This window comes from Haemorhous mexicanus, chromosome Z (genome assembly GCF_027477595.1).
Source record: "Haemorhous mexicanus isolate bHaeMex1 chromosome Z, bHaeMex1.pri, whole genome shotgun sequence".
Lineage (NCBI taxonomy): Eukaryota > Metazoa > Chordata > Aves > Passeriformes > Fringillidae > Haemorhous > Haemorhous mexicanus.
Genome location: NC_082381.1, coordinates 75,959,013 through 76,103,191, shown reverse-complemented (window position 1 = coordinate 76,103,191; position 144,179 = coordinate 75,959,013). Strand labels below are relative to the sequence as shown.

General features: G+C 40.0%; 3 protein-coding genes across 3 annotated transcripts; 2 read left to right on the top strand and 1 right to left on the bottom strand.

The window, feature by feature from the left end:
- Window positions 1-32,007: 32,007 nt before the first annotated feature.
- Window positions 32,008-115,568, bottom strand: OXCT1 (3-oxoacid CoA-transferase 1). The gene is made up of 17 exons (XM_059836917.1): window positions 115,351-115,568; window positions 111,794-111,902; window positions 110,325-110,415; window positions 98,898-99,033; window positions 94,731-94,880; window positions 92,897-93,003; window positions 86,361-86,421; window positions 70,825-70,932; window positions 68,164-68,275; window positions 67,708-67,802; window positions 66,996-67,044; window positions 63,761-63,833; window positions 62,916-62,991; window positions 48,970-49,059; window positions 44,138-44,218; window positions 42,034-42,135; window positions 32,008-35,790 (listed from the first exon to the last, which is right to left on the bottom strand). The coding sequence occupies exons 1-17, from the start codon at window positions 115,420-115,422 to the stop codon at window positions 35,755-35,757; spliced, it is 1,548 nt and encodes a 515-aa protein (XP_059692900.1). The 5' UTR covers window positions 115,423-115,568; the 3' UTR covers window positions 32,008-35,754.
- A 14,272-nt stretch (window positions 115,569-129,840) lies between these two features.
- RIMOC1 (RAB7A interacting MON1-CCZ1 complex subunit 1) lies at window positions 129,841-133,371 on the top strand. The gene is made up of 6 exons (XM_059873509.1): window positions 129,841-129,925; window positions 130,231-130,331; window positions 130,722-130,865; window positions 131,247-131,378; window positions 131,573-131,687; window positions 132,949-133,371. Exons 1-6 carry the CDS (start codon window positions 129,856-129,858, stop codon window positions 133,236-133,238), a joined length of 852 nt encoding a protein of 283 aa, XP_059729492.1. The 5' UTR covers window positions 129,841-129,855; the 3' UTR covers window positions 133,239-133,371.
- A 108-nt stretch (window positions 133,372-133,479) lies between these two features.
- FBXO4 (F-box protein 4) lies at window positions 133,480-141,365 on the top strand. The gene is made up of 7 exons (XM_059873508.1): window positions 133,480-133,667; window positions 133,792-134,027; window positions 135,656-135,876; window positions 136,878-136,950; window positions 137,456-137,634; window positions 138,460-138,635; window positions 139,666-141,365. Exons 1-7 carry the CDS (start codon window positions 133,491-133,493, stop codon window positions 139,753-139,755), a joined length of 1,152 nt encoding a protein of 383 aa, XP_059729491.1. The 5' UTR covers window positions 133,480-133,490; the 3' UTR covers window positions 139,756-141,365.
- Window positions 141,366-144,179: the final 2,814 nt, after the last annotated feature.

The window sequence follows — 144,179 nt, the reverse complement described above, 5'->3', positions numbered from 1 at the left end:
TCCTGGAGAGCTGTGGAATGGCAAGCCCTTACAGTCAACAGCCTCCTTCCTGAGGGAAACAAGCATCAGCAAAGGGCACAGCCTCTTTCCTGCTGAATATGTTTTTCCTGCAACATGATTTTCCATGACACAAATTATAATAGAACTGCTTTGTTAAATCTCAGCTAGACTAAATAATTTCTTGCAACATGGTTTTCCAAGACAAAATAAAAGGAGCTGAACATATTCCCAGACTTGAAATACATTGCTAGTGCTGTTACATCTAGAACTAGAGCTAATGACTTGTTTTGTGACAAGTAGCTTTAGCATGTGGTTTCTTCAGCTCTGCATTTTTCAGCAGCAGTTATTACTGGAGGTTTAACCAAGACATGGACTGCTACTGGCAGAAACGGCTTGGTCACATTTGTCAGCACAGTGGGACACACACCATTGTGGTAACTTTTCAGACAAACAGAAGTGGAACATATGGACATGTGCCATTTTTAGAAACAATAATCTTATAATTTATGAAAGAAACAAAGCATTGAACACGCCTTCTTGAGGAAGACAGGCAGAATGAGAAAAATGGGAAAGCTGCTACTCCCTAATCTAGCATAGAAATATGAGAATGAACAATTCTATGGTGACGTACAGCCAAGGTGCACCAAGGGATTTAATTAAACATATCTTGAATTTTTCACTTGTCCAACATTTGTAATTTTAGAAAACAGTCTTTTATATTCACACATTAAGTTTGATTTTATCTGAGTAGACTGTGGATTCAAAAGCTAGTAGTATTTTTCCCATCATTATGTTATCCCTGTCCCTAACAATCATTCAATGACATAATTTAATTTCCTGTGAATAAAAGACAAAAGCAATATTTCAAGCCATAATTTTATAAATGAGATAGCAAGGTCCAGAAATAATTAAAAAATGGACAAGAAGAGCCTGGGGACAGCAACTTGATCACAAGATCTGCTTCCTGCTTGCCTGGCCTGTTTCCTTGCCTACTGCAGGGCGTGAACATACATAGAAAGAGGTTTGCTGTCTTGGTTTTGGTTTGGATTGGTTTTTTGTTTTTTAGTGGGGTTTTTTTGTATGTGTTATAACTACAGAATGGTTTGGGTTGGAAGCAGCCTTGGAGATGATGTAGTTCCAACCCCTCTGCCATGGTATTGGTTTTAATATCAATCCCCGGTCTTAAAAATGTGCTATACACTTGACAGTAAGGCTCATGTTCAGCCCACTCCTCCCTCTTCTACAGGGACCCTCAACTGAAGATTCCCTGCATGTCTCAAGAACCTGTCCCAGAAGCATTATCTTGCCTGGAGCATGGAATTTTCTGGATGATAGAGAAGTCTCTCAAGTGGAAAGCCCATGATTACTCTGGCAGTGAGTTTGTCAATGAAGATGAGGATTTTTGAATTCTGATATGAAATTGAATTGCTCAACTTGGATGTCATTTTGAAACACGTTAGCTGCATGCCATACAATCATGGGCTTCCCCCAGCATTCATAGTAAGATGGAGGAAAAAGGAGTTGTGAGAACCTATAATAGACATGACAGAAAAAAAGATCAATATAGATGTTTCTTTGCTGGTAAAACAAAATAAAAATAAACTTTCTGTACTACCTGAAAACTTCCTGACCAAAACATGAACACAATGCTATACTTACTTTGCTAGCCTGTTTTGAGCTTCTCAAAATACTGGTGAGACAAAAAGAATAATTTGGATCCCTAAGTGTTTCCTTACACTAGTACAAAACTAATGCTTATGTGGGTCTTGTCTAGGTAAAAGCTCCACCAGCTGGTCTCTGCCCATAGGTTTTGAATTTCCAAGATCTTTGGTTTCTGCCAAAAGGAAAGGATGGAAAAAACTATTAGTGATCTCTACAGAAGCATGGAATAAATGTCTTGCTTCACAGCCCTCAGGATGCACAGTGGGAAGGAGGGAACAAAGTGGGGAAAAAAGAGACTGAGTGACTCACTAATATACAGACCTACATAAACAGAAGTGTCTGTCTAACCAGGATCAAGAAAGTTTTCTCTCTGTGCACGGAGATTTTCAAGTCTGTCCTTACGGTCTGTTATGCACCTTGATATTAGAGGCTGGCAGATGGCGGGTCAGGCATGGCACTCCAGAGATGTAGGTACTCTATCTCCCATGCTACGGACAGAGATTCAGCTGACCAAGAACAGCCCTCTGCATTTTTGTTGGGAGAGGGCAGATCTAAGCTTCAGTAAGGCCATTTCTTGAGTTTGTTAGGTCTAGACAAAAATCACTATCATTTTGCCTTAGAAACAAGACAACCCTTACAGCATAACTGTCAGGCAGGACTAATCACTCTGCGTGTGCCACACAGAGCTGTTAGAGTAGTTGGGATTTGCCTGATACAGTTGTGCCTGACAGAGAGATTATTTATATGCCTGTTGCAATGGCAACACAGAAAGACATAAAGAGTTATCAGCTGTGCTTATTTTGAGTCAGAATTACTTTTCTTCAGGGATGCTGATTTCCCATGTTTTTTGCACCCTACTTTTAATATACTTATAACAAAACAATGAAGAATTGTGGGGCCATTGAAGTGTAGTGGATTAACTTGGGCAGATGCCAGGCCCCCACCAAAGTTGCTCACTCACCCTCCTCTGCAGCTAGACAGGGGAGAGAAAATTTAATGAAGGGTGCATGGGTTGAGATAAGGACTGGGAGAGATCACTCACCAAATGCCATCAGAGGCAAAACAGGCTCAACTTAAGAGTATGAAGTCAAAATCAGAGCAGGATAATGAGAAGTAAAATAAACCCTTAAAAACAGCTTCCCCACCCTATTCCCTCCTTGCCAGCTCTACCTCCTACCCCAGCAGTGCAAGGAGACAGGGAGTGGGGGTTGTGGTCAGTTCATCACCTGGGGCTTCTCTTGCTGCTGAGGGAGAGGAGTCATTCCCCTGCTACACTGTAGGGTTCTCCATGAACTTCTCCGATGTGAGTCCATCCCACGGGCAACAGCACCCCTCAAACTGCTGCACTCTTCCATAAGTGCAGTCCTTCTAAAACAGGCTGGTCCAAAATGGGAGGTGGGCTTGTCTCTCCACCGGTCTCCCACAGGCTCACAGCCTCCTCCAGGTATCCACCTGGTTGGTGTGGGTCTCCTCTAAGGCCTGCAGGTAGATCTCTGCATCCCCAGGACCCTGAACATCTCATCACCCAGACCAAGGCAGCTTGATCAGTGCTGGAACCAGGATCAACACCCAATTGGCTGGATCAGTGCTGGAACCAGGACTGGCAAAGGCTTCCTCGTGGATGGAGGAATGTGGAAGGGGATGACAGCTAGTCTGTAAGTCAGAAAGAGTTAGCTGTAGAAGAGAGGCTGATAAGAGTCACATTTCCCCTGAAAGGGGTTCTACCAAGGCTATCGACATGGAAACCGAGAGGAAGAAAAGATAAATGGGGGGCTTGCAGTTGGATGTTGGTGGAAAACAGTGATGGAGACTGCCCTGCACCAACGAACATTATGTTGATTTATTGCAGCCAATGAATAGGTATAAATTTTGTGAGAAGGTATAAAAAGACAGTATGCTGTTAAAGTAAACAGAAAGAAGCCTTTGGAAATGCATGGTGTACTTCTGTGTGTTGTGACTCTCAACAGCACAGAGAAGCTGGAAGAGTTCATCCAGGATCTGCTTCAAGAGCTGAGATCTGGTGAGGCTGAGGACCTGCTGGGCTGCAGCCTGGAGCACCTGAAGGAGATCAAAATGCGGCAGCTGGAGGTACAGGAAAAGGCCCAGGGCATCATCAAGGGCCTGGATGAGGTCAAAGCCAAGGTGAATGGAGCTGTCAGGAACTGCAGGAAAGGTGGGAATGGAATGAGGAGCATAAGGATGGCATCCATCTGCCAGCGTTTCACTACAGCCCCATCATTTCACTACAGCCCCAAAATCACAGTGCCCTTGGACATCGATGAGGCTCAGAACTTGCAGGTCTTTATCAGCAACTTCCTCTGGAGTCCTTGTGCCCACAGCATGGGGACCCCAGGATCCCTGGAGACCACCATGGACCCTCCATCAGCATCAAACCCCTCCAGTGCCCACAGAATGGTGACCCTGCTGACCCCCTGTAGCCCCTGCACACTACCAAAACCAGGCCATGCAAAGCCAATACATTCCACCCCTCGCCTCTATGAGTCATTAAAATCCACATTCATCATGTAAGCTTCACTTAAAACAACGAAAGCAATCAAACTAAACAAAAGGAAAACCTAAGCAAAACCAAAATAACATCACAGAACAAAAAATGAACCATTTACACAAAATCCATCCCTTAACCCTTCACCATAATAACAACAAAAATTCCCCACCATTATTTTACTCTATAATTCTATTCAGCACTTGTTCTGTCTGTTACTTCTCCAAGTTAATATCCTTATCTTAAAATCCTTATGCTTGCCTGCAGGGCCAGTCCCTGGTGGCTCTGAAGATGGATATGCCACTGGCCAAGGCCAAGCCAATTAGAGATGGTGGTTATACCTCTGTGAGAACATATTTAAGAAGAAATCAAAACAAAGTTTGTGGCACAGTTTTAATTCTGGAAGTCAGAGAAGAGGAGGAGGTGAGAACATGTGAGGAGAACAACATGGAGACACCAAAGTCAGTGGAGAAGTAGGAGTAGGAGGTGCTCCAGGCACCAGAGCCCAGATTCCTCTGCAGGCCTGGGTGATGACTCTGGTGAAGCAGGGGAGTCCCTAGAGCTCTTTGAGGCTCTTGGGAATGCAAAGAGCTGCAGCCCATGGAGGAGGTGCCCACGCTGGAGTGGGTGGATGCCTGGAGGAGGTTGCGAGTGGAAGAAAAGCTTGGGTGACAAACTGACCAAAATCGCCACCCCTGTCTCCCCGAGCTGTTGGTGAGATGGAGAAAGTGTGTGGGGAGAAAAAGGTGTTTTTAAGGACTTATTTTACTTCTCATTATTCTGCTCCGATTTTGTTAGTAATAAATTCACTTCATATCTCTGAAGTCATGCCTGTTTTGCCCTTGGAGTTTTCTCCCTTATCTCAACTCACGAACCCCTCATTAAACTTTCTTTGCTCTGCACAGCTGTAACAGGAGAGGGTGAGTAAGACACTTTGATGGGTGCCTCGCGTTTGGCCAGTGTCAAACCATGGCACCTGGGCAGATGCCAGGCCTCCACCAAAGCCACTCTCACTCCCCACTGCAGATGGATAGGGGAGAGAAAATTTAGCAAAGGGTTCATGAGTTGAGATAAGGACTGAGAGAGATCATTCATCAAATACCATCACAAAACAGGCTCAACTTAAAGATATGAAGTGAATTTTCCGCTAACAAAATCAGAGCAGGATAATGAGAAATAAAACCAACCCTTAAAAACACATTCCCTTACCCCTCCCTCCCTCCCTCCCAGCTCCACGTGCTACCCCAGCAGTGCAAGGAGACAGGAGTGGGGGTTGTGGTCAGTTCATCACCTGGGGCTTCTCTCACTCTTGAGGGAGAGGAGTCATTCCCCTGCTGCACCGTGGGGTCCCTCCCATGAACTTCTCCAGCATGAGTCCCTCCCATGAGCAACAGCACCCCTCAGACTGCTGCAGCACTGGATCACTCTTCCATGGGGTGCAGTCCTTCAAGGACAGGCTGCTTCTCCTGGGAGCAGGGCCCCTCTCTCCATGCATTTCTCACAGGCTCCTCTCAGGCACCCACCTGCTCTGGTGGGGCTCCTCCAGGGGCTGCAGGTGATCTCTGCATTCCTGTGCACCTCCCTGTGCTGCAGGGGCACAGCTGCCTCACCAAGGGCTGCACCAGGGGCTGCAGGGGAATCTCGGCTCTGGTGCCTGGAGCAGCTCCTGCCCCTCCTCCTTCACTGACCCTGCATCTGCAGAGCTGCTCCTCCTCACATCTTCTCACCCCGCTCAGCTCTCGCTGAAATTAAAACTGTGCAACATTTTGGTTTGATTTCTTCTTAAATACATCCTCCCAGAGGTGTTACCACTATACCACTATTTCTGATTGGTCCAGCCTTGGTCAATGGCACATCCATCTTTGGACCCACCATGAACTGGCTCTGCAGGCAACTTCTAACAGAAGGCACCTCTCTGCCTCCCCCTTCCTTCCCACTCCCCACCCCCCATCAAAACAAGGCTGTGCAAAACCAATACATGAAGAAATGCAGCTGGGTTTGATCTGACATGGTCAGGTTCTGTGGTATTTCCTCAGTGTATCAACATGGTAATCTCTCTGGTAGTGAATTTTCTTCTGTGTTATTTGAAAATTCTCAGGTTATGTTTTTCCTGCAAAGTCCTGTCTCAAGACTTTCAAGTAAAAGTCCACCTATCTGATTTGTCCTTTACTAGGTGATAGATCTGCTACTGAGGTTTAATTTTCAGCCAAAAATAAGGGGCAAATGTCCAATCACAGCTAGATTGTCTTAGCATAATATATTAATTATATAATTTTAAAATTGTTATGTATTTTTGGGCTAGATCAAACAATGTAAGTTTTAATAGAACTATAGAGCTCAGAAGGTGCATAAGGGCTCCCTTTGCCATCTGCTGAAGTACAACCATCCGTGAAGACAAGCCATCTCTGTCACAGACAAGGATAAAACAAGAATGGTTGGCAGACATCTCACCTTAGAGAGATGAGGATACCAAGTCTGGCAAGTGAGGATGCTGACAGCTGGAACAAAGCAAGAAGAGACACTGATGATCAGCCACCACTTGGCCTCTCTAAATCAAGACTGGGTATTTTCTGGAAGGTAAATCATACATAGATCAATGAGTCAGGGTGAAGCTTTATAGCATGTGGCATATGGGTCAGACTAAGTAACTAAAGGTGTCTTCCAGCATTTATTTTGATTAATCAGCTGACCAGAGGAGTGAATGACAGATCATGCATTCAGTGAGAGCCAGAGGCAGGAACCAAGGCAGGCAGGGCATATGAACTCCTCACCTTCTACTGTGCAAATCACTGCCCCTTAAATAAAATAAAGCCATAACTTATTGTACAGGAAGGTACACAGGATCCTGATTTCGCCCCTGTGTGGAAGGGTTTTTTCCTTAGGAAACTCTCTCTGTTTCTCTCCATGCTTTTTGTTTGTTCATCTGTTTTATTATGAGACAAAGAATAGGAGCAGTACGCTACTTCCTTTTGTAGCTCATGATTTTATATCCTACATCTGAAAATGAAATGTAGCATGAAATTTACTTTTTGAAGTAATGTGAAATTGGATCAAGTAAAAGCAATTTCTGTACTCTTAGCAGGGTAAGCCCCTTTAAAAAGGCTGAAAAGGCCTCCATTTCGTTTAAAAAAAAATAACCATCAGATTTGGTCTGTGTCTCACAGTGATTTTATTACCATCTGATATATGACTGATATTGAATTACAGATGGATCACCATAACAAGCCACAAAACTATGATATTTTCCTTTTGCTCTAATGTATTGTTGAAATTCTTTCTCTCTCTGACTCAATAAAAAGCATCAGACTCTACACAGCTGCAGCCAAAAGAACTTCCACCATAAAACATTGGCTCTGTTTGCAGCAACTAGGACAATAGCTTTTATTTTAATAACAGTGTTCAGTGATTCATGTTAATAAAAAATCCTCAAGAACTATAGGCCTTCAATGCTGGGATTTTTTTTTAAATTAATTATTCTCCCATTTGATTATGATAGTACAGTTCAGAAATCTCTGGAAAAAGTGTCATATTATGGCAATTACTGTTATTCACCCTCAGGCTAACAGAGCAGATCAGCTGCCTGGGAAGTTGCAGCAAAGTAAGGAGGAAATATCATAGCCTCTTACCCGCTGGCTTCCCCTTGCACTTGGTCCTGCTCTGCGAGCTGGGTGACAAAACAGGAGCTGTCACAGCACTGCCCAGCTCCCCCCACACATCTGCCTGGCATCATCATGCAGCAGCATAGGCTCTGCCACAGCCCACAAGGTACAAAACAGCCCCAGGGTACAAGAAGAGAAGCTCTCGAAAGAGCTTCTGATAAGATGCTATTTACCAACCCCATCAAAAGAAACACAACAAACCAGACCTCATCAAATAAAACAGCTCTGAGACTAAACTGATCCCTAGAAGTCCTCCAAAATACCCTCCTCACAGTGAATATTAAATAGCACTAATACACACAAGTTGGCAGAATAAGTGAAGTGTGAGTTCCGCCATGCATCCATAATGCTGGCAGCCTGTGCATAGGGAAAACAAGCCCACTCAGAGAGCAACTCTCTTCTTTGCCTTTCACATCGCCATGCAGAGTACCTAGCAATGCTGCTGAGCCCCTGTGGTTTGAGTAAATAAACAGTTCCAGTTTGTAATTAGTATGAAGCAGAATGATAAAATATAATGAAAAATGAGACCTTCACCAGGGCATAAATAATTGTTTCTGACACAGCACTGAAGAGTGATTTGTCCATGTACAAGAACAATGCAGGACAAACAGCAAACTATGAGAGCTTTTATGCATGAATAAATTAAATTGGTTGGAAATTACACATACACTCATAGTATACACAGAGATTTCACTGACAAAATTGCTGTTCCTCTGAAGCCATAGTGGTGGAATCATTGAACTCAGACAAGTACTCAGATGCTTGGCTTCGCCTGCTCAGGCAGCCTTACCACAGGAAAGGGATTAGCAACCAGTAGCAGCTTAAGCAGGTGCAGAATGAGCTCCCAGACAGCAAAACTACTCTTAATTTTGAGAATGTCTGTTTCCATGGTTTCTACAAAAATATTCCAGGTAACATCAAACCACTTGCTTATCCTGTTTCAGTGACATTTCCTCTCCTGATGGTGACGGTGCAACAAAAATCCTTGCCCTGGCATCCATGCCTTTCAACTGGAGATTGTCCATTCCATGTCAGGGAGCCATAGGCTGAGCTCCTTGCACTCTGCCATTTTGCAGAAGAGGTGGATGATCGTGCCCAGGTCACTATGGCTTGCTTGGTGTCCACAAGCCACAGGAACCCACAAGCTCAAGGCATCACCACATCACTGGAGCCCTAAAACTTCCCAGTCATCACTCCAGGATGCAGATTCCCTCCTCACCTGCCATATTTGGTCAACAGCACTTTGTGTCCCTGCTGTCAGCTGTAAGGACCCTGTGGACCACAAGGGCCTGCCCAGATCCCCACTACACTGGGAAACCTCACCCAGAAGGGTGTGAGCACACAGCACCTCCCTGAGTGCCCAAGCCACCAGCTGTGGGCTCCCCTGGAACATCAGTTTGTAAAGGATAATGAAATACTCCTGAGGGTGGGGAGAAGGTGAGCATAGCCATGCTTAGAAGTGTGGTTGGAGCTTACATCTGTTGGGGTATGGTCTTACCTCATCCAGGAGCTAACATTAAACAACATTATTACAAAATAGAAAAACAAATTACAAATAATATTGCAAATAGAAAAATAACCCAAATTTAACTTTTCTCTTTTTTTCTTTTTGCTTTGTTTTGTTTTGTTTTGATTACAATGAAAACAGTTTGTCCACAGTACAAATTAGTGTGGAATTAATGTGGATTTCTGTAAGCACGTATCAAAATGGGTGGCCGTTCTCTGTGAGGGCATTTAGCCTGGAGCATTTAGCCATTGGAAACTATTGGCAAACAGCAGTGGAATTTTTCTCTTGAAATCGGGTATGGATAAACTAAACAACAGAAAGAAGAATTTTTAAGGCTAGGAGGTGTGTGTTTGGCACTACTGCAGAAGGTGCAAACTGTCAATAATAGTGTCAGGCTAGAAGTGGGACGAGAGTGGTAAGCCACAAGAGTCTCTGGAGAAGTCCCTCGGCCTGGACAACAGGCAAGATGACATGCAGAAGTGGGCTTGGTAGGCATGTGAATAGGAAAAGATGAAGTGTCAGACAGGGATAGTGGGAGACTGTATTTGATAGGTCGGGAGGGTTTGATTTCTATTTGCGCATCTGCAGGCAGACAGAGCTCCGTCTGAAGTTTGCTTTGTTTTTCATAGTGCTGATGCTGGGTGGCATGAAAGAATGGTGCTTTTATTCTTGTTGTCTCTGCAAGAGGTTCATTCCCATCATCACATGTGACTCAGCCTCAGCTTCACAGATTTTTATTACGTCCACCAGAACTGTAGCCATTATTAGAGCCCAAAACTCAAAATGGTTCAAGTCTAAATGAAGTAAAATGCTTTTCTGCACCTACATTTTTGTCTCTAATGACATACTAGAGAATGATCCATACCTGGCTGAAGCACCATGGAAACCCTTCAGATACTACACTGATGGGGGTTCTGTAAAAGCCTGCATAAATTCTGTATCATTCTGATTAGAAATGCATACATGGAAGTGAGATATTAATACTATGCATTAGAGCTTCTGCAGGGGCACACTGTGAATTCCTTTATGTAGTGCTTTCTGAAGTTCATTCTTTGGTGTAACTCTAAATTTGGTGAAAGAAAAAACAATCTCTGTTCAGATCATATGGGAAAATATTGCTTAATGTCATTAATATTATAAAAGAATAACTTACAAGCCCCCTGTTTCTTGTACAAAGCAGTCCAACTCGGTAGACTCAAGGGCTTCTTGAAATATCCTTGCAGCAGATCACTGGAAGAGCCTGCTGGTGTCTCATAGCACTGTCCCCACAGCCTGCTTTGGCCCAGCACTGAGCACTACATGGATTTTGCTGCATTGGTGTCCACAAAAAGTTGGGGTGTTCAATGGGAGCAGCAAAACCCAGGTCTTTATAACAAGGCAGAAAGCTGTTTCTCAGCCATGGTCTCTAGGGCTTAAAAGCATCAGCAGCAGAGAGTACATGCATTCATGCATGACTAGTGTGTGAGAGACTAAACACGAACAATGCATTATTTTGAAGAATAAACAAGAAACTTTGGGTGCATTTATTGCCTGGATAGTCCAGAGAAGCCTTTGTCCTTCACTTTGAGTGGTGGCACTGATCATGCTCCTCACCACCAGCGTGACTTCTGCACGTTCTGAGGGAATTACACCTTAGGGGTTGGTGGCATACACACCACCTTAGCTCCTCTGTAATGAAAGGCTGCCCTCAAAGAACAAGGCAATTATTCCTCCTGTGAATGTACAGGATTTCTGCAGGCTGGGAAGAGTGACAAAAATGTTTCTAACGATTCAGACTGGTTTGATTTTGCTTATGGATGATGACAAAGTTGTCCAGAAAACCTTATTTAACACAGCAACTCTTCCTGTTTCAAGACACAAGACTCCCACACACACATGGAAGTGTGGTGCACCCCTGCAGAAGATTCTGATATTACAGATCCACATGCTTCTCATTTAGGGAGGCGGCAGGTTGTGAAATGGGCAGCTTTTGATAATCCTTGGTCACAATTTCTATGCAGACTCTTTGCAAAGGATCCCTAAACAATGTGCCATGCCTACCATTAGCAATGGTTCTATGGACATCTGTGATTATAGATAATTATTTGCCATAGTTATGAACAATTTATTGACCTTTTGGATTTCTTTATGAAGTTAGTTATGATTATTTTACTAGCTCACCCATGGTAAAGTGCTTTAAACCAAAAATGTAATGTAAAGTAAATAAATTTATTTCCAAACTGTGTTTTTCTAACAAAAACAAAAACAAAAATTCCCTACTGAAAGATAAAAATGTCAGTAGGAAGTACTGTTCTGAAAAAAAGGACAACTGCTGCCACTGACACATCACATCTACCTGCCTGCACATACACAGACATGTCTATTCAGTTCCAGGCTTTGGAATAGCCCAGAGACTTGTCTCCTTGCTGGGCCATTGCTCTCTCTTTCTGTCTGACCCTGATGGCATTTCCAAAAGAAATCCCCCTGACAGATGAACTAGTTTGGTCTTTCATCTTCTATTAACCAAAACTGATCACTAGAATACCGTGCTGTAGCAGAGGAAGAAAGAGCTAGGCAGTGAGGAGCTGGAGACCTACTGACTGACCTGAGATTCTGATACTGAATCAATGCTTTCACAGTATTTTTCCTCTCAGTTAAGTTTTTCTTTTCATCCTCCTACCATGCACTAAAAAAAAACAAAACAAACAAAAAAAAAGAAGAAAGAAAAAAAGCAGGGTTGCATGCTGTCGATGCCACATGGGAAGCTTCACAGTTTTCCTGTGTCTGCTTTCCATGCAGAGCAAGCAAAGCATACACAGCAGCAGCATGCATGAGTAGTAGGAAAATGCTGCCTCATTTATCTTCCTTCATAGTCCTAGAAGTTGTGGATGCTGCACTCCAGTTGAGATTTTACTCTCAGTCTGTAGTGGGTTATTTATGAAGTTTTCAGAAGACATTCAAACAGTTAGTGCAGAAGCAAAAAAAAAGAACATCCTTTTTGAGAACAGACCATACTCTTAGGCAATGCTGCATCACATTCTCCCAGAAACCCTTAATTCTCAAAGAATCCAGCATTTTTACCAATTTTTCTTTTTTTGGCAAAATTGTTTATTCAGTGTCATTTGCCTACCCTTGAAGAATATAACAGAAGATAGCTAAAACTAGTGTTTCTGTTCCCAAGGACTGAGCTTCCCCAGTTAATGCTACACACACTGCACCCAGCAGGTCCCATGACTTACTGTGGGAGAAGTCTAAAATCCATAATTCTGTTCCAGGCAAAGACAACACACTGCTGGACGTCAGAGAGACAGATAAACAAAAAGCTTTTTTGCAAAAAATTCCCACTTGGTGGATGTTATATTTTGAGCTATCATAGGCACAGCTGATGAAAGTTAGCATGTTTGAAGAGAAAGTTTTTTCTAAGCAAAAACCCACTTAAATAGAACTTTGGTTCTATGTGGTTTCATGAAGGAAGGCTGGAAAAATGTGCATAGCAGATGGATATAGGAGGGTAATTTCAGTGATGATAATTTGTGAAGATTCAGCCTGGAATAAAAACCTTACAAAGTAGCATCTCTTGCTTTTCAAGGGTATTGGCAGGGCAATAGACCTCAGTTCAGGCAGGAATGCCAAGTTGGGGCACTGTCATGATGACCAAGTGCTAGGCAGCAAGTCTCAAATTTAGAGGAATAACAGGACATCCACCTTCTGCCAAGTGATTCTCAGGCCAAAAATTCAGCAAACTCAGAGCCTATGATGATAAATCAAGATCCATCCATAGGGAGAGAGCAGGAGAGACTGGGGGCATCAGGGGCTCTCAGGTAATTGCAAATTGATGAGCTATTGCAGCTGTTACTGTTTCCTGCTGTTGTCTAAACCACCACAGAGGTTTAAGTGGAGCAAGACAACAAAACACGCACTAAGACTCCTCTGGATGCCCCAGCAGCAGCAGCAGTGCATGTTACCACTGCCTTGGTTCACCAGTCACTGTCTTGGGTAAAGCCAAAGAGAAAAGTCCTTCCCAGAGAGCTCAAACACAAGTAATGGCAATACAAAAACTGTGCCAGCACAAACCTCATCTCTTTTCTCTGAGAGTTCCTCCCTTCACTTGTTCTGCCTCTCACACGGGGCCATGATGCTCCACCTTAAACCCAAACCCTCCCCTTCTGTCACCAAACAAGCTTTTCACAACTTGCCTCATCAGATACCCACAAATTCTCATCCATATGAAAGTATAAATTTATCTATAACCAACACATTTGATCCTGAGCTAATAATATGTTTCAGCTCAAAAAGCTTTTTTCCTCTCCTCAGCATTTACCACCCAGCATATTTATTAGGAGATATTATTTCTCTCCTGACCTTTGTTTGACCTGGCTAAAGGAGCTAAGCTCATCAGAGGAAATGTTGTAATTATTTTAAAATACAATTACCAGTTCTGCTAACAAGAGAGAACAGAGAGACTACAAAGTCAGGGGACTTCAGTTGTAACAATTAAAATGGGAAGGCGCCTTAGAGGTTTTAGCTGGAGACAGTCATTAATTTCCCAAATACGTGTTTCCCCATGCAACACAGAAATGAACAAGTCTTCTACTAAGGATAAAGAAAATTCACTTTACACTCCACAGTATGAAACATGTCCAGTATCCAGCCAGCCTCCAGCTGGAGCAGCTCTTTGCACATCTTCTGTTCTTTGCCAGCATGGATCTCAGGAGGCGCCTCCAGCCACGACGCAGGCACTGCATGCATGAGCTGTAACAAGAGGCAGAATGCTGGCTGTGCCAAGGAGTACTTTTTCATAGGTTATTAGTGAATTTGTTTTCCACTGACATCGACTGTTAGACCCATTTGGCTTTATGTCCAATCAAGTCTCTTTTCAATCTTTTTTGAAATAAAAAAACATCCCCTGATTTCTTATCTTTATCCAAGCTGTGATTTTAAGACACTTATTTTTTTACTTGGACGTGTCAGAAGTTGTATGGCAGCTAAAAATTAACTGGGAAATCTGACTCCACCCTAGGGAAAGAGCCTGTCATTAAACCAGCAGCAGTCCATCAGCCAAACACTCAATTTCCAAGAAAGAACAACAGAAAAAAGTTCCTGATTTAAATGACAGTCTCCTCCAAGAAGTCAGTGGCTCAACCAACTGGACATGAAGCTATGCCTGGGACATGGCACTGGCCACCAACACCTGGGAGGAGGTGCCCTGGAAGGGCACCCTGGAGGCATTTGCCTCCTTCGTCAAAGTAGAGTCCTGCAGAGGTGATGGGCACATCACTAATACAAACTCACTCCAGCAAGAAGAATGAATCAGCAGCTGAACCCCCTGCCCTCTCTCTCTCACCGTGCTTAAATCAGGATGAGTCTTAGAACATCTCTATGTGTCCAAGAAATGTGTCATATGCAGATAGATAATTCATGTGTCTGTGTGAAATCCTGTGGTGGGTTAAGCCCACCTGGCAACTAAGTGCCCCACAGCCACTCGCTTACCCTCCACACCCCAGCCCCTCCCTGGTGGAATGGGAAGGAGAATCTAAGAAAAGTAAGACTTGTAAGTTGAGATAACTGTAAAGGAGCAAAATACAGAAAAAAAAAAAAAAAAAAAAAAAAAAAAAAAAAAAAAGAGATAAAACTCAAGAAGAAAGCAAAGGGTGTACAATAAATTGTTCATCACCAGCTGACCAATACCAAACCCTGTCTCCAATACCTGACTGACCACTTTTCAGGTGATTCCCAGTGTTTGTGTGCTGGCCATGTTGGTCTGTGTATGGAACATCCCTTTGGCAGGTGGGGTCAGCTCTGCTGGCCATGCTCCCCCAGCCTCTGGGGCACCTGATCACTGCAGAGCACGGGACACTGAAATGTCCTTGACACAGGGTAAGCATTAATTAGCAACAATCAAAACACCGCTGTGCTTCCAACACGGTTCTCATACTGAATCCAAAACACAGCACTGAACCAGCTATAAAGAAAAATTATCCCAGTCAAAGCCAGGACAAAGTTTTTTCTATAAATGCTAGAGAAACTGCTTCCATTTGCATAGAGGAAGAAAAATATCTTTGCCCTGCAGTCTGATAAAGCTTGTAAAAGCTGTTGGAGATTAGTTCTTCTCCTCACCTGTAGCTAGTTTTTCCCTAACTGTTATATTTTCATCCATGAGCAAAATCTAATGGAATGCTAATGGAATACTACAGCTATTTGATGGCAAACCAGAGTTTACATCCTGCACATGGCCTTATGGACCTTTGGCCCAGTCCTGGTACATCTCAGGGAGGTTACAAGAGAGGACACAGCTTAATGTTCCTGGCAGAAGCTGGAAGTGAGTAATGGCTCCAGATGACAATTAGGCTGTCTGCAGGAGGAGCTGAGCCACTTGAATCACACAAGAGCCCAGGCCCTCACCACAGAGCTGCCTCATTGATTACCTGCCCCACTGCCTGCCCAGGCTGCACTCCAGAAAAGAGAGATAGGGAAAAAGAAAAGGCTTGTGTACTCATGGATACTGCCTGCATTCATCTGTATGGTAAGTGCTTCTCCCATTCCTCAGGATGATTTAAGCCTGGTCTTTCCTAGCTTTCCAGAAAGCATGATTCTTTTGATTTATAGTAGCTGATCTATGAAGGAGATGCATATGTGCTCAGGAATAGTGCCTGTTCCAGTGCTGGAGCTTCTGGACACAGCCTTGATGCCAGCCAGAGCTGAGGACACAGGTTTGCTCTGGACACCTGAAGGAGCACTTTGCTGCATGCCAAGGCATTGTGCATGGCTTGAGGCAGGCTGTAGGGACGTGGTGCCCATCCCCATGGCATCAGCTGCCTCCTTCGTTGCAACTGCAATAGAATCAGAAATTCATGCAACTTCATTGCTTTTCTACCTGCTTCAGCCATGCAGTGACAGCTTAAATTAGGGTAGATAATGCCAAAAGAATAAAATCCTGACATAATGTAATGTCTCTTGGTGGTATATAAATGTCAAGACAATCATGGAAGAGAAGTGTTGCAGCAAAACAAACGCAGCATTTTCATTTACTGAGTGATAGAGGAAGATGCAAATGTTGCCACATGGCTGAAGGGTGCTGTGCAGGTAAGTGGAGGTGGCTCACTGTAGCATGCTGCCCAAGATGATGTGCAGCATCATCCCTGGGAATGGGACAAGCCAGGCAATTTGTACTAGAGCTGCCCAGGAGGACATGCCAGGACCAGGCTTTGGTCATTCATCATACACTCACGGAATAGTTTGGTTGGCAGGGGGCCTAAAAGACTATCTAGTTCCAACCCTCTTGCCATGGGCAGGGAACCTTCCACCTGACCAGGTTTCTCAGAGCCCCATCCAGCATGATTTGGACATTTAGAGGGATGGAGCACCCATAGCTCCTCTGGCAAGCTGTTCCAGTGACTCATCAACCTCACAGTGAAGGATTTCTTCCTAATATCTAATCTAAACTTAGCTCCTTTGAGTTTAAAGCCATTCCCTTGAGTCCTGTCACTACATGCCCTTGTAAAAAGCCCCTCTCCAGCTTCCTTGTAGATGACCCCCATAGACACTGGAAGTGCTCTACAGTCTCCCCAGAGCCTTTTCTTCTCCAGGCTGGAAGCCCCCAACTCTTTCAGCCTCTTTGGCCCATATGTTGTGGGATACATGCAGCTCTTTCCTCACTGGATTAATCCTGCCTCCAGCTGATGTGGTATCTGTCTTGCCCATAAATCCTGCATAGGCAAAAGGTCCTTGAGGAAGAGATAGGGAGAGAGAAGCACAGAGGATCCTTTTCCCAAAGTCCTTCACACAGTGAGGATTTGGGCTCCAAGGCACCTTGACAGGATAAGCAATGAGTAGCAACAGGATATAACCTGGACACAGGACTTCAGTTTGAAGATGATATGACTTTAAATTAAATTTAGCCTTTATGTTCTGTTCAAATCATAATCTAATTTCACTGACATTTTCAGAAGTCTCCAGCAATATACACAGCACAATTAATGCATTAAAAATTCAAATGGCAAGTCAGGGATAAGCTAATAAATGGAGAAAATAAATTGTTTTCTTAAAGGGAGCGAACTCTTTCTTCCTTTTGCCTCATTTTTACTGTTGGCATTAAATTATATTTTCCATTTCAGGATTTTTAAATGCAGACCCAGGTTTCATCAGCATGTGTAGCTCCAACCACTGAACACCACCAGGTCCCCAGGTCGTGATCTCAGCTCTGTGCAGCCTCCCAGCACCTCATCACAACAGAAGCAGCCCAAGTCTGCCAGACACAGCACAAGAACGTGTGCAAGAGTTTCACATGCACCATTTTCTGTGTGGCTGAGGATGATTCTCATCCCCTTCACTCCTGCTGAAAAAGAACCTAACAGCAGTAGGAAACACCAACCAAGATCTTGCAGTTGGAGGAGCTTGTAATTTGATGCAGCTCCTGAATCCCTGAGGAAATATCCCGGACTAGCAAAAAGATTATCTGCCTTTTTATTCAACCACAAAGGGACTTATCTAAGAGAGGTGCCACACCAAAGGAATTCCCTCATGTGATGATGCTAAGAAAAATTTTGATATATTATTTAGAGAAAACAGGCTAAAGCTCCATATTATTCAAAGTGAATTCCTGTTAAAAGCAGGGTTTTCACAAGCAGGCAGCTTAGGCAAAAAATCAATGATTAAAAATGTCAGTTGATGGTCGTCTAAGAAATGACAGCAACAACCAGAAAACACTGTAATTTAGACATGTTAAAACATGCTCTAGAAAAAAAATCAATTAAATTGCTTTCTCTGTACACATTCATGACATCCTTTCCTTAAGCAAAGAATTTTTCAGCAGTGCCCCATATTGTGGGGAAATTGCAACACATGAATTTATTTTCCAAGTAGGTGATTTAAAACAATATTAAAGCAGGACAGAGCCAAATTGCTACATTTCTTTCCTCTGAAGAACTGAAGTCCAATCTGCCCTACTGTCAATATTTTAGTCTTTAATGCATCTATTTTCTTAAGATTTTTGTTTTCTTTTCAAATCAGATAAGCCCCTAGATAGGATAGCCTGATTTTTGCAGCTAATGCTGCTCCGGAAGGCAGGTGTCTTTGCCCCTTTCCCCTGTTTTTGTAGGTTTCCTGTCTTGAGCATCCTCCTGCAGCAGCTGCCCATGAACTTGCCTGCAAGCTGTGGGTGAGAGACAGAAAAGTGATTAATGGAAACAGCTTCCCTGTAGTCCGTGCGCAAAGGCAGACACCCTGCCAGACAGGAATTCTTCCAGAGTTTTTCTCACTTCCAAAAAACTGAGTTTATCTGCAGACGGTCCTGTCCTCAGTAGAAAAGTTCTTGTCAAGCTGATCACATCCCATCGAAGGTGAGGGCAGGCCACATTTGGGATGTGGCCATCACTCAGGAGCACAAGAGGTTGTGGGAAACCAGTAAAGCCACTAGAGAGTGAGCAGAGCCTTGGGAGGAAGGACCGGACTGCAGGGTGCAGCAGGGACTAAAGAGATTTTAGTGAAAGTTTTATTTGTTTGTTTTTTCTTTTAAACCCTCATTTCTATTCTGTCTCACTTTGAGGTTTTTCATCAGTCCTTCATTTTGCTGCTCAGGCCCTGGGGTTCAAACCCTTTTGGTGTCCTTGGCAGCTGTGGCAAGGGAGTGGTGCTGCAGCTGCCCTCAGAGCTGGCACTGGCTGGAGACCTTTCAGTGGCCATAGCCCACTCCATTTTCATTCAAAGGCAATATGAATGACCTTAAGAAATAAAAATAATGGAAAAAGTTCTAAAAGCTTGTGATTTGTAATATTACAGGCTGTGTGACTTGGAAAGGCATCTCTGGAAGTCACCTTGTCTAAACCTCCTGCTCAAGCAGGTCACCCAGGGCAAGTTGCTCAGAGCAGCACCCACTCAAGTTTTGAACCTCCTCAGGATGGAGACTGCAGACCCTCTCTGGGCTTCCCAAGGCATGAGGAAGGAGCTGATAGGCATGCTGTCACCATCATAAGTATTTCAATTTCAGCTTTTCTAACATGTGGCAATGTAGAAAGTAGTTTTTCTCTCTCTCAGCTCATGCTTAGCACAACTATAAAAGTCAGCTTCCACCAACTTCAGACGTGTACACTCAAATACATTTCCCACTAAACTAGTGAATCAGAGAAATATCTAGCTTGGAAAAGATCTTTAAGATCATTAAGTCCAACTGTAAGAGGCATGGATGAAAGACTACAAAGATCAAGAAAGTGCCTGTTGCTGTGAGCAATCCATAATTCCTCTGGTGTGAAGGATACTTTCAGCAGCAGTTGACACCTGTGCCAGGCCCCAGGGCAAGAAGGGAAGGCTGCCCTTGTCTGTGCAGGCTCAGCAGTGCCTGGGCACGTCATCCTGACCAGCTGAGATTCTGGTTGTAGATTTATTAGCAGACTATAAACACACCACCTTGTCTTTTGCTCAAGCTTGCTCTTTCCAGACATTAATGCCCCTGTGAATTATCTTACAATGAGACTTCAATGCCACCAACACTTGTCATGATACCAAGCACGGAGAACCAGCTAACCAGCTGACCTCCACTGTAAGGTGTCTTTCCACACCAGGGGCCAGCAGGAGCACAAGCACTGTTCCATTCCATTGCCATTGCTGGCAGTGTGCTTGATGGCTGCAGCCTCATTGTCCTCCCCAATAAACCTGTGCCAGCAGTGGAACAAAGCCTGTGAGCCTCCCCACAGCACCCCACTGTCCCTGGTGCCACACAGAGCAGCCCCATGGGGAGCCACTGGCAGAGATTTCGGAGTTTGCTGCAGCAGCATTCTCCCAAACACTGGGAAAGGCATCTCACACTGTTCCCAGCAGGTACCTGTCCTTGTGCCCCATTCCTACCAGTCAGCTCAGCCCTTGGGAGCAGCTGCTTGGATGGTGTAGTCTGGGAAGTTTGTAGCCTGGGTGTCAGTGCACAGTCTGGGCATGGCCCTGGCAATGTGTGCTGTGCAGTAAAGGCAAGTTCCCCAGATGGCGAGTTTAGGTTAGTCTTTGCTTCCCTTTCCTTGGCTTTTTCCCCTGCAGAGGAAGGAATGTGTGCAGGAAGTACAGCAGGGCTTGACCCATTCAACTTTCACCTCCCCCGGGGCCATGCCAAATCAGCCCCACTGCACCCACTCAGTGTCATCACTGCCCTCATGTTTTACAGCTGGTCTGCCTGAAATCCCCTTCGGGGTTCACTTATTTCACTAATAACACTGTCTAACTGCCTGGGTGCACCTGTGAGCCCCTTTAGGAATACACCAGGGAACAGCACCATCTCCTTGCTGTTTCACCACTCCCGGATGTGCAGGAGTATGCAACTCCTGATTTGAATAATAAAGCTGCTGAGGTTTAGGTCTAGGTTTAAAAAAGGATTTTTTTCTGCCTGACAAGAGGACAGCAGATGTCTTCTGCAAGGGACTCCTACAAGACCTGGAAATACCAGCTTCCCTGGGGCAGCTCCTGCTGTTTTGGCTTGCCAAGCACTCCTTTCCAGGGGCTGGCGGGTAGAGGATGGTGGGGAGCAGTGAAATCTGGGGCAGTTTGCCTCTCTCTTCACAGGCCACTGAGGCTGAGGCAAGGCAGCACCTCCAGTAGATCCCAGTTCAGCCTCCAGCTGATGCCTTAAACTTTGCTGTGGTTTTACTTGCTCCCCTGATGTTCCAGGGATGTTTTAATTCCTTATCAGGTGGGATAAAGAGTAAAAGTGGCAGGGGGCAACACAAAAAGAGACAAGGGACAGAAAGAATTTATGCCTCTTAATCTGAATATACCAGGACAATGCCTGGCACCTGACCCTCAAGTTATTCATGTACCTGTCCTGTTTCCTCAGGGATGTTCAACAGCATCCCTTTGAAGAAGGCTATTTGGATGTATTAAAATAAAGAGAGCATTTGCCCAGTCCTTCCTGCTCTTACACATCCAGCAATTATAGGCTGACATCCAGAGTTGGGCTTGAGTTCCTCTAGGATCTAAAACTTATGGTTTCAGTTTCCACATTTGCAAACCTGTTTCCACAAGTCTATTACTGTGCAGTAACTCACCCTGTGGATCTTTATGAGCCCATATTTCTGTGAAGAAAAATAAGAAAAATTTCTTTTTCTTATTGCTGCAGATATGTAACACAACAACATTAGCTTGCTTCTCTTAGAAACATTTCTGAGCAAGTGAAGGGAGTGAAATCACAGATAACCCTTCCAACTGCTGGCTTTTATGAACTGAAAACCAAGTAGTAAAAATCACCCATCACCCCAGAGATAAATGAAGATTGGGAATTTAAAGAAGAGAGGGTGAGTCTCCCTTAGCAAGTATTCAGAGGAAAGCAGCCAGTTACCTTCACCAGGTGCCTGGGATGTTGCACCAGGATCACTGCCCAGCTGTGGAGTCAGAGAGAAAAGAGCAGGTGAAATCCAGCCGTGAGAACTGGAAAGGAGTGAAACTGCAAAATTAGCCCTGTGTGTCAGGAGACCCCTTCAAGGTAGAACAAGAGCAGCTAAGAAAGCCATGAATATTCCATAAAATTTTGATTTGCTTCCATCAGTCATTGCTACAGTGGATGCCATCCTACATGTCACAAGATGACGTTTTTGTGCTCTGTCTGTAACATGCATTACTGCAGGACAGTGCCTACAACTGTGAGGTGCTGATAAGCTGTGCTGAACCCCATATACCTTCTCATGAGTAATCAGGGGAACAGTGTTTTGCAGTTTTACATCCCATGGTGCCCATCAGTACCTACATCCCTCCCAAACTCCATGCTTCCCCAAGTCTTAAGCTGTGCTACTTTGATCTTGTGGAAGGGCACTAAGATTCATCAGTCAATCATGGCCCTGCTCATATTACTTCACTGACCCTGTGATAAAAAGGTTTCCTTTTGCTCCAAACACCTCTCACAAATGAGGCATTCACAGCATCACTGCCTGCCCAGCTGCGGACAGGTCTGCTCTCTATCCTGGTAATAGTTTCCAACAAAACAAGTCACTCTGTTTCTGTAAGCAGGGAGGCTGGCTCGTGGGGCTGGTTAATATGTTAAGAAGTGGAAAAATGAGTTTGGTGAAGAAACCAACACCTGTGCACTGCAATGGTCTCCTCAGACATTTGGGTTGGCAGTGAATTCCTGAGCTCTATTCCATTAGTGCCAGGTGCTGACAGTGCTCCCACGAGGGAAAAACTCAAGATTACATATCAAGTGTGTAAGAAAAAGGCAAAAACCTGCCTGTGGGTTGTTTCTTGGTGTCCAGGCAATGATGTGATGTTGACCCTTTTGGGTGTCTAAACATTATCCAAGGTGTTTCAGAGTGTTCAGCTGTTGTATTGCACTAATCTTACATTCAGCCAAAAGCTCAAACTTCTGAGCATGTCACTTTTGGAAATGTTGTACTGAGTAGGATGCACCCTTGAAGGAGAGTCCAGGCAAAGCAGGCAGGAGGGCAAGGGGCCAGCAGGGACCCAAGCAGTTTGTCTGTCCTACCATGTCCTCCACTCTCCAGCACAGGCTGTCCATCTGGAAAGCTCCTCTGTCCAAAACTAAGCTGCTCTTTAAGCTTCAAAACCTCAGCTACTGAATCATTACTTTCAAAAACCCAAAAGGCTGTCTCTTTGTTAATGTGGAAAGAAACTTTTGAAAAGCATTTGTTCCCCTACCTTGTAGGAGTTGCTCAAAACCTTGCCAGCACTGGGGATGGACAACTTCAGCATTTTTTCTCAGTTAACTACATCTTGAAAGCTGTTGTCTGCTCAGCCTTTAAAACAACTTCCCAGAGAACATGTAGAAGCTGCTTATTTTATTTTACAAATACATTGAAAACAAATGCTTCTGTTGCACTAAGAAAGAATATTTTTATCTTTTTCTTTTTTAAGTGGATTTTTATTCTGAACTGTTTTATTTTGCATTTCATTGAAACAAAATGTTCTAAATAGTGGATTTGGAATTAATATTTATCTCATTCTGGAAAGGAAATTTCACGCTTTGGGCTTCCTTTTCATTTTGCTGTGAAAACAAATAGCAACAATCTGTGGCTTTCCCAGGAAAAGGAGTATTGAATTTCAACCAAATCTGGTTAAAAGATCTCAATTGTTTAATAGTTGCAAGCATATGAATTGTGGAGTTTTCTTAGTATCTTTACAAACAGTGGGGTTTTTTCCACCATTTTTCCTGAAGTTAACAAAGATTAGTGAGCTAGCAGAAGAGGCTAGGGAAGAGTCTAATTTGCTGCTTCTTAATGGTACAGATGTAAAACATTATCTAGATCCCTATTTACAGCTAATAGCGAGATAACACACCCAAGAGACAAATCATAGGCTCTGTAAAGTGCACGATAGCTCCGAAACACAGCACCCCACAGCATTCAGCAAACAGCAAAGGCTTGCAAAGGCATTATTAAGTTTATTGTTAGAGAGTAATGATGATGTGAATGGACACAGGACTATAAATAATATAATTTCATGAAAGGCTGCCAAGAGAAAAAATTGAAACCAGCACCATTGTGGCACGACGGCGGAAGTGAACAGGGGTGAAGCCCTGCTGAGGGTGATGGAGGAGGGTCCTGGACCAGCTGCTCTGAAAGCTGGTGGGAGGGGTGCTCAGCCACTCCAGTGACCCTTACTTAAAGGGAAAAAAACAGTCTGAAATACCATTTGTTTGCCTTCAGTTCTTGTTCCCAGGCTTTTGCCAGTGTTGCAGTTTCCCTGAGGGGGAACATTTCTTCTGCTGAAATGTTGGCTGGAGTGGCGTGAGATGCCAGGGTGGAGGGGCCCCAGGCATGCTGAGGTGGGTGGGTACCCAAAACCAGGCAGCAGAGCTTCAGCAGCAAAGCTTTCAGCTTTGATAAAAGGAAAAAATCGTGATTTTTTTGCATTTCCTGCTGAGAGCAGTCTCATTTGCCAGACTAAAGCACTTTCCTCTCATGTTGTCTTGTGGCAGAGCAGGAAACCTGCCCTGCTGATAATTCAGGAACACGCGCCTCTCCCCGTGTTCCATGCAGCACATCCCCCTGGCTCTGCAATACTGTACACAGCTTGATAAATCCCAAGAAGTAGTCATGTAATATCCTCATCTTTTTCTAGGATTACTTGAGGACTTCCATTGTGAGCAACCTGGGAAACTGCCTTGAACAGTATCTTTTAAGTCCCTTTAGCCACAAACGTCAGAGAAACGACCCCATTGCAGGGGCATGGGTGGAGGTTGCACTGTCCCTCGTGCCTGCTCTCTTGGAGAGCATTCATCAAAAGAATGTTTGCATTGGAATACACCATTATTTGCCAGATTTACCACCCTGGGAGAGTTACTGTATAATTAATTATGAAAAGGGCATTTAATAGGGGGAGTGTACAGATGGCCAAACCTGCTTCATACTCAGTAGCAGCTGACGTGAAGGTTAAGGGAAAGGATGAGTTTCTAATGATGCTGTCAGATGGCAGGAAAAATAATAACTTTTCTGGTAAGAGGAAATCTACCAGTATTGGCCAAAAGTTGCTGTTTAAAACGAGTTTTAGGAGACTTTTCCCAGCCATGGGCATAGACAAGGAACAAAGTTGCTGTTCTGTGCTTGGGAGAATAGCGACTGCTCCTCTCCAAAACTTGTTAATTTTAAAATAAGCTGGTTCTTCTAGATAGTCTTATCTTTTCCTTTGTCTTTCATTGTACCAAGATCCTCTGGGGACTATTCCAGGGCCTGATTAAAAGCCAGAGTCCAAACTGAGCACACACAGAGCACCCTTATCCCAAGCCCTGTCCCCCAGCAGATCCTTGCCTGGAGGCTCAGTTGCCCCAAGGGCAGCACTGGCCTCAGGCTCACATCAGAACACTGGCTCTGGCATCACACACTTTTCCCATTTTGTAATCAGAGATATTTATTTCCACCTGTCCAAGAATAATCCGGGGGAGGGGAGGAGCAATACACATCTCAGCCACCGAGGTCAGACCTTGCTCTGCAGAACTTCACGAGCTTTGTCAGTTCTAACGCTGTCCAAAATACAAATTGGTAAACTTTACGCCCTTCAGTGATCTAAAAAGCTCTCAGACTCTGAAAGCTGAACTTTTACCTACTTGCTGTCTCACTCTTTCCACATTTTAAGTGGCCACAGGATTTTCAGGCATTACAGCTTTTAATAAGATGCACAGTGGCTTTTCCAGGAGAGGTAACAAGACAACGACTTGACCAAAGATGTTTTAAATTATCCTTAAATGATCCTGTGGCATTTCTAGTCCCATGCCACTTATTATCACTGTAACATTTTTGCCTACCATCTTCTCCTCCTTTATCTTATACAGATGTGCACGTGCTGAGGATCCTGTTAAGACCATGTGGAAGAAGAGGTGGTTTTAAAAATTTTTGTTATAAGAAAAAAAATTCAATTTCTTTTTCCCACACAGGGAAAAGGGGGAAAAATACTGTGTTTGTACATGACTGGGGAGAAAGAAATACAGTGGAGGAACAACGTGGGAGAGACAGCCCTACCTGTGCTTTCTGGAGATGGTTCTTAGCTGCAGGGATTTTTTGTTTACTACGGTTAGCAAATACCTCTGCAATCTTACTGTTAACACCCAAATAGCAATAAGAGCTCTCTTTTTTGAACAATATCTCAGCCACAGCTCCATGTCATGCTTAAGGACCTCTAATGTTTTGTGATGCCTTAAAAATTAGTAACAGCAACAAAGCTGGCAGAAGGTGCTAGTGGGGGCTGGCTGGCACCCTGCCACCCAGAGCCTCACAGCTGAGGCAGCAATCAAACCCTGGGGCTCACAGCACCACGGCAAAGCCTGCTTTGCAGAGGAATCAATGCTCAACTCACCTAGGAGAACAGAGCCGCTGTCCTTCTCTGCAATCCTCTGCAGTTTAGTGCCAGAAACCAGCTAAGAATTGACCTTTTCTCCTGCCATTTCAGTGCATTTGGGTATTATCCTTCTGTGGATCAGGATGTGCTGAGTGCACATTAGAAGCTGCACCCCCACCACTCCCCAGGTAATTGCAGAGAGCCGGAGCACAGGACACTGACCTCCTCCTGCTGTGACACACGTAACCACATTCCCCAGCAGGGATGGCAGTGCTGATTTATTCAGCAAACCCAGTTATCTTTTTTCATTTCCCACCTTAAAGATTCTGTGTAGCTAGTGGGACTCCAGCTGTATTAATTTTTATTACTGGAGGCTTCACCTGTGGATAGTGGTGGTAAAATTAGAGCTTGCTTCCTCTTCTCTGGCCCCAGTAATTATGAAGATGAACGTCAGCTGCTGGGTTTGATTTGACAAAATTCCCTTAAACTGTGAACCACTGTGTGAATATACAAAATCTGGAGGGATGAGTGGCAAGAAATTCACAGGAAAGCCATTCTCTTCCTACCCTCTTCATTTACCAGATTTTTACAGAACCTGTTACATTAAATCTAGTTGTATATGAATTGTTATTATTAGATTATTTCAGATTTTATTATTATTAGATTATTTCTAAATTTTAGTACAACCCTTCCTAATACTTGAAAGCCAAGTTCTTTAAATATTTTCTGTGTATTCAAAGATGAAAGCCCATACTGTGGATCAGTAATTATGGGATCCTTAGGCCACAATCTCTCTAAATTAATACACATTTAGTAGTTAATATTTAAGTAGCTAAAATTGCTCTGGGCAACCTCCACTTCCTCACACTTTCCCCATCCACCTGCCCCAGCTAAAGTATCATGCTGTGCTTATTGTCTTGTACTAAGAACTGGGCTCCCTTTGGGGTAAAATTGTCAGGTACTGCTAAAATTTGTTGTCAGAAGTGCTATTCTGTATACAAAAAGCCTTCAGATATGTCCATCTTATCCAGGGCTCAGCACTCAGCATCTCTGGGAGAAGACATGAAATCTCTGCAAAGCAGGCTGAAGGGTCTGCCCATGTCACACAGCTCTGCATGGCCTCAACCAGACTCGGAGATGGGAATTGGCAGCATGGAGAAACCTGCACTTCCCAGCTTTCCCCTCTCACCTTCCCTGGCAGAGCAGTGTGTCCTGCTTCCCATCTGCTGGTGGGTCCTGCCTGCCCGCACCCTGCTGGAGCCAAAAAGCCCTCTCAGGTCACAGTGCCTGTTGTCTGACTTCCTCTGACCTTCACCTCCAAGCTCACGCTCCTCGAGGTGTTCCTGGAGGCCCACAAGTGCGCACTTAAGTCTGATTAAATCTGAAGATACATTTAAACAACATGTGCACTTGTAGAGATCACCCCGAAGAGGATCCCACCCGAATCAAGAGCCAGGAATTATGACCTTGGTGGGTGAGTTTGCTGCCCCAGGACCAGCAGTTCCATGATGTGATGGCGCTGCTTCCTGGGCTCTCTACCTCTTTCAGCTCCACTGTGAAAATAGTCTTTTGCAAAGTTAAAACCCCCATGGAAAAAAGGTCTCATGCTGTCGCTTTCTCAAAGGGATTGTTTTGCAATAGGTCAGACAGCTTGTTTGGAAGAGATATACTCAGGGGCGATTTAATTAATGGATAATTACTTACCAGCCATGGCCTCTCCACTTTTGAAGTTATCAGTGATCATACCCCTTTCTCAGTTTCTCTGTGACAGGTTACTTCCAGGTTTTTGTCATTACAATATGGCGGTTTTCTTCAGACTGGATGAGTTTTGCAACTCCACATCCAAAGTGGTCCGAGGCTTTCTCTAGAACTTTGTCCAACTGGTGTACCAGTGATGACTTTCCTGCACAACGGAAGAAAAGTACTTTGGAAATTATAAATTGGCTTTTGTGAAGCTGTGGTTTATTTCATATTGATCTGCAGCTTCTTCTTCTTCTTGCTGCAGCAGTTAACATGTCCTAAAAATGCTGAATTGCTCTAATGAGAATATGGATAAGCTTTTGCAGAATAATTTCACCATCCTTCAGTTTTATAGCTTGCAGATTTATGCAGGTGGCTTTTTTTATTTTCCTCCTTTTCCAGGCCAAAGGCTGCCTGAAGAAGACAAGAATCTGAAAATGTTGGTATTAATCAATAAGGCAGCAGAAAATCAGCAATACCAGCCTGTAATGCTGAAGAAGTATTAGCACTACAATGAGAAGCATCCCCTGGTGGAACTGAGACTTCCAGTAGTGGTTCCGCCAAGCAGGACAGAAAAATGGGTTTGTGCCATTTCAGTCCCAGATCTCAGCTCCTGCCTTCTGTTCCAAAGAAGTCCTGAGCCTTTCTCAGCCCTGTCCCCCACCACTGTATAAGCACAGCTCACAGGACAAGCATCTACGATCTGAGAAGAGCCATGTCCAAGCCTGATGTTTTCCTTCTTGCCCCAGTGGGCACTGCAGTCAGGAAAATGCCCAGGACTTGGGTCGCCAAGCCCCTGGCTCTTCTCTCAGATTCATCCTCTTCACTGGACTTTGTTTTTAATTTTACTTCAACTTGGACATAACACAGCTGCTCCGTTTGAAAAATTAAAATAACTGAGAGAAGAACATACCGTGCATCTGCGTTTTTTTTTCTGACAGGAGATGTGTGAATGGCAATTTAGAAAGTGGCCAGAACACCAGAGGTGCTGATGCTCAGCAGTGGCTCTCTAACACCATTCCCCAGCATCATCTCTGCCTGTGATGTCCGCTCTGCTGTTCTGGTCTCAGTTCCCCTGCTGGCATGGCTCAGCAGAACACAGGCACACACACTACTGCTTCCTCTCCTCTCCCTAAGAACAGGTCCAGGCAAGCAGGAAAACTGATGAAATTTGAGCAGAGGGAGCTACTTGTTTAGGATTAGTAGGGTGCCAGAAAGAGGAAAGCATGGGTGATGGGTTTTATTAGAACAAATGCAAGATGGAATTAAACAAAAACGAGTGGCAAGCCAGAATGACTGATTAAAGTTTGTATTTTTAGGGATATTATTGGACATTACAGCCTTGCCTGTTTAAGCATCACATAGCTTGCCTTGTTTTTTGGACAAAGCTGAGTGATAGTGTTAATTACTCATACGGCCAAATTTTTTAACCAGGCGGAAGAAACGTGATTTTAAAGGATACAGGCATCAGATCCAATTCATAGTCTTTATTCACTCATTGCTTAAACAGATGAGATTGAATTTTTATTACATTAACATATAGTTTCTTAAGTGGCATGAATGTATTGCTTCTGTGGCTTCCCTTTGCTTCTTGGGTGATAACATATACTTTGATTTTCATGTTGTTTCTGTTCAGTTTCTGCAAACTAATTCTCCTCCTGGCTGCAGTTTTTGCTCTTCTTGAAACAGGTTTCCCCTGCATTTAGAGAAGTTTCAGTTCCCTTTTCTACCTGTGTAGTATGTAGTTTCCAGCTAGAGAACCAAAGGGAATATTTAAGAATTTATTCAAATAATAAAAGTAATTAGCATGGGCATCTACAAACAAATTTGATTCATTTAGAGAAATCAATCTTATAAGGGAAAATCCATCTGTGTACTGTGCTGAGGTGCCATAGCAGTATACTGCTTGACCCACCAGTTCTTTCAGAGACTTCCCAGTTTTGCTGCTTGCCCTGAAACACCTTGCAGGTCGGTGCCTACACATGGGACAGACAGGAGGGGAACGGAGTTGCTTACACATTTGAAAGCACATGTTATTAAGAGAAGAGCCATCCTCTGAAGGAGAGTTCAAGTCTTGCCACCGTTGGGCGAATGCCCACTACATGAACATCTCCTGCTCCTTCTTGACTTCATTCACAGCCTTGTGGCTTTTGACATCCTGTCTGCTAAGACATTATTTCCTGGAGCAGCTCTCTCACCCAGCTCCCTGAGCAGCATGGTGTTTTCCTGGGACAAGAAAGATGTACTTTGAATCCTACTGGTCAGGGTTAGGAGCAGAACCTTTGCAAAAACTCTCCCTGCTGAGTTCATACAGGGAAAGAAATATCATCACAATTTTTTGATGGAGCTGGGGCTGTGCCAATTCTATGTTGAAAACAGCACAAACCTACAAACAAGGTGAGACCCTTTAGCAGCCAGGTGGGTGGACACTGGTTTGTGACCCTCATACACGGACAGGTTAGAGAGAAGCAATGATGATCTGCACTCCACCAAGGACAGCATTTCTCACCCGTTTAATAGCCCCAGGGGCAATGCCCAAAAGCATTACAGCACTACAGCAGCTGCAGTCTAATAATCTATCCAAGATTTACACAAATTAAACAGTTTTTCTCTGTATTACATGCTCAGGGGACAGTTTTAAGAACATGGAAATAAAAGTTCTATTTTTAGACTCTACTGCTCCCACAAATAAGTTATGTTCTGCTTGCTTCTGCAAGCCATTACACCAATAAAATACAATCAATAGAAAGTATCATGGGAGGCAGATGGAGAGCCCAATCACCTTGAAGGCAAGGACTTCTCCCATGCCCTTACTTCCAAATGTGTACATAAACATGTGAACCAGACACAGCAACACTGCAAGTTTTCATAACACAAAATAGCTACTTTTATCTTTGTTGGAGCCTCAAAACCTGATGTTATGCAAATACATTCAGAAAAGTAATTCCTTCCCCATCCTGTTGTTCTGAAATTCTTTTGTTTAAAGCGGCCAAACACACTGTAGAATGGATATGTTAAGATCCCTGGTCCCCAGAAGCAGATGGCTATGAGCAGAAGAGGGGTTCTGTTCTCAGAAGATTACTGCTGCGCAGCAAAGAAATTATGTCCTGGCCAAGTCCCCTCCCAACTCCTGTGATCCCCAGCCTCCTCACTGGTGGGGTGGGATGAGGAGCAGAAAAGGCCTTGGCTCTGAGCAAGCACCACTTAGGATAAGGGACACATCCCTGAGTTACCAATCCTGTGTTCAGCCTAAATGCAAAACACAGCCCCATACCAGCTATTGTGAACAAAATTACCTCTACCCAAACCCAAACCAGCACAACAGGCAAAACAGAAGACAAACAAGGTACTACAAAACTTCTCAGATATGCCTGTAACTAACTTTCTCCTCTTCTCAGAGGAAAACATAACCTTCCACATTTGTATGAGTGGATTTCAGATCTGCAAGATTGCTGTATTATCTCCAGGGGTTTGGCACTTACCTTGTAGCTCCCTTCAAAGGGATGTTGGATTTTGACCATGTATATAAATTACTGAAGAGTTTAATTTCAGAGAAAAACATCAGGGTTTTTTTAAATGACTCTAAACATTTTTCTTCACATTTATCAACCTGCTTTCTGATGAAACTGAAGAGCAAATGACTCTATGACACATTTATGCATGACCTTATGACAGGTATGGAAGGATGACCCCACTACACACAGACATTTTCATCCCTTTGCAATCATCTACTTTATCATTCAGTAGGTGGTTAATGGAATTTGTCTTCATGTGTCATCTACTACAATTTTCAGAGTGAAGCCACACGCTAACATCGATGATTAACATCTCAAATGTGATCAGTTCTACAGCAGTTTTAATCAAAAGGTAAAAAAATCTCTTCTCTAAGGACTACATATGCAGTCCATTATTTAACTTGATTGAAAAACAAGTCATTTTGAAAATGAATGTGATAATTATGTTTGAGATTGACCCAACAGATACACCAGTGAGAAGAGAGAACATGCAGAATCCAGCTGTTAACTGATTTTGAGCTTCATTATTTATGTTTATCAAACCCATCCACATTCAGACAAGACCTTGAGGTTTTGCCATGTGCTGATGTGTGATACACTGGTGTGAACACAAGCTAACTTTTGCTTCTCCCAAAAGCAGAACAGAACACCACAAAAAATAGTAAAAGACAAATTAATAGACAAAACTTGTGATTTTTAAACCTTTACTTTATTGATTGTTTTTGCACATAGGAAGGACTTTGATTTTTGCAGAGTTTACAGCACAGCTATGTTTTCTACATTTTTTTCCTTTTTTCAGGGACAAGAAATCAATAAAATATAAAGTAGAGTCCAATGTGATAATATAGTAGAATCATCATCTTATTCAGGACAAAGAGTATCAACTGTCCTTGTTTGTGAAGTGCTGTCAAGCAGGGAATGATTTCAGTCCCAATAAACCTTAATCCCTGCCATACCAACAACTCCAACTACTGCTCAGAGTATACCTTACCTGTGAACTACACTTGTGCCCACAGAGAGGGAAATACTTAGGAGTGCTTTAATTTTTATTTTGCCTAACAAACGAATTTTAAAAATAGATTCAAAGCTTGTTGCAATTATCTTGTGCGAACTCATGACATTTTCATAACAATACCAATATTTTAACACAATCTTTTGTCCTCAAGATACAAAAATTCATGTGCGACATACATATCTTGTCTCCTGTTGCTACAGCATCATTGCTGTATATGGAGAGAGCCTGTTCTCCTTTTATCCCCAATTTTCAGCACCATGTACTTCTGCTCTCTTGCATTAACACTGACACAAATAAGACACAGAACTCAAATGTACAGCACGTATGACAGTCTTCAAGTACTCTTCCACACTCTTGATCAATGTGATCCCCAGGTTGAAGAGAACCTCTTGCACAGACCTTAGCTTCTAATTCCTCACAACATCCCTGTGAGGTAGGAAGAAAAACATCCCCTTTTCCAGCAACAGGAGACAAGGCAGAGAACACAGCTGTCATTCCACAAGGCAGTAAGAGAACCACTGGAAAGCAGGAGTTCTTGGGTCCTAATCCTTTGGTTCAGAAACCAAGGTGCTCCCAGCCATTAACAGGTCATTAGTCTTTTTATAGCCAAGTATTAATGACAGTAATAGCTTCTGTGCGTGTACCAGCAAAGCGAAGTTCTATGGCAGAAGCAGTATACACCTGATCCAGCCCTCAGACACTTCTGTATTTCATAGATGTGTAAATGTTTACTGGAATTAACTAATCAGTTCTACAACTAATGTAGCAGAGATAATTGCAATAGATCAACATTTTCATTTACAGCTTTCTTAAAGACTTGCCCATCTATTTAAATGTTTGTGTTCTTTGGTCTTTTTGGTTTTGTGGGGTTATTTTCCTCTGGATAAGTTAACAGTAACTGCCCTCCCCTGTACAATAGTTTTTATAATTCTCCCCTAAAACCATCGTCCATTTTGGGTACTCTATACAAGAGCTTTGAGTCAAGATTAATAAAATGCTTTCAGGGACTACACCCATTCCCTCAGAGTAGCTCTTCAGAAGGTAAAGACAGGCACCTTCTGCTGTATACACCGCCACAAGGGTCAGAATTGATACTGAAGTGCCTTCATGGATTAGGGAAGAGGCCTCTGGGCTGCTCTATTCAGAAGTGAAACTGTTTACAGTGAGCTAAAATAGTCAGGTTTTATTATATACAGGTTTTTAATCTTCAAAACCTCTGCAAGCAGAACTTGAGTCTGCTTGCAGACTCAACTCGAGTTTGACCATTTTTTTCCTCCACAGGAAAAAAAATGGTCAAACTCAACTTGAGTGGAATGAGTGAGTAACACAGCGAATACATCTAAATAGCCTAAACGGAGAAAACATGAAAATAAACATGCTGTGTTAAGATATCTTGGAGCACTATGATAAATGTAGTTTAAAGTCTTTGATGACAATTACCTATCAACCAATCGCTTGTATACATTAATCATGAAATTAGCACTGGTCTTTGTACAACACATTTCTTTCCCACAGTCAGCATCAGGTCTTGCCTATAGATTCAGGCTACACAATGGCCTACCACCCACTAGCAGCCATGAGTTCAAGTCACAGTTTAGTATTATGGGAATACTTTTGTACTGGCATAATGGTGTTTACAAAGGCATTTTGTTTATTTCTTTCTGGGATGAAGGGTAGTTTGTTATGGTATTGACAAGAGATTATCAAAAGAACTGTTTAGGGTAAGTGCAACTATACAATATAACACCTCCAATTGAAGCAGTTTCACTGCTGTAAAACCCATGCGTGGATCAAGACAAATTTTGTAGCTGTTTCCATGAAAGAGAAGCATTTCATATTTTAGAATGGAAAAATGCTGTACAAAGGATAGTACAAAAGCTAAATATTGCACGATATTCTGTCTGGTTGCCCAAGAAATGTGGTACATTCCTTCCATTACACACATTGACTATGGTGAATCCCTTATTTACTCAGCATTAGAGTGCTTTTCTATGTCATGTGCTAAACATGCTTATTACATGTGTGATAGGCATTATGTAAACTTCTTGTGCATCTACATTTTACTTGTTTTTCAGCCACTTAATATGCTCCAGTCCTGATGTCACACATTATGTCAGGAATTATTTTAACTTAAGTGTTTTACATGTTCCTATTTATATAAATGACAGAAACCATTATATTGGAGAGAACATTGTATTTTAGTAAATGTTGATTTCCAGTCAATTCATGCTCTGTATAATAAAGACATATTGTACTGATTTGCTATTTGAGATCCAAAACTGTTATATTATCTGTTTGCAAAAGTAACAAAATATGAAAATGATTTTGTAATTAACAGGGAAAATAAGGCCTTCATCAAAACGATTCTAAGATAATGTCTTTTCATTTTGATTGTCTCAAGATATGATGAAATTGGGTTCCAAACTCTTTAGATTTTTCTGGCGCCTTGACTGACAAGTGGTGCATATTGCTTTTACCCTTAACCATCTGTATTCCCTTCAGAAGACTCTTCAGTGTACACAACCTTCTCATCCCCTGTTTCTCTATGAGACACTGGAAGGACAGACCTAACTCCAGAAACTATGTTCATTTGCCTTTGACTGGGAGCTGAAGAGAAGCACTTTATCTGGATAATAAGAGCAGTTCACGTGGGAAATTTAAGCTATCAGTGCAGCTATCAGCTACAGGTTGTCTGCATGAGGACAGACACTTTTTTTTTTCATCTTCCTCCTTCACACTAGCCCCATTCTAGTTTGTATGACTGAAATATGAAGGGTCACAGTTGGACTTTGGGAGGTGTAGGCCTCTCAGTACCAACAGACACACATTGTGGAAACAGCAGATATATTTAGGTCCCAATTATTTCCACTACTTCAAACAATTTTGTTACAGACTGATGAAAAGGTTCAGGAAAAGGAACGTCCATATTCCCAATATCTCTCTACAGATACATTTACTTGTTATAGCCACTCCAGAAAAGAAAGACCCACAGGAGAATGGACATGGTAAGTGCTATAATTCCAGAGCAACAGATATCAGCAAACAAAGAGGCAATCATAAGTTTTGCAGGATTTTTTTTCTAATTCTGTGTAAAAAAACCCTAGTATTTGGCAGAGAAACTACAAGGCATTTTTTTCTTTTTTACAACAATCATTAACATTTTACTTTAACATGATTCAAAACTTAGACAATATATTCACCATTCCATTAAAGTTGGTAATGTTATGAAAGCAGAATACAATTAGGCATATAGTCACAGCCTGAGTTTAACTATCTGGAAACTACTTAAAGAACCCTTAAAAAAAAAAAAAAAAGAAAAAAAGAAAAAAAAAAAAAAGGTAACATTGCAAGACAGTCATCGATTAATTCCATTTGGAAACAAGCCTTCTTGTGAATTAAGCCCAGTCTGTAATTCGCAGTTAAATCTGTCTCATTGGTATTAGTTTCGGTGAAACCTAGCAAAAAGAAGGGAAAAAAAACCCACAAAAGTTGTTATACAGATAAGATCTAGCAATACAACCCATTATTCACTTCCACCTGTATCTACTATGTACCACTGAAGACTTGAGACACTGCACTTGTTTAACCTGCCATATTTGCAATATGTCAGGGATAACCACCACCACAACTAAATTTTCTGATGCAAGAATACAAGATATGTGCGGTGTTACTATCCAGACTCTCAGCTTCATTTATTTTGAGGTAGGTTATTGGTGTAAGAATGTAAACATATTAAACTTGGGCAGATGAACCTGTACTTGCCCCCTGCAGAGTCTTCTGTGCAGTAACAGTCGATCTTTTGGAAGATGCATGTGAGCAGGGGATATGCAATGAAAGGTATACATATACAATAAACACTCTGCAACTATTGTATATGGATACATTTGATGGCATTATTTGCTTGATGATGATATAATACAATATCAAATGTATATTTTCTATTTAAATGTCTTTCTTCCATTCACATTCAATTTTATTTGTTTAATGATTATATAGTTAGTTAATTCCAATTTTGCTTTTTTTTTTAAAAAAAACTTGCATTCTCCCATTCACATTAATTTTTGTGTAAGAACACATTTATTTATTCTATTATTTTAATTCATTTACTCACAAAATTCAATTAGTGATATTATAAGATGTACAGCAGGCCAAAAATAAAACACAGTAAGCCTGAATAGGAAGGTAGATGAGGAAAGAAGGTGTAAAGAGTAACAATACAGAGAAGACTTTGTATAGCAGCAGTGGTTAACATTTGCTTGAACTCTCACTCAGGTCTACACAAAACCTCTGAGGAATAGGTCACCACAGAAGGTCCAAGCCTCTTTAATTATCTCCTGCTCCCAGACTGATGCCCCAGGATGAAGATCAGAAATAACTCAAGTGACCTTACTTTTTCAGGATGAAAAACAGCTCCATGGATAATCTGGCCCCTAGCTGATTAATGTGCCCCATGGAAGCATCCTACTGCATCCTCCTGCCTCCTTAACCCTTCTTTTTCAGTTTACAGTACTCAAGAAACTAACTCATGAAAGAATAATATATAAGTGCCTTTTCAAGCATTAATGCCCCTTTCTTTTAGAGGTACAGGGCTGTATTTTCTGTACCACTTAAACTTCTATGTGATCTTTCCTCCAGCCACTATGTATCATCATTTATAACCTCATGAGACTAGCCACTGAGGAAAATTTAGTTCATGAAGAATGTGTTTACTGTATCAAATGCTAATGAAATGTTTTCAGTAGATAGCAACAATTCATTGATTTTTTTTCAAAGTTGTGTGTGAACTAGGATAATAAATAGATGTAACAGGTACAATGCATCAGCATTCCTGAATTAGTTCTAGAAATGTTTCAACATTTCAGAGACCAAGTTACTATGTGCCCCACTTTATTTGGGCCTATTTGTGCCACAGACAGAGATGGGTACACTCAAGTAAAGCTAAACCCTGGAGGATGAAGATAGAAGCACTAAAATCTGTATTCTGCAAACAACAACAAAGGCAATTACTGGAGAGATTTCTATTTTTTCCAATGTTGTTGACTTCAGTACCATCAAAATATCAAGTGTTTTACATTTGATGAGCATATTCCATTAAATGTGGGATCTGCACATCTGACGCTAACAGCTGTCATTTTTGTGTACCATTATCCACTTCAGATGGCTCTGATGCCCTTGAGTCTGAGGTGCCATAAAGTCTGCTCAGGATAAGGAAGGTGGTGAAAGCCCAGCACCACTCAGAACTGGACCCAAACACAACTTTTGCTCTAACTAAAATGCAATTAAATTAGCAGAAAAATGCCAATGTAACAAAACAGTTTGTGCTTGGAAAACAAGGAGTAATCAAGTTTGAAATGTAGAAAGCGTTCCAGGACTCCCTGAATCCACTAGAGACAGTCAATCCAGTATCACTATGCTAAGAGGACAGCATTTAGTAAGGGCTGAAGGAGCTTAATGCAGACCGTATTCACAGTGCACAGCTTCAGAACTGCTACTTTCCACAGTATCTCCTAAGCAACACAAGTCTTACTATTACTTCACTTACAGGAAGAGCACCTGATCTTGGAAGCTTCATACTTTGCTAATGTTGGACAGGTAGGTGCTCTGGGAGGAGTTCGCCTGTGCAGTACACTACGTGGCCTCTCAACTGGTAAGAAGACACATGGGCTCTGGGGCTTGTTGCAGTCCAAGCCTGTTGAATCTCTGATTTCCAAACCCAAAGTACCCTTTTCAGCTACACAAACAGACCTACGCTTATTTCATTGAATTTCCATGAAGCAAGCATTCCTTCAGGTTCTGATTCTGAATAAGGCTGAATCATTTGCCTTAACAAGGAAGCAACAGCAAGTTAGCGTTCAAAAATTTAAAATGAGCCCTTAAAAATAAAAAGAAAAAAAAATTGCCTATTTGTTAAATTAATAAAAGTTTCTTATCTTTTATTAACACCTGTTTTTTCATTTCAGAGAAATGCAAACCACAATTCTAATATCAAATATATATGTGTGTATATATGATACAAAAATCTCTTCCTATGGTTTTTGCAGCAGGGGTGACTGATCAGGAAAAAAACCCCCACAGCTTCCATGTAATAATCAACTCAATCTTGCAACAGCCTCAAAAGAAAATGTTCCTCAAAGGAAAATGTACTTCCAGAATATAAAATCTATATCCTGCATCATTTCTAACTCAGTGGTTGAACTTGGATGGACAATTCCTTTTTAAACATATGCTAGACATGGCAGATGCTTTTTCTATACACCATGTTATCTTTGAACATTTTGAAAAAACAAACTTTAAGACTAAGAGGGGAGAAAAGGTTGTGACGGGGATTTTTGATTTATCCTAATTATTTTTATAATTAAATACATCTGCAAAAGTATGTTCTGTCATGGTCTCATCAACGGTAAAAGGCAGTACAAGCCCAAACAGATTGCCTGCCAAGGGGATCTATATGCTAGGCTACAGCATATCTTATTTAAACCTGCAAGATAAGCCAACATTTTGTCTTCACAACACAGTAAAATAGAGGGCGAATTGTTTATTTTTTAAATGATACCAGTCTATAAATGAAGATTGCTGACTCTAAATCATGTTTCCTTTGACATTTTATTTTGCAAATGTTCTTTAGGAGATGTTTTTCCAAGTAAGTAAGCAGGCTGGAAATGGAACTGTATAGTAAAATGTGTCTCAAATATGGTCATACAGACTATGAATTTCTCCTCTCCAAACAGGAGTAGTCTACTTGGGGTGAGGCTGTTACACATAAAGATATAACCATCTCTTAAAATCTCATTTCTAGTGAACTCAGAGAGATATTTGTTTTAGTTCAGATCACACACTACATCTACTGGAAAAAAAGCTACTAGAAAAAGGGGTCAGCTCCTCACTTTCCCCTGATCAGTTCTGTTTCGAACTAGGAAAATATATGATCCTGCTTTTACTGTGGCAATACAGTATCACTAAAGCCCCTGTTACCAATATAAATAAACCCAAGATATCTCATTCAGTGAACATAAATAATCACAAGCACAACTGTTATTCTTGCAAGAAAGCCTGAGGCAGAGTTTTGAAATGTGAAAAAAAAAGGACCAAGAATGCTGCAGTCTGAATAATTGCCTATCACTATGCTCAAATTCCTATTTTCTGAAATTCAAAACAAAGCAAAGAACCTGTAGTTTTTTGCTATATATGTAATTCAGGCCAGCAAGGGTCCAATATTACACAACAGCAACCCAGTCTTGCTGTCAAAGATTTCCACTTAAGATTTGGTAAGGATTTCAATGACAGCAGGATTGGGACACTATGGCGTGGAAACATTCTTTACAGGATGTGGCGGGGGAAAAGGAAAGAAAGGGCTAGTGTGCTTCCATGCCACATGTTTAATGAACAAATAATTGAGGTTCACATCATGCTTTCAACCTGCAGTGCTGTAAGGACTGTGAGGACTTTTGTAAGGAGCCATACGTACATCACACTAACACCTGCACGAGCTCTGGCAGAGGTACATGCTTTGCAAACAAGCATTGCTTTGCAAGCATTTATGCAAGCTACTGCTTTCAAGGTAAGTACATGTAAATGCATAACCAAGAGGCATCCACATTTTTCATGCCCACAGCTCGTGATTTCAAGCATGACTGCAGCAGCCGAACAAAGCAGACTGTGCTGGAGTTTGCTTTCTGGAGAGCTAGGAAATGATGCCTGTGGAGGCCCTTCCTGGTCTTAGAGAGACATCCCAGGGAGCCAGACAGTGAATTGCTCCAATCCCTCTCATCAACTCCTAACTTCAGGCTACACTAAAGAGCTGAAGTTTATATCACTTGTTTGCATCATTTCCAGGAAAGCACCAAGGGACAGTGGGTCATGTTCATCTTTTCTTTGGACCTAATTGCCTTGCCCTGTCATACCATCTGCAAAGCTCAACCTCATGGCCCATCAATTTAAACTGATCACTTCTTTCTCTGAATTTTTTGCTTGCTTCTGCTTTCACTGCCTTGAGCATAGGCAGCTAGCCATTACTTTGGGAAACGCCACTTAATTGAATAGGTATCTCTTGGTCATCTCAACCAAAAAAGCTCCAGGTCCTTTCAACCAAGCGGGTTTGGAACAAGTAAGGAGTGCTTTCAGTGACTTCTGCAAACAGAAGTCCCTTGCTGTAGTTCACATCTATTTAAATGCTTACTAAAAATTGCACCTACAAATTCATCATGAAGTTACTCCCCAAATTAAATCCAAAAGAACAAAGCAAAGTCATTGACTGCAATAGATACAGACCTATAAAGATCATTTTTATGTTTTACTTCTGGATGCTATCTGCTTGACAGACAGATTAGGCCAAGAAAAAGAAGTCCTGGCATTATCAAAAAAAATTGATAATTTTTTACTAGAGCAAAGTCAGAAACTGAATGAATCACTTCATTTCCACACAGAACTGCTGTATATGGAAGGTTGCTTCCACTTAAATTAAAAAATAATAATGACTTCCCTAAAATATGACATGGAAAGTTAGTGACCTAGCATCGTTAGGTTCAGCAAAGTGATTCCGTAGCACCTTCCTGCACTCTGCAGTTGTGGGCTACTAGTCTTTAATCCAACATCTTTTGCTCAGATAATTAAAGGTATTTTCAGCAGTTAACAGACCTTTACTTAAAATATCTAAGGAGAAACACAGACAATCATATTTAGTTATCAGAAAACTCTCTTATGAACACAGGAAATAAATGAAATTTCACAGGTTCATTGCTCAGGAATGAGCTCTCCTTACTCTCCTTACTACCAAGAATATGCTCAAAGCCTTAATAAAAAACCCTTGCACATTCTAAATACTCTGCAGTCTATGAATTAGTGCCATAGACGTGTCATGAAACTGCAAAAAGGAATCTTTTACTTCATTACTAAATATTCCTGAACTATTTTTACAGCACAATTTTTACACTGTCATACTTGCTGCCCCTGCCAAAGGAGGGTTGAACTGCCCCAAAAGATTTAGAACACAGAAGAAAAGATTTTGAAATGCTGATGTAGGGACAGGCTAAGAAGAAACTGTATTATCAACCACACAGGCATTCAGTTACACTCTAGAGTGCTACAGCTTTTCATTAATTATGTAGTTTTGTGTTTTTATTAAGTAAGACTTAAAAATGAATGTGAATGTCAAAAGGCAGGAGTTTTCTGGATTAATGCAGAGCATAAGTTCAATTTGTACAAGGCAGTCTTAGAGCAGTTAATTGATTGGCACGACTAACACAGAGGGGAAAACTGTAGTCACTCCTGTTAAGAAGATTTACAACTCCACCTAAAGATAGCATGGAAACTTAGCTAGAGAGAGTTAGGTAAACTAGCTTATACAGTGAAAAAAAAAAATTTTATCCATCTCAGAGATTAATCAACTCCCATCTTCAAAGCATAGAAATTTCCTTTCCACATGTCTTTTTATTCAATTTAAACTTTATTTAACTCTTTAAACTTTATTCTAATTTAACTTTATTTCTCCATCTCTCCTGGTGTTCCTAGCTTCTGATGCTTCCGATATCATCACACTATATAAGCACCAAATTATCTTTAATTGTAAATCTCACATGTAATCTATTCAGTCCTCACGTATAAAGAAGAAACTTACTTCAACTACAAGCCTTCATGTGAAAAGTGTTTGTGGAGAATATTTGTTCTGACTCCAAACTGTACTGGTTTGTACAATTACTTACTGCAAAGTCACAGCCAGTGCTTTTCTTGATATCATCTACTGTCAGTCCTTCCCAGATTTCTATGAGGGTCAATCCCTTCTTCTTGTCCACATCAAACACCGCCTATAAATTTTAAAAAGCACATAATTATTTTTTTTTATTATTAAAAGAGAAAATGAGGATGTAAATGCAGTAACACTGAACAAAATGGTGTGCTGAAGTAGACAGCATTCCTTCAGTAACATAAGATGCTACTTTTCACTTTCATAACTGACTAATACAGGTTTCTGCTACATTTATTTGTCCTGAGAAAGAGAATCTAGAATGTGTCAGAATATCTAGAATCTAGTATGTATTAGTTTTGTGGGGGGAAAGTGCAACTGTTCATCACTGCAGGAAATGTGGATCATGCCTGCTGCTCCAATCTGGTGAGAATGGGAGGTTCAAAGGAAAGGGCTGGGATGTTCTTTGCTGCAAGACAACGTCCACCAAGAGACCACAAAAGAAACAGAGGAAAATAATGTCTTCCCATTCTTTTATTTCATTTCATGGCCAGTAGAGAGATCATCTTTGGCTGACTATAAGTTTCTCCAACAGCTACTGCATACCCAATGCAAATGCTAGAATTTTTAGAAGCTAGCAGTGAAAGACAAGATGCCCTGCAGTATTTTTAAAAGAAAGCCTGAGAGGAAGAGACTGAAGGAGCAAACTCTGTTCTGTCTGATGTCTTTATAAGATATGCACTCCACCTCTGAGACAAGTGCACCAAATAAAAATACCAGTAAAACAATGCGCACTTTAATAGAGCCTACCAGAGGGAGATACACAGGTTGCAATCTAGTTGCCAGGGAAACCATAAGGTTTAAAGCAATTTTCCTTAAAAACAAAAGTTTGGTAGCAAAAGACCAGCAGAGCTTCAGAAATGAAATTGAAGTCATAAGCTTGTCACAGAAGTGTCTTAAAGCCTAGTGGTCCTTTGGGCATATGAAACTGCTTTTTATGGGACTGGAAAAAGACAGCTTCTTTAAGTCTTAAAAGAGACGCTGGGCATAAGGAACACTCCAGGATGCTAGTGTGGATAAAGAATTTGCAACACTATCCAAATGTTGTTCCACATTTGTATCCCTTCCTAATAAAGCCACAAGATCTGGTAATTGATATATATTAGAGACATTTATACTTGTTTATTTTCTATTAGTCCTTGTTCCCCCTCATTTTCTTTGTACCTTACACTTGTATGTGACCAGATGGTAAAAGAATAATTTAAAAAAAAGAAAACTTCAATATTTTAATAAATTTTCCTTTACTTCATGAAGAAAAATTCTTTATATCTAGCAATATCCCACCATAAGAAAGCAAATTCTTCATCAGCACCTTTGATGCATTGTACTTGGCATAACAGATGGCTCACAGAGAGACGACTCTAAGTCCTTAAAAATGTAAACATCAAAAATAAAAGGAGTATGATTTTTACAGCAAAAAACCTTAAGTCACTTATCCTTTGCTGAAAAGATCCACTAATGTACTTCAAGCAGCAGCAGTATGAGATGCTCATATGTACTTCCACTGGAGAATAAATCACTTCACAAATGGAATCAAGTAAGGACAAAAGAACTAAAGCTCTGCTACAGTGACAGGTTTCTCTGAAACAGTATGAAATATACATGAAAGGAGATGCCAATTGTCCAACCTGTGTTCTCTGCTGGAGAAAAAAAACAAAACAAAACAAAAGGACAAAACCAACCAAACAAAAACCTTACAAAAGCAAACAACAATGCACCTTTGCCTCCCAAGCTGTGATTACAGCCGTATTAGAAAATTAGCATGTCACAGCAAATTTTCAGAAATACTTTGGGGGAAAACAAGGAGATACACACTTTTCATGCATGTCATATGTGGCATCTTTGTTCTGAAGGCATCTAACGGTACAGTTCAGTATGCTAGGTGACAAAACTTTAAAAGGAAAAATATGAGCCCCAAAACCTCTGGATCTGAACCCCAAGGCCATCTTTTCACTTCAGTGGCAACAGATAATGAATATATTCTTCATTTTTGCTAAGCTTTGCTATTCTTATTAGGGATAGAGGAGGAAATTATTAACAAGGAGTCAAGAAAAGTACTTTACCTTTTCTGTAATGATGCGGTCAACACACTGTTTCCCAGTAAGTGGTAAACTGCATTTTTCCAGGATTTTATGGACATTTCCCTGTGTTTAACAATATACAAATATCAGTTTTTTAAAAAACTCAAATATGTTCACAAAAATCACAGCTGTAGCCATTCAGTGTTATTTAAATATTCAATGTGCTCAGAGCACTCTTCAAATTCACTTCAATGGCTGACTAGTAAGAACCTTACTGTACCACTGAGTGAACTCCTGAGTTCAGAAGTCCTGCATAATGCTGCTTAATAATCTGCCCTTGCTGCTACAATGTGAGGACAAGAGATTATATGGAACCTCACTGATGTGAGGACAAAAATTAGGGAACAATACTATGGGCAACGGATTTCCCTGTCTTATCCTTTATCACAAATGGTATGTGCAGGATCAGCAACACACAGAGGAACTTCAGATCTCCAGAGTTCAAGTGCAGAGTCATGCTGTCAAAACAGTAAATCCAGTTTATTTATCTATATTGTCTCTGGGAAAGTCCTTGTCTTTTCTTTCCTTTTTTCATTTTTAAAAAATAATAGCTAAAAAAATGTCTCTAGATAATACTAAGTTAATGTAGGCTGCAAGAGCTATGAATGGATATAAGGCAGAGGGACCATTACTCTTTCGGTCAGAATTTATAAGCGTTTTACAGAAGTAGCATTAAATGCACACCTCTCTCATTACCCAATGCTTTCAATTTTTTCTCTAATTATCAATTTTCAGTTATGCATTTCAAAAGTCTCAGAGTATAACATGTCTCTCTTAACCATTTAGAATCATCAGTTTACCTTAAGGCTTAATCAGGGGCCATCTCACAGCCAGTTTCACTCCTGAGTGATAATACAATGAGCAATCCTGTGCTTTTGAATTTATCTTTCTCTGTGAGGAACTATTTCTTCATTCCAGTTACTTTCAATTGATCTACTTTTATATCCTGTCCATCTTGGGAATGTCCTTGTGCAATCTGCCTAAGAGCCAAGATGAATCTGTGCTATTTGTACTATCTTCATCAACACATCAGATACACTTTACAGCCATGTGAAATGAAGTGCCTCTTCGTGGTACCTAACTGAGATTGAAAGGCATGGACTTATGGAGGTGACAGCCTGAATGGCTCCTGTGACCCTGAAAACTGATACATTTGAGCTTTTTAACACTTGATCTGAAGATTATTGTATCACCAGCTAGCCTTAAAGATGAAATGCATTTCCTGATCTTTTCAAAGGTTAGACTCAATGATCTTGGAGGCCTTTTTCAACCTAAATGACTCTGTGACTTTTGGAATACATCCATCAGGGGACTGTAAGAAGAGCAATTTAAATGGAACTGCATGATTTTTACCATCTGAATTTATTCAGATTTATTCAGGATTTTTTCAGATAAAGGAAAAGACTATTGTGTAGATACATAAAACCTTAGGTGTTCTAGTCGGCTTTAAATAAAAAATTCTGTTGTTGAAGAACAAAAATGTCCTTAGTCTTCCACAACACGTTAAAATCAGAACTTTTCACAGAAAGGAATTTTCAATTCAGTGTTCCACATTTCAGTCATGCCCAAATCAAGCACTTAAAACCAGTCTCCATTCTGTTTTTCTGAACAGTGTAGGCAACTCATTTCTCAACATGGAACAATTACCAGCCCTTACATTACTGTGCTTTGCAACACATGTCAATGATGGTATGGGGGTAAGGACTTGACTTCTAATTCTCTCAGACAGTATTTAGCAAATTAAACACAAATGCACAGGGACTGTTTTGACATTAAATAACAAGCTTATATTATATTATTCTTTTTTTCATGGGTATGAAAGAAGAGGTAATTTAGAAAAAAATACATTAAGAAAAACTAATGAATTTGAGATAAGGTCCATTTGCCAAGTGTCTCTCAGTGGCCTAAGCATACAGAGCAAAAATTGAAATATTCTTCTGCAAAATGCCCTCTTGGTTCCTGATAATGCTGTAATGCACAGAGGCAGAGACTGTTTCCAGGCAGTGGTATTTAATTGTCATTGATGAGCTCAACCTCATAAAATAGTTTAATCCCCTCTATATAGACTTAATTCCTTGAGATTTTTGCATCATTCTGCTATCAACCACAACTTTATTAGCTGGCTGTGGAAAGTGTTTCTTCTTGTTTCAACTAATTTCAGTCAGTCACCCCTACTTTGTTTATGAGACAGTGGCAACTCTGCATGTACCTACTCCATTACCTCATCATTTTTTGTACTTGTCTGTTACCTCTCCTCAACAGCAGTTTTTAAGCTGATGATTCTTCTATAATGCTGATTTCATGATGTCTCATCTATCTTCTGTACATTTTGGTTTTCATAACATGTAAAAAACTAAAGTAATTTAAAATGTAATTACCTTGGGACTGAGCATATTTGTTTGTATTTGTAACATACTGCATATGTTTGCAACATATCAGAGGGTTTTTTTTTTAAAGAGTAAAATTCCTTGAGTATTTATTTAAGTGGTAAGACAGTGGTAGTTCCACCATCAAAATTTAGTGTAAATTATATTCTGCCTGTGCTGTAAGGACGCAGGCTATTTCTGTGTTTATAAACTGCAACACCTGCACTGAAAGAAAAAGGGCTATTAAACTCTTTAAAAACTAACTTTAATGTTTAACAAGTCATCACTTTTATCAAAAGAAAACAAACAACCAAACTTAAAAAGGATTAAAAGATCCTTCACAAGACCATAAATTAGACAAAACTAGGACAAGAACTACCTCTTGCAGTACCTCTTTCACATGTCTATTGAAGGCACTGCCCATATCCCATGTCTTCCACTGTATATCCATTTGATATTCATCAAATCTTGGCTGCTGTTGATTTACAGGAAATTTTAATGTCTGATGGTAGAGTTCTTATTTATTTGGAGAATAAGATTACAGAAACGTCCTTTTACTAAAGAGCCAGCAGACATAAGAGACTGTCTCAGCACATGTAAACTGTTCTTTCACTCAGTAACACACTGGGCTTTGAGCAGGATGAAGGATTGCTCCTCTGACACAGACATTCACATGCAGTAAGTCTCTGATAAAATATTGGGTGTAAAGAATTGAAAACCATGACTAGAAAATCAGCTCTGGAAGATGGAGTCACCCCCAACAAAAGGCTTCTGACTTTCAGCACTGGCTTCATGGGTGCTATATTTATTTGACTATTCAAAAAAAAAAAAAAAAAAGGAAAAAAAAATAAAAAGGAAGAGTGCCTGAAAACTCCATAACAGCAGTTTTGATCTCTAAACACTAGATTTCTATAAGACATAATCTTCACATTTGAGAAAGCAAGAAGCATCAATATGAAGACCCCAGAAAGAGGCTAGGTAAGAGGAAAAAGTGCCATTTTAAAATAAGAATAAAATAAAAATATTGCATGTTATTAATTTGGCAGTGCCTTCGCACAAAAGCAGAAGAAATTATTTATGAAAATCTGTAACTGCAGAGTGCACACCAGGCACACTGTGCACAAAAGTGGACAAGGTAGGTATACATACACCAAAATAAATAATTCTATGCCTGACTGGCTCACAACTGTGAGCCTATCTCTGTTTTCCTTACTTTCCTGCTTCAGTACTCCTACAGAAAAAAACAAAAACAACCCAGCAAACAATTTCCAAATACTGTTTTGGAAAATATTTTATCAATACTACTTTTATAGGAGAAAAACTGGTTTGATTATATCGTGTGTGGACTCTAAGCCTTAACCAAATTCCACAGTCAGTAAACATTTAGCATAAATATTTATTCAGATTACATGAATACCTAAAGTGTATGTCTGAGTAAATGGATATCTCCCTATGTTATTACAGATTTTGGGAGGCTGTGTGATAGTGATGCAAGCCACAAAGATGAATTAATTTAATACTTTCATTTACTCATATATGCATATGAACATGACAACTATTAGGTTAAACTCAGCCCTGTTACTCAAAATGTGCCCCTTGAGATACCAGTTTAGTATAAACTGTGAAATTACAATATTTTTCAATATATATTTGCTTTTATTTTCAAGTGAAAATTAATTTTTCAAATCTCATTTAAAAAACACAATGGTTCATACATTTACTCTCATATTTACGTATTTACTATAGTTTACCATGCAAATTCTGACAAGAGATATTATTTTGGAAAATAAAAAATGAATTCTTGTTGCAGATATATAATAACTTTGGAATAACAAAAACACAATAATTAAAAAAAAAGTAAATATTTTTCTCTTTCAGTACATTTTTTTCTCCTGTGTTAGAAGTTTCAAATGCAAAGTTTCCTATGATCTTTCACGGGGGACTTCTATCTCTAGCATATACCTACACCAATGCCCTCACAAAGAAGTCTCTAGATTAACAACTGTAAGGCCGCCTGCATCTCATCATGCCAAAAAAATATATTCTATTAAGCTGTCAGTACCAATTTGACTGGCAACTTCAAAGGTAAATATCTTTCCACCATAACCATGGGAAATCTCATTTTTCAAATTATTCTGAGGCAAAGAGTAGAGTAGCACCTACTATAGCTTTAGCAATGGCCACCCCCATTAAATTTGCATGAAGTAGCTAAAAAAAATATGTGCAGCTTTTAAACTTGAAGTTTGTATTTAATTTTTCTCCCATGGTAAATGATTCACTTACTAGAGGAAAGGACCCATATTAACCTATCCTCCAGCTGCATCACCATAACAGCAAAACTGTCAAATCCTCACAAAGTAGCAAAATGAATATGTTCTTTTTTTCCTGTTTATTTTTTTGTCTTCTGTGCAGCACAAAATACTGATTTAGAAAGTGCCAGAGCCTTACCTTGGCTGAGTGTTCCATGGTGACAACCACTTTGGTCTGCGCACTGGATACCAGGTCCATTGCACCCCCCATTCCTTTCACCATCTTACCCTAAAATGAAATTTTTAATGGAAATATAATATTATTTGTTGGTTTGGTTTTGGTTTTTTTTTTTTTTTTTTTAAGATAATATTGGGCCTGCAAGTGACAGCACAAGATAGCCAATGTTTCCTGCATTGAAAGCCTACCTATTTCATAGCGACAGTATTCAAACATCAACAGAGGGAAAAGAGCTGTCTCATTCTTGGCTCTATATGATGCAAACAGAAGAGTGATGAATAGAATAAGGAGAGCCACTGCCATGGCTCTTTCCCTGGGGTGTAACCAAAATCTGAGTAGTACCATTGGCTTAGTGGAAGCACTGACACTGAGGAGCAATAGATTTAGTTCCAATGGTTTTGTCCCATGAAAAGCAAAGTGTACATCCATCTGTTGATGGAAATGTCACTGCTTCCTCAAAAGAAATCTCTATTTATGAAATGCAGCAATAAGAAGATCTGAACACTGTACGTCCACCTCAGTTTAGAAAGTCTCTTGCCACTTCAGAAAGCCATGCTTTGTATCACTATATCAGCAGAAAACAATTGTTTTTATTCTATTCCAGATGTCTGTAGAGGTCATTTCGGAGTATGGGTAAATACATAAATGTGGCTCAGTATTCACTTCTGTTTGTCCCTCAAAACATGGAATGCCTTCAGCCTCTGGACTCATTCTTCTCTTAAAGTGCAATACAATTGCATGTGTTATCACAGCAGGTGTCTTGTGGTGTGGTGCTCAGCTACCTCTACTTTTACTTTCTGTAATGCCATGGCATTCAATCCTGTCTGCTTCCATTACCTTAAACTGGATGCATCTGATCTTGGAAGATAAAGAGGTCCAGACCTGACACACTACTGACAGGAGATGATCAGAAGTACAAAGTTCTGCGAGTATGAGCAGAGCAATCACTTTTGAACAAGCTCTAGACCACAATAACTAAAGACGGCAGCAACCTCACATGCCAACCCAGAGTTGCCAAGGAAGAAAGAAAGGGGAGCGCAAGAGTGGCTAGAAGGAAACATGACATAAGGAGGGCACCGAGGGTGGTGAAGGGCCTGGAGGGGAAGCCATGAGGAATGGCTGAGATCAGGTCAGCCTGGAGAATAGGAGGGGAGACTGCAGTTACAACTGTCTTTATAGAGGAAGAGGAGTAGCAGGCACTGACCTCTTCTCTGAGGTGACCTGTGACAGCATGTGATGGAATGGCCCGAATTTGTGTCAGGGGAGGATTGGGTTGGAGATCAGAAAAGGGTTCTTCACCCAGAGGGTGGTTTTCAGCCTGGGCACTGGAGCAGACTCCCAAGGAGTGGTCACAGCACCAAGCCTGGCAGCGTTCAAGAAGCGTTTGGACAATGCTCTCAGGCACATGGTGTGTCTCCTGGGGATGTCCTGTATAGGGCAAGGAGCTGGACTTTGATGATCCTTGTGGATCCCTTCAAACTCAGAATATTCTGATTCTGTGATTCTGTCAGTTTTACAGATGAAAATAAATTAATTTCTGTATCAAATGGTTTGCACTTGTTTTTGAGTGGTTATATGGACAGTAATACAGCATTTACTGTTACAGATATAAAATCTAGAAGTTTATGATTAAATGCCTGGAAAACTTCTTAGTGCAAAGCTATTCTCTCGTGCTTCCTTTTATCAGCTATGTGATCCACTACCTTACAAGTATCACTACCTATGGTCCAGGATAAAAAACATATGGAGAGACCTGTCTCATTAAACTGTCAGGCCAGCTACTTCTTAGTCTCTAGATCATTATGGTCTTTTATGTAATGAAGGCAGTTGTGTTGGTTTGGCACAGCCTGGTTTTTCATAGCAGGGGGACCACAAAGGTGGTTCCTGTGAGAAGCTGCTGGAAGCTTCCACCGTGTCCAGCAGAGCCAAACCCTGATGGCTCTGAAGCTGGACATGCTGCTGGCCAAAACTGGGCCAATGAGAGGGGCTGGTAACATCTCTACGATGACATATTTAAGAAGAAAATCAAAACAAAGTCACAAGGTTTAGGCTTCTAGTCAGAGAAGAGGAGGAGGTGAGAACATGTGAGGGAAACTTGGAAAACATCAAGGTCAGTGGAGGGGGAGGAGGTGCCAAGATTCCTCTGCAGGCCATGGTGAGACCATGGTGAAGCAGCTGTGCCTCTGCAGCCTGGAGATCCACAAGGGATGCAGAGATCCACCCACAGCCCATGGGGATCCATGTGGGATGCAGAGACCAACCTGCAGCCCATGAGGATCCATTTGGGATGCAAAGACCCACCTGCAGCCCATGGGGATCAATGGGGTATGCAGAGATCTACCCACAGCCCATGGGGATCCATAGGATGCAGAGACCTACCCACAGCCCATGGGGATCCATAAGGGATGCAGAGATCCACCCACAGCCCATGGGGATCCATAAGGATGCAGAGATCCAGCTGCAGGCCATGGAGATCCACAGGATGCAGAGATCCACCCACAGCCCGTGGGGATCCATAATGGATGCAGAGATCCAGCTGCAGCCCGTGGGGGAGGTGCCCATGCAGGAGCAGGGGGATGCCTGGAGGAGGCTGTGATCCAGTGGGAGACCAAGTGGAGAGAAAGGGCCCAGGCTGGAGCAGCCTGTCCTTGGAGGACTGGACCCCGTCCAGGGGAAGAGTGATCCTCGCCACAGCAGTTTTGGGAGGAGTGTCTGCCTGCGGGAGGGACTCACAATGCAGCAGGAGAGGTTTGGCCGCTGTTCGTGAGAGTGAACCCACACTGGAGAAGTTCACAGAGAACCATTCCTATGGGAGGGACTCCATGGCCTCACAGGGGAAGGATTCCACTCCCGGAGCAGTGGAAGAAAGTCTTGGTGATGAACTGACCAAAACTCCCGTGCCCTGTATCCCTGGCAGTGGGAAGGAGGAAGGGGCTGGGGGAAAAGGTGTTTTAAGGGCTTATTTTACTTCTCATTATCCTCCCCTGATTTTGTTAGTAATAAAATTCACTTTGCAACTAAAGTTAAGCCTGTTTTGCCCTTGATATATTTCTCCCAGTTTTTGTTTCATTCATGAAGCCTTTGATAATTTTCTTTCCCTTCTCCCTCCTTTGCCCAGCTGTAGCAGGGGAAGGTGAGCGACCGGCTCTTGTGGGTGCCTGGTGTCAGGTCAGTGTCAAACAACAACAGTATTCACACACACGCATGCACGCACACACAAACACACACACACACACACATATTCCCATTTCCCTACTCCTGGCACAGTGAAGAACAAATCACATCTTCCTAAATCTACAAACAAGCCCTTTGGCACTGTTCAGTCAGACTAATATTTAATATTTATCACATAAATTATCATTACTACTAAATATTTCTTTGCAAATAGAAATCTGAAAAGTATTTATCTCTGTCCTTAACTTCCTGGCACTGCTCAGATCATTTTCCATCCTGTCTGGAAAAACACAGCTCTTACAGATGCTGGAGTGACCTCCAACCTGTCTGCCAGAAACTCCATGACAAGATAATGTAAAGTAGTTGAAGATTACATATTATCTCCACAGTAACTCAGAATATGCTTGCATTGAGGATCAGGCTCTCAATACATCTATCCTAGCAATGCCATTAGCTCATTTTCCAGGCCTTTTCGTTCTATTAACTACAAAAGACCCAGAGCGACAAGTAAATTCCTGAGGAACTAAGTGCTGATGAAGGTCAACAACAAATGTACTGCTGAAGAAACTGTCATACAGAACTGAGAGAAGAGACATCATCCCTTTGTGTGTGAAGAAAGAGGAAAATGCAAGTTTAAGAGGACTCAGGGATTTTAAATTGCTTCATCTGCTCCTCCTCTATAGGAAAACATATTCATCACTACAGGGTGGTGCCTAGTAAAGCAAATCAATTCACCATTAAATACAACTAGCTAAGTAATTACATGCTTTTATTTTGAGGAAGATCCAAGGCATAAGAGACATTTCTCCCAGTGCACCTACCAAACTATCTGTCCTAGGTTACAATATAAAGATGTATTCTATTCCCATCCTCAAGAGCTGTTGAAACCAAGAGGGGCATTGGTTTTTTTCCTTATCTCCTGTTAATGGGTCCATCAATGCCTTTCCCCATGACTCAGAGATGACTATGGATTCCCAGAGCAACAGCTGCCTTTTTCCACTGGATCTTTAGAGGAAGACTACACCCTTCTACAGGATCACTGCTCCAACAGAACCACATCTGCCACTCCAGGAGGTCTGCAGCCACCAATCCAACTGGACTGCTACCAACACCCTGACCAACAGGATGTCAGGTTGTATCCTGACTTTGTCAGTGGTTTTTCTTTTGCATTACTGTATGTATTTTGGTTTTGTTTTTTTTTTCCTTTTCCTAAAAATTGTATTCCTGACTTGGAGTCTCTCACTGGTTTTGCTTTCAAACCAGAACGCTACCATAATTTGCATTTTCCCACATTTCCCTCCACACCACACTGGAAAAGGGGACAGCTGCAATGCTAAATTTGAATTAAAATATTCAAGGCTAAAAAGTGGTCCAAAAAGACACTTCACTCATTTTTGTCCTACCCTGCTCCCTTAATTTATTTAAGATTATTTTTGTTAGTTTTTAATTACAATGGTGTTGCTGGCTTAAGAAACCATTCAGAAGGAAAGACAGTGCTGTGGTAGAGCACCAGTAATTTGAAGCACTGTTATAAAACCCATTTCATCAGACAGAGCTTGAGGAATTAATTTAGCCTAATAGTAATTCCTAAACAGGAACCTTCATGTTTGTTCAGTCACCTGTGGCACCCAAGACAACCTGGCATTCTAATGGAAACTTGTGAGTACTCCAATGTGGGCCAGACAGTCAAGACATTTTTCAAGAGAATATGAAATTTTGCCTAAATGCTATTTCAAGCAAGTTAGAAAGGTGCTACAGCAAGAGGGAACAATTTATAAGAAAATTGAAGTAGATAAACAGCTAAAGAAGAGATAGATGAGAAAAAATAGAAAAATTCAGGAGCCTTCTAACACTCTTAAGGTCTTGAATCCATGCTGGTGTGCCTTAAAATCTTCCTCTATATTCCCAGGGGGAAGGACTTTTCTTTTGTAACTGAATTTTATAACTGCTCCCTATATCGTATGAAAAAATGCACCAGAACTGTTTGTTTAAGTTAAAATAACATGATCTTTTGAGACAAACAGCTATTGCATCAACAGTACAGGAGAGCAGATGCTAATGATGAGTTCAAGAAACAATGAAAACTTGTCAGTGGTAAATGCATCTTGAATAATTCCACTTAAAACTGAGTATCAAAGCCCAGGCAAGGTGAAAATGTACCCTTGCCTGGAAAGAAATCAAGCCACTTCCCTCCTAAGAGTCCTTGTCCATGTTTCCAACTGCCTTAATACCGTATTAACAAATAACATTCAGTCTGAAATTTCTCTTTCCTTCCATTAAATAAAAGAGTACACATGCCTCACACTAAGCTCAAAGTTAGTGAAACTGCTTTTTCAAAAAGTCTTACAGAAGATAACAAGTGCTTCTAGTTTAAACTGCAAGCTTCCCATTTAACCTCAATTTTCAGGCATCCCCCTTAAGACTATGAACAAGATGCCTAGGAGGAGAGAGCAAAGATGTCAGCATTGTCTCTCCTGGCCACAGACACAGACAAGGTGTCACGTATGAAAGGAAAAAAGGTATGGAAGGTGTCCCTATCAAAAGAAATTACTGTATCATGCCAGGGACAGACACTAAAATACAGAGCAAATGGAACAGTATGAGATTCACCGAGAAAAGGACAAGCTAAGGTAATGCAGTAGATACAAGGTATTGCCATCACAACCATCAATTGTGCTAATGATGCAGTCAAAAGGATAAACTGAAGGCCCCTTCAAAGATCTCTGCTCTGCCCCTCTCTGCAGTAGTGCTAACACATATCAGTCACACAGATCTCCCTGTCTGCATAGACATTGTCTGCCAGCACAGATGTGTCAGCATCAAGCAGCACAGCACAGGGAAGGAGGTCATCAGATCAATACCTAATGATCTCATCAGTTGTGGGGTTACACCTGGTTGGTTTGGGAAAGTGCATATTAGCTCAAAACTTTGTTTTAGGAAAAAAAACCCACAAAACAATCAGAAGGTAATATTAAAAAAATACAGATGCATAAATCTACTATAACTTCATAAAAATGTAGATGTCTCCTATGCCCCTTGTTAACAGTCCTGTCCAGTATTTAAAAGATGGGTATACTTGTAGTTGATTCTAAAATGAAAGTCACAGCCTTGCCAGATCTCACTTTCCATTTTCCCAGTGAAAAAGACTGGACGAAGATTGTATCAAAAAAGATGGATAAAGTTCAAGTATTCTGAACTATACTTCCTTTTTCTATTTTTCACTGATTTTATGTCCTTACATATGTCCTACTTACAGAATTATTGTAATTATACTGTCAACTAGGACAGCTAGATTAGATCCTACTCTAAGAAAAAAAAAGAAAAACAGTGGGAAGTCATTAACAGGATTTTTCATTCAGAAGAGTGGGTAATGCAACCACACAACAAAAAGTTGATACTGGCAGAATAAAACAAAACGAAGCACACTCTACATGCACAACTGGGTAAATGTATTTTTTTTTTAAGACACACAAAAAAGCCTAGCTGTATGGTTTAGCCATACAAGAAATAGCCTGGTTTTGAAGAATGCTAACCAGTTATCTCCTAGCACACACACAAAGACATAGCGAAAATTAAAATAAAAAAGTAAGTCTAATTTCTGAAAGAATGGAGTATTAGTTCTTGAATGACTTCCTTTTCTTAGCAAAATGTAATAATAAGTCTACCCTAAAATTTAACATACACGAATACGTGCACTAACTGTATTTATATTTTTATTTTCCATAATCAGAAAATTAGGGCTGCATGAAACACATGCAAAGAAAGTTGGGCAGATTTAACTCCTTTATTCTCCCATAAACCTAACTTGAAATAACCATTGGCAACAGATTTGAATGACAGAGTAAAATTCAAATGAATACACTGAGAAGCTGCATCTCAGGAGCAATGCAAAGCAGTCTGTGACATGCTTCATTGAAATGGATTTGCTTTACAGTGATGAATGCTATTTCAGTGTAACGGGACAATTAAGCTGTCCATTTACCTTTGCATACCATTTCCAAAACACACAGCATAGCATGCAATAATTAAATTTTACTGCCAACATAATACTAGTCTCACTTGAAAGTGATGGCTCCATATCATAGTAACAGTTCTCACCACTAACCCACAGATCAGAAGTCCTTTGACATATGCTTGTATTTTTGAGACAGGGAGAATTTCTTCAGCTGCTCTCATTATCCAGAAAGCAGAGCTGCCACTTCCCACACTGAAAATTTAAGAGTATGAATAAAATACCTACAGGGAGCTCCTACATTCCTTCCATGCAGTCTGAAGAGAAATAAACATGATGAAAATTGATAGAAAAAGCCATCAAAATGCAGAAGAAGTACAGCCAACACAATATACTCTGTTTCTCCTCTTTGGCTGCAGGACTTTTGCAATAGTGATAATTTTGTGTTGCAAAGGTTCTGCAGGGCTTTCAGGCACACGTTTGCTGGGAGATAAGCAGTAAGCTGGCATATTACTGCAGGCGTAATTTCAAGATGTGTGTCTGCAAAAACCTAATACATCTTGATACTAAACCAATGTCTCATTGAAAAGTAGATTTCCAAGAAGTCTCTGGCTGACTGCAAGTCCCATCCCTCTCCTCTGCTGAAATACTGATGTAGCCCTACTCGTGTCCCAGACATCAGAAAACTTGATAGTATTACTGAGAAAAACTTGATATTATTACTGAAAGAAACTAGTCATTGAGCATATTTAAGCTGCATATTTTCTATTCATACAGATTTTAGCCCATTTTTAGTCCTTCACACATTTCATAGTTAATAGGTAAAATACTTTTCTTGCAATGCTGTACATCTTGAAACAAAACACTGAGTTTAATGCATTCAGTGCCACAGATATACTAGGAGAACTAGGAAAGTAACTAGACAATGTGTTTGGATCCAAAATGAAAATATGCCTTATGCAAGGCATTCCTATCCAAGTAAAGTGATGAACAGGCTGCAGTAGGGCTCCTCAGAGAAGACCTACAGCACCCTCAGGCATTCAGGGACACAATCAGGGACATGTGTTCTTTCTTCCATCATTAAAAAAGATAATTTTGTATAAGAAAAACTCTTGGTGTGGAGCCCTCCGTTTCCAGGTTTACCACTACAAATAGCTAAAGGCAAAAATAAAACCAAAAAATCCTCATGCAGACACAGAGCTGGCTGGTCTCTGCCAATTTACCTTTACATTAAAAAACCTCCTTACTAATGAGATCTGAGTATCCAAAACTGTGCAAAATATGTACTTGCAAGTCTGTAGAAAAGCTACCAATTATGTATAAAATTACATTCCTAATGTCTTAGGTTATACTAACCTCTACAGACTGTAAATTAAAAGATTTATTATTGAATTTGAATGGGTTTCCCCATTTCTTCTTTTCAGATAATCTCCTTTGATAAAGGTTAGATTTTTTTTATAATTTTATTTATTTCTTAATCTTTTAATACTTTAGGTTTGGCTAGTCCAAATCAGAGCATTAAAATCTCAGGCTGCTGAATCTAAAATTTAAGGATTTTTTTCCCAAAGAATGGTACAGATTTATGTATCCAAACTTCACCCTCTGCACAAATTACATCATTCTCTTCTTCTCTTAGTGCTAGCTAACTGCACTACCTTAGCAATCTAAAAATTAATTTTGAATTTTCCAGCTGAAGAATATAAAAAGCCAAAGTATATTTTCCTAGTTTGTATTGTTTGTAGAGAATAGGGATGCTAAATAGTGTCAGGTCCTGTATCATCTCTGAGGCTGCTGCTTGTTAATTTCTGGACACTAGGCTTTGAGCCTGCTGCCTTAGGAAACAGCCAGCTTCTTTTGCACCTTTGGATGTATTCTATCTGCCCTTGTGAATTTACACAAGTCCAGTCTATTAACCACTCCTCAATCCTTTTTGATGGTGGGTACTAAGTGCTATATCAACACATCATCCAAATACCCCTAGGGACCACCACTTCCCTGGAGAATCTGGTTCAATGCTTGACAACCTTTTTGGTGAGGAAAGAATTCCTAATATCCAGTCTAAACCTGCCCTGAAAAACCTTGAGGCTATTTTGTCTTGTACTATCAGTTGCTGGGAGAAGGGTCTGACCCCACCCAGCTACAACCTCCTTTCAGGGAATTGTAGAGAGCAGTAAGATGTTCCCCGAGCCTCCTTTTCTCCAGGCTAAACACCCCCAGCTCCCTCAGCTGCTCCAGACCCTTTACCAGTTTTGTTGCTCTTTTGTGGACATGCTCCAGCACTACAAAGTCTTTCCAGAACTGGGCAGTTTTCCAGCCACTCTGCCCCAGCCTGTGGCACTGCCTGTGATTGTTGTGACACAAGGGCAGGACACAGCACTTGGCCTTATTGAACCTCACACCATTGACTTCAGTCCACCAGTCCAGCCAGACCAGATCCCTCTGCAGAGCCTTCCTGCCCTCCAGCAGATCAACACTCCAACCCATCTTGGTGTCATTTGCAAAATGACTGCGGGTGCGCTCCAGATCATCAATAAAAATATTACTCAGGGCTGGCCCCAACACTGAGCCTTGAGGAACTCTACCAGTGACTGGCCCCAGATGGATGTAACTCCATTCAGCACCACTCCCTGGGCTGGGCCCGGCCGACCACAGTTCTTTACCCAGCCAAGTGTCCCCCCATCCAAGCCGTGAGCAGCCAGTTTGTCCAGAAGAATGTTGTTGGAAATTATGTCAAAAGCTTTACTGAAGTCCAGGTAAACAACCTTTCCAGGAAGACAGCCTTTCCACCATTCACTAAGCTGGACACCCTGTCATGAAAGAAGATCAGGTTCTCAAGCAGGAACTGCCTTTCCCAAACCCATCTGTATACTGCCCTGCATGATGTTACTCAGGATGATCTATTCCATGACCTTTCCTAACACTGACAGGGAAGGTCAGTGTTGCTGACCTTTGCTGACAGACCTGCAATTCCCGGGATCCTCCTTCTGGCCCTTCTGTAGACAGCCATCACACCTACAAATCTCCAGTCACCTGGTTAACCAGGTTCTCTCAAGTTAACCAGGACTGCTGGAAAATGACGGAAAGTTTCAGTAAGGAATTTCACCTGTTCCCTCAGTACCGTGGAGTGGCTCCCATCTGCTCCCATAGAACTGTGTGTGTCCAAGTAGTGTGGCAGGTCGGTGACCAGTTCCCCCAAAGTGTGGAGGCTTTATACTGCTCCCTGTCCTTTGTTTTCCAGCTCAGAGCGCTCAGTAGCTGGGGAACAACTGGTCTGACCATAAAAGACTAAGGCAAAGAAGGTATTAGGTACACCAGCCTTTTCCATGTCTTTGTCACTATGTTTCCCCCTGCCTCCAATCAAGGATGGACAATTTCCCCAGCCCTCCTTTTGTTATCGATGTATTTATAGAAGCACTGTTTACTGTCTTCTGTGGCAGTAGCCAAATTAAGTTGGACTTTGGCTCTTCTGATACTCTCCCTACATAACCTCATGACATCCTTATAGTCCTCCTGAGTATGCTACCTTCTCATTAATGATTTACTACGATTACTTACAGTTATCTTTTTCCCCTGCAAGAAGTTTCTGCCTAGTGAAATCTTATATCATCGACATTTAATCCATTTTATGCTTTCAGATTCATCAACTTCGAGCTGCAGGGACCCTCCACTTGCTTCAATACTTTTTCTGCTGCCACAGTGTGTGTGTCAGCTGTATCAGTAGTCATATTAGGATTGTTTAATGTTATGGGTTGTTCAAAAATGTGTATTAAAAAGACAGAGGCCTTGGTGTCACAGGGGAACATGGCAGTTCTGGTGTTTTGTTTTGACCTATTCCCAGCCTCTGACATATGTCACAACAATAATCATAGTTACTTGTGTTCTCTTAGGAAGGACAGGGAAAATAAAGCAGTACTCTGTGCAAGCTGCAGCTGCAGTACTTTGTAGTAAACTCGGCCCTTGCAGAAGGGCAGCAGAAACTGTTTCATAAATGCATCTGTTCTTAGGGCTTCAAGAAGACACTAGTTGAAAGGAACTGAAACGAAGCAAGTACATGCAGGGATATGTGCAGTCAATCCCACAGCTTTTAAAACCACATGTGAGACCACTAATGCTGCTGCTCTGTAAATGCTGGGAAGCTGCCCTGCTGGCAGCAATTTCCAGTATTAACTGAGACACACAGACAGGTTACAAGTGTCCTGCACTCGTGAAATGAAATGTGGCTCCATCCAGTAGCAACCAGCTGCCATGGGTTGTCTGTTCTGGCCTCTCTGACCTACTGCATGATCATGACCTCCGAGTTTCTCTTCAAACTCTCTTGGCCAACTTCTCACAGATGCATACAGTTCTCAGGGGATTCACAGAAATTTGCCGCCTTCTCCTTTCCCTCCTCAGAAACCCTCTTGTTAGTTGGAGAAATACCAAAGTGAGGAAGACGAAAAGCCATTAAGTAGTAGTGCTTAATGGAATAAAATTACCAATAAATGTCAGTATTTAGGAAGTAACTTCTGCCTAAGCAAACAGCATTGTTTACTGCATGTGCTTAAAATATTCACACCCTCTTCTTCCTTTACTCACGGGATTTTTCTCTCCATTTAAAGTCAGCAGATAAGAGCAAAGAAAAGGCTGTAATTACTGCGATGAGACTTCCTCAGCTCTGTTCCTAATAGTAAGTGCATGTACATACACACATGCACACACTAGGCCTGAAGTGTTATCAAGCTCAAGGGACAGAAAGGACTGCTTCATAATGGTACTTGTTCAAAACATATAGAGCTATTATTTGCCTCTGAAATAATGGCAAATATCATCAATACAAGAATCCAAAAGCTACAGTGTATAAGAAATATTTAACCAAAACTAAATGAAAAGTGAAAAATGTTAGAACAAAATACAGCAGGAAGCTTCCTTACACTAGAGTTTTCAACAAAGTCAATCTTTGTATCATCCATACACAAATCTTGTGACTAAAAAAGAAATACATCTTGCCCATAATTAAATTTAACAGGCAATAATATATCATCTTATTTACAGGAAAAGCAGGGAGATCTGTATATCTGTGGGCTGGTTAATCCCATTTTTAAAATCTGTACTGTAGAATAGCAATAACACATCAATAAAGTAGATTAAGAATCATCCATCCAACAGATCTCCATAAAAGTAACCAAAAAGAAATCATTGCTGCTTGGAAAGGCTCCTCTTTGGATTTATGAAGTGTCATTGGCATATTTACTCACAAGTAAATACAGCTCACTGCAGAGCAAATTTCCAAACAGCCAAAGATCAGTAAGAGTAGAAAATGACAACAGCAAAAAGCCACGAGGATCCATCTGATGTATTCTGTAGTATGGAATAACAAGGTACATCTCAAAGATAACAAAAAGTCAAACAGTATTGAAAGTTTCATTTTATACTTTTCTGTTTTGAAAACATACCTGATATTCATAAATTTGGGGTTGCACAGAATTGAGAGGCAACTTCATAAGTAAAATAAGCAAAATGAAAAAATAAAAATATAAATAAAAAATATACTTTTTGATATATACAAATGAAAAACTAAAACACTATCTTTTAGAGAACATAAAGCACAGAGGGAAGATGTAAATCGTTTTGAGAAAGACTGCAATCAATCTTAGCTTCAATGTTTCAAGAAATGTATGTGTAAATGAATCTTTTTATGAGTACAAAATGCTGTCTTCATCTTTTGATAGTTCAGATCTTGAAAGGCTCATTTCAGCCTAGCCATAGCCCTTTTCACTTCCCACAATTAACACAGACACCTGGACTAGCCCTTCACATAACCCTTTCTCCCACATCTGCTTGTATGGCTCCTATGTCAGACGCTGTCCTCTCACAATAAAAGCACCTTGTGCTCCAGCCACTGACTGCTCAATGACTTCCATGCTCAAAGGTCTGCTGTAGAAGTCACAGACTTCTGGGTTCAACTAATGCTTCTCCCAGAGACAAGGACATTCAGTTGGGTTTTTGTCCACCTCTAATCATCTTTCAGTTTCCCAAGGTGCTTAACACTGCTCAGGCAGATAGAAATATGTCTCATTGATTTAAACAAGGCTAATAGAAAGTTTACTTCTAGACATCTCTGATAAAAACTGTATCTGAAAGTACCATATTGAAAGCCATTGAAAATATCAAACTTGTCAGGAGTATGAAAGTCACTACTGTTTAATGATAGAACATAAAGTTCAAAGAATGGCTTCATGTTATCCACTGCTTAAATAATGCTGGAATTAGCTTATATTTCTATCATTGAAACCTGAAGGTCTGTTTGGCTAAATACAGTATTATTGCTTTTTCCTTAATGTGTTTGAAAGGGCAATGCTACAATCTTTTGACAGAAATACAGAAAAATAAAGCATACTCATTTTATAATTTTATAATGAACTACATGCTGGTTTACGCTTTCCTCCAACTTACTGCTCCAGGTACAACCATACAAGAGTCATCACTGTCAAGAAAAAGCATCATTCCTCAGCCAAAAAAAAGAGACATTTGAAAGGCATGGACATAAAAGGCAGGAAAAAGGCTTGCATAAATAATGTTTTGCTTTTCACAATGCACAAGCATAATTTTAGAAGGCTGACTTCTGATAATGGATTGCTTGGTGCCAGCAGTATACAGGAAAAATATACATTTACTCTATTTTACTACTTTTAGCTTCACAACTCCCATTCTACTTCTGACCTTTTCTCCTTTGCCTGGGCCTCAGCTACATTTATGTTATACTGAACACAGTACACTGCCAGTAGTTCAAAAACCTACTTACAGGAATCATCCAGTTGGCCAGGTCACCGTACTTAGACACCTGCATAGCTCCAAGCATTGTCAAATCAACATGGCCTCTGGTAACAGAAAGTGTTTAATTAGCATATCATGTTCAAGTAACAGCCCACAAATCTTAACAAGCTTTTGTTCATGCTCATTACATCAATTTTAAAATGGTGGCATATAAGAAAGGTAGCAACTGTTTGTCACACATGTAGTTGGGTTTTTTTTTTTCTCCTTGATGTATCACTGATGCAAATGTCTCTCTTTATGCCTACTGAGCCTCAGAAATGTTCCTACTTTTGTCTGGTTTGGTTAATTGCATGTGCAGTCAATCATCTCTGAACTCGTACTTTTTAGTGCACTCCTTAACGTATTTACATGCACCCATTATCTTTTCAGAGCCATTAGGATTTAGTGTTTGTTTGCATCCAAACTCCTTTCCAAAAAACAAACAAAAAACAGGTGCAGACGTTGAATTTCCATTAAGGAGGTGGAATGAGGATCACAATTGCAAGCTGAGCAAAGAAAATATACTGAGTGCAAGTACAGATTAGATACTTGGAAATGACCAAAAAATAGTTGTTAAAATGTCATTATAAATGTGTTTATAGATGGCCAGGTGGTGGTAGGCACAAACATCACCATGGTATCTATTAGTGCAGAGTTTTTTTATTTCCAATAGCTAGATTTAACCCTCTGTAAACCATAGCTGATTGAATCCATGATAATTTTACAGTTTGCTAAATGCTAACCACATTTGGAAGAAATACTAATCAGTTCTGCCACTGAGGCAGTTTATTCTTCTCCTGTTTCAAAAAGATCAGAGTTTGTGTTGTTACATACCCTCTTATCATTGCAAATGATTCATCGCTAGAGAAATACGAAGAACCTGGAAGAACAGTGACTGTCTCCTTACCTGTAAAAGAATAAGCTACAGTATGCATTTTGTTTCTCTGACAAATGAAGTCACAGCTACTTACCAAGAAATAAGAGGTTTTTATCAAATTCCTTTGGATTCAGTACAGCTACAGACCTGATTACACTTAGGACATCACATGTAAACCTAATCAATCCTATTGAATTGTGAGGCAGTTGGTTAGAGTTTCTAATGATAGGATTGCCTGCTGTTTGACCACCAGCAGTTCCAGGCAAGCATCACGAACACCAGAGTGTAAGAAATATCAATGGAGCTTTCTGCTCTATTCACAGAAAAAGTGAGAAGCAACTGTCTTTTGAAACAGAGGAAGATAAAGCCTTCAGAACACAGAGAGGCTGCAAAGAAAAGGAAGCAGATCAGATTGAACAGTTTATAGTGGTAATGATGAAAAATACAACAAAATAAATTACAGGTCTAGTCTATTCTTGCTTTTTTTTAAAGGGCACAAGAAAATGTGCTTCTGTGTTCTGTACTGTGCTTGAGTCAAGCAATGAAGCACACCTGGGAGTGTCTTTTTTTGACTCTGCTCAGGACCCTTTTCTTCCTCTTCTGCCTGCTCTTTGAATCAGTCTAAGCAACAAACATTTACACAGGGTGCCTCTGATAAGGCAGAAGAAACACAGATGAAGATGAAATTATAAACGAAGCATGGTAAACTTGAAAGAAAAAAAACCAAACTAAAATATTTTAGCAACATGTGACAAACTGTAACAACAAAGGGGAAGGAGAATGATGCATCATTAAACAGTTTCCAGGAAACAGAAAAAAAAGACAATGAGATTAAGTAAGAGAATGGGAAAAGGGAAAGAAACAGTGCATAAAACTTAAATTAGAGATCTAAGATATGTGCTTTAATTATTGGACTCATCTGAGGCATATTTTATGCCTTTTGTATTGAAATTAAATAGAATAGTACAGAATTAAGGTCATACAGGGGGTCTTGCACACTTCTCAAGAATTCACCATGCTAACACCCAGACCTCCTGAGACAGCCTGAATTATCTTTCCCTACAGGGCACCCACCTAAGGCAATGAGAGAGAAAACAGGGTTTGCAGGCAGCAGTATGGAGAGAGAAGCCTGGTATAAAGTGACAAGGTAATGATGAGAAGAAAGACACACAGACCACAGAATAACGTAAAAAGAGCATCACATTACCCACTCTTAAAATGCTCTCAGGAGGTCAGTACTTTAAAATATTTCTGCTGTAATGCAGTAGTCTACCTTTCAGTTGCAGTCAAGATATCCTTCATGTGAGACATTAAAAAAATGGGACAAACAGAAAAACCCATACATATTTCAGAGCAATACAATTACATTTGCAGAGAGAAATTTGGCAAAAGTCCAAAACAGGTTATTTTAAAAACTTGAAACCAGACTTTGGGGCTGATACTAGATCCAGTTAATGAATGAGAACAGGATTAATTTCTATTTCTCTGCCATTCAGCTTCTGTTTTCTTCACATGGTTTTACAAATTCAATTGGAAAGCACCTAGAATGGTCCTAACCCAACTATGTGAATGTTTCAGCCATTATAGAAATAATTATCTTGGTGGTAGGTCTGATGTTTGTCTATCCCATGTCCTGTTTACTGTAGCTTCAGAGGGACATGTGAAGCTGCTCGTCATTGAATTAACAACAGCACAATACTTTAATTTTCTTGTTGTATTCTGACCTGTTACGTTAGCTTCATGTCTTCCAGATTAACTCTTAAAAATATTTATCAACTATAAATAACAATTCAAGACCATCTCAATTTCCATGTTAAAGCACAATTTTTTCAGGGAATTTAGCAAGTTCTTGGATATTTTTTTCACTGTCACTCTGTTAATATGTTCATTTTTCATATGCACCCATATTAAAACTTAAGTTCTAATGTGCATGCATATAATTTCACTCATAGTATTTTTTTCTTCTAAATATTTTTTTTTTCTTCCAGTGAATCCTTTGACATATTCCTTCATGCAATTCTTGAAACAATTACATATATACTGGTGAAATGCTGGACTCAAGTTCTGAAATAATTTTTTATTTCAGACCAGAAAATGGCCTCAAATAACTCCACATTTAAAATATAGTAACAGAGGCAATTACCTAGTGCTATGATAAGCATCATTTAGCTGAGCCAAGCAGCAAATGTTTCAAGTCAGAGAACAATTGCTGGTCTGGTATTGAATTAAAATTATTTTATGTCCTTTGACTTTATCTCCTTTGACTTTTCAGAGTTTAATTGTACTTGCTAACAGCCACTGAGAAAGGTACTGTCTGTATGAATACATATGCAGACACCCATACAAGTATTTGTATGTATGCATGTGTATATTTGAATAAAAAATATGAAATGTGTATTTGAATAAAAATATGAAATGTGTATATTTTCCATATGAAAAAACAAGTGTAAAATATCAGGTCTATAACCTATACCATTAATATCAATCACAAAGTCACAAAGCCTATTTCTGTTTGTCGCAATGCAATATTTAAGTGTATTTTTACATGGAGACAGAAAATGTACACAGGCACAACTTTTCCATGAAAAAAATAGAAATCAGACAGGTACAATATATCATAAGAACCTTACATTTTTATATTGAATAGCATCTTCTGAGGTGAAATGCCCTAAAACAGCTGGGCAACAACAGTATGTGAGAACTGCCATTCTCTGCTATAAGTGGCAAAAGCAGCTGTCCACAGCAGTGCCCTCAGTGCGCCAGGTCCCAGCTGGGCAGCTCTTTCCCCCTGCCTTGGCTACCACTCCCTCTCTGAATGCACATGAGTTATATTCCTGGCTGGGAATAAACCAACCCATTATACACAGGATGTTTTAAAACATGTCCCAAGCATAAATCATTGAAAACCATTTTCTAGAAGACTCAAGGAAAAGCAACAGGAAAACAAACCCATATTCCCTTACAGGCTGATCAAAACAATCTCACTTCTGAAGAGGATGATTTAACCATTTACTGATAGGCCTGGAGAACAGTCTCTGCCCAAAGAAGATGACTATCACTTAAAAGAAGACAAATACATTAATATTTATTATCATAAAACAGGTCTCTAGGTTCAATACTGTATCAAAAGAAAAATTTTAAATTAACATGGTTATTCATTTTCCATTAATTAAATTTAATTAAAGTATTTACCTGCATTAATCAGATCTGGATCGACTTCATTTTCAAGTGGATAAGGACCCTGACAACAATACAGATGTATGTCAAGCTTTATAATAAAACACCTCTATGATACAATTAATAATTGCCCTATTTCCAATGCTTATTACCAAAACCAGATCATGGCAGACGTGCATTTTTAATATTTTTAAATCAGAATTCTATTTTTAATCAGAAAAAAATCCTGACATTACAAGCCACAGTTTATATCAAGTAACATATCAGGTCTGTTGGACATATTGTTCAAGGATGTTAGAATTACTAAATAATCATGAAGCGAGAAGTTTGTTTGATTTGGATTTCTTTTTGTTCTGAATCAAAGTGACAGACTTTTTTAGAAAAAGGTCATAACTGCAACTTCATAAATCCGTATGACAGTAAAAATAGTATTCACTTTAAGCTTTATTTAAAATTATGTTTGCTAAGGTTTACAATGCCTCATCTTGCAAATTCCTGATGGTTTTGAGTCCAGAAACTCAAGGACATCCTTAGCAAATTAGCACCATAATCATAAAATGAGCATTTCCTAGAAAACTTCTCTACAGCAGAGTGAGAATTTTATGATGACATAACACAGCATATGTATTTTTAGCAATATAATAATCAAGTTGGAGGTGTGCAGGAAATAAAACCCAGTCACAGCAAAATAAAAACACTGTAATAACTGACCAAGATATATTCTTACCAAACCCAGGACTCCATTTTCACTCTGTAAATGAACAGTTATGTCTGGACTGATGAAGTTACTGGCCAACAGTGGGATTCCAATACCCAGATTAGCTGAAAAAAGGTGGTTAAGGCAGAAACACTTACTGCAAACGAGTAAATTTTAAAAACTTACTACAATACTATGAGTAGATTAGAACTGTTCCCTTCACAAGTACTTTTGTTTTTACTTAAATACCACATATTTGTGAATAATTGCCATTTGGACTAATTGCATTCTGTCAAATCCTATATATGATAAAAAATATCAACATGGAACTTCTATTTCAATTGGGTATTAATAAAATGAGAGTATCAAGCATCACAGGGTCTGGTAAAGACAATGAGCACGTTAATCAACCTGTTCTAAACAAACCAGATGGGTTTCTTACTCTAGTCAGCAATCACTTCAACCTATAGCACAGCTGAAGGATACCATACATGCCATCCTCAAACTCTAATGCAGCCCGTTTGATGATCCTCTCCCTCACATTGTCTCCTTTTTTTTGTTTGCCTGTTGAGTCTTCAGGCTTTCGGATTGATAAGCGCTGCAAAATAAGAAGTAATCGTAAGTAAAGATTAGAACCCAGATTCTTGCTTCTCAAGGCACAAAAGCTTGATTTGTGATTGCACTGAGACACTTGGTCTAAGAATAAAGTTTATTTATTCATCTACAAAAAACCCGACCTTTTATTTTATGCATTCAAGCTTAGCTAAGCCAACGGAGTCATCAAATATTGCCAGTGACAGCCTCAGAGCAAAATATTATTTCTTTGTCTGTATTGCCAAGCCTGATACATAGAGAAGTGGTGAAGAAGGCAGCAAGCACTAGTGCAAATTCTAGCAAGTCTGAGATTCATCACCCCAGAGATACCTAAATAGATTCATAAAATGTCAGCCAAAAATACAAATACTGCTCTCTTTCTGCATTCATTCAATTCAATGAGCTACTGTAGATTTATAAGGATGAAACAGACAAATGCCATTCATCTAAAGATACTGGGGAGTTAAGAATCAAAATTTTCAAACATAACTCTCTATAATCTTGCACACCCCATGAATTTGTTTCCTGGTATTTTCTCATCTTAAGTTCATGTTTTGTAAATCACATGTAGGTGAAAATGCCATGACATTCAAGAAGTTCATAACATCTTTCTTTTACATTATTGTCTACATAGATTATGTTCTTTGCACATCTCTCCTATGAGTATAAAATTCATCTGGGAAACATCATGTCCTGCACCCCCATATGTCTTCATATCTTCTCCTACTTCAGCCTATAATTAAGACATCAGAAAAAATTATCCTGTTACTTTTCATCAACACAAAAGAAATTTTGCAGAGTCACTTTCTCCTTAGGTAGTCAGAAACAGTCAATATAAATCCTTTTGAATTTCTCATCACCTTCCTTTTTATGCCTTGGCTATTTTCCCTAGAATTGCTTTGCTTGTGGATTGATAGAGTAGAAACAATTACAGAGGGTTTCTATACAGCAAAGAGAAGGCTGGATAGAAATTATAGCTGGTGCTACAGAGACCACTTCTAAGACATATTAGGCAGGAACTGCTATTTAAAGTCAGTAAGAATTATGACAGACTAGCTTCTCTTTATTTCTCATGTTCTTCATTTTCTCTCACCACTTACCATACCCACTGCTTTTCTGTGTACAGCCAGCTGATTCATAAAATTAACAGAAGAGTAAATAAATCTGCCTTTTCCTTCCTATACCTATACCTAGTGAGAGTTACCACTGCCAGAATTACAAAATTGCATAATCAAAATTAATCTGTTACAATTTTGCTTGGCAGTTAATAGTAGCTTTCTCCCTCACCCCTACCCCCTTTTTTTCTGAAGCATACAGGGAAGGGGGCAGATGGCTAGGTAGGTATTCACCAGGTATTGACTAAATAAGTATTCACTTATGCAACCAAGATGCAGCAGAAGGAATGTTTAATAAATGAAAAATTATTTCTGTCACATAAGGTAAAAAGCTTTTCTGGGAGATAATGCAGCCATTCAGAAGAAGAAAACAGGCCATTAATTGCAATCTGACCCAACACAACCAGAGGGAAAAAAAAAGGTTTGACACATCTGTTTGCAGTCAATTACTTAACAACATGCAATATGCTTTTGCAGAACAAACACATGAAATTAAAAAAAGAGCTTCTTACTCTTAGTATTCACAAAAGAAAATGCTCGGAGAAAGGGCCTTGTACGACTTCCTAGGACTTTGTGATTTGATTTTAATAACAGAAGTTTAATTATTACAATTCCTTTCTGAACTTTTTTTCTCACAGATTTTTTCTCCTTGTGTCATATATCTTCCCTTCTACCAGCTTATCTGATGAACAATTCCCACCTCCAGACTATGGAGTCACACAAGAAATACAGATTTTTCAACTGCGCATTAAAAGCATTGTCACATCACCAAAATGAATATAAGGACATAGCCTGAGTGTGGCAAAGTCACAGAAACAACAAAGAACAATTGCATAATCATAATTTTCTTGGGTGTTTTCAGTGGTGGAGTTTAATTGCAGCAATTTTAATAGCTATTGACATCTTTTATTCAGACCAAAAAGGCCGCCACTTAGAAAAGTTCCTGATTAAAGAAAAGGGAACAAAGGTTTGCAGGACCTTTGCAACATAACATAATTCAATATATGGCACAAAAGGGACTGAGGCGGGCCCTACGTGCCCACATCAAAAGCTGTCCAGTGGAAAAGAAAATCAGATCCTTGTCTAGGTGTTCCCCTTGTTGTACCTACAGCATGTGAACTGAGAGGGAAAGAGAACTTAATAGCATTTTCCACTAGATTTTCAACTGCAGTAAAGTCATCCAGGGCTACAAGCAGTTGCCCTAAATTATTCAGGAACTGAACCAGAGAGTCTGATGTGTAAGAAAGAAGGCTCAATCCTCAGGCCCCCACCTAACTATGTAAGTACCTATCTAAGCTCCAGTTTTTAGCAAAACTTGATGGGTCTTTCTCACACTGATTTCTCAGTGCTAAGACTTGGTGGCTAGACTAAACACCCCGCAAATTTTAAATACACCCAAAGCTGAAATATGTTGTGACTGAGAAGCTCAGCTGCTTACTTCAATTCTCTTCTCAAACTTCTCTCCTTGTAACAGACGATCAACATAGATTTTGGGAACATGAATGTCTTCTGGGGCAAATGCTCCTATATCAACAATTTCTTCTACCTACAGAGTGAAAAAAAAAAAGGAAAATATTTAGAAAAAATTATTCAGTGAGGGGTTTTAATACCAATGAAGTTTTGAAGTGAAACATTAAATTTACAGCAAATCACATTAAGAAAACTAATGAATGGGACAAAATATATCTAGTCTTTAAAACAGTTTAACTTAGATGCTTATATGTTCTCTTCTTTCAAAGTATATTTCTCTATTAAAAATTGAAGGTAATTTATGTTTTTACAGGCCCATTTGTATGGCCAGCTTGAAGAAATATACTGTGTACATCAGGTACATCAGAGTTGTTTGTAACTACAAAAAATTTCTGCCCAAATAAAGGAAAACAATATGCTAGTAACAAAATATAAAAATATAAAGCAAAAGTATTAATTTAGAGGATACAAACACAAAAGCTGAAACAAAAGTTTTCCATAGAGTACTCAAAACTAAAATAGAAAACACTTGAACTGTAATAATGGGTTGAAAGAAAGAAGACAAAAGATGAAGATCTAGAAGTCTTTACAGTTAGTGAAACAGATTTAGCACAAAATGACACTCATTCACCCGTAGTAGATTGAAGATGTCACCTATCAGGACCAGCCCAGACAATAGGAGTTTCCTTCCTTCTAGGCCTGAGTTGCAGGTGATCTAGTTAGAGACCCTGCTATGGACAGATACCTGCAGCAAAGACTCTCAGTTATGGCTGGTGCTTTCCCTAACAAGTCTGAGGTACACAGAGCACATCTCACTCTGCCACAAAACAGACCCTAATATTAGTGTTGTTTGCAGTTGCATCCAACCACAGGGAAAACATGTAATGTAAGAGCAACAGTCAAAGATAACATACAACAATCTACTACACAGGACATAACAACATACTCAAAGATCAAAAGACAATTTCCAAACTGCTTTATCACAAGGGATTCATTAAACTCTTAGGAATACCCAAAGTTTAACAACCCCAAAACAAGACCTGGGGTATGATAAGGGTAAATCTCTCAACAGCTGTCACCAGCGAAGCAACATTAAAGAGTTTAAAACCCAATTTGACAACCTACTGGACAATATGATCAATACTAAAATCTATAGTACATCTGATAGACAATTACCTTCCTACAGTGCCTTGAAATGTGACAATAAACAAACAAAGAAACCAAACAATCCGCCCTAGAAGCAGGAAAGGGAAAAGAAAAATTAAAAACTAAAGATCACAAAATGAGGTTCAAATGATCCCAAAAAAAAACCCCAGGGTTAAAGAGACAGAAAGAAGGTGCTGCGAAATCTACAAGGCAAACATCCTAAGCAAAAGGCAGTAACAGCTACAGCAACACCAGCCTCAGTGTCAAGAAGAACAGAGCCCCACATCTAGAAAGGCCTTACCCAGAAGATAAGGAGAGCCAATCAAATAAAAATCTTGAAAATTCTGATTTGGGTATTAATGAAAAGATGCTACAGTTTCATCCATCTTACTTAAAGTTTCTAATTTTATACACTCATTTTAAGATTAATATGGAGATCAAGTCAAACACAGGGTAAAATTAAAAAATCCTGAAGCACACAGCTGAAGCACACTGCACTTTTAGGGTAGTGACTACTGTAAGAACATCCTCAAAAGGGAGGAGAAGCAGGAGACAAGACTTTCCAATGAAGCAATAGGCAAGCAGATGATTTGCTACCAGCAGAATTCCCAAATTCACCCTTTATAATTAAATTTGTCTTCACTTATCAGATGGAAAACTAGGCCTGGGGAATACTAATTGCTCCTGATTTGAACTTTCTCACAGAATAACTACATTTATTTGCTGCAGCAGCTGAGATTAAAAAACCAAAATCTTGGCACAATTCAACAAACTCAAACAGAATTATGCTGTCAGAAAACTTGACACACTGAGTTTCTCCCCCCATAGAATACACCGAATAAATTATTCATCCAACAATAAATTGTTGGATTTTGTTATCAGTCACGCCATTCTGCTAATTGGTTTGTATTTTGTCTCTTGGGACACAGCAGTCAGCCTGATAGCTTTTCCTCTATTATTTCCAAACATTATCCTAAATGAACACAACACTGCAAACTGTATTTTGTCCTAGGGATTTCAGATAAGCCTAAGGATCCCTGACGACTGGAACACCTTTCCATGTTCTACCACTATGCAGAATAAGCATCAAATGTAACTAAAATTAAATACGCTCAAATACTTCCACAGCAGTAAAGAGGAATTTTGAAAAGGGATTAAGAATTTGCATGTGATGTATGAAAAATTAACTGTCTTCCAATTCTGCGAGTGAAATAATCAGCATGTTCACATGGAAAAGGGAGAATTCAAGCAGAGGAAGTACAAACGTTGTCTGAGTGCTCCAGCTCTCTCTCCCAGGGAACTGGATGATGAGGCACCATACACAGGCTGTGCGCCATCAGAACTGCCAGAGGTGAAGCTGAGCCAGCTGAAGTGACACCACTAGCCATCAGGATATCTGATGGCTATGGGAATCAGCACCCTAATGCCTCCGGCCACTGCAAGGCATTGCCTGAGTATCTTCCTAGAGAAGAATGATACTGCAAATTCAATAGTACCATCACTGGGAGTGTTCACTTCCCTTTCAGATTTCGTATTTCTTTATGAGTCAGCTCTGTAACACCTCTGTAGATGAAGCCTCAAGGAGAAAGGCAGGAGCACATCCATATCAATAATTCAAAGGATGCGTGTGAGTTTTTCTCCTGCTCTGCTCTCATCTTTCCTGTGCTTCTGTTCTTTCTTTTCTGTACTCACCCTGCGTCAGACTTTATTGGGTAACATACAGAAGAATCTTTGTAAACATCAAAAATCATTATGTGTCATCCCACCTGAGAGACACCAACTCTGGCAAAGCACAGAGAGGGAACTAAACAGGGCAGACCACTTCCTGTACCCTTTCTAATTAGAAAATCCTCTGGTACCTTTTAGATGGCCTTGATCACATGTGTTCATCTTAAATCTTCATTTCATCAATGAACAAAAAGACAGATAATGTTTACATCTTTGTAAAAAGTAACTACGGGACACCACTAGGTCTGACTTCCCTCTTCTGGGAAGGCTCTGATGCCTGACTCAAAAATCCTTTCATTGTTTCAAGAGTTTCAAGTATTGGAGATTTCCTCCTGAGGACAGTGTTCCTGCAAATCTTCTCTCATTGCTGACAATGGAAGGAGGATGAATGAATTCAGTCCTTCCTAAACACTGGTTTATCTGTAAGTACACCCAGAACATAAAAGCTGTTTTCCACTATGATTCACAAGAGCCTTCTGCCATTCCTTTTTGTATCAGCACTCACACAGTCAGTAGTCCTTTGCTTCACAATATCACTTCCTTCTGTAATTTACATCTACATTTCCTTGGTAAAGCAATTTTAATTCATTTTCCTTACAGAAACTCAGCTATTCTTCTAGTTTTATTCCAGAATTTCTGAAGGCTTACAAAGAGAAAAATGGAACCTCGATAGATATGGAAGTAAGAAAAGTAAATACAGTAAGAATAATAAAAAAACTATGGTTCCTTACCAAAAATTGGAAAGGAAATAACAACAACAAACTATTCATGCCAAAACACTGAAAAATAAAAAAGCCTTTGTTTCTAGTATGTTCCTTTTATCTATTTCTGCAGCCTAATTATGTACTTTATGATAGGTTAAATGTTTCCAGCAGGTTTTGTTTTAAATCTCACTTTTCCTAAAACTAAGATAAAACCAGAAATTGCAATTTAATTCCTTATTACAGAAAAAAAAATCAAAAACATGTGCACATGAAAGAAAAAAAAGAGATGGGGAGAGAATAACAGACTAACAAACCTATGCATTTTTAAGTAGCTTATTTTTATACTAACTTTATTAAATCTCTCTATCACTACCTTAATTATCTTAGTTCACTTCAGTTCTTCCAACTGAAATAGTGAGAATTCCTAGCAGAACATTAGTAAAATAAAACATTATAGCTGGTTAAATGTCCAAAATAAGAGGAATAAAATAAAATTTAGCCACTTAGATGCTCAAGACAAACTCATCAGTACACATCTTCACCACACTACTTGAAGAGTCAGGATGGCACTGCAAAATTTAACATTTATAAAATCTTAAAATTAAAAAAACTTAAAATACATAAGGGCTATAAGAATAAATTTTGTGTGTCTGCATTCAAGATCATAGAAACTGTGATCAACCATTCATGATGGTTAATGACAAACAAGAGGGGGAAAAGTTAATATTAATTGTTTACACTGAATTTCACAAATAGCTTTGATATTTTAAAACTGTGAAATATACTCTGAAAACAGTTCACTAGAAATTAAGAACATACTATAAAAGCTTTCTTAACTACAGAAAAAAGCAAAGCAGGTTACTACTGAGTTCTGCAAGCAGGGAGATGAAACAGAGGATCATCTGAGTTGAATTTTTTCCTTTTGTAAGATCAGACAGACCATGAAATTTCTACTGTCAAAATCCTACAGTAATGGAATGGCAACCAGCCAATATCCATTCTGAAAAAGAGACTTTTATAACTTCAAAATCAAGCAACTACCGAACAGCCTTATAAAGGCACATCTTGATACACAATTACCACATTATGGTCATACTAGACTTTAAATAGATGGTTTCTAAGCTTACTGAGGGGCAGGGAACAGTAAAAACCTGTAAAGTACATATTTGTTAGAGAACCTTTCACACAGTGAGCCTGGTCTGGGTCACCCTGAAGGTCCACTTGGCCAAACAGCCCTTCTTCTTAGCAATAGGATCTTAAAAGGCAGTGTGGTACTTCTGGTTATATTCTCCCAGCTGCCAGCAACGTGTCAGTTGCAGGATGTCCTCAGTCAGAGGCTGGACATACATCACCTTCTTCATAGTTTCTGATGAGCCAGGAATAATTGTTTTCTTAGAACCCAGGAGACTCTACTAATGTATTTCTTAAATTTAACTATTATGAAAAACATTTCTTATTACCTATTGTAATTTCACTGCGTGCTCCCTTCTCTGTGCCATCCAGAAATAGCACACAGCAGTTGTTTATTTGTCTGTTTCATGCTGTTGAAGATCTTATGTACCTTTATGTGTTTTCCTTCTTTCTAGTAGACTGTTATCCTCTACAAACATCACAGAGAAAAACAGTGAGATCTGTTGCTGCTATGTTGTATCTGATGATTAGGAAAGCAAAACTGACATAAATCTCCTACATTTGTCTCCAGGTTTTTCGTCATGCGGCTACAGATCCTCCTAAATCAGGAGCCCCTGCTAGAATATACTCAATTCACGTTTGTTTTCTCTGCTCTAAATCTCCTCAATTACCACCTCCACTTGTAGTTGCCTCAGGCTTAATCTCCTCTCACACTTCTCTGCACCTGCTCCCTTGTTTCCTCCAACGGCCCCTTCCCATTGCACGCATTTGACATCTTCCTCCATGCTGTACTGCTGACACCAGAGAAGAAAACAGACAGCAGTAAATTACCAGCTCTAGATCCTCACACACAGCAGTTCTAGGATATATACGACAAAGAAAAGAGGAAGCATATCTGCAAAGGTTATGTACATGTAAAGCTGTGCGTATGCATATGAAAAATTTACCACCAGTCTCTGAAGAGGTTCTCCCACACACATAGAACTACACTTCAGAAATTTTTGAGCTAGTCATATATTAGCACAGCAAGGATACACAACAGTCTTAACTTTCAAGAACGTGTTCAAAGTCTGAAGATACTGACATTTCTCATAAAAGTTCTTCCATTAAATTGATGGGCTTGCTTGTTTGATGACTTGCACCAATATGTCTATATAATTCTGTATCCACTAAAAAGTGAAAATGAAGATAGCTGTTTTCTTACCTCCTTAAACTCACTCACTGAGATTTTACTCTCTTATTTTATGGTAAAATTACCTGAATTGAAAGCATGCAAGATTACTTTAAGATCCAGCAGTCCAGCAGCCCCAGCATTACCAATCAAACCAGGCTCCTCCAGCAGGCACACCTAGGGAGTGATTCTTTCCAAAACCCTGTGGTTGCCCTGATATAAGGCATCAGTGAACTTCTGCTGGCTGTGATCACATTTTGTGACTTTTGCTTTCTTGATGAAATGAGGTGATAAAGCACCCAATCTGTATTCAATGCCTAGGTTCTTAACACAAAATAAAACATAACCATCCATGTGGAATATATACAAAATTATCTCACATCTGGAGATAGAAATTTTGGAAAATTGTTTTTTATATTACATGATGTAATTATTTTTAAGTCACAGAATTAAATAATGGGGGAAGAGCCACAAGACAACAATCAAAACTCCCACAATCTGTGAATATGGTCTTCATTTGCTAAGGGCCAGTTAATAGCAGAAGAACCTGTTTAATCCATACTCAGCCGAATAAGGGGACTGACCTCATCCCAAATACTTCCACTCCAGAAGAGAATAGCTGCTAACAATAGCAACTCTACTGGAATATAATTTACCATTTTTGCAAACAAAACATATATTGCTTTAAAGACATTATGGCTGTATCTTGTTACTTACTTTCAAATTGCTTGACAGCCTTTGAACTTATTAGAAGGTAAAAATAAATAACTTACTTTTTTATTAAAATCAATCATATTTTACCTGCAATAACTGAACCCCCAAAAAATCCCAACCATAATCACAACAAAAGATTTCATCTTCTTATTCACATCAGAGACATGAGAAATGAAAAGAGACTAGAAGAGCTCTCATATCCTACACATTCCAAGAAACGCACCTTAAAGGTCACGAGATAAATTTAAGCTTTACTTTCAAAAATGAACTAAGTGGAATTTAAAAACTGAAGTGAGAAGTAGAAAAGTAAAATAAAAATTAGGAGAAAAAACCCAGATATTTAATTGCACTATTAAAGAAGGTAGGTTTTGTACTTTAAAATCTAGTTCAGTGCAACCAAACCCCCCTCAGATTCAAGGAATATCTCTAACGAAGGATCAGACCAGAGCACGCTCAGCAGGAGATATACAGCAATGTAATACCAACGTAAAACAATGCATTAGCAGCTGATTTGTAGCTATTTATGTTGCTGCTTCTCTCTGGTAAGAAAAAAGAGCCCTGCAGGTATTTCCATAAAGGTAACAAAAAGGTAACTTCATCCAAAAATGGCATGTTCTATGCATACATCTATGAGTCCCCTTATTTCAGATGTTCATTAGAGACAGTGGTAATTTCCAAAGAGTTCTGGAAACTACTTGATATGCTACTGCTTTGTTTCTCAACAAGGAATTAGTGTGGTCCATTTCACCTTCAGAATCATAGCAGATATCCCAACCTCCCAAAATATTCAAGAAAAATAAACTTCACCACAATTTTGAGGAAGAAGGTAATCGGGGTACCTTTCAAGGAAAAGTTTGAAAGAAAGAAAACAATTTATGTGGCTTAGGCACTTTCAACAGACCACAGAAATGTGGATATAAAGAGAATGTCAGTAACATATTCTAAGAAGAATTAAAGTTTTCTTGCACTTAATCATTATACTTCCTAAAAGGTGCCTGGAAAAGAGAGCAATAGACACATATGGAAATGAAAAATCCCCAAGAATAAAGTGCTTTATAAAAGCACTTTATTATTATTTGAAGCTGGCAGAAACATTTAAATCAGTCCTTCAAACTATAGAAATGGAATTTTTTTGCTTATCATAGCCTTACAAGAAAATTCAAATTTCTCTAGAAATGGTGAAGTATCAGCTTGAGTACAAGTGCCCCTTATCCCACTGCTTATAGAGCCAACTGGCTACATACCTTCCCCATTCTGATTGGGATTATTTCACAGATTCATCTGAGTCAGAAAGGACCCACAAGAATCATGGAATGAAACTCTTAAGTGAATTGCCCAAATAGGGATCAAACCCACAATTCTTTGCCTTTCTCCACTTCTTTCAGCAACAACAAGAAAACTGATAAAATACATCTGACTTATTCCAAAGGTTAATAAAAAGGAGTGTGCTTGTTTCTCTGTAGTAAAATCCAAGAACACCTGCTCAAACATGGAGTTGCTTTAAGATTTGTTTAGTTATTGCTTTCTCCAGATAAATCAGAAGTTGCAAACTAAGGATCTTTATATTCATGGGAATATAAATGGGAGTGCATTTCTACACAACAGACACCCTGAGTGCAAGGTCTCTTTAACAGAATTTAATAACATTTTGGGGAGGAAACTAAAAAGAAAAAAGAGGAAGACTAGGAAACTGTTTAGGACACAGAAAAGGAAAACTACTCTGGTGCCCTTTGTCATTCTTTTACCATTGTCTGAAGCCTGAAAAATCAGTATGATTGAAGTCAAGTCAGTCTTGGTATCTCAAACCATTACTTCTCTTTAAATATTCACTTTTTTACTGAGTAATTCAATAGGATTTGCAGGGGAGGGACGCTGCAAGAGCTAAAAGGATGCTGCTAATCTGAGATACTGATTCAATTACTCAAAAATTTTCACTCCAGCAATAGTCATGAGGCTGCAGCTTTTCAAATCTCATATGTTGATCACCTGAAAAGATACATTTGCTTCATGTCAGAATATAATTTTTGGGAAGATTTTCAGTTTGGGTGTTAAATCTTCCTCATTCCATACTAGAAATCTTCATCAGAGACGTTAATAGCACAGAAAACAAATTAGTGCTTTAAGACACCAGAATATATGCTTGTAAACTCCTTGAATCATGTCTAGAGCTCTCCCATCTTTTCAGTCCTATAATAATGCATGATTTTACATGCAACGACAAGTAAGTCATTGATTGATTCACACATCTTATACAAAAAGCAGAGCTGAAAATTTAGAGTATTTTAAATGTAATTTTCAAATTCTCATAACAAAAGACATGAATATTGTTAGTGAAATATACTTCAAATGCACAGTCTATGTGGTTTTCTATAAAATGTTATGAAAAACCCTCTAAATTTAGGTTTAGAAGCAAACAGAGACTTCCCATCAGTTTCTCCAGCACACTTAATTCCTGGCAATCTGCAGTATCTACTGATCAACCATGAGCTTGCTTTTTCTTGTTCTTTTTTTGTCATATTTGCTCTTAACATATGTGACAAGGAAAAAAGGAATTTTTTACATTCACATCTGCAATTAGCTTATGAAGATGAATACTGAGAAAACTCATGATACACATTCAAGAAAACATCATTTAGAAAGGAATAAAATATAAGAGACAGATTAAAAAAACACAAATTCAAATCTTCCAGCAGTATATCATAAGTAGGTAAAATTACCCGAACAGCAGTCAGCAACAATTTGATCTGTATGAATTTTAACTACTTAATATTCACTACTTGAGCAACGAAGTGCCAAATCTGAAGCCATTTAATTAGACGTTATATTTAAAGAAAAGCAATTGTAGGAAAAAAAACCCCAACATCCAGGAAATAAGAGAACAACAGCTAAAAAACCAACATAAAAGCCCATCCAAACAAAAAACATCAACAGACCCCACACTGCAAAATTAACTATCAAAGTTTACTCCCCTGAAAATCATAGACTAGAACAGAGTCACAGAATAGAATATGCTGTGTTGGAAAGCACCCACTAGGATCATCAAGCGAATCTCCTGGCCCAGCAGAGGACACTCCAATAATCACACCATGAATTAGAAGCATGCTAACTAAATGTGACAGAACTACCATATGAACTCCCTTCTAGCCCAGTACTACTTATTTTCCAATACTTTTCTAATCATTCTAAAAGTTTCTGCACCACAGCTGTACAAGTGTTTTGTTTTTCTATTCCGTTTTTAATGAGCACATGTACACACAGAAGCAAGGAACCAAATACAATTAAGAGAAATAAAATCCACAAAAGAGTATTCAAGTCTGGGGGTGGGATTCTTTTTGGGAAACTAAAATTGTTGTGGCAATGATGTGCAAATGTTTCTAGGAGCTGCTTTTCCAAAACAATACTAGTAGTCCCTGAATTTCAACTCCAATCCTTCTCTGATTTGCTCTTCAACTTTCTATGACTGGCATCATTATAGCTGACAAATGGGTTGTTAACACTGCTCATACTGTGGAGAAATGGCATTAAACTCTTCAGCCTTCATTGTAATCTGCACAGATAATTTTAGTCCCTTCACTGAGTGGTGAAGTATTCTTGGTCTCCCAGTCAACTATATATGTATTCTTAAAAAGATTTCTTGCTGCTTTCAAGTATTCTTTATTTTGTACTGGGCTGGGTATTTCTTAGAAGCTTAAGCTTTTTGGTTTGCTTTGGCTCAGACATCTGAGCTTAGATCTCACTTTCTATCATGTTTCTTTTCTGTGTTTGAGATTACAATGATTGCAATCAAGGTCAAACTCCTAGTGCTCTTCCAATACTTCCTCCATGTTGGAAAATTTTATTGTCAAACTCATTAACACAGTCTTTCCCTAACTTCATCTCCTCTTTGCTATACCTCCCAGAAGGCTTCATCAATCCAAGTCTATGAAATCAGTCTTCCTAAGAGACATTCCTGGTATTTTTCTATTTTCCCTTCTATATTTTCTAAAAATCATGAGCTTGTATTTCAAAGCTGCTCTCCCACAAGTGTTCACTCAAATCTTTCAACTAAGATTCCTCTGGAAAACCAAGGCCTAGGCACGTAAATACACTTATGCAGTCAAAAGCCCTGACTAACTATCTACATATTCAAGATACAAGATATTTATTTTATACACACACACACACACATATGCACACACTTATATATATAATATATTATAGGAGCATATTATGGCAACTAGAATTCTACCATCACTTGTGCTAAAAGCAGCTGGTAACGTGGCAGGACTAAGAAGTTCAGTGTTCATCCTGTGACAAATGGGATTCTCAAAAAAAGCCTTTCCCCCACTGCAGATGAATGGGACCCTCCCTCACAACCACTGCCTAAGCATACACAGCCTCCTCATTGAGCAGTTAAATAACATCAACAAAAGCTATAGCAACACAAATGCTCAGTGGCTACAGCATGTGAACAGAAGGACTTTAAATCTGTCTTTCATCCTGATCTGTGGTTTCACAGAAACACACACTGACGTAAAGTCTGTGCCTATCCCAAAGCCATCCTCTACCAGGGTTCACTTTTGAGTTCCGTGACTGGAGCATCCAGGTAATAAAAAGTTTCTATTAGACGATTCTTTCACTTTAAAGTGGTACTTACAGGTTTTTTTATAGTAAACTGTCACCGCGCAAAAATCTTGAAGAATTTCTCAGAACAGAGCTGTGCATGTGAGGAAAGTTTTGTTACTATTAAAGCATTTGGAGGTATAGACATACACACAAAAAAAAGGTTCATCTCAAGTTTCCTCAATAAAACCAAATGCCATGATTTAGCACAGATAACAGGATACAAATAGCTTATTTCAGTCTGATTCTGTCCCTTAGTGCCACGCAGTTCATTGTACCTGAGAAAATGGTGCTCACTGATGTGGCTGTGTTGTTACTAGGCAACCAGAGATAAAATGCAGGGCTTAATGATTTTTATTTAATGCATTTTTATGAGAAAGTACACTCTCTTTTTTTCCCTCCCCTGATATTATTTGAGGTGTAAATGTTATTTACCCACGGAGATATATTTAACCATCTTCTGTGATCTGAACAAGAAAATTATTCAAACTGGATATTCAAACAGCCAGTCAATAAATATTTCTAAACATACTGGCCATTACCACTACCAAACACTTTCACGGTGGCAGTGGCTGAGATCTCAAATCACTTCACGAGGGAAAAATATTCAGTAGGTCTCACAGCAGAGAATAAAAAGAAAACAGGTAAGAGCTCAGGGTCATTTGGGACAGTTACAGACATTTATGAACTCTTCTGTGGCAGAAAGCAAGAGCCCAAGCCTGTATGACCCTTTCCCATGTTATAATGACACCACATCTGGCAAGGTCACACCATGCTTTTTACTGTGGCTTTGGGTAGCCCCAATTCCCTACAAAAAAGAGGTGTCATGACCAAAAGCCCTATGGGCCTTTGCTCAGAGGAGTCTCTACAGAGAGATACACATGTTATGATGCACGCTGTTATCACAGCCTTTACCCTAGGAGTCTAGGCACACATCCAAAAGTCCTCCTTGCAACTCCAAGCTGCCTCACAGTTCATTTCCCATCACAAAATTCAACAGCACTGTTGAGGGTCCTGACAGCAGTGACACCTCCTCAATTCAGTTTCACCTTCATTCTACAGTGTTGGAAGTGTAACCATATCTATAACATCACACAACCTCTCAAGTTTTTTCACAGGCCATGCACTTCCTTTCAATTTTTACAAGGGCTGGTGGCTTGTATGTTACTTCTGACCATTGAGTTTCTTTTGTATTGGCCAATTTCTCAACTCTCCCATCTTTGTAATAGGAGCAGGAAAGTGTTTATAGCTCTGAAAATACAACCTGAAAGCCTCAGGCTGAGTGTCCGCATGAGAGCTCAGGTTCAAACACAGCTACGGGTCTGACTGCATGCTTAAGTTCTGCAAGCTGAAGTGAGAAGCAGATAAAATCCCTGCATCACTTTACTTTATATATAGATAAAGCCAAAATAACTGATGCTACTGACATTATTTAGCATTTGTCTCTGCAAATGCTAAATAATAACTTAACTTCCAAATAACAGGAATCATGCAATTCAGTTGAAAATGGTTTTGACCTTTAATAATGGGTCACCTTCAAACTGAAGTAGAAATTCCACTGGACTTGGCACAGTTAGGTTTTTATAGACAGTTATCTGTTCCTCAGATAACGTATCCTTATTATCTTGATAGTAGGTTCTACTCCCATTCACTTAGATAAACAAAAGAGATGCATGCAACAACTGAAGAAATTTGTGCAGATCAGTAAGCACTTGTATTTAATTAGAAGCTTACAATCAATGTATTTCTGATCCCAAAATGAATACTGAATGGCTCCTTCTGACCATTTCCCTATTCAAAACAAACAAGACTGAAAGTTTAATCTGACATTTTAAAAATCAGTAATTCTTCACTGTGCGTCCCAAACATAACAGGTAACAGTCTGACTTCCTCCCTCTTCAGATGTCTCTATGTGCAGCCAATCTCACATCTCACAACGCAGGAGAATGCCTAAGCAAACAATAGCTATCAGTCTGTGAGTCTGAGAAGTGGGGGGGTTTTATCTCTTAATGCCTTTTTCTTTTCTCTTATCCTTCACATCAACAAAATGTGTCTGCCTCTGAATTTTTACAATTATTAAGTGTCTGTACTTCAGATAAGAGCGTGTAAAACACCACACAGACTAAAATTAGAGAACAACAGCATTAAGTAAAGAAAAAAAAGTCCTTCACTGTGTATGATGTCAGATTTCACATCTCCTCAGGTTAACTTAGCAGGACATGTTAAAAAATGTAAGTGATTTCCAGTTAACTTCCTGGTTTCAACAAGTTCACAGGTACATTGAAATTGGATTTCCAGTATATACATTACATTAGTATCTTACTATGCCAAATGCCATTCCATACTTGTATCAATGATCAGAAACTAAAGTAAATCTCAGCGAAGTGAGAAACAATCCTGAAAACCCCAGTTAATCACTTTATCTTTGAAGACAATCCTGACCTGCAGCTATTGTGATTAAAAGGAGCAGGGTTAGCTTCAAGTCTCTAGTCCTAGAGACTAGAATTGTCTGCTTAATTTCAGTTAAATGTTCAGTCAGTTACAGAAACAGAGCTGGGAACAACCACCAGAATTTGGAAATCCCTCCTGCCAAGACAGCATCTGAATTACTATCCAACACAAACCTTTTTCTTCTCCCGGTAAATGGATTTGAGAATTTCAGTCTCCAGCCTTGAACAACATTAACTAAGGAGTCGGGCAAAACTCAAATTTTTAGTTGCCTCAGTTCCCTACTGATAAACTAAAAAAGCTTATACTGCTCAGTACTGAGGATGTACTAGACACAATACAGAGATATTTCCTTCTGATTCCCTGGGTTTTAACTTACATACAAACACAACATTCTGAATTCCACTTTGAAAGAATGACATTTAGAAGTTAAGGTTCAAAATATTTGTCCTAAATCTGTGGTTTTGCATCTTCATGTAATTTGTCCATAAAATACAGAATTGCAAAGTAATATTAATAACGCATCTCGCAAAAAGATTTACAGTTTTTTAAATGGCATTGAAAATGCAATAAGACTCAGAGTGGACACAGTTCACAGCAGATCTACTAACAACTGATAAATGGAATTACAGCAAGAACGATGTCACATCAGCTGCTCACTGACAAGAAAATTCTACCCTATCACACATGGATAGAAGAGCAGAAAGAAAGAATGAGATGGAATGTAGGTGGAAGGCTTTGATCTACTTAAATTCTTTAAATGCCAGACTGAACAAGGTATAAAGGACAAGTGTCTAGAAGAAAAGATTCTTTATTTAATTTTTCGATAGAAAAATACTTGAAACCTTTTCTTAAAAACAAAACATGAGAATGTTTTGCTGTATTGCCACTGTAAATCATGTGGCAAATATCATGGTATTTTTTGTTATAGTTCTGCAAAGCACAAAGAAATAACTGAAGTTCCCAAATGTATTATCCAGAGATGCTTATATAACAAATATATTTTCCAAATAACATCTTAAAAATAAACAAACAACAAACAAAACAAAACCCCAAGCCAACCCTCAAACAAAATAAACAAAAACCCTGAAGAAATAAAAGGCTTTTCCATAAACCATTTACTAGAAATAGTCCAGAAGAGTTTGGCTTGATCTTACTGCTAAACTGTATTTAGCTTTTATTAGGCATATAAAAAAACTTAACAGAGAATGAAGAAAAAGCTAAGAGAGCAGGCTATCTTTTACATATTGCTATGCCTTAGCAACTCTCCAGGCACCAATATTTTTTTCATAGCAGTATGCTTCATGTTTTTAAATATTATCATTTCAGACAAAGAAAAAGGGCAAAAAGATTGGAAGAAACTTCTAGATCAGCAGTTCATCCTCATTCTCAAGACACAGACAAATGTCTGTACCTCATTGTGGACTGATATTTACGAAATTTAATAAATTTTAGAGACCACAACTGTGATAGCTCTGTGGTTTGCCTAATCTATGTTGTTACGTATTTGATTTTATTTTCAAGAAGTTTTGCATAAAATCTTATGTGAATCTTCTCAAACACAGCCTAAACCTATTCTTTTCCTCTTTCATCCAAGTATTATTTTATTTAACAAATTTGAAGGCTCTTGCTTTGTTTCCCTTTCAAAGGCTGATCACAGTGAACACGAAGTCCTGATCACCATCAGATATACAGCAACAAAGGAATTACTCACCAAAGCAGAGCATAGTGTCAGAAGGCAATCCAAGGAGAGGTTAGACCACTGACCCTGATCTGAAATTCTGCAATCATCTGAAATCCCCTCCCCCAAGCCTGTCTCCAGAATACCAGTATAGGGCTTACCATGTTTCAGTTCCCTACCTCTACTACAGTTGTTTTTGCAGCTTTGCACATAGGCTGGTTGAAGTTTCTTGCAGTTTTCCTGAAAAACAACAACAAAAAGAAAATCAATAAAGGCCATAATAATACAATGAAAGACTTCAGAGATAGGCTACTAGAGAAATGTCTCTATTTTGAGCATCACAAAGCTTTTTGCCAAACAGTTGAAGAACTAATTAAAAAAAGTATAAAGGGAGAAAAAAGTATAATGGAATTGTGTAAGATGCATCTGAAATGAAATCATATTTTGCTACATTGGAAAGTATTTATTACAGCTCTTTTGACTTTAAATCAGCACACTGCTTAATTGAAATTGGGTATGTTACTGATATCTTTATTTATTGGATCCAAAAGCAGCAGCAAGCTGGACTTTGTACAGTGCCATTATTTCACTGCACAAAGAATGAAATTAATCTCCACAGGGGACTGGTACCAGGCCTAACAATCTCTCAAGTAAGCTTTCCTAACTCAGACTAGGATTTGGGATAGCACTTTACCTGGTAGAAAATGTAGTCAATTTTCCTAATTAAAACAAACAAACAAACAAAAAAACCCACCAAAAAACCCAACAGGTTAAAAAAAACCTCTGTCAGTTTTGGCACTTACTGTAAGACTCTGGCATTCACCCTAAGTATTCCCACAAAGCATTTCTGTACCAAGGAAAAAGAACCTCTAGAGAATAAAAGCAACACTTAACATGTACACCTGTGTTGGCAACTGCACCAGGATCCTAGGAGCGCAGGGGAAACAAGTGACCTATGTCAGCCACTGCACGTGTTTTTCAGAAAAAAAACAAAGCAGCGCAGCACATTTAATAATTAAGAAATACTATGAACGTTTTAGTGGTGCTCCACTGCTAGCTTCTCAGCATTTTTCTCTGTTAAAAAGCAGAATTCTTGAAAATATTTCATCAAAATCCATGAAACCAGGTTTCAAAACAAGATAAAACCTCCTTTCACACATTGTTTTTCCACAGAAGCAATTTTTTCCCCCTGACCATCCTTATTTAACAGACTCATAGAATAATTTATACTGGGAAAAAGCCCTTAAGACGAAGGAGTCCAACCTGCAAGGCGCTGTCCCCCAACCTCCCTCCCTCGGCGCCAGGACCGAGCCCGGCGCCGCAGCCGCTCGGAGCCTCGGGGCGCTGCTGCCACCGCGTGGCTTCGGGGGCAGCGCCGGGGGACGCGGCCAAGGCCCGGCGCAGCCGGCAGCTGGGACGGGATCCCAGCACATACCGACACAATCGCAGTTACAGCCAAACGGAGAAACCCCGTTTTATTAGCAATACATAGCAGCTGTGAAGCCTCTAACAAAGGGTCAACCCTGTCCTGGGGGCATCAGGCACAGCATGGCCAGCTGGGCAAGGGAGGGCACTGTTCCGCTCTGCTCTGCTCTGGGGCGGTCTCACCTCTTGTGCTGAGGACAGTTTTGGGTGCCACAACATAAAAAAGATGCTAAACTATTGGAGATTGTCTAAAGGAGGGTCACAAGGATGATGAAGGGCCTTAAGAGGAAGCCAAATCAGGAGTGGCTGAGATCACTTGGTCTGTTGAGCCTGGGGGAGACGGAAGGGACAGCTCACTGCAGCTACTGTCTTCCTTGTGAGGGGAAGAAGAGGCACTGATCTCTGACAGGGCCCGAGGGAAGGGCCTGAAGCTGAGTCAGGTGAGGTTTAAGCTGGTCATCTGAAAAAAGTTTTTCACCCAGAGGGTGATTGGGTAGCAGACAGGCTTCCCACGGCAGTGGTCGCAGCACCAGCCTGACAGAGTTGAAGAAGAGTTTGGACACCACTCTCAGGCTCATGGTGTGAGTCCTGGGGGTGGTGCTGTGCAGGGCCAGGGGGTGGACTTTGATGATCCTTGTGGGTCCCTTCCAACTCAACATATTCTATGATTCTATGAAAACCTGCTGGCCATGGGTCTTTTTGGTGGCTATACAAACCCAAAAGAAGGATGTAACAATAAGAAACAAAAGGAAAAAAACCCACAACATGAACTTATACTCTCTGCTGAGAGACAAAAACAATACTAGTTAGTAGTGATTCAGGGAAAACTCCCCTAAACTAGGCAGAGTAGCAAATGAGAAGAATAACAGAGATATAAAACCTGAATTAAAATAGCTAAGAAATGGATACAGATGGGGGAAAGGAAGATGACAAAACTAATAATTCAATATTTCATCTCATGTAACTACTTTTCTGAGCCAAAGACTTTCTCAAGATTGTAGTGACTACTCTGCCAGTAAAAGAAACTGATATAAAATTATTTTTATAGAGGGGAAAAAACTACAAGAAAACATTTCAATGTAAATTTGACATTTAGAAGAGGTAATGGTCTCTAATCTGACGTAATTTATAAAAGCTTCTGCCATTTAAGCTGTTCTTGAGTTAGGTAAAGTTGTTTCAGAAGCAGCAGTCTTTTCCAGGATCAAACGTTTTATTTCTAAAGAACACACCATCCAGAAGTTTTATGGGATCAAAGGCCTTATTTCTAAAGAGCATATCATCCAGAAGAAAAAAAACCAGAAGCACTACACTTATTTTCCATCACAGAAGAATGTTAAGGAGTTAGCAGTAGGAAATACAAAAACTAGCTAGACTAAGTTGCCTTTTTATTTTAAGAAAATTTTCTGGACATCTAGATTCAGCAACATCTACAAAGTTCCACTGTTCCACTGGATTTTTAAGTCTACCCAAAGGCATGACATCTTTTCTGCTAGAGGCAAAAGATAGCAAACTAGCTCATAGCAGACTAAACCAACAAACTATATCCACTGCATATCTAGTGATATGAAGATGCAGAGACACCTCAGGTATGAGCTGGATTTATGTATTGCAGAACCAGTTGAAGCATGAAGAGGTGACCTGACATGACTGTCACAGAAGAGGCTCCAACTCAGGTTATCCCTTCAGCATTGCCACTTCTTTGTCAATAGTCTATTTGTATCACCAACAAGCCACGTATGTGCTTGTAAAGTCGAGGTACATTGGGCTAGACCAACTAACAGAATGGGACCAAGTGAAAAGGGAGGGGAGCCAAAGGAGGCAGATAAATCACTCTCCATGATATTTGAAAAGTCGTGGCAGTCAGGTGGAGTACCAGGTGACTGGAAAGAGGGAAAGATGGCTCTCATCTTTAAAAATTATATAAAGGAGGACCCCAGGAACTACTGACCTGTCAGCCTCACCTCTGTGCCTGGGAAGATCATGGTGCATACTCCTAAAAGCTGCACCAAGTCACAGGGAGGTGATTCAGGACAGCCACAAAAACTTCACATCTCTTAGGCAAGTTCTGCCTAACCAATATAGTGGTCTTCTATGATGGAGTGACTACATCAGAGGATGAGAAATGGCTATAGATGTAATCTATCTGCACTTCTGTAAAGCCTCTGACAAGGCTTTGCAGCCCCACAACATCATTGTCTCTAATTTGGAGAAAGACAGATTCGATTGCATAGACTGTTTGGTAGATGAGGAATTGGTTCAAGAGTCACACCCACAAGTTAATGATCAATGACTCAGAGACCCAGAGGACATCAGTGACAAGTGGTGTTCCTCAGGGGTCTCTACTGGGACCAGTGTTATTTGATATCTTCAATAATGATGCAGACAAAGGAATTGAGTGCTTCCTCAGCAAATTAGCAGATGACACCAAGCTGAGTGGTGCTGTTGACACTTCTGAAGGATGAGATACCATCCAGAGGGACCTGAACAAGCTCAAGAAGTGGCCCTTGGGAATCTGATGAGGTTTGACAAGGCCAAGTGCTGGTGCTGCACCTGGGTAGGAACAATCTCTGGTATCAGCACAGGCTGGGCATGGACAGCCCCAGAGCAGCCCTGCCCAGAAGGACTTGGGGTGCTGTGGGTGAGAGGCTGCACATGCCCTGCCATGGCACTCCCAGCCCAGAGAGCCAAACGTGTCCTGGGCTGCATCCAGAGCCCCGTGGGCAGCAGGGCAGGGAGGGGATTCTGCCCCTCTCCTCTGCTCTGCTCTGCTCTGCTCTGCTCTGCTCTGCTCTGCTCTGCTCTGCTCTGTTGAGAACCATCTGGAGCACTGCATCCAGAGTTGAGCTCCCAGCACAGGAAGGACCTGTTGGAGCCAGTCCAGAGGCTACCAAGATGATCAGAGGTCTCATACAAGGAAAGGCTGAGAGAATTTGAATTGTTAAGCCTGGAAAATAGAAGTCTTCAGGGTGACCAAATTACAGCATTCCACTACCTGAAGGGAGTATTCAACATAGATGGACTTTTCATGAGGGCACGTATTGACAAAACAAGGGAGAATGGCTTCAAGTTGGAAGAGGGGAGGTTTAGTTTTGATATTAGGGATCAATTCTTTACTGAGGGTGATGAGGAACTGAAACAGGTTGCCCAGAGAAGTTGTGGATGCCCCATCACCAGAAGTGTTCAAGGCCAGGCTGGATGGATCTCCAAGCAACCCAGCTCACTGAAGGGTCTTCCTGCCCACAGCTGGAGGCTAGAACTGGATGATATTTAAGATCCCTTCCAAACCATGCCATTCTGGGATTCTCTGACTATCCACAGAAGCAGTGGCACTCCCTGATGTTATCCCTAACAAGCAAAGCCCCAAGGGAGTTTAAGACCTTTCTTAGACAAAATCTAACCACTGCTAAGTGGTGCAGAATAGTTCACTCAGCATGAAGATGCCTGAAATGAAAGCCACGACAACATCCTGTATGGGACAAAATATCCAGGACCCATGAAGTAGAACTTAAACCAAACCAAACCATTTTAAAAGTAGCTTTCTAAAGAAGTTGGTGCCATTCTGAATTCCAAGAAAACACTATAGCTTGATGTATGAGAATAGGAAAAAAAATTAATGCCAGCCTGTGGTTCAAGTAAGTGTACCTAAAGTACCCTTACACTTACATCCTCTAAATTTATAAAAGCTCTTAGCTTGACAGCGATTAACAGTTTGGCAGACACATCATTGCTACTGGCTTCACACAGTCACAGAAACACTATGAATAGTACCACACTGCTGCGAAAGTAGTAACAGACAGCAAGTTAAAAGATGACCCTATGCTTTTCTGTTCTCTGTTATCAGATAATCACGTCTCATCCAGAAACAGAATAGGTCACTGCTTATCATAAGCACGTTCCTTTGAGCTAGCAATACTCTATATGGAATAGGACACCAGATGATGATCAGTTTCCATCTTCGATTAGTAACAGTTGAAGGGAGGAGTCAAGATTTTTAGGTCTTCACTCCAGATGGAAGTAGTATCTGTTATCAGCTCTATTGTGTGAATGTGGGAGACATAACAAAGACTTCTGAAAAGAACAGGAAGAAGGAAAGACATAGAGAACAACAGGACATAAAGGAAGAGGGGAAAAGGAGAATGAAACCAGTATTTCCGTGGAGAATTTAAGAACTTTTGAGAGGTATCTACTATGCATCAGTAGAAAGATACAGGATAAAAGCACAGAGAGTTCTGGCTCAGGATCAAAGACAAGGCCAAGGGGGAAGAGTGTTTCCTGTGTTCAATATACCAGAGCCTAAGGAGAGCAGTTTAGCAGCCATCAAATTCATCTGCATACATACAAAAAAGTTCAGCTTTCAATCAGAAACCGTATTGTCTTGCCAGTGGGCAAGTCAGGATGCCAAATGTTGGGCAAAATAGAAACTTATTTATAAATTTTCAAGTATTTTAATTTAGTATTAATTATGTGGATATGTAAAAATAGATATTCATATACACATAAAGAAAAGCGTTATTTTATACACATATTTTTCAGCTGCTTTTCCAACTCCTTGTTTGTTCTGTACAAAGACAGACAGTCAGCATGTGCTTGTAATAATCTGCACATGATAACTACAACACTCCCCTTTTCATCTGATAGCCATAAGACAAACAAATAAAAACCAGGCATTAAACGTAAGCAAACCTCTCTCCTGCTTCAGTTCAGGACAAACCAGAACACAAACAGAGCAGTTCATTTAAAAGATTTTCTCAGTAGTGCAACATCAAACTTTTCATTGCAAAGATGTTTAAATTCATATGATGCCTTTCCCTACACCACTGAGATGAAATAAACTTTAAACACAGTTTTCTTTAGACAGAGTCAGGTTTCCCATCACTGACTGGCCAGAAAACTGACTCAGTTTCCTTCTCTTCTGTTGTGCATGAATTTGTACTTCTGGGTTAGCCTTTAATTGCTCAAGAAGAGGGACCCAAACTAACATGAATATTTAAAGACAGAGAATGTCACTAAGTTTCTCAACAGTCATCATAATGACTTTGGTCTGCTGTGTCTCATTTTTAACTATGAATGCTTCACTTCATAGCTATGTTTGAATTCTCAAAAGTCATTAGAAAAAGCAATTACATTTTGGTGTTTTATAGCAGTGTAATTTGACAGTAGGGAAAGGCAATATGAAAGAATGTGAAATCAGTAAAAGATTATTTTGCCATAACACAGGAGACCGGATTCTCCTTCTCATTCATTACCTAAACTGTAAAATAATCTTTTCCCACCAGTAAACAAGTCATACCTGAAAATTATGTTTCCTGCACGATCAGCCTTCCATGCCTTCACAAGAGCAAAATCTCCTGTAATAGATTTCTCTAGAATAAAGTGACGGCCATCAAACTCCCTCACCTACAGAGAAAAGTCCAAAGTTGAGGTGTAGGTTTCTTCCAACAGATATCACATGTAATACTTATTTTAGGGGTTAATTTTGCAGACTATTATATTTCAACTTCTTTTTGTACTCTGTAAAGTTTTTACTGAAAAGCTGTATGATAACAGAGAGGCATGGAAACCCCAGTTTTATCACAGGCTATAAACTCCAGTTTTATCCTAGTGTCTCTAGTGAAACATCTATGAGAATCCATATTCCATGAGAATCCATATTCCTCCTGCTCCATCTACTGGAATTAGACATGCTTTGTCCTGCACATCTACCAGCTAACCAAAAACTGAAGTGCTAAAGCAGAATTACTGAAAAAGGTCATAAGCACTGCCTACCACCAAATCCAAAATTAAGTCAATTCAAGATAGACTATTCAAATCATGTCATCTAACAGGCTGAGTTTCATTTGGTTTTCCCTGCATTAATGATCAATATTTGGAATTAATGATACTATGCCTGAAGGTAAAATATGGAAGAGGGACAGAGCTAGTGTTTCAAACCTATATAGAGATGAAGGACCGCTTCTCTTAACAATGTAGAAGGTAAGAGTATGCACAAATATTACCTGAGAGCTTTGTAAAGTTGCTAAAAAGGGAAGGAAGTATGAGAAAAGTGTATCAGATGTCAGTTTTGCCAATACCATAAAAGGAGATCTGAGCCTTTATAAAATGACACTTCTGAGCAAAATGGATGTGGAGAATGGAATCAACAAATCATGCTAGTCATGTTATCAGCACTCCATCATTTTTAGACTGAGGAGAGTACAGGAAATTTTTCCACAAATGTCAAAAGAAAAAAAAAAATAAGAAAAATGTTAATAAAATTATAAGCTGTTTATTGAACAAAACATTCCTCTGGTAAAACATCATAATGATGTATGCAGTAAAAAAATTAAGGGAATATAAAAGATTAAGACAATGTATAAATACTGCAAATAGTCATATATAAAATACATGAAAACCATGGGTTAGGGTGGAATTACCTTTACCCAGAAATGCTCTTGAGGTGAAATTTAATGGTGTATGCACCCTAATTGGAACACACAATATTAGTCCCACCCATTTCTTCAAGAAACATAATGGCACTGAGACATTTCTTCCCTCCTCCAAATTCTACAACCAACTAAAAAATGAAACCCTTGTTTGTCCCTTGAAAGCCCCAGTCTTTTTATTTTCTTGCAGTTTTAAAAACTGAGACTAAATTGCATTTCAAATGTTGGAAAATGCATTTCCTGAAATTTGTGTCAACTGAATTCTTCCCAGTTTAACATGAGAATGCCCCATTTCTTCTAAGGCTGAAGCTCCATGTGCAGCTGCAGGGCTGCTTATTGCATAGTGGAGTATTTAAGGGGCACCTGCCCCACAAACAGGTTTTACTTTGAACTTAGTTTGAATACACAGCAAACCTGGTCAAAGAACAGTCACGTGAAGACTAACTCAGCAAGGCAGGCTTTCACTTGGACCAGGTCTTGATGCTAAATCACTCTAGAACTGTAAAAACTTCTTTAACACATCAGAGAGGATAGCACTAAGCAATGGAAGCAAAGCTAATGTCTCTGGTACCACAGATATCCAGTTAAATGAATACAGTAAAGTTAAACTAACTCCTTCTTAAACACCTGTTTATCTTGTAAATATGTGAGAAATTAATTTTCCAATGCTGAAGGCTTCCTAATGGTGATCAGACCTCTTACCTCTCTTGGCTGGCTAGCAATGGCAATGGTTCCATCTGTGTTGTATTTGATGGGTGCACCCCCTTCCTGCACCAGTGTCCCATAGCCAGTACTGGTGTAAAATGCTGGGATTCCTGCTCCTCCTGCTCTAATACGTTCAGCAAGTGTACCCTATGGGAAAACACATTTAAGAAATCATCACTTGGGAACAACAAATCAAACTTTGATGAATAGCTTGCATTAACTTTATTTTATATCCTGTTCTTTCCTTCTGAACACAGTGGACAGGTGTGATCATCTATTTCTTTCTCATATTTTAGCTTTCCCATGTGGGACTAGTACTGGATATAGAAAGAAGTGCTTGACACACAGTCATGAACTGCTCAAGATGACACTGTCATACCTCCCAAAACCCAGGGCTCAGCATTTGGCTATGTCTGCTCTCCTTCAGTTTGTTTCCCAACCAATTATTCTTGAGAAGAGTACAGAGTTATTTTTCTCTTTCCCACCTGGCTACATATCCTAGAAGGTTTTTCTTCTCTAACAGATGTACATTCTTTAACATTCTAAGAAAAGCTTCAAAACCCATTCCTAGTCAAAACAGCCAAGCATGGCAGATTGAGAAAGAAAGAGTGAGTCCAGTAATTTGGGTTGCCCATGCCAAGAATACTAAAAAGCTAACAGAGCAGTTTTTATACTCTCTTTGACCACCCTGTCTGCACTCTTCTCTATGTCCAACTATAGTACAGGATACTAACAGCAAAAATTCCTCATTCACCTTAATTATGGACTTATGGCCAAAGATGTGTGTTTGCTTTTCATTAGTGTCATTTCCCAGATATATATTTTTTTTAATATTCTCATGGATTCAAAGCAAGACAAAAATATCATTGTCAATTATCCAGTTTAACAGCCTCTAAAACATAGATTTCATTTTCCCCAGTTATCCTGCAAGAAGCACAATGGCCTCTGGTTAGTTTTCAAAATGGTGGCAAGAGGCAGATGCAAACCATGCAATGATACAGAGTCCTGTGTTCTAAGAATGATTTCAAGATCTCACCCTGATGTCTTCCTTACTGTGCAACAATAATACAAAAGTCTACCATTTTTTCTAAGGTTATACCACACTATTTTAAGAAAGACTATTTTTCTTGACACAAATATTTCAAAACCCCGCAGCTCCTAGCAGGTCATTAATTCACCTTTCTGTTTCCCCTTATTTATTGTAGACTCATTATTGCCATGCTGGATCTACATAACTTATCTGTAGTCCACAAAGCCAACTATGTGTCTAAGGAGTTCATGGTCACCTATGTGAAAGTACTGAACATTAAATAGGAAGGTAAAAAATGCATTGTGAGATTTGTGACATTTGAAACATCAGACATGACACATGTCTGGCTATCTTCAGGTCTGCTGACTGGGTATAAAAGGAACTTTTCCCCTCATGTCTGTAATTCTAAGAAACATTCTCTCACAGCATCCTCATAGGCAAGTTCAAGTAGAGTGGACTAGATGAGAGGGCAGTGAGATTAATTGAGAACTGGCTGAATGGCAATCCCAGAAAATTACAATCAGTGGCACAGGATCGAGTTGGAGGCTTGTCACTAGTGGTGCCCCCAGGGGTCAATACAGGGCCCAGTATTGTTTAACTTTTCATCAATGGCTTGGAGGAAGGGCAGATGCCTCCTCAGCACATTTGCTGATGACACAAAGCTGGGAGGGGTGGCCGATACCACAGAGAGCTCTGCAGCCCTTCAGAGGGACCTTGGCAGGTTGGAGAGATGGGCAGAGAAAAACAATCTGAAATTCAGCACAAGAAAACCCAGGGTCCTGCACCTGAGGAGGAATGATCCCATGCACCTGCACAGGCCAGGAGCTGACCTGCTGGGAAGCAGCTCAGTGGAGAAGGACCTGGGGGTCCTGGTGTCCATGAGCCAGTGGTGTGTCCTTGGGGCCAAGGCCAGTGGTGGCCTGGGGAGCATCAGAGGAGATGGGAGCTTCATCGTGGGAGCTGACTCTGCCCCTCTACTGAGCCCTGGTGAGGCCACGTCTGGACTGCTGTGTCCAGTTCTGGGCTCCTCAGGACAAGAGAGAAATGGAACTCCTGGAGATGATCCTGGAGTGAAGGCTAACAAAGATGCTTAAGGGAATGGAGCATCTTTCTTATGAGGAAAGGCTGAGGGAGTTGGGCTGGTTGAGCCTCAAGCAGAGGTGACTGAGAAGGGACGTTATCAATGCCTGTAAGTATCTGAGGAAGGGCTGTCAAGAGGAGGGACCAGGCTCTGTTCAGGAGTCCTGAGCAAGAGGACAGCAGACAAGGGGCAGATGCTGATGCATGGGAAGTTCCACCTGAACATGAGGAAGTTATTTACTGTGACATTGACCACACACTGGAACAGGTTGCCCAGCGAGGTCATGTAGTCTCCTCCACTGGAGATATTCAAGCACCATCTGAACACAATCTTGTGCTGTGTGCTCTGAGATGACCCTGCTTGAGCAAAGAGGTTGGACCAGATGACCCACTGTGGGTCCTTCCAACCTGACCCATTCTGTGATTCACAGAAGAGGAAGCTCAAAATACCAATCTCAATGAAAACTTAATGCAGTTGTTTTTCTCACTTATACAAATAGATGTTTAAAGCCCAAATTTTATGTGTCACCTCTGAAAATGCCACACACTAACATGCTGTAGTCTTTAAAGTTAGAACACCAACTTCACAGAAGCTGATCTAAATAGAACCTAACTGATATCAATGATTTTAGGATCTCACTGTATTCTTGCTATTTGGGTAGCTTGGCAGTGTTAAAATAATTAAAAATATGGTGCTACAAAGTAAAGTTTAAAATTTGCTTATAACAGTATACACAGATTAATTTCGCTAAGAGTTAATGAACAAGCCAAAAAGGGTTTTATCTCACAATGAACGAAATCTCCAGATTTGATTCTTGCCCACTAGATGGCAGGCATTGCACATGCAACATCCCCAAATCCTGCCACCAAGATGAGAACAGAGCAGCTTCTTGACTTCCTTCCCTTTATATGGGGCCACAGCATACTATATGCCTTTTTCTACCATCTCCATATGTGTGTGTATATATTTATACATATTTATATCTATATATTTTAAAACTTCAGATGAACATAATCTATTATTAATCAATTAATTCCATTAAAGGAATTCATACAGAAAACACACAGTGAGTTCCTAACAGATGCATGACCCTAAGATGGTGTATTGGCTTTGCAAGGTTTTGGTAACTACAGAGGTGGTTTCTGTGAGAATATGCCAGAAGTTTCCCTCAAGAATGTCCACAGAATCAGTGCCAGCTGGTTCGAAGACTGAGCCCATCAGCAACAGTGGTAGTGCCCCTGGGACAGCATACTGAACAAGGAGATCCTCTTGCACAGATGTAAGTGCATCCAGAGATGAGAGGAGTGAGAATATGTGAGAGGAACAGGCATCAAGGTGACTGAAGGAAGAGGGTCAGAAGCTGCTCCAGGTGCCAGAGCAGAGATTCCCCTGCAGCCCGCGGCAAGACCACAGTGAGGCAGCTGTGCCCATGCAGCCCATGGTGGACCACGTGGGAGCACAAATCCACCTGCAGCCCCTGAAGGATCCCACACCCAAGCAGGTAAATGCCTGAAAGAAGGCTGTGACCCCATGGGAAGCCCATGCTGGAGCAGGCTCCTGGCAGGACCCGTGGCCCCAAGAAAAGAGGAGCTCACGCTGGAGCAGGTTTGTTGGCAGGACTTGTGACTGTGCAGGGAACCCACGTTGGAGCAGGAACAAGGTAGGGGTAAAATGTGTGTAGAGGAAGGGGATGTTAAGATTTGATTTTACTTCTCTTAGCCCACTCTGCTTTGACTGATGTAAAGTAAATTAAGTTCCACAAGATGAGTCTATGGTGCCCAAGATCATAACTGGTGAGTGATCTCTCTCTTTACTTATCTCAACCCATGAGTCTTTTGATGTATTTTCTCCTCCCTGTCCAGCTGAGGGGAGTTGAGAGTGAAGCTTTGGTGAGCCTGGAATCCAGTCACAGTCAGCCCACCACAGAAGGCAAGTGTCTTCTGCACACAGGCAAAACATTTTGATTGCAAAAGAATTTTATAAGAGCACTTAGGCAATATTCTACTCAATATTTTAGATGAAAAAAAACCACTCTCTTGGAGACATGCCTTACCTGTGGTGTAAGCTCAACTTCAAGCTCACCAGACAAATACTGGCGTTCGAATTCAGCGTTCTCTCCAACATACGATGACACCATGCGCTTTATCTGCTTTGTCTGAAGCAGAAGACCAAGTCCAAAATTGTCAACACTGTGTAGAAAATGCCAGACAAAACAGTTTTATTGTAAAAAAAAACCATTTCATAAGCTGTAATGACTTAACAAAAAACAACAGAGTTATCTCCCCCCCACATAAAGAATTGAAGACAAAAAACAAATTCCAGCCTTTAGAGGGTAAGGCATCAAAGCTACAATTAAAAATTAATATTTCAGTTTTCAGACCTCATCTCTTCCAAGGCACAGAACACATCCAAAAAGTTCCAGTTAAAGTCATTTCACATGTTAGCAGCTAAAAAATACCAGCAGCTAAAAAATACCTGCTCCTTTAAAAAGCCTTACCAAATTAATAAAAAGTCAGACATGGCTTTGAGTGAATAAAGACATATTTCTGTTTACACTCCTGCTCACTGGAAAAAAGACAAGTGATTGCTTAGCAGCCCAAGGAGAAAGGCACTTTGATATTTATAATGCTAGTTTCTATATGAGGTAAGAGAATGTTTGTTTTTTTTGTAATAGTAAATAATTAAATCTCTTACTAAATAACCACCTACTCCAACAAAGGATCTTGGCACTACAAACAAGATTTTCTTGTCTGTGTCAACTGAAACTGAATGCCAGGGATGTTATACAACATTTTTCTTGTGCCAGTGCTTCTAAAATTCTGATATTCTTCATTATGTTTGTATGCTTTACTGTGTACTTCTGGATTAGAAACATTTTTCAGGAGTTCCTGCAACCAGGGTTTGTCTGTAAAAAATGCTACTTCAATTCAAGGAAATACGAGACTAACATATAAATATGGAAATAAACATAGATGATATTATAAAAACATGTTCCTTTAACTTTTCCAGCCCATTATGCACGGTGCCAGCATACTGGTACATGTGTGTGAAGCTCCTCCACATTTATGCTGGTCTCTGCATCACACAAGCAGAGAACTCACACTTTCCAGTCCCTCTACAAAAAAGATGCCATGATGCAAAATTACCTCACGAAAAATGATATATATCTGCCATGAGTTGACTCAATTCAATATGACTTAATTATCCACACAATGGCTTGATATTTCAGGATAAGAAATACAGAAAAATATTAAAATAATCTTTTAAGTTCTCATTCAGCACTTTGTAATTAACACACATGTGCTTACAATATATGAATCCTGTTGAAAACACTCTTCCTGAAGAAGAGCTCCAAAGAAATCCCAGATTAAAAAACTTTACTATTATTCAGTATTCATTTTCAAATATAAAAGTGGAAAAGCTTGCCAGCCATAGCACTGGCTGCTGTGCTGCAGGTGAAGGGAGAGGGGCTGAGTGAGCATGACCAGCACCAGCTCTTCCTCTCCCACCACAATACTCTGAGAGCTGCATGGAGAGACATGCAGTCCCAGTACCTTCGCAACTGCATGCATCATGAGCACTATTTTAAGGTTAGGACTATTTTTCGGAGGTGGCCCACTTCAGTGCATACTCAAGCACTTTGGAAACTGGATGAGAGGAAGTGAAACAAGCTTCTCTGACCTGGTTCTCTGAATTTATTCTATGTTCTCTAGATAGAGAAGAATGTGATTTATTATAAAAGTTTGCTCCACTGTCCAACTCTGACCGATTTAAAAAAAGTTAAAAATCTAACCATGAAGCAACTTCCAAAATATTCTGGTGCCAAAGCCTTAGGACTAAAATGTGTGTTGCCTAGAAACAACCCGTGTTTCTAACTCCCCACAAGAAAAAAATCCTCCAGCTGGAAGCTAGAAGAGCTAAGAATAGAGAAGAAAGAGAAGTCTTGTGGGCAAAAGAGATTACAAAAAAAGAATAAAAATTTAAAAGCCAGAATTTCCTATACACATTAATTCAAAGCAGGACAATTCCTCTCACATGAAAACCATCTAACCCTTACATCTCATTATAAAAGGTAGTAAACAAATTTAAAAGACCAGTCAACATCTGATGACAGTTTAACAGGTTGGTGTAATTATGGCACTGTGTGGCAAAAGTGCAGAACTGAAACAAAACTGCACAGTGCTTTCTAGTGCAAGAACAACAGGAAGCTTCCTGAGCTGCTTGCAAACCAGAGTTTGCAATCTCTGCGTATCATTCAGGTGGTTAACACTGCTCTTATTACAGAACTTGGAAGTTACCAAATAGGAAAAAAAAAAAACTTCTGCATGAAGGCAATGAAATACTGTGTGCATTGATGTAAGAAAGGATGGCAACAGAGGGTCAGGAGGAGATTTGTAATGGTTAAAGAAATTTCTCCTTCGTTTCACTAAGATCCATAATCCTTGCTCCTACATTCTCAGAAGCAGCTACTGAAGCATATTGTCCTTAATAGGATTTTGTATATCATCCTGCAGGATTCCATGTGGATACATTTGATTCCCTGATCTACTACTGCAAGGTATCTTTTATCAAATGCAACTCAGTAGTTATTAAGAAATTAAGCAGAAAGTTGCACAAAGGTTATTCTGTCACACTCATGCCAAGTTGTTCTTCATTTAAGTCACTCTTTCTTACTCTTCTCCTCAAATGTAGCCAATTTGTTAAAAAAAAAAATTGCTGTGAGGATCTGTTATTGAGCACACAACAAGGTCATATTTCCCTACCACAATGACAACAGGAATTTCACCTTTCAAAATTCATGCACCAGGAGGCTCTGCCTGCCTGGTAACACAAAATTACTTCAACTCTCACATGCATTTAATCTTCAGAGCAGCAGCACAAAATCCTGTTGCCATTACTCATATAGGGTTTTTTTATATGTACATTTCTTGAAAGAAAATACACTGCCATCCATCTCTTCTGAGGATGCAATCTGTATTCAGGTTTCCAGCTAAAATAACCCTTTTGCTTTCATATGCATCAGTTTTCATGTTCCTTCAAAAACCCATTTTGAACACTTCAGCACATTTTATGTTTCCTATGTTTTTCTCTTACATGTCAAAGTCCCAAGAAACACACATTTCACACAGAAAACACTGTTCTCACTCCTATTTTCCCTACCCTTTAATTTTCATGTGACATCTCTATCCAAGATTACAACTTTCAAAAACCCTCTGGTTTATGGATACTTTTTTCAATTTAACAGTTCTATGGCAATTTTAAGTTATTAGTTCTCCCTTACTGTCTTTTGCTGCTTTCTTGATCATGTTGTTTTAAGCAAAGAGCTTTTTGAACTTTTCAGCTTTTATTATGTTTACCCTCAAAATATTACCTATAAAAATTTGCCTTGCAGGCTACACTCCACCTATCAAAGAGCAACCATAGAAAGAAAAAAAAAAAAGAACATTTACTGAGTGCATGAAAAGAATATACCCCAAAACCCTATTTCAAAAGCTAGATTTAGTCCTTTACAATTAAAACAAAGGTAAATGCAATAAAAATATGCGGCCTAGATAGGAAGGAAGAAGGTGTGGTAGAAGTTGACACAGTTGTTATGAGTGCAGTCAGAAAAGGGAAAGTACACATTAGTGCTGGACACTGAATGCATTCTTTTACCTTTAGATATGTTTGGATTTCTAGAAGTTTGCCCATTCTGTATTAAGATGAAAAGTGGATCAACAGAATACATGAAATGCATATAGGAAAAGAGAACTAGGCATTCATCAAGGATGTCGGTGATCCAAGTTACCCCAAACTATTGATACAGACAAGAAAAATTAGGGAGCTCTGATTGTCTAGCAACACATTCACTCCAGTTGTTTTGTCCCTCTCAGACCTACAAAAACTATGTCTGCCTTTTCTAATTTAAAAAATTCACTAAATATGACTCCCAAACAGATCTAGCCCATACATCTCCACTGTACTAAAAGTAGTCAAAGGCAACATGTTGGTATTTCACTGCAGATAAACAATAATCTTCTGCTCTCAGCCCTTCTTCCTTGCTGTCTCAAGCTTAACACATTCTACAGCATCACAGGGAAGAAGAGATTACTTAAGTTTCCAAACTGATAAAAAGCTTCACACACCAACAAGCCCTACACAGCCTGATGAAGTGGGAAATAAAAATTTGCATTCTTAAGCAGAAAAAAAAAAGGCTACTTGGAATGTCACACACTCTGGCACAAAACATTCAATGGCTTATTGTTAGGGTATTTGTGTAAAAGGAAACATCACAAGACAATTACAACTCTCCTCTCTCTCTGCCTTTGTAAAAATATTTATTTGTTTCTAAAACATGTGGGTATGGTCAGAACAGACTGGCTGCCTTTACTGGATGGAAAGCAGCATCAATTAGAATGATGGCCTCCTTCTGGATTTCTTGAAGAGATAGCTCCCTCTACTAATTGTTCAAAGATTCTTCAGAAGCTGATATTCCTGGGAGATGACACATAACCAGAAATTTATGTTATGAAATTTATGAAATGTTAAAATGAATATATTGAGTTTTGGAGAATTAAAACATGTTAATCAAGGAGCTAACATGATGCAGCCCCTGATCTTCCTCCTCTCATAATCTGGGGACTGGAAAGATAGGAGGGCAAAACTACACCACCCCTGAAGACTACAGATTGAGAAGGAAAAGCATGCAATAAGAATCCTGTAGTAAGGCTCCACCTCAGGCAGAAACTAAAGTTTCTGCAACTAGCTGTTGCTGCAAAAAAATGCACATAAATGGTTAGTTCTACTCCTGGAAAACATTTTATGTAAAGATACCAGTCAGATTCTGGAGATAGACAGGCAGTCTTTTTAGGTTTTCATCAGCTCCAAGTGTTACATAATGAAGCATGAAACTTGATAACAGACGGAACCTGTTCCAGAGCTAGAAATTTTCTTGGCAATAGGCTAGGGGTGAGGAAAGGAAACAATTTCCTCTGACATTCTCCATGTAGAAGATGAGAGGCTGATTTTACTTGCAACATCAGCTTTTCAGTCTTCAAAAGGATTTGCTCCAAGTTACATGCAATTATGCCTTCTGACAGATCCACAATTCCTAAGGAAGACCAGATATGCTTCCCAAGTAAAAGGAAAGCATCAATCACTACCTGCATGGCCTTTCCTAGTAGCAGAGACTTAAGCTTTCAGGCTTACAGGGATGCCTGACTATAGCATGAAACTTAGCCAACATGAAAGTAATGTGGACAGAGGTATCACTCGCGTTCTTAGGGATATATGTTCTTAGGTCCACAAAAATAAAGTATAATCCTGGCAGCACCAGAAAGATCTTTAACAGCCTTTGTGCAGAAAATTAATAAATGCCTACTAGATAGTGTTTGCTGGAAGACACTGAACAAAAGTGCAGGCACACCCAGGGCAAAATTAATGTAGACAATCATATAACAGCTCTTTATAGCTCATCTTCTCCAGTCTTACAGCTGGCTCTTAACAATGACACTATGTCCTACAATAATTACCCCATCTGTAAGGCTACTAAAGAGCCAGCTCAGATGATACTGTGTTTCTCCTTCTGTGTCCCTCACTTCCCAAAGGGTACCAAGAATGAGAACAAGAGGAGGAATAGGAGTTAACTAACAGACAGAGAAAAACAGATTCAGCTCACAGAAAGGTAAATTATTCAGAGATAAAATGCTTATTTGCCTTGTTGTTTCTTGACTTTAGCCAAATGTCTTGACACTCTCTTCAGGCACCTTATTTTTCTAGGAATTTTCCTGTATGTCTGATTGCAAATTGCTAAATGGAAAGCAAAAGAGAGCATGAAAGTCTCGGAAAAAAGAAAAAAGAAGCTCTCTACATGGAAGAGAGAAGTATGGGTGCTGCCATAGGCCATGACAGTCCTGCTCCGGAGACAAAAGGAGGGAGGGAGGGAGGGACGGAGGGAGGGACGGAGGGAGGGAAGCCAGGGCTGTGGAAAATCGCAAAGCCCTGTGTCTAAACTGTTGCTCCTGAGCCTTACTCTTCCTCTTCTCCTTCTCTGCAGTGTCTGCATTGGACCCTTGTCCTTCTGCTACTGGAGTATTGTCATGGGAACTCTGTCCTCTCTGCACTCGTAACTTCCTCTTGAGTCTCACAGCAAAATGGCAGTATTGTTCCTCCACCATCCGCCTCCAAAAATTATGTTCTTCTGCTGTAACAGTGATGGGTGCAGGCATATAGACCAAGTCCATACAAGGCAGATAATTTCTCAAGAGGAGAAATACTGTAGATTGCATGGTTACATCAGCAGCAGTCTCCTCCCACCACATTCCTTTCTGGTACAAATGGTGTAGTGTGTCTTTACAATAACAAGTAAAACAACTCTATTCAGAACGTCTAAAATTTACCATATTTTTCCTTCACAGAGAAGGTATATTGTATAGAATTATTCTGATAAAAATTTAAATTTCATCATGAATGCATCGCACTTCAAAAGTCACCTAGCTGAAAGATAGGTGTAATTTTCATTGTCATTTCTACAACCAATTCCTCAACCATGCTGAGTTCTATATCTATTTTTTTTCTCATTTGTCATCACAACCAGGAAGCTATCTCCACAGCTGATTTCTCAATAGTTCCATGTAGTACAAAATTAGTACCATTTGCCCTGCCAAAATCCTAAATCACCTCCACACTAAAATTAGCTAGATGACCAAGGCAGATTTTCAGGGATTTGCAGTTCAAAGAGTGTCAGCAATTTAACAGCTGTAATAAAGTATCTGATTAGATTCTTTATAAAGAATGCAGACAATTTGAAAAAAAATCAAATTCAAATAATCAAATTCACTGAAAACATATAGTCTCCTGATTTTGGCAATTTGCCGTGTGCAGGATTTTACATAACTCCACTCTCCTCTCTCTACCAAAAGAGGTAAGAATCACAAGTGGCCTTCTTTTTCATTTCTGAAAATATATCTAATTTGGGATATTTGAAGAATTTCTTTAAAATATACAAAAATGACACACACAATATAAGACACTCTGAGCATCACCCTGATCCCATCTCTGTGTACATACAAGCCTCCTTGCCTGTTTTTCAGACATTTTCAGTTACATTTTAACTTTTTGAACCAAGAGATTACCTAATTTGTTCCACTAAAACCACTCAATACTTAATTCTATATGGAAAAGCTTCACAACCTTCTGTGAATTTAAAACGTAATTTCCACATGATGGTATTTTTTTACATACTCATTTACATTTGAGTATGTTTTTAATAAGCATAAGTAATATTAAGACAGATAGGTAGAAAGATAGATAGATAGATAGATAGATTATAGATAGATAGATAGATTAGATAGATAGATAGATAGATAGATAGATAGATAGATAGAGAGACAGACAGATAGATATTTTAGTACAATAACAGTAGAATTAAGCCACATGAGTTACATGCAAGAAAAAACAGGGAATCCACAGCAAAGACGGCAGACACATTCTGGTTTTAACAGAAGCGTACCATTCAAAGCAACAACTGAAAAATGAGATAACCTTAAACTTTACCTTACAGAACATTTATCAAACCTGCCTTAAATCCAAATTATTTAATTGTGAAGAATATAAAGATACATTCTGTGCTTTAGAATATGGGGTGCAGTAAGTTTACCATTGCATCTGATCCCACAGAGTACTTCCTTTTGGGGATTTGGGAAGCACAAATAGCCCAACCCATTAGGAAAACAAGAGTATTACGCTTAACAGAGCTAAGTAATGGCACTCAGGCATCATGATCAAAAGTGCAAATGCTTATCTCAAAGTCATCTTTTCCATCCTAATGCCTAACATTGTAACATTAAAAGACCATCAAAAAGAATACAGAGACCAAAGGTTCAAAAAGCTGATAATGCCTTATAAGAACATAGTCTGAACCAGTGATAATCTGACAGATGCTGTCAATCTCCTTTCAGATGATCACCAAGGTGATAAGCAATTATGATCTTAACTGTGACTTCTCTATTTTTAGTGTAAGTGAAAACCTTTTATTCAACACTACTGCATTCAAAAAGGATGCATTTTTAAGTCTCAAAAAAAGACAAAACCAAAATTTGATAAAATAATCAGACCACACACACAGTTATCACAAACAATGGGCTTTGTTTTCAGTCTGCAAAATTCAGCCTCTTCAGGCAGTAGATACAATGAAAATGCTGATTTCAGGATGTGATTATAGCCAAAATTATTTATCCATTTTATTAAGCACAATTAATTACAAATAATAATTTAATGCACCTTTTTTTTAACTTTAATTTTAAATATCTGGCTATGTTGATAGTTTTTGTTGCAACACAGGTCCTGAAACAACACGTAGCCTGCATTAGGAAAGTCTTAGCTTAGGCTGAGCCAAAACATCCAAGTTCCAAGTAACTTCAAATCAGAATGCAGCAAAATATCATGAAGTTACATGGAGATGAGAAAACAGCCAAAAAGGTATGGTATACTAATCACAGCTATGTTGGGAATGTACTGAATCAATGTTTAAAGTGAGATTTTAAAAATTTATTTATTTATCTGTTCATTTGCTTTCATTTATTTACTGTTTTTAAATATCTTCATTAATTTTAGTACTGGCAAATGTGGAATGAATCAAATTAAAACAGGAATGAAGAAAAATCCATAATAAAATGGATTTTGGTAGCCTACTGAGACAGAATACTCTCAATTTAAAGGGCTTACAGAAACACAGTATAAATAAAGTATTTACAATATGAACAATATAAGTAAAACAAGTTATAGGAGAAGGTGTGAGAGGATGTACTTTAGAAGCACACCTATCTTTCACAGTTATCTTGCACTATTGCCCTGGTTCACAAGCTTTAGTTTCCCCTGCAGCAAGTTGTGTAAATACCAGAGGTACTGGATATTTGAACTGCTTCACTTTCAAACACTTTGCCTTGTTTGGCTTGGCAAAAGAGTAACTGCTCTTAAAGGTGCTGTTTCACTGGCTAGCACACAGCATTAGCACAAGCATCATGTGCAGCAGCAGACAGTAAGCTGAGCAGTGTGACAAAGAGCACCTCAATACACTGCTGCACAACCTGTCATTGAAAAGCCTTCAACAGGTCAAAAACAGGACTTCACTTGCCAGCAATTACCTGATTTGAATAAGTTTTTGCACGAGGAATCTCCTCCCAATTACACTGCAGCACAGAACAGTAAGCAGGATGTGAACTTCTGAACATCCTACTCCTTTAAAGTTGTTTCCAGACACTGCCAAGCATTTCTAGGTTGTGCTGAACCTTGTTTCCAGCTAGAAAAGTTGGCAAGAACACTTACTGACTTCCTAATTACTGCTTTCCCTTAGATGTAAGCAAATGGCTGTCTCCACTGCTGCTATTTTAGTTATAAACAGACAGCTCTGTAACATTCCATGGTTCCCACATATTGAAAGGCATGTGACTTAATCCATGCAGCTTCACTGCTCTCCAGAAAAGGCTGTCTGTCCGTGCACTTGGCTCCTTCCCTGCTCCAATTACAAGCTGCCTACTAACCCCTGCAGGACAAGAAAACCTGACCACAACCAATTACCTCCTATTTGCTGGAAGAGCTGGAGAAAAGAAAGCAGCTGCAGTCAAGAAACTGAAACGCAGCCAGGCATCAACTGCAACCCAAGGTCACCAAGGAAAAGCACACTAAACCATATGGCAATTTGAAAGTGGCAAATTACTCATTCTACAAAGTGCCTGACACCTCACTACAGGAACAATTGACCTTTTGAATACGACTGCTGTAGGGTATATGATTGGTGTGCTCCTTCAGCTGTAAAAGCATTTATTAGTGTTCCAATATTTGATAATACCACTAAACTTTTGGACACGGTATTAGAAGATGCTAAGAGGATGCATGGTATTAGAAAAGCATGCTTTTGTACAGGCTAATTAGAAGATTAGAAATCCTATCAATTGCTGTTAAGAGAATTCTGACTTTATATCTGACAACAGCTGTGTTTTAATCTGGTTCCCAAACACTACCATACTATAGCAGGCTAAGTTCCACATAGTAGTAATACAGTAAATACAAAGATAGATTAAACAGCTATTTTATTACTAATTTCAAAATAATTTATACTGTTCAACAGAAGAGTAAAACATGTATTTTTACAAACTACTTTTAGAAAAAATTCTAGATGCCCCTGAGCATTTTTGAATTGTTACACTGTTCTGTGAGGAACTCTCCAGGCTTTCATTAATGTTATACAAAACTAGTTTCAAGAGAACAAGAATTAAATCTTGCTTTCCTGCCAGCACCCAATAGAAATTTTTAGAATAGAATAGAAATCACTTCCGCCTCAAAATCTAATGAACTTTAAGGAAAGTTAACATTATTTCAACATAAATTAATTCTAACCTATAACATCAGCAACTATATTCAAAATACAATACAAAATGTCTTCCTTTTCATCCTATTCCACAGTGCTCCTCCTTCTACTTTTTCTCATATTCAGACTTTCACTTCCCCTTCAGGAGCATCTGTTCAGTCTCTCTATCTGCAAATATATGTGTGTTATTCAAAAATAAGACTATAAGGAAAGTTAATGCTTTCTACTCTCGTGCTTGATCTTTCCACTCAAAATTATTTATCTTTCTTCCTTCTTTTTATCATCCAGCAGAATTTGTTTCCCACAAGATTCTAAGGAGCTTAAGTTTGACTGTGTATGTACCAAAAACCAATACAAATCATCTGTTATCCAATTAATGTTCAATTAATATTTTACATATTAATATTTTAATTTAATTTAATTTATATTTTCATCGATGCACTTCAACGGAAGTGGTTGTAGTTATTTCTCTATATGGAGATCATTAGGTATTGTGGAGTTTATCACAATGAACAGCCTGTGTAAAAATTAGCCTGAATGAGAAGATGACAAATTATACATGAAATAAGAATTCTCAATTTCAATCCCACATTAATTTCTTAAGGGCGAACATTTAAAAAAATAAATCAAAAATCTGAAGACTCATTGCAGAGACTCTCCATTCATTCATCATGGATATTTTCTGCAGTTTTTGTGTTGCCTGGAGTTTTTTTTAAAGTAGCAAATACAGTAAGAGGGTCAGAAAGCACCAAACTGAGTTTAAAAAATATATACCTATTTGGAACTTCACAAAAAAAACATACACACAAAATCACTGATACTAGATTTAAAGCCTTTCAGTTAGACTTTTCAGTTACAGTCAACCAGTTAAATATACATAAATTTAAATAAAAATATTTATAGTAATATAACTGCAACTCTACACCATGACAACTGGTCCTTGACAAAGTCAAGTATACATATAGTACTGAGTTTCCTGGGTTGCTTCCAAAAATAACACTTTCAAACAAAGCTGTCTGGTTAATATAAAATTAAGATGGTGAAAAGAAAGATTATTTTCATATATATCAGCCTTTTCACAAAATTGGAATTTTCAGTCTGTACTTATTAAACCACAGGCACATGAATACCTACCCTGCATTGTTACTGACTGCTGTTATTCCCTTTACCCCAGTCTTCAGTAAACCCCCAATGAGGTTTTCAGGAATCCCACACAATCCAAAACCTACACAAAATAAAAAAACATTGATTATGCAACAAGTGTTTGAAAGAACACAGAATGTTCAGAAGTACGGGAATTAAAAATTGTTTCTGAGAAGCTCCTTAGTCAACTAAATAAATCAACATTTCCAGAAAGACTTGCCCTCTAGTACTGGAATCTCCCACTCATCAGACACTTCCCAGTTTGGAGAAAGCTCTTTAACCATCCGAGTGGGCTTTTAGGGAAGTGCTCCAGGGCCATGGCTCTCCTTCCGTGTGTCCTCAACCCTGTACCCATTACTCCTCCTTCTCTTTCTACCCATTTAACATTCCTATCTTTGCTGCACATCCCATAGCTTAGCCTGTGTAACTAGGTGATAAAAGTCTAGGAGTCTGAACACCCCTGAGAGGATATCTGCCTGGAATCACAAAAATCTAAATCTCCACCAAGGCAAAAGAGCCTCACACTCCCACCTATTATGAGAGACTCCAGTACATCTAAAATAAAATACCATGTCACACTACAAGCACTACATTTTCACAGAATCATGGAACTAATTAGGCTCTAAAAGACCCCTGAGATCTTCAAGACCAACCTATCTTAGCCTCAGATCTTCTTTTCTTCATGAATTAGCAACAACAACAACAACAACAACAACAACAACAACAAAAAAAAACCAAAAAAAAAAACCAAAAAAAAAACCAAACAAACAAAATTCCTGCAGAAGGAATTTTGCCTCATTATATATCTCCATTGAAGTGTTTTACAATGTTACATTCATTACTTCTGCAATATTAAAACAACCTAAGAAAGAGATAAATCACTTTTTTTTAAATGCAGGTTGAACAGCATGAAATTGTGTACAGCATCTACAATATCTAAAAGCTCAAGTCACAGTGAAAGTATGATGCAACTTCTCGACTCTTCTGGAAATGCTACACCTAAGCATTAAGTGTAACGTAGATAAGTATTATCTTCACTTCCTAACACAGAAACAGGTTAGGCAGTTTGTTGTAAGTCACAGAGACCCAGAGACTATGCAGACAAAGGATACAAAGAATGCAAACATAAAATAATCAAACCACGTGAAATGACAATGCTATCTTGAAAATTCCCAAGGTCATTTTCTGGATTCAACCAAATAGAGTACAGTTTTTGGTTTTTGCTAGTCAGGAAAAAACCCTATTTCTCTGAGGTTTTTTACCCTTCCCTACAACACAACCTGGATTTTCTCACTGAAAAAGTATGCCCTTCATGAGCACACTAGGAAAAAAATTGTTTAAAAAATCATGCAATTCCATGAATTCTCAAATTAGTTAATAGTAAAAGAAACAAGGTAAATGAGTAAGAAGTATCTCATTACCATAACATGCCTGCAACCATAAAGAATTTAAATATTTACCACCAACAAGTATAGTTGCCCCATTGGGTATATCTTTTACAGCTTCAACAGGATCAGTGTAAAATTTTGTATTGCGATGACAGCTGGTAGAAAAATAGCATCCACAGATCTGCAACAACAATAAAAGAAACAAGTGAATGAACAAAAGGCATTATACAGTAGCTTTGTAATGAAGACCATGCTGCTGTCTAGATAAGGGGGAAATAGATAGAAAAAGATATTACTGCTATAAATACGAAGTGGGGGTGGAGGGGGAAAGGGGAGCAGGGGTGTGAAGGAAGGGAAGTAAAGTGCAGGTGTCAAAAACAAGAGAATTCCATCCTCAATTACTGACAAATTGTGCCTTTCTGAGAACAGATTTACAAATGCAATTCCTCAGCACAAGTTGGAGCCATCCACAAACTCCTTAAACCTATATATTGCTACATGAGCTTCAAAGGCATCCAGACACTAAACATAATCAGAAACTGCTGAAAGAAAGACAACACCTCCACAAAATTTGAGGGGAAGCCACAGAACAATAGGAAGAGCACTGTACCAGCAGTATGGTATGCAGGGACACCTTTCCACAGAGTGAACCCTCCCCCAGTTTCCTTGTGCAGTCTTAGAACTTTCTAACGTGGTCTTAGAGATCCTCATGTTTTTGAGGAACATCCCATAATCAAGGAGACTCCAAGAAATGCACAAAATTTGGAGGGCAAGAGGGAAATCAACGTAAATCTTACCGCCAAACCTGGACCTCACAGTGCGAAGCCATTACACAGTAGTCATCCTCATTTATGTATGTACTGTTATGTACTTAGGTCACAGTTACCTTTTTTTCTCTTTAAGTATTTACCACTAATGCCATGCATTAATACTACCCAAGTATTTGTTCAGGCACCAGAAGAAAAATTGACACCTAAGTCATTATGTTAAAACAGTCTCAATAAATTCAGAAAATCTGGAAGCTAAAGTACTACCTAATGGTGTTTCAAATTCTAGCTTGATAGCAGGAGTGAAAAAAATTATATTGTGAAAAAAAGATAAAAATTAATAAATAAACAAAGTAATCTGCACACTTTCAAGACAATAGTCCAGTTCTTCCCTGAAGAGTTACCTTGAGAGTTACCTACAGTTACAATGAGGGCAAAAAATCTTGGCTCAGTTTCAATATTATACAAGCTGTTCTCTTTTTATAATTAAAGCTGTAAGAGTTTATACTGAATATTAAGAAAACCCTTCTGAATGGAAGCTTACCTCCTTCCCATCGGGGACCCTGATATTCCTCTGCTTTGATGGGCCAAATAATAACTCAGTATGTGGGTCATAAGAAACAATGTCATGTGAGAAAAACTGCAACAGCCTTCTGCATGCCAAATTACACCATGAATGTTTCTCCACTGATCCATGGTACTTGAAAAGTCACGGAGCCAGGTGCAATCCCTTGAGACTTCCCTGAGGGAAACATTGTGCCCATCTTTAAAAAAGGTAAAAAAGGAGAACCTCAGGAACTACCGACCTGTCAATCTCACCTCTGTGCCTGGGAAAGTCATGGCACAGATCCTCCTGGAAGCTGTGCTAAGGCACAGGAGGACAGGGACTTGATTCAGGACAGCCAGCACAGCTCCACTGAGGGAAAGGCCTGCCTGATCATAATAGTTACCTTCTGTGATGGAGTGACCACATCAGTGGACAAGGGAAGAGCTATGGATTCATGTGCACTTCAGTAAAGCCTTTGACCCAGTCCCCCACAACATCCTTGTCTCCAATTTGGAGAGAGATGGATTTGGTGGATGAGGAATTGGATGGCCACATCCAGAGGAGATGTGGCCAAAGGCTCAGATGGATACTGGTGACGCATGGTGTTCCTCAGAGGTTCATGCTGGGACTGAGACTGTTTAAAACCTTCGTCAACTACACACTCAGCCAGTTTGCAGGTGACACCAAGCTAATCAGTGCAGCTGATAACCCTGAGGGATACGATACCATCCAGAGGGACCTGGACAAGCCAGATGCTGGCACTGCACCTGCATCAGGGAAACCCCAGGCCACAGTACAGACTGGGAGAGGAACTCATTGACTAATTGGTGCTGCTGGTGGGTGAGAAGCTGCACAAGTCCCAGCCATGGCACTCACAGCCCAGAGAGCCAAACACGTCCTGGGCTGCATCCAGAGCCCTGTGGGCAGCAGAGGAGGGAGGGGATTCTGCCCCTCTGCTCCGCTCTGCTCTGCTGAGACCCACCTGCAGCACTGCATCCAAAGCTGGGGTCCTCTGAACAGGAAGGACAGGGACCTGTAAGAGCAGGTCTAGAGGAGTATTAAGTGTTGGCAGCTTTAGGAATCACCGTACAACAGGGCTGCAAGAGGGCTTGAGGGCCAGGGCTGGAGGGAAGCCAGGCCTCTGCTGTGTCCCTGTACCCACGCATAGGAAAGTATTTCAGAGGCCACGTGGTACCTTTTTTTTAATCTTCCTGACTGTGTGCAACAGTGGTGAACAGAGAAGCATGTGTTACACAAGTGTGCATTTGCAGGCTGGATGTCTCCAATGAGTGTATCTGCTCTTCTATCCTAAATATGTTCCTCTCCTTGTCCCTTTCCTACCCACCCGGTGTTTGAGAGCAATGGGCTTTCTGGGACCTGAGGCACCAGGGATCACCTATGCTTCCCAGCAGACCAAGGCAGAAGGCTAAAACCTCAGGAACTGGCAGCAATTCTGGCAGGTTTAAGGAAGTAACATGGGGACTCCTTCCTAGAATAATCAACAGATTTTAATTATCTGGAAAAGCAAAAATATGACATAGTAAAACAAAACCTGAAAGTGCTAAGATTTGTCCATAAGGATATCAGGAGTAGTAAACATAGGCATAAGAAGGTGAGCTTTTTCAAATAAAATGAATTCAGAAAAGCCATAGAGACACTTCTGGCTGAAGAAACAAAAAAAATAACTTTGCTATGGTTACACGAGGGCTGGAAACCACTAAATCTGTGAGATTTGGCAGAAGCTTCCCATAGGAAGGGAGCCGCACGGCCGCAGAGCACACGTTTATGGATAGCAGTAGATGGCGGGGCTGCCAACGAGCTGTGCACACCTGCTGCCCACCTCCGGGAGAGGAGGCGGTGGGAGCAACACGGGAATACACAGCAACACACTGTAACTGTGCTGCCTTTTGAAATGATGGGGATCTAAATTAATAATTATAAATAAAACATAAAAGCAAGAACACAAAATCTCAAAGCCAACCCTCCTTGTCAGCGTCTCAAGGTCACCGCATCCCCACCCGCCGCCGGGCCCGGGCCTGCGGCGTGGCCGCGCTCTGCCCTCCCTCCCGCTGCCACCGCCCACGGGGCAGCCGCGGGACAAGCCCCTCACGAACAAAGCCATCGCTTCTCCGCGGGGCGGGAAGCGCCTCCCGGGGGCCGCAGGTCGGCCGCCCACCCGGGGCTCGGCTACCCCCCGCCAAACACGCCGACCCCGACGCGGGCGGCCGCGAGTGCAGTCCTCGCCAAGGTCACCCGGCGGGCAGGGCGAGACGGAGGGGCTCAGACCCGCCTTCCCCGCCGCCCCTCGCCCTTACCTCAGCCCTGCGTGCGGCGGGGAGGAGGATGCGGCGGCCGAGGGGCGGCAGGAGGAATTTGAACGCCGCCATCTTCGTGCTGCGCGGCTGTCGGGGAGCGGAGCGGGGTCGGGAGCCGGGCCGGGCTGGGGCGGCGGCTGCGGGAGCCCAAGGCGGGACGCGGGGAGCAGGAGCGGCGGGACAGCGGAACCCGCGGCGGAGGCAGGGCGAGGGGCTCGGCCCTGACGTGCGCTGACGTCGGTGCGCCCGAGGCGGGGCTGCCGACCGAGGGGGACCGGAGGGTTGAACGTCTCCAGTCTCCCCTGGACCGCCGTCTCCGTCCGGCATCCGAGAGAGCTGTCCAGCTGCCCCGCACCTGCCGAGCACAGGCAGCCCGTCCCGGGCGCTGTCCCATGGGAAGGAACAGCCCCCACTGCTGTAGCTGCACTGATTCCTCCGCTCCGTCGTCAGCGGGTTTGTTCATAAAAACCATCATAACATGCGCGAAACACTGGTGGGCAAACTCTATCAACCAGCGGCACACCACAGCAGTGTTACAATGTTACAATCACTTCAGAAAACAAGAGCTTTTCCTGGTTTTCTTTCCTTTTTCCTGTTTTCCTTTCGACGATTACCACAGATGGACAACTCAGATGTGCCATCTCAGCCGTTTCCCCCATAAAGTTAAGGTGGCTTAAATTTCTGTGTTGTCACTTTGTGACCAAGGACTAGCAGCACAAGAATTAAGCAAAGGGCAGAGCCTAAATGGTTAAATTTCCAGTGCTTAGTGTCAGGGTGACCCATACTCCAAAATGCACATGGTCTCACAGAACGCCGGGACGCTATGTTTCGGTGGGAAAATGTGACTAGAATAGATGTATACTTGTTGAAGCGGCAGACACAGGACGTGAACTGCTGGCCCTTTTGCTGCTGCTAGAAGGAAAGTTCAAAATATGCCTCTGCTATTATTTACACTTCCTAAAAAATACACCTAGTGATCAGTGCATGCCCTAAAGATGCCCAGTGCAACAGGATTCACAGAAAAAATGTGAGAAGCTGTTTAGAGGCAGGAAAAGAGAAATTCTCCTCACACACATAACGGGAGATCACACTTCTGGCAGGTCATGCTGACCCTTGTCTTGTTTCCAGGCAGTTTCCAATGCAGCTGCCAGCCTCACTGTAATTTGCCATTGTGGTAATCAACATGCGGAAGGATAAGCTTCAAGGAAAACAAGGTCTTCAGAGTGTGCTGCTGGTCTACAAAATGTTCCTGTAGAACCCACCCATTTTATTCAGAACACTGGTCCTGCCTTGCTGCTGGTGGCCTGTGGCCTGCCACTCTCTTATATAAGCATTTTGAAAATTGCCGGTTCCTGTACTTACAGTTCACATAACAGGCAATCCTTGCAGATACCAGTGAAATGTGGTGGGGATACCTTCACTATTGTGAAGGTTTTCAGTAGCTTTCTAGTTATTCACCATATTTAGCTAGTCAGTCAAGTTTCGGATGGTGCCAGGGGAAAAAAGCTACAAATTACAGGGACATAATAAACTAAGACCAAAATAACAGCACAGCTTGTATTCTTATGAGACTAAGCATTAGATTAAAAGTTTCACTGGATTTCTGAACCTTGGTTCTACCTAAATCTTGTATAAATAAGTAAATTCCTAAAGTCATGTTTCCTTTCATGACAAAACTTCCCTAAGCATGGAAAAACTTGTCTAAAGAAAGTTTATTCTCTTCGATTCAGTAAGCTATCTTCCTTTAAACCAAGAGAGTGCACTGTAGAATTTATCAAAGTGTTCAGCACTGAGTATTTGTGATATACCCAACTAGCATTTATTTTGCATGGAGTTTGCACTGTTTGGGATTCCAACAGTGCTCCTCCTTGCAGACTGAAGGAAAGGAGCTAACTGCATGCAGGAGGTATAGTGATGAGTATTAAAACCTCCTTGGAACACATTTTATGCAAAACTGCTTACTCTACTTACATAAATTAGTTTATTAACTAAATTTTCCTTATCAGGTGCTACAGATTATGTTAACCCACTTTTTTTTTTAAATTGCAAAGTTCACATGCTTTGGACTGCAAGCATTTTATTTTGGCTTAGAAAAGTTCCAAACATTACTGTAAGAGTAGATAAAATATTTTTTTTCTGGAGTAGCTTAGAAAGGACAGTAGATCAACCTTTTCTTAAGATGTCTGAAACCTCTTCAGACAAGCAGCCAGTGTGAAACAAAGTCTCTAAAATGATCAAGAATTTTTCAATATATTCTTTGTAGTGAAGTAAATCACATGACAGCAGTAAATGTGAGTCGAAACACTTTCCAAATTCAACAGCATTTACAAATGAGGAGAGTTTTGAACCCTTGGTGCCCAAAACAAGTCAGCAGGTAGACATTCTGGAGCTGCCACAGGTTAATCATTATATACACTGTATAACACCAGCTTACTTATACTACTACCAAGCATAAGATGTCAAAATCAGCACACCAATACAGTGAAATAATATTGTCCAAAGAAGCCATCAAAGCGTGAGCAGGTAGTTCAGAGGTTTGATTTACCTGAACAGGGGGAAGAACTGGAATTCTGAGGTAAAGAACTTTGTTTTGCAATGATTGTTTTTTTTCCTTAAATTCATTTATACTTGACCCTAGCTTTAGCTAATTAAAATTTAGCAATTCAGCTTTCTTTCAGACCCACTGGAACTTGACAGGAAAATTCAGTTAGTGAGGCATGAAAGCCATACTTGGAGCCACAGAGAAGGGAAATCTCACTTAACTATGCAGCAACTAGAACACACAGACAACATCTAAATTTATCTTCCACATGTTAATAGGTTCCAGTTCTGAAATAAGAGTTCGGTGTTTCAATACTTTTGATTATTACTCAAAATACTAAAGTATTATTTATATTATTCATTTAAGAGCACTTGCAACTCATCTTTGAGTCATTTGATTCACTTGATGTGGGATGGCAAGTCAACAAAAATTGAAACATTATTTCATTGCATCCTCATATTCCTGTGAGAATGGAGTGCTACAAGAAAAACAAACAAAGAGAGGATAAAAAATTCATGATAGTGACCTAAAAGCATTAAATAGCAACAAATACTATGAGAATATGAAAATACTTACGAGCTCTCTGTAATACATTCAACAATTTTAAGATCAACTCATAGCACTTACAGAATATATGAGTAGGGGAAGACAAAAGGTCTGCTACCCACATGAGTAATGATCACACTAGGAAGCCATGGGAACTTAAATATTCGATTTATTAACAAGATTTCAGTGAAAGGAAGGTCATTACAAAGAAAAAACAGTATTTACAACTCTAACTAAAACTATATATGTTAAAAGTCAGCAGCGATTAAACAAATGTAAGTTCAAACATAATTAAATATAAATACCAAAGGCAAAATTCAACTGGAAAACAAACAATAACAAAACCTCCCAAACTCTAAAACCTATTTTCTAGATGGTTGTGGAAATGTAAAGTAAATGAGAGAAGCACAAAGCCAAGGTTTTTGAAGGGAACAACACTTGAACCTCTTGAGGAATCTCTTTGCTAACTTTCCTTTTATAGTCCTAAACTTAAGGTAAGGAGGAATACCAAATTATGAAATGATAGTGAAGCTACATAATAGGGAAGAACCAACACCCCTTTGGCAAGAGCAGTTCTTTATTCATGAAGGACTTCTTGAGCAGATAATAGTAATCACTGAAATGTTTTTGTTACAGTGAATATTGCAGTAGAATACTAGAGCTCATCTAATTAAGAATTTTTTTTTATTTAAAAATTTTAAAATAAAACTAAAAAAAATCCAAACCAAACAAACAGAAACCCCCACTAACTGTATGAAGAGTTCCATACAAGGAAAAACAATCTTAGGGGTTTTGGGTTTTTTTGTTGTTGGTTTCATATTTGTCCAGATTTCCTTATACTAGACTTATACTTTGGGTAGAAATTTGCCCTACTTTCATATAAATTATACAGAAGCTTCTATATTTTGTCAGACTTCATCATATCTTTATTACAAGCTTAGATAAGCAATTATGCAGAACTTTTTAGAAGCCACTGAATATTTTATACTCAGCAAAATTTGAGAATTAACTTACCACAGCAAATTATTAACCTTGACAGCACTTGAGAAGTAGCCACTGAAATATCAGCAATTAAATCAACAATTGAGTAGTTACTGCAATTTGGTAGTCTTAAAAAAAATGGCAGAACTTCAAACTTTCTCCCCACTGCAAATGCTGCATCTCAATTCAAAACCATGGTACTTACAAGGTCTAATTATACAGCACTTAAAATTAAGGTATCATTTTTCTTTAAACAGAACTACAGAGTCTGTAACTCAGCATGATCCTTGGCACTTCTATTCACAATTATATATTGCTCATTTAGTAACTGGTGTTAATATTGTCTAAATAAGTGCAATAACCTTTGACAGTGACAGTCAGTATGTCTAACAGTTCTGGAGAAAGGATAAGTGACTTATCATTCCTTTACAGCAGGAGTGAGGAAACCCCTGAATATGTCTATTTAGCAGATATTTGCAGACATCAGCTACACAAGTTCTGTATGTTTGTGTATTTGATATTTATGGAGGACGGTATAAATGCCTATTCAGAAAATGCTACTACCCTCTGACTCCTCACATTTGCCAGGAATTTTCTGGTGCAAGAATGCAACAGAAAGTCTTTCCCCCCACACCCTCTGATCAAACTGAAAGAATGGGCTTTTTTACACTCCATACCAATGGTTCTGTAAGGGTAAACACAGCAAAAGTGGCTGCAGAAACAGGAAACTGTAAACAGGAATCCTGAGCAGCTATCACACAACAAGTCAGTTCATGTTTGGTAGTGCTACTGTAACAGGCTTTTCTGGATTTTGCAATGCAACCTTACATTAATAAGCTGCAAACTGTTCTTTCAAATCAAGCTCAAAAGCAACAGAATGTACCATAAAAACAGAACTGAGGTAGACTTTGTAAAACTGCTAGAAAACCAATTTATTCCTTCCATTTGATACACAACATACAAAATCAATACAGACCCTTAATAAGATTACGCAGGTATTCTTTTGCAGAGGTTATACACAGTAAACAGATCACATGCACACACCCTATCCCACACCTCACTAGTGCTGTACAATAAAACTAAAAGGCCAAGCTGCCAGGGCTCTAAATGAAGAAAGGCGGCACCTGCCTGGTGAGCAGGTTTCGCCTGCAGCTGTGGTTTCCTCTTTGAAACTTGGACTTTGCCATCTATTTCATGGGTGTGGAGCTAAATTAGAAAGCACCATTTCTTGACTTTATCATCTACTGACAAAGGAGACAATTCAATGCATGCACTGAAAAAACCAAGTGAAAATGCATCTTCCAACTGGTTTGGAGGCTAACTGTTTTTCCTAATTCTTCTAGTCCAACCAACTGCAGAAGAGCAGCCGTCTAGAGGTCAGAACAGCTTCCCCCTTAGAGTGGGCAGTTTATCAATGGCTTGGTTCATATTCTCAACAGTCCAAAACTTGCATATCTAAAAGCAGGCAGCCCTTTACAATGACATTCCATTTCTCAGTCACAAGCAAATTAACAGAATTAGTAAGGAATATAACAACTTGCACACATGATAAATGGAAAAATATGAAACTTTTACTGTTAATTTTTTTGGAAGTGAATTAAAATTAACTCCTACAATTCACTTCTCTATCTTTTTAAAAGGCCTCCTAGAATCCTTGAGTCTTAGAGTAACATGTTTTCCTTCAGCCACCCCCTGGTTTTGGTAAAGTAAATCTGCTGATTTTAAAACTGGTTCTACAAGTACACCCTCAGAAGGAGCTATGAAGCCTGCTAAGCCCAAGCAGCAGATTCCCTGCATTTACAAGCACACAGTTGCTTGTTGCAAAGCTCTTGGGCTTCTTGCTCTCAATTTCAGCATATCTGACCATCTCATCACAGATCCTGATAGGGGCCAGTTTGATGAAGGGGGCCAGCTGGATGAAGACTTCCATGCTCTGGTTTTCCAGTTTTGCAGTTTCAGTAAACACAATCATTTCACATTGACATCAATTCTATGAGATGTCCTGGTTAAAAGCTGGACTGTACTGAGTGCATTGGTGACACCCTGTGGCATCCTGCTGAACTCTCCAACACAAATGGCTTCGAGGTCTTTGACGTTTGTCTTCTCAGTACCAATGCCCCTTCTCACTTAAGACTAGCAGGCACCAATGAAGTGCTACTTTTGTAGCAAATTTGGCATAGAGAACATCAAGTAGCAATGGTAACCAGTAAGATTGGATGGAAACTAATTGCTGTGGGAATGGCAAAAAGGTCTCAAGATTCCCACATAATTTTAGAATGTGTAATCACATGACTAGATTATTTATCCAAGTGATAAACATTATAGTTTTTGCTTGTAGCACATTTATATTGTTAATAAGTTCAAGCAATCACTTGAAAAATTTCACTTAGCTTGCTAGTTATGCACAACAGGAATCAGAAAATTTGTCAACAATCTTGAATTTTTTGTTTACCTCACAGGGTAAAACCTTGACTATCATTATCATAGTTTGCCACTTTAACAGTTGCATACTGTAACAGAGGAATTACCTTTGACAAAATTAGATCATCAAATTCAGTATGCTTGTATTTATTTTCTTATGACTTTGGAAGATGGGGTATTTAGTTGAGCATAGGCTCAAGAGGGTACTCATGGCAGTTGCACTCACAGGTAGCAGATTTCCAGCAAACCAACCAGAATGCCACAGACACCTCACATCCTCCTCCACAACAAACATACAACAAACACAGACTTCTGGCTCAATCAAGGGCAGTGCATCAATTTGCATAGCTGAACATCCAACTGTAGTACTGGAAGATGAGTCAGAGGGCTTTTAACATGGATGAGCCTTCCAACCACATTAATCTGAAAGATGCAATCATGTAAACACAATTTAAAAGTCAGTTTCATAGAGAGAGGGAAGATGTGTCAAGAGACCCAAGCAGCTGATTAAACTAATTTTCTTCCAAGAGTAATGCTTGCCAGACTAAGGCATGCCACCTGTCTTGTGCACATTTATTCTTATCCATTGCATGATCCTTTCAGGAATGTTGATTGGTTGGTTTGGGCTTTTTGCCCTCAAGACAAACCCCAGAAGAATAAGAAAAGCTTCAGTGCTAAGTGCTACATAGATTAATTCAACACCCCAATTAGTGGATTTAATTTTGCTATGATCCAAGGGAATTAACTGTGTAAAACCTCTTACAAAGGCAAAAAACTTCAGTAAATGCCAAATAAAGATTCTCTTTGCAGATGCTACACATAACAGTTTCAGAACAAGCTACAATCTCATTTAACAGACATTCAGATCAGCTTGATGATTCAGCTGCCCACCAGGTCTGTGCAAGATATGGGCAGCATTCAGTCAAACAAGAGAGTTGATGCTCTAAACCAAACCATCACACTAGACTCTAGAATTAATACAAATAAAGATGGAAACATGTAGTAACTGACAAGAGTCTGTTTGACCAAAGAACATTACTTCTGTGTTTGCTGTAAGTCGACTGTGACTTACAAACATAGTGATAAATTACAAACATAGTGATCTATAACATTTGGAGACTGGAACAAAGACTGATGCAAGCAAGTTCTCCCAGACCAACACTGACAGAAGGTAACAAATGAGATGTGTCAGGCACACCATTCCTCTGGATGAAGGCCTACACTGTACACACCATTCTTTCTTTATTAACCATGTAATAGACAAACCCAGGTTTCCCTGCCTGTTGAAAATAAACCATTTCATTACTTAGAGAAGATTGTACATCTTGACTGTACAATCATACATCTGTATGATTCCTTTTTAAGAAAAAATTATTTCAGATCTCCCTCAAACAGAAAGAAGTTCCTATATATCAGTCTTTAATGCTCCCCTATTCTAGGGAGGTCAGTTTAAAAGACAGCAGTTCCAACATCAAAGTTCAGTGCATGCCACTCTGGCAACCAAATATCAAACTGCTAAATTACCTTCTATGTTCAGAACCTATTTCAAATTCAGTACCACATTGTTCCAGTAGCAGGCTGTAAGAAGGCAGCTGGTTCATATTTTGTCAGGGCACCATGTGAACTATAAACAAAAAAGAAAGCAGGTAGAACAAAGAACAGCCATGTAAGATCAGGTAAACAGAAATATGACACCCCTGCAATTTCTAATCATTGGCATTCATATGCCTGTCCAAAACAAATATATTTCACATCTATTGACACAAAGGTAAAATTCCATTGTAGATCACCCTTATTCTCTGATTTTATGTTTGGCATGGACAATATGAATATCAAATGCTCTCACCTGGATATATTTCAGAGTACACAGCCTAATTTTAAGAGGGAAGACTGAAGTTGATCCTGCCCTTAATAATGTCATGAATAATGATATTATGAATAATCCCATGATATTATTCCATATGACTCTAGATTCTGCAAATAATTTCATAGTCCTAATTCCCCCAAACATGAAGGAAATATTTGGTAATGATTTTCCACTTCCTTAGCATTATTCTGAATGAATTCCAGTTTTACTCCCCTTCCCTGGTAATTGCAAAGCCATGAAGCAAAAGAGGGTGAATATATATCTCCTTTTTTGAATTTGAAGAGTGTCTGAAAGGCCATTACCATACTATTGACCATCAGATATTATTAGAGATATTATTAATTACAACAAACACATGAAGTTTACATACAGTAAATAAAGACCTCCGTTTCATATTTTCTGGGCATAAATACAAATATTTACTTTACTTATATTCAATAACAGAAATATCAACTTCAAATAATACAGTGAAGAAAGACAAGTGGAGGACTAAACAAGCTAATAAATTTAGCTTTACTCAAGTATTTTTACAGACAACTCTTCTTGTACTCCTCAACTAATTATTTGTGCTTGCAAAATAAGGGCAAATACTTATTTTAGAAATCATAGTAATTCCATGTCATTCTAAGATGCCGTACCAAATACAGTCAGATCACTTCTGCCATTTTCTACAGGACTTTAAGCATACTATGCTGCTTTGTTTGCTACATACTCAAACTAGCCAAATACATCTGTATGAACATCCATGGTACTCTTCTTGTTAGTTTTAAACACAAATTTTGACCACAGACTCTAAAACTGTTAGGAATTTTCTAGTTAAGAATAAATCTAACAATTTCTGAGTCTTGTCTGATCAGGTCTGATCTAATCTTTCTATCTCTCTAATGCCACTAATATTTTCCATTACTAATTACTTCCACCTCCACACAACCTTTTTTTCCCCTTCTTTTTTTTCCCCTTAACATTAGGAGTCTGTGTCGGTACCAGTTGTTGGTTTCTTTGTGACTGGATTGAAGGGACTTGATACAGTATTTCATGTTTGGACTCAGGTGTTTATTATTTCTTATCAGTAAAACAGTCTCACAACTGTGAATTTGGCAGCTTTTCATTAGAAGGCACAAAATGGCCACAATCTCTTGTTCCAAGGTCTTTTAAGACTAAACTACCCAATAAAGAACTGACACCTAAATTATTTTCCCTTTGAACCCAATAACTGATCCCACAGAGCTGCAATGGGGCCTTTTCTGCCCAATTACAAAATGCCATCCAAACCATGAAGAAGAAGGAAGAAGAAGCATGGAGAAGAAACCCAGGAAAACACCCTGTGCCGTCCATGTTGTTTCCATCCACAACATACTAAAAATCCCAAAACCTAAATTTCTCACCACATGATACACCTACACTACTGTCTATAATCTGTTTCACACTTTTGTGGATTCTAGTCTATCTTGAAGTCTAGGAAGTTTTCTCCATGAATGAGGGTCAAAGTCAGTGCTCCCCTGGGGGTCAGGACACCCCAGAGCAGAGAAATATTCCTGGTGCCCTGGGTTTCCACAGAGTCAATTCATAACCAAACCAGTAAGAAATCCAGTGATCATCAGGCTTTGTAACCTCTGGTCAAATGACTAATTTCCTGGAAGAAAATTAGCTTTCTTTCCAGAGAGCAAAACGGTCAGCAGTCAGAAGGCTGAGGGGTGACCTCACAGGAATCTGTATCCTCCTAACCAAGAACAGGGAGGCAGAGGAGGGGAAGGTGCTGATGTCCCCTCTCTAGTGACCTGCATCAGGACATGAGGAAATGGAACAAAGCTGCATCAAGGGAAGTTCAGGTTGGACATTAGGGAGTTGGACTTGCTGATCCTTATGGATTCCTTCCAGCCTTGAGGTTATTATAAATATTACCTATTTTAAGTGTCACAGTTTAAGAAAATTTGCACAATTCAAAAGATCTTGAAACTGCTAATAATTATTAAAAATCGTCAATCACTGCTGTGCAAATCTGCATTTCTTAGATGATACAGTATTTTTTTATTGAAGTTAAAGGCATTTCCCTAGTTTAAGTAATATCCAATACACAAAGGAACAACTCTCTTGTGTTTTAGCACTGCTCCTTTAACTTTCAATATAAATAATATAGGTCTTGGAGCAACGACAGCAAAGTAGCTATGTATATCCATATGTATTACTTATCCTAGTATGTTCCAAGTTTTCAGGTATTTGGAGATGTCGGGCTAGCCCAGTTTCACAGTTACATATATCAGGGCAGGTAGCAATTGTTGATGGAATACCACAGGACAAAAATAGTTCCCAAGCATATCATTACAATGAGCCTGTTCTCTAGCAATATACACATTTACACACACACACCAGAAGGACAAGAGCATGTGGTTTGGAAGGAAAGAAGCTACAGAATCCAATGTAGCAATCTACAGAATCTACTTTAATTTTCACCATGTATACATATATGCACATATACATAGAGATTCATCTATATACAAACCCAAAATATCAGGAGAACTATAGTGGCAATTGCCCTGAAGGACAAAATCATACATTTCCCTCTTCCATCAACCGCACTGTCGACACACAACAACAGTGTTTCTTCCTGTTATTCTTCCATCAATTAAGGAACGGAGCATGTCTCTAAACAGCAAACACCTTACCTCATCCATATTGATAACAGTACCCTTAAAAACAGGTAGTGCTAGGCACTGAAAGAGCACAAATCCCACCTGAATTCCCTCACCAGAGATCATTTTATCTTAACTGTTCCCTAGAATATGAAGTGAACAATTTTTTTGCTTCAACATACTTAATTGTGTCACTCAGAGTTTCTTTTTAAACATAGAAATAGTCAGAAAAATATTTGATGCACCTTCATGTGAAGCGCTAGAAATCTGAATGCTACATTTCCCAAGCTCTGAGAAGAATCGTGAGAGGTAGCAAATCCTGAACCAGTCCACTCTCCTTGAAATATCCAACAAATAGGGATTTCATTCAAACAGGTTCTAAGCAAAAGCAAAAACTAAGGCAAATGAGGTCACCATTCCTTCAAATAATCAGACACTTTGTTTTTTACCAGTCTTCAGAATGGTTCACTTTGCATGGTGTGAGGAAAAGGCTGGCACAGCCACGCCATAAACTACAAAACAGAGCCTGGGGGTTTAGTGCCCAAGGGAATACAGCTTGGGGAACGGATGGGCACAAGGCTGTTCTGAGTCCAGTCCAGGGAGGAGAGAGGCAAAGGCTGCCTGGGGCAAGGGCTTGCCAACTGCAGTGAGGAGGCAGCATCCCATGCCAGTTCAGCCCCCTGACCCTCTTCCAGGCTCTCAGTTACTTGCCCAGAAGTCCTGTCATCTCTGCTCCTCACAAACCAGTTCCCAGTGGGAGTATGGAGAGTATAGGAGAAAAAAATGCCAATAAAAATGCCTCTAGAGATGTCTTATGCTCCCTTACACACTTCATGATAAAAATCAACTTGGTGGAAATAAAAAACCAAACACTAAAAATATTCCAAGAGAATTGTGTGTCACCAACTTTTTTAACCTTTGTAGCAGCTTTTATTTTACCAGTTTGGTATTAACAGAAACACACCTCTTTCATCTCAGCAACTGGTAAGGTCAAAGCCAATTTCACTGGATGTTTACAGAAAGAGTGGATAACAATTTCTGGGAAAAAACAGTCACTGCACATACTCTTAGCTTTTAAAATGGATACAACTAAAGTAAGCTGCAGCAGTGCCTGAAGCACAGGAAGAAAAAACACCATTTCCTTTATCAGATGAGTCAACCATTTGGTTTTTGTTCTGGTTTAGGTTGTTTGGGGCTCTTTAATTTTTATTCTTTTTTGTTTTTACAGGAGACATCTTGAAGGCTCCTTCACAATTAAGGGCTGATGTATCTGTCCACTTGACCAGGTATGAAAAAAGCAACACTTAAATCATAGCTGGAGATTGAAGAGAAGTAAGGACCAAGCAAGCAAAGGATCCGAAGAAGGGGATGTCTCAATCTCACAAGCCTTTTTCAGTCCCAAAGCTGACATGGAAAGTGCTGTATTTCACTTAAGGCATGAAGCACCATCTCCTCCACTCACAGGTTAGCTACCAGAATACTTTTGGTATCCTTAACATGGCTGTTCCTTTGATGAAAAATTGCATCTGAATATCAACTATGCAGGAATAACAACAAGACATATCCAATCAAAACACTGATTTCTTCTATAAATCAAACCATTTTGGGAAGAAAACACATTTTTCTTTCTAGGTTCTACTTTTTTTTTGTTGTGTTTAATCTGTTTGGCAACTCTTTCATAAGACATAAGTCAGATAATGGAAAAAATAACTCTGCCTGTAAGTAGACAGCTTTTCACTTCTAAAGTACTCCAGTAAGTGACACTTTATTTTTGGGGGATGCAGGGAGGGGGAGGTTTGGTGAGTTTTTGCTTGGTTGGTTGGCTGGCTGGCTGGCTGGTTGGTTGGTTGGTTTTTTTAGGTACTTTGGGGGAACATAGGCAATGACAGAATGAACAGCATACGACCTCAAAATGAGAAAATGTCTTTAGTCAATTACTCTTTCAAAATATTCAAGTTGACAAAATTCTCAATACTGTGTGAATTTGTTTTACATTACTAGAACAGGCATTGCAGTATTAACTTTTTCCAGGCAGGTAAAGATATAGAGAAGGCTATGGAAACAATATCATAAAATACAGCACTTTTATAACTAGACAATAGCAAGTATTTGATGACTGACTGTCAGATAGTAGGAAGATGTCATTAAAAATAAAAGGAAAGCTTACAGTTTTCCCGTCATATATGCAAACTCTATTATTTATGAATTTCATGAAGAGTTTAATTAAAAGCTGAACAAAATGTTGGAGCAAGTGCTTCATTTATTTAATCAAAGGTATTTAGTTTCAGGATTATTTAATGTATTTTCATGGCTGTACTTCTGCATTTTAAGTAAATAAGTGCTAAAATGTAGTTTAAAAAAAACCCAACCATTTATTGAAAAGTAGGCGTAGGCTTGATCTTTGCTGCCTTTGTTTCAGTTTGTTTTATGGTCAGCACCTATTTTGCAGTGACGCTGGAAAGCATTCATTGATAGGGGAAAAACCACAGTCAAATTTTTGAAGTGGAAAAGGAGCTGGGGGTGCTGGTGACAGCAGCTGAACATGAGCCAGGGTGTGCCCAGGTGGCCAAGAAGGCCAATGGCATCCTGGCCTGGATCAGCCATGGTGTGGCCAGCAGGGCCAGGGCAGGGATTGTCCCCCTGTACTGGGCACTGCTGAGGGCACACCTCAAATCTGCCCTGCAATTCAAGGAAAGATATCGAGGTGCTGGACTAAGTCCAGAAAAGGACAAAGGAGCTGGGGCAGGGTCTGGAGCACAAGTTCTGTGAGGAGCAGCTGAGGGAGCTGGGGGTTTTTGTCCTGGAGAAAAGGAGGCTCAGGGGAGACCTTGTCACTCTCTACAGCTGCCTGGAAGGAGGCTGTGCTGTGCCCAGGTGAGGTTGGTCTCTTCTCCGGGCAACCAGCGACAGGAAGAGAGGAAATAGTTTCAACCTGTGCCATGGGAGGTCTAGGTTGGACATAATAGTTTCGCGAAGTATTTCACGAAACATCTCAAAACATTGTTTCAAATTGCTGCACGGAAAGGGTGATTAGGTCTTGGAATGGGCTGTCCAGGAAGGTGGTGGAGTCACTGTCCCTGGAACTGTTTAAGGAAAGACCGGACATGGCACTCAGTACCATGGTCTGATCGACATGGTGGTATTCGGTCATAGGTTGGAACTAGAGGTCTTTTCCGAGCTGTAAACTGTAAATTCTGTAAACACAGAGTCACTCCCCGCGGAACGGACAGGGCACTGCAGACGCCACACCCGTCTGTTATGAAAGAGCTTTCACAGCCCCACAAGGCCAGAACTGCAATCCCAGCCAACAATGCGCGCGGGGCGGGCGGGGCGGCGGTGTCCCAGCGGCATCGGGGACCGGGTGTCCCGGGCCGGGTGTCGCGGCGGCGTCGGGCGGCACCGGCACCGCCAGGCCCTGCGCCCCGCTGCTCTCAGCCCCGGAGCCGCGGCCGGAGCCGCTCCCGCCCTCCGGGCCCGCGCTGCTGCGCCTGCGCGGAGGGGCGGCCGGCGGGCCCGCCATGGCGGCGGCGGCGCTACGGCCGCGGGTGGCGGCGCTGGGCCGGCGGCTCGGGGCGCCCGGCGCCCACGGTGAGCGGCGCGGCGGGGACGGGGGCGGGGGCGGCGCGGGTGGCCCCGAGAGCACGGGCGGTCCCGAGGGCATCTTCGCAAACGGCGTGTGCGCTTGGGAGCATCAGAGCCTGGCCGCGGGTGGCCTTAATTTAATCATGAAAGGTGCGGTCTGACAGGATAACTGGCCTGCTTCTGTGCTTTATTATTCAGCCGCTCTGGAAGATGCCCCAAGGATGGATGATAAAGCCATGTGGAAAAGGAGAGTGGTAAGGCTCCGGCTGAGTGCTCATCGGGGCTAAGGGAGCATTGTGTTCTTCCCTCAGATACCTTCTTAGCGAAAGGCTCTGCTAATCTGGACAAGCTGAAGGATCTCTGCAACGAAGGGAAAGAACATCCTTCCACGCTCTTTCAGCTCTATACCCAGGTACTTTGTTATGGACATCAAACTGCCTTTCAAGAAAATGTGTGTAGGGTGTGGGAGACGGTTTGGTGTAAAAAAGGAGGGTGGGGCAGAAAGGCGGCTGAGTTACTTGGGGGTATGTGGTGCTCGTCTGTGAAGCACGGAATTGCTTTTGACTCGGATAACTTGGAGTCGTTCGCGCTGTTACTTTAGGGACAGAAAGGGTTTGGCTTGACATTAACCATCACCAATCCTTCAGTACTTCTAACTCGCACCTTTTGTAAACTCAATGTTAAAAAATACCTTCGAATTGTAGTGTTTTAGAAACTAGCGAGTTTTCTATGTTACAACACACATCTATTTCATTCTTTAGACGGTAGCATTTCTACTTTGTATATATTCTTGTTTTCATAGGCTGTCCTAGACATTACATATTTTGAGGAAAACCAGCTTGTGGATGAAGATTTTCCAGAAGAATCTGCCTTGCAAAAACTTAAAGAACTTATTTCTGTTCTTTCAGAACCAGAAGACCTAGTGAGGGAATGTGGCATAAAAGAAGTAAGTAGCCGGAGGGCAAATAATTTCATTACTTAAAAACAAAAAATTGGAAATGGGACATAGTATTTGTATTTTTGATGAGCAGAATTTAAAGTATTTTGAAGCATTTTCAAGTCTTTTTGGTATTTAAATAGGAATTCCTGAAAATATTGTTTCAAATGCCTTGTGTGCTCAGAATTTCTTTTGCAAACATTTCATGATTCCACAGGCAGTTAACATTTCTATTTGACCTACAGTGTTAGGTTAGGCTAGCCTTGTCTCTCTGTCAAACACAGTCCCTGAAGTAAGAGATTTACACAGTGCTTGCATGTGTACCAGTGCACATAAGTAGTTCAGGTGGTTTATTTTTGTGTTAGACCAGTATGTTGGATTTAATTTCAGCCCATCAACATCCTTGGTGCAGAGTTGTTAGAATGTCTGTACTGGAGAAAAGGAGCCCTGCTTTATATGTATTGCCACACAGCAAAAGAAAGGAGTGAATGGCTACAAGAAAACATTGCCACATTCAAAAAGGTAAAGGAGATGAAAATGTTCCATGAGCTTTAAAGTTTGGCTCTTCACTATTAAAATATGGCTGGGTTTTTTGTTCCTTTTTTTTTTTTTTTGGTTATGTAGGATTATGGGGTTTCATAAGGGGTGAAGAAGTATTTCTGTGTATCATTAATTTAACAAGAACTTATTTTTTCCTCATTTTTAACTGTACTCAGTGTCTTAATGATGGAGTTCAGTACTTGATGAAGATGCTTAGCTTTAGATGTCCTCTTCAGCTAGATGAAGATATCTCACTTCAAGATAAAGACACAGCTAGATTACTCAGTGAAGGTAAAAAAAACCCCAAAAAATAACTCCAAAAAACCCTTTAACCCACTCCTCTTAATAACTGCTTCACTTTATTAAATGCTTTTTTGAGTATTTTTATTGTTTGACCTAATTTATTTTCAGGACTTGACACTTTTTAGAACAAGAAGATAATAAATGAGGCAAATAAGCAGGCAAGAGTGCCCCCCCTTTCTTTTTTCACTCATGAATTTTAGGAGGTATCAGCACTCTTTTTCCCAGTGTTTTATGAGTGCACTGGAGGGAGATGAATTGAGGCAGTGAGTGCTTGATGCACAGTAGTGGTTTATGCTGGCAGTGTTTATACACAGTATTTTATTGTGAGCCATCCAGTTCACAATTGACAGATGTTTAAGGCACAAATATGACTGCAGAGGGTGCCAGAGGTTCACATATTGATCTTCCCTTTTAGCTCTAGGACAGCACAGGTACAAACGCAATTACAGACTTCATGCAGGTAAAAACTATATGCAGAATTGGTTAGATTTGGCAAATGTTCTTTGTCACCACTTTATGTACCTTTATGTAAGTTTCATTCCTATTGAGCATTTCTAGGAGGGTCTTAGGCTGCATCAGTGTGAGGCAGGTAGGGTGATAGAGCAGGAGGGGATTTGTAAGGTAAACCAGCTGGTGCTGAGGACATGATGTCCACATTGAGCACACTCAAAATCAGCTCTACTCTGACTGTAGCAGGATATGCAGCACCTTCTTGTTTAATTTCATCTGAAAGTGGCATTGCTGCTACATAGTTCCATAATGTAAAGTCAAGTTGTGGATTTATTTAGCAGGATTTTTTTTTTTTTTGTGAAAGACACACATATGCCTTTGAATTCAAATACTAACAAAGCTGCTGCTGGTTAACTTAAGATGACCTCAGACATTATCTTTTAGGCTTAAACTGTGGGAGGCACAAAAATACTGCAGAGTAAATATGTACAGTCATGCCTGTGCTAAAGAGGCTGTAAAGAAATACTGAAATTCTATGAGATAATTAGGCAAACAAAATTATAGAAATAATTTTTATATGGCAGTCTTAAGATTTTAACATTACGGAGGGCCAAACTGAACAGGAAAATAGCATGGTCTTGATTTATGGTTTTCTTATGGGCATTCTATATTTATATAATTATATACTTATACTGTCTTTTTGGAATTTTCTTCCCCATTGTAACTGAAAAAGAATTAACATGTTGTGTGCTTGCCTATAGCAGAACAATAAAGTACTTGATCTAAATTATTTTTGCAGGTATATTTAGTGACACTCACTTACTGGCAATGATGTACAGTGGAGAAATGTGCTACTGGGGACTGAAACACTGTGGAGAAGGGAAGCAGGAAAGCCTTGAGTCAATAGACCCTGTGTCTAGCGGTGACCTGGGCGGCAGATCACAGAGCATATCACTGGATTTCCAAGAAACAGGGAGAAACATGTTAACAAAGTATGTGGCCGTATGTGAGGGACCCTTAAAAGGTCAAGGCTGGAACACAACAACTGCGAAACAAATGCTGCATTACTTTGTGAAATCCCACAACTAAGATCCACTGCATTGTCTGTGCTAGAAGAAAACTTGTGGCATAAGAGCGCACTCTGCGTCATTGACTCTTTTCTTTTTTCTTCCCCAACCGAAATGTATACTTCTGTTGCATTAAAAACACGCATTCCAAGGCCTGCCGGACCGCGGTGCGAAGTGCAGCGCGGCGTTGGGCGGTGGGTGCGGCAGCGGCCCCGGGCGCGGCGGTGCCGGAGCGCGGTGCGGAGCGTGCGCGGCGCTGCGCGGGGGCGGCGCCATGGCGGCGGCAGCGGAGCCGCGCGGCGCCGGCCTGGAGGCCGCGGTGCGGGGCGGGCTGCGCGTCCTGCGGGAGCGCTGGATGCGCGGCACCCGCGAGCGCGGCGGCACCGCGCCCGCCCCGCCGCCGGCGCCCCCGGACGGCGCGGAGGGAGAGAGCGCCCTGCAGACTCTGCCGGTGAGCAGGGCCCGGTGGCGCGGGGCGGGGATGGGGAAGGGGGGGCAAAGCGCTGCATCCCACCCCGTCCTTCTTCACTGCCGAATTCAGGAGTCGTTAAACCGCTGCTTTCAATGGTTTTCAGATCGACGTGCAGCTGAACATCATGTCCTTCCTCTCGCCCCAAGATTTGTGCCGCTTAGGAAGCACGAGTTGTTACTGGAGGACAGCTGTGCAAGACCCGTTGTTATGGAGGTATTTTCTCCTGCGGGATCTTCCCTCTTGGACATCTATTGATTGGAAATCACTTCCAGATGAGGAGGTTTTTAATAAAGCCTTTTCAGAGGTCAGCGACAATGCGCTGTATGATTACATGGCAGTGTAAGTAACTCCATATTCTCTTACATGACTTCAGATGTGCCTACAGCAATAATATTCAGCCCTCAGGCATGTTTCACATGTATGGAAATAAAGCTCTGGTGTAAGCTGCTGTTTAAATTTTGATGTGTCTCAAATCCATTGTTTATTTTGGAAATACAATTTCCTGTTGCTCTATGGTCTGGTCAGCTCTTTCTGTTTGGAACTCAACAAGAATGTAAAACATTGTAAAAAAGACAACACTAATGCTATAAAAAAATGACAGCTTTTTGTAAACTGTCTGTCTGCTGTGGCACAGAAATACTGCATATTGTTGATCTTGATAAAGAAGTGTTCTTTGCTCTCAGTGCCACGGCAGTTATTTTCATAAAAGTACCAAGAAGTCTTCAAACTACAGCAAGTTAAATGACTCTTCATTGTTTTTCATTTTATTTGGAAGACCTAATAATAAAAAAGAGCACAGAATGTCCACAGATTAACAAGTTGTATTGTTCTAGGTCTGGTTGTCAGAGGCTCTAAGACAAAGACTGGTTTCAGCTAGTATAGTTGAAAAGTATAGCAACACAATAAATATGTTTGGATAACTGAGAAGAACTCTTAAGTTAGTTTGTGGTGATTTCTTTTCTAAACTTCATTTAGTTCACTCAATTTGCAGTAGTGGTCTGTAGATTTGTTTGAGATTTTTGGATTTACTTGCAGTTACATTTTCCAAAGGTGGTCCTTAACATGTTCCTTTGTGGTAAGTGCACTAACTTCTGCAATCTACATGACCTTCATCCCATTTTAACAGGTGGGAACAGTACACCCAGAATTTGATGAGCAAAATACGGACTGATTTTGAAATTGGATTTAAATCTGTTTAGGTCTGAATCAACTAATTTGAAACCATCTGTGACTGATTTCCAATGTGTCTGCATGCTCTTGGCTGTTTTGCTGATCTCAACTGAAACATTTCAGTGTGGGTATAAAGGAGCCCACATTTGATGCTTCCTTGAAGAAGTTTGTTCAGCAGCAGCAGCCTACCATGACTCCAGAAGCAAACTGAAGCTGCTGCTCTAGGATGTCTTGGCTGTTTTTCTTCATCTCAGTTATCAGTCTTTCCATGCCTTCTAGCATCCACACCAAATGAGCATATAAGTTTGCAGACAACACTTGTCTCCTTACACAGTTTGCACGCTCTCTAGCTACACGGAAAATGCTTATTTTCAGGTGGTCACTTGTTATAAACACAAAAGAGTTTAATTAATGGTTAAAATGCACTCACAAGGCTCATTTTTAAAATTATATTTTTAATGTGACTCTTCTGCTTTGATGTTATTTTACCTATATTGTGTATTTAGTGAGGATGGGAAATTCTTGATTTTTATTTTATTTTTAAATAAACTGAAAGATCTGTAGATAGAAGTGTACTGAGGTCCAAATAGTCAGTATTTGAACTTTAAAAGAACTGATGCTTTTGCCTGCTTTGTACTGGTGCTTGAAACCACCAGTTTGAACTTTTTAATTTTTGACCTATGCTTTGAGTTGTACCAGTAGCAAAGCATAAGAAATGTGGGACCTAAATTAATTTGTTTGATTAATATCTCTTTTGTATTTTGTGTTTAATTTCTAGTTGCATCTATTTTAAACAGATATAAAAGGAGCTGTCCTCAGGGTAGAAGAAGTTTGAAATCAAGCCGTCCCCGGTATGGGACTGTGACTTCCTTTTTGCAATCACTGGTCACTCAGGCAGAACCTCGCTTTGCTATGTTTGGGCCAGGTTTGGAAGAGCTGGACAACTCTTTAGTACAAAAGATGATGACATGCCCAGAAATTCTGCTGGTAGCTGGCCTACCTCATAGACAAATTCATGGTAATGATGGTTTTGGCTTTTGGCCTTCTTATTTTGTAAAAAAGATATAACACAAAAAACTTTGAGGAAGAAATGAAGAAATAGAATTTTTTTTTTTGTATGCTTAAAATTCAGTAGAATCATGGTAAAAACAAACCAATTTCTGATGTATTCAGAAGGATAAGTGCAGCGAACATTTGGGACAAACTATTAGCTTCGGGGAATTTACAATTCAATTTGGACATTGTCAGAAGAATAACTTTGCTCCTTGTACTTCTATTTTCATCCAAAATTCCATGTTACTGCTGCTGTTGTGATCAGTAAATGCAGACAGGCCTTTCTTTCAGTACTGCTTTTAGTAAGTGGCTAAAAAACACATTTGTGATTTTACTCAGGATCTCAAGGCTGATCCTTATATGATTCATTATTCTGGTATCAAATTATGTAAATTTTACTTATAAGAGTTAAAGGAGCAGGTGAGGGATTTTTTTGTGTTTTAAAGAGTAGCTTTGAAAGTCTAATTTGACTTCAGTCCAAGCCAGAGACAAAAATGTGTTCCTTTTAAACTAACGGCTATTTTATCACAGCAGATGAAAATTTATGTATTTTCATAAATTGTATTTATAGGAAGCATGACAGTTATTTTTAGTGGGTTTTTTATTTCTCTCATATGTCCTTTTCAATGCAGCTTGTCATAAACAGACTGGAGCCTTTTCTATGCCAGTTTCAGCTAATAAATACAAGTCTAGCTCCTTTCTGATGTAGATTTCTAGGTCCAAATCTAATAACCAGAAATACAGAAATGGTTTTAATACCACTGACTAGATTTTAATGAAATTAAGTCCGATCAATTGGAACATATATAATGCTAAATTGTAAAATAGTAAATCTTCTACCCCTACAAGCAATATCTAGGTTTGAATATATTCATTTGGTAGCACCACTGGAATTTTTAAATTACCACATGATTGTATTCAGTAGCCAAGTAGCTGTAATCTCACAGATTAATTTTTTCCCTGTAGGAATTGGATCAGGAGTCAGTTTTCAGTTTAACAATCAAAAATTCAATATTGTGACATTGTATTCCACCACGAGGTAAGATAAGATCTGGTCTCTACCAAATGAAAAGTACAGTTTCTAATTTATTTCAGAGTTTTCATATTCTTGTCCTGTGACTTTCGTGTGCACTTTCTCATGCATGGATATCCCTCATAAATTGAAGTTTCAATATATGCCTTTGCTTTTCCTTTCTTTTTTCAACCACTAAGTTTTCTCATGGAAGTAATAAAGCTTTTCCAAACAGTATATGTACCAAAGGTGTACAACAGGCACATTACAGGTGCGTCTGTCCCTCTTAATACCTTGGTTGAGTCCCTTTTTAAACACTATGAACTCCTCCTAGAGTATATTTTCATAAGCATCTTGCAGTTTACCAACCATCTCTGTGCACTCAGAAAGAAAGGAGGGCAGGAAGGGGCAGGGAGAAATGAAACCATTTTTGTGGCTCAGTCCATTTTCCTGTCCCTTTCCTCTGCTGCCTAGACTTTCAAGATTCTCTTTTGGCATTCTCAGTTAACCTGACTACTGAAATATCTTTCAGTGCGGAAAGGAGGAGAGCAAGGGAGGAGCAAGCTGTTGCTGTGAATAAGATGTTTTACCAAGAGAACAGCACAGTAGGGAACCAGCAAACCACGCACTACAGTGTAATAGCTCAAGTGAGGAAGGTGTGCGAAGTAGTTGATGGATTCATTTATGTTGCTAATGCAGAAGCTCACAGAGGTAAGGGGTTTCTCTTTATTTATATTTTGTGAATAACTGGTGTGTTAGATTACAAAGAATATGCAATACCTCAAAATCCATGTTCTGATCCTTTCAAAATCTGCTATTTCTTCATGTCTTACCCTGTTGAAAGGGTCTCCTATTCTAGACACTCTCTCATCAGCATGTTAGGGATTGTGGCCCCTTGTTTTGTTTATGGCACATACTGATATGGTTGCTATCGAAATTACATGTGGGAAATTACATGAATTAAAAAAGAGAAAAACAGGGTAGGTATAGGAGAAACTTCAGAAGACATTGTTTGTGCTGTGGAAACAACCTTCACCAGGAAAACAGTAAAAATTGCAATTAGTCTAAATCAGTTTAGTCCTGTGAGATGATAATCCAAAGAAAAATTACAGTAATTGTCTTTACATTCATCAGCTTTGAATGGAGGAAAAGGGCTACCTCAGAAAAGAGGCAGGCAAAAAAATTTGAAGGGATACACTAAGAGAAAAGTGCATTCAGTAGGGAAGGGCTGCTGACTGTGCAGTGTGTATTTCTGAATGGCTTGTTGTAATTTTGATCTCTGTGAGGTACTCAGAAAACACTCTGATGTTAGGATTGAAATAGGCTGTCTGTGGAATCTATGGAGATCTTTAACATCTAAATGTCATCAATGATATCTGTGTAACATAAGGGCAAATGAGTAAGTCTTGTGTTAAGCAGAACATCATCATTTGGCCCTTCCAGCCCTGTCTGCCTCTGAAATAAAAAAGCTCCAAAAACGAAAACACCTTGGTTTTGCATATACTAAAGACTCATATATGAAAAATTGTTTTTTAGAACATGATCGTCAGGAGGAGCTGGCTCATATTTTGGCAATGATTGATCCAGCCCTTGGGCCTCCGAACAGACCTCTGCTGGTTTTGTCCTGTGTGTCTCATGTTGCTGTGAAAAGAATTCCATGTGTTTACGTGGCACATCAGTTGCAGCTAAATCTGCTGTATCAGCCCTGGATGGTACTTGCTCTTAAACCTTTATTTTCTGTTTCTCTGCGGTTTAAATTTAATTTAGGCTCTCAGGTTCCTTAACTATATCTACCTAAGCAAGAGTGCAACTTTCAACACTAGTACACGAGCTTTCCATTCTAGTGAAAGATTTCGTTTCTCTGGTGCTCCAAGATGAATTATTAGCCTGTCTGAAAACAAGGAACTTAAGTGACTTGCCCAAAAGCACACAAGAGACTTAAGATGGAGCTATAATGTCAGGAAGGACAAATGATGGTCTTGAAGGGAGTAAGGAAACTTCAGTTCATTTAAATCTAAATTTCCTGAGTCACAGTCTTGGACACAATATAGATTTTTGGGACATTTTTAAAAGACTGTTTACTGTCACTCAGTTGATGTGATGTCTTCAGTTTTTGACAGATCAGTTTTCTACCTAGGATGTGAGGTCTTGAACCTGTTCTTCTTTTTTTGTCAAGGACAGTATCTATCAGCATGGTTCAGCCACGCAGAATGAATTTTTGTTGATTCTGTGTAGCTGAGGAATAACTTAATCAGAAAAAATCCTGATTTGAGGTAATTCCTTTGTTTTCATAAGGAAAATTTTTATAGGCTTTTTATAGGCTTTTTACAAAACATACCATTTATAATAGCTACTGGATGAGATTTTACAAAATCTGAGTGCTAATGATATACATAGAAATCTAAAGCTCTAAAGTGGCAGTTTTAAGATTAACAAGAAGATTTTTCAAGTGAATTGCCATCTGTAAAGTAAATGTAATCTTCCAAAGCTGCTGAAACAGGTGAAACAATTGAAAAAAAAATTCACTCTGATACTAAGAGTGAAAGCTTTCTTGCTTGTTTTCTTACTTTTATAAAACCTTTTTTTGTCTAGGGGACCTTTACACTAATGATAAAAATTTAGATTTTTAGATATGAGTTTCTGACTTTACTGATGGACACAGAGTGATATTAAAATACTGTTAGATCCCGTGAGCTGTTACCTGTAATATGATAACTTTTTCTTTTAATTTTATTTTCACAGATGCAGGACACTGTAGCTGCAACTTTAGATGGATTGCTAAATGGAATTGAGTGGCTCTTGGAAGAAGCAAATTGTAAAAGTGCTCAGTAGTAGGATTAGGCATTGATGCACTGTATAAACCTTTCGGTGTTTTCCCTTTCAGTTGAAGTAAGAATCTTGTTCTTCCTGCCAGAGTACAATTAGAAGGGAAAACTAATAAGGCAAACCTGTATGTATTTCACTGCACATACTCAAATCCTTAACATTTTTCCAACTAGAGTTCTGAATTAGAAGTACAAGTAGGATTGCCTTGATTCTAGCTGCGATGAAGAAGTGATTTGGAGGGACAACCTGTTTTGTTGTTTTTCTCTCCTTTCAACCAGAGGCCTTCCGAGTACAATCTTTTCCAACATATCTGATGGTCTGGTATCTTCTGTAAATAAATATGTAACACTACGTTAGTTTTTTAGCACAGCCCTATCACACATTTAGTAAATATATTCAGTGGAGATCTTTACAGTGACACTTCCTGACCAAAGAAAACATACTGTAGGTTGTACAGTAGGAGGTTGACAGAAAGACACTAACTCTTGATTTAAGTTAGTGAAGAAAAGTGAGTTGCCCTAATTTTTCTAGAAAAAATGCCCAGACAAAAAATAGTGGGGGGAATTTTCAGCCCAGACCAAATTTCTTAGAAGTAAACAAACATTCCTGCGCATGAATTGTTGTTTCTTTGTTGTGATCTTACCTGCTAACCAACCACAACATACTTCAGCATCTTTTTCTTTCTGTTGCACTGAAATCATTAGCTTGAACTGGATATTCCTCTGATTCCTTGAAAAAATGTTAAATAGGATCATTCAGGACTTTGTTGCATACACAGACTATCATGTTTCCCAAATAGTTTTGGCAATTTGCAGATGTGATAATACCTGTCTTGAAATTTTCTACGCAGCTGCAAATAGTTTTAGGAAAAGCAAAGCAACATTTTAAACCTGGAATTGTGTTTTCCATATGGATGTCTTTCAGGATAGTTGTCATCTTCCACCTTTTCATGTTTTTACTATTGGGTGAATGTTCAGAAACTTGGATTTCTTGCTGGGGCATTTATTTGTCTGGGCCTTTTTTTTTTTTTTCTTTTCTCCTATCTTCATGGAAATTCAGGTGTCTCATAACTTTTTCTTGGAACCCTAGATAAATGATTGCATAGCACACCTACTGCTGTAACTGCCCTCAGTCTGGGATACTTGAGTGATGATCAACACAGCCATCGGAAACATTCCATTTGAGAAGATGTTTGGGATTTTTTAATGAACTAGAAAGTATCTCCTTTTCTTTCATCTTTATGCACAATTAATCAATTTTCCCCAATTATTTTGGTGTGTCCTAATCAGGGGCACATGGGAGTTCCAAGGAAAATCCAAAGGAACATTACAATGAAAATTCTGTGGTTTATCCTTTTTTTTTTTTAATGTGTGTGTGTGTGTTTTGCCCATTAAAATAGAGCAGACCCAATGGATTTGAGTGTTTGGGGTAAAATTCCATGCTTTGTGACTGGGTGTAAGTGAATTTGCTCCTAATCACATTAATTTTGTAGTGGCCTATATGTAAAGGATTGAATGCAGCAACCTGATTCTGTGTTAGCTGCTATGAATATGGAGGGATTATGGAAGATCCTCTTTCTACTTTCTTCATAAGGAATAAATACTTTTTTAAAGAATGATATTTAGAGTCTTCCTATGTGTGTTTAGCCCCTTACATGTGTGTACATGTGCTCACAGGCTGCAATCACACTGTCATAACAAATTACCATTGTCACCTATAGTCATTAATGAACAAGGTTATTGTATGTTACCAGATTAATTAAGATAACTCAACTTCAAAGGGTTTGGATAATGTAGAGTATGTAGTTTTTCTGAAAGAACATCTGTTTAAAACAAATTTAATTTTATTCTAGCTTTAAATTAAACATCTGTTTAATTTAAAGCTAGAATATCTATCATAATTACAGGTTTTAAGGATGCAGTCTAGAAAACAAACAGTGGGCATGAGAAGTCTGTGCAGTCAGAGAGCTCCACGATTAAATGCTATGGTGGATCAGCACAGGCAAAGAAGATGAGTATGTACACTGTCCAGAGGAGCAGCTGAGGTGCACAGAGATATGCTGTGGAAGAGGCAACCGGCTTGCTGAGCACAGATACAACAAATAGTTGCAGAGATGCACTGCCTTTTACGTTTGGCAATTCCTACTACTTCAGTTCCTGAGTCTGCTGAATTTAAGAGCATTGAAATCATTTAAGCTTGGGACTGTCATTGGTAGAAATTAAAAAAGAGTTGAGTATGGAATGTTAGAACATGACTTAAGTGTATCTTAAAACTTTGTAATGTAAAAAGAAAACAACTTTTTAAAAAATCTAATTGGTTTTGTATTTATCAGAGTAGATGCAACTGTGATGGGTTTGTGAAAAATCACACCAGGATCTGGATCCCAGGAATCTTGCTTTCCTAGGGATGAGGGATTCAAAAAGCACTAGTCAAAAATTGCTTTTGTACCCACTGAGGCAGGATGTTTATCTAAACAGTGGTCACAAAATAAGATATTAAAATGATAATATATGTGATTTGTAAGAAAACTGAGTTACTGAGACTTCAACTGAGCAGCTTTTGAAAAAAAGGTGGCCACAGGGATGCTAATTTTCAAATCTTTGAAACTCTAACAAAAATGCCACTGCCAGCTCCAGAGCAGTACCTGGGGGCACCTGTCAGATTCTCAGGACAGGCAGCACACTGTCACTGGTGGAATGTCTTGCAGGTTATGATGATGATGGAGCAGCCCTGGATCTAAGCAGGAGTGTCAAGATCCTTCTAGCTGCAACTTCAGAAGGAAGCTGTGGCTCTCTGTGTGTCCTGCAGCATGGCCTTGCTGATCTGCATCAGCACTGATGCTGTCCAGGCAGCATCCCTACATCCTTTGCCACAATTGCTCCAAGTAATCAATTGCCCTCCCTGCTCAGAGATGCAGGAAGCGGGTGCAGTTATAGAAAGACCTACGGGAAAATCGAAATGCTTTTCAAAGCCTCAAAGACGGGGATATGCTGCCTCTTAATCTGGTGGGTATCATCAATATCACTTTGTATGGTAGCATGAATTTCACAGCTAAAAAAAATAGATGGGGTTGCTGTCAAAGGACGTATGGAAATAATTGTTGGCATTATTGCGAAGTGATTGATGTCTGTGATTTATTGTGTTTCTCATGCCAGTCTAGCACTAGTGGTTCTGGATAAATTACTTTCTTCAAATACAGGAGTAGGGAAATAACATTCTTTGTTCAGTTACAGAAGGTGATATAGCTGGAGCCTGTACTTAAACCTCAGAGAATGTCTGAACAAAGGCTGCCCTCATTTGTCTTAGGAGGATGAAACGGCAATCAAGAATGTAGGTAGCAGGTATAGAGCAGGGACCTAGCAAACAAGAAAACATGATGGGTCTGGATAAGGAGAATATTTAAGAACCAGTGAGATTAGGTATCTTCTGCTCCAGCATTACCACATCTGTGCTGAGTAGCTGTTTGCAGGTACCACTCTGGTGTAGCAGGCGCAGGGCCGGCTATGGCTCCGTGGAGGGATGTTTAGAGATAGGTATTTGCTGAGTCATAGGAATTGAACCAGGAGTCCTCACTCTGGTCCTCCAGGCCTGCTTATCTCTCTGTGACCCCATAGGCTAGTTTCCCTAACCCTTACAACTGGTCAGTTTTCAATCCTCCCTAACCCTATAAAAGAGGCTGTCTTGGCCCATTTCTCTAGAAGAGCAGCTTCAAGACCCTTTGTGAGACCCTCAGAATAAACCATCGTGGAACCCTTGGCCGCCTTCTCCTCTCTCTTTTCATCTGCCTTCCAGAAGCCACGGCCAGCCACAGCCCCTACGAGCAAGCTAAGAGCTGAAATCATAAAAGAGCTGATTTTCACTAAGAGCTGACAATCACTAAGCTTGCTAGGGGTCATGGCTGTGCCACAGTCTGGCCTAGGGCACTCCAGCCTCCAGAGGGCTGAGGTATCTGGCCCTAAGACTGCTTGCCTGGGGCGCTTACCCTACGAGGGATCAGCTATCCGGCTAAGAAGCTAGCCCTGGTGGCTTCATTTTTATTTTACAGTCTGGGAATTACTGGCCAAGGTTCCTGAGCAGCCAGTCTCTTAGGGTTCCTTCCTCCAGCCATGTCTTAGTGACCCTTTGCTGGATTCTCTCTGGTTTGTACCTCACATAGTGCAGCCTTAAAACTGGACACCCTGCTCCAGATTCAGAGCTACAAGTCCTGGGCACTTGTCCTCAATGTAGCCTTCGCTGTGTGGGCACACTACAGAAACCAGGTTTTCTGGTCTGCCAGGACCTAAGGTCCCCTTTGCAGAGCTGCTTCCAAACCAGTTACGTCTCTACTGGAGGCAGGACTTTGCATCAGGAAGTTTCTGAATCACCTCTTAGCCCACTGAATGGGCCACAGTATTCTCACTTGCAGTATTTCTGGCTGTCCTTGCACAAGG

Coding starts and splice junctions, on each gene's coding strand:
- RIMOC1 (XM_059873509.1), top strand. CDS start 129,856: ATGGCGGCGGCGGCGCTACGGCCGCGGGTGGCGGCGCTGGGCCGGCGG. Junction 130,332..130,721: donor TCTTTCAGCTCTATACCCAG/GTACTTTGTTAT, acceptor TTGTTTTCATAG/GCTGTCCTAGACATTACATA. Junction 131,688..132,948: donor AGCTAGATTACTCAGTGAAG/GTAAAAAAAACC, acceptor TTATTTTTGCAG/GTATATTTAGTGACACTCAC.
- FBXO4 (XM_059873508.1), top strand. CDS start 133,491: ATGGCGGCGGCAGCGGAGCCGCGCGGCGCCGGCCTGGAGGCCGCGGTG. Junction 135,877..136,877: donor ACCTCATAGACAAATTCATG/GTAATGATGGTT, acceptor TTTTCCCTGTAG/GAATTGGATCAGGAGTCAGT. Junction 137,635..138,459: donor TAATGCAGAAGCTCACAGAG/GTAAGGGGTTTC, acceptor ATTGTTTTTTAG/AACATGATCGTCAGGAGGAG.
- OXCT1 (XM_059836917.1), bottom strand. CDS start 115,422: ATGGCGGCGTTCAAATTCCTCCTGCCGCCCCTCGGCCGCCGCATCCTC. Junction 94,881..98,897: donor AAGTTGAGCTTACACCACAG/GTAAGGCATGTC, acceptor GTTTTCCCATAG/GGTACACTTGCTGAACGTAT. Junction 93,004..94,730: donor TTGCTAGCCAGCCAAGAGAG/GTAAGAGGTCTG, acceptor TTTTCTCTGTAG/GTGAGGGAGTTTGATGGCCG.